We start from the raw sequence: 144,179 nt of genomic DNA on the forward strand, positions 1-144,179 counted from the left end.
TGGTGACCCGGGGAGGTCACCACCTTTTCCTAGGACCTGTGCTGGGTGCACATACCAGGTCTCTTCCCTTCCTTTCTGCCACGTTATTTTTTCCTGTCTGACGGATGCCTGCAGTAATCAGCTTACTTGCGCATCGGAACTGACTGGCACATACCAAGGCCAATGAAGGAGCAAGCCTTTACCAGCACGTTCACCCACTTCCCCAATTCTCTCTGATGCCCACCCTCCCTGGAGCCTTCCCAGGGAAAGAATCCCATAGACATAATTTCCATCAAAGCAAGAAGAAGAGGAGGATGTCATCTTTTCACACAAAGGCCCAACATGGGGCAAATGAAAGCACCAGGAAAAAGAGAGTTGAGTTCCAGGCTTATACTGTGCAATTTATAGCCAGGAATGAATTGTCCGAGTTGGTCAAGATGATATGGACAACTGGGATTCACAGACACTAAAATGACCAAATCTCACTTTAGCAAATAGATTTAACTAAAGATGTAAAAGCTGATCATATTCTTCACAAAGTTAAACACTGAATATCCATACGACCCGGCAATTCCACTCCTAGGTGTATGCCCAACAGCACCGAAAGCATGTACTCAAATACTTGCACTCTTGTTCATAGCAGCACTATTCCAATACCCAAAAAGTGAGAATGATCCAAATGTCCCTCAATGGATGAATGGATAAATGAAATGTGGTCTAACCATACGATGGAATATTATTTAGCCATCAAAAGGAATGAAGCGCTGATGCATGCTGCCACGTGGAAGGACCCTGAAAACCTGCTAAGTAAAGAAGTCAGATACGAAAAACCACATATTCTGGATTCCATTCATGTGAATCATCTAGAATAGGCAAATTCCATAGAGACAGAAAGGAGATTAGAGGCTGCCAAGGAATTGGGGAGGGAGGAAAAGGGCGTGATGACTTAATAGGTCCAAAGTTTCTTTTACGGTGATGAAAATGTTTGGGAACTAGTTAGAGGTGGTGATTACACCGGACTGTGAATGTACTAAACGCCACTGAATCGTTCACATTAAAATGGTTAATTTTATGTTATATGAATTTTAACTCAATTTTTTAAATGAAAAAAAAAAAGGAAAAGAAAAGAAAAGTGAGTCATAGTCCTGTTTCCTCACAACCCAGGGTCTGGTTATGAGGAAATGGGAGGCGAGTCAGGGTGGAGTGAGCTTTGGGGTTCTTAACTCTTTTTGTGCCAGGGCGATCTGAGGAAGCCTCTAGACCCTTTCTCAGAATTACATAAATGCAGAAAATAAAAAACCTGGGATCACGAATGAAAGCAATTCTATTTCCATACAGTTACCAAAAGAGTTGTAAACATTGTGATGCAGTAATATACATGCTTCCTTATGCATTAAATAGCGCAGTCTGCGAGGAGGTCTCATGCCCAGCATAAACTCAAAATAGTGATGAGTGTGCAGTGCACAACATGAACAGATATGAAAATATCTGTGATTTCTGTTGTTGATGCAGTCACAGGAACTGCTAATAACAGAGGTTCCTTGCTGTTACGGACTGAGCGTTTGTCTGAATGAAGGCGGGTGTCTACAAGCCAGGAAGTGGGCCCTCACCAGACACTGAATCTGCCAGCACCTTGGTCTTGGACTCCCCAGCTTCCAAAACTGTGAGAAATAAATGTCTGCTGTTGAAGCCACCCGATCTATGGTGCTTTGTTACAGCAGCCCGTGCTGACTAAGAGATGTGCCTACGTGCATACGTGAAGGAAGCGCTTACACTCAGGTAGAGGTTAATGAAAATAAAGATGTCATTTTTGTCTAAGTACATGGATTCTCTCCAAAGACCACTTGAATGACTGTGGACCCCAGTCTATCTCAAAGAGAGGTCTCTTGAACTACAGGAAGTCACCAACAGGGTTTCTGAGAGAGAATGGAAGAGATGGTATGGCTGCCAATAAACCACTGAAGAACTCTGCTTTGGAAATTTAATTGACTATTTCCTCCTGCCCACTCTCTGCTTGGCCTAAATTCCACAGTCGAGAGCAGCAGGTTACCTAAAAAGGTTTAGGCACCAGCTCAGGGGAACCAGCAAATTGGACAACAGTTGGGAAAAAAATTAATTTAAATTAAAAAGACCAGCTTACAGCTTACAGGTGTCACCTTACATTCCGGGCTTCAGTAATTCTTCTGTAATACATCTCACATGTATCTGGTGTTTCTCAACTTTATCAAGGCATTTTCTCATTTTGGTTGTCATTTTACCCTTCAAGCATCCTTATGCAGATAAAGGGGCTAGGTGCTGGTATCAGTCTTTCGCAGAGGATGAAACTCAGCACAGAGAGGTTTAGTGACCTGCCCAAGGGTATTCAGCTGGTCAGCAGAGCCAAGACCACCAACCCAAACTCCTTACTTGCAACTGTGGGCCCCTAGTCCTTTAGGCATGATTTTAGGTGCTAGAGCTCAGATAACGCATACTTCAGGAGAAAGATTCTAGATCTAGGATTAGAAGGAGGCAAATTCAGTCACGTATGAAACTCAGTCATCTAAGGGCAGTATTTTAACTAACTGTAGGATGACTGATTGGTAATGGAATTGTTCCCAACGCTAAGCAAACGAAAGCACACTGGCTTTTGTTGCGGTGGTGTGTTTTGTTTGTTCGTTTTTGTCCTCCAAGAATTATTTCTCAGATTTGAACCTCCATGTGCGTGCTTGGCTTCCAAAGACCTAAAATGCCTCATTCATTAAAATGGCTTGCCCGACATATTTACACACACGCTCTCCCCCACTTATTTTTACTACTTATGGTCCTTGGCACAAAGAGTAAGCATACATTTGGACTTCAGTCTATTTTTCTATCTACATCCAGACAGGGACATAATTTTAGTTTGGGCCAGGAGGAGGTATTTTAACATCTGAATTTTCTATTTTGTACTCTACGGCTATGTTTCCAGAAATGCCTTACTTTTTTAGCTAAAATACTTAATCTGGTTTTGCATAAGAAAGAATGCACTGGCCTTGGTCCCCCGTTCCTGGGAGGGAGCCTCTAAACTTTTGGAATTTCCCAAGTGTTTGGAGTGTCTTTGTTATTCCTGATGGGCCCCTTGGACCACACCTGATTGTTTATGATAACAAGGTGACTTACAGAAAAGCTGCAAAAACACAATGAAGATTCATCAATTGGTAATATTTTGCCACATTTGCTTTATCATTCTCTGACTCTCGCACTCTTTATCTATCATCTATCTTCTAAACGCTTTGCAAATCTGACTTTTACCTCCAAATAGTTGGTGCACATTTACTAAGAGCAAGAACCTTTTCCAGCACAGCCACTGCACAGTTATCCGTGCCAAGAAATTTCACATTGCTCCAACACTGCTATCTTAGCTACGGACCTAATTCACATTTTGCCTATTAGCCTGATAATATCCCTATAACAATTTTTCTTTTTCTGATTCAGGTTTCAGTCCAGGAGCATGTATCACATGGAGTTGTCATGTCCCATTAGCGTCTTTTCATTTAGAATTTCCTCAGCCTCTCTCGGTGTTCAATGACACGAATATTTTTGAAGACGACAAGCCAGTTGTTTTGTGGAATTTCCCTTGAATTAGGTTTGCCTGATGTTTCCTTGTGATTAGACTGGGGCTTTGCCTTTTTGGCAGGAATACTACACAAGGGATGCTGTGACCTTCTCGGTGTCTCGCATCAGGAGGCACGTGGTCTTGGTTTGTTCCATTGTTGGGGATGTTAACTTTGATCATTTGACTAAGGTGTTCTCTGGCAGGTTCCTCCACAGTGAAGCCATTATGCTTTGAGATGTGCTTTTGATTGTATCTCTGTTCCTTACATGGTGTGGCTCTTTCAGCGGTCTTTGAAAAGAACTCTTAGCTCAGTAATACCACAAAGTGGGTGGCTTACAAACAACAGATATTCCTTACAGTTCTGCAGGCTGGATGTTGAGATCAGAGTGCCAGCATGGTCGGGTGAAGGCCCTCTTCAGGGCCACAGACTTCTCATTGTATCCTCACATGGCAGAAGGGCTAGGGAGCTCTGTGGGGTCTCTTTTATAAGGGCACTAATCCCATTTGTGAAGGCCCCACCTCCTGATACCATCACATTCAGGGGTAGGATTTCAACACATGAATTTTGGAGAGAACACAAACATTCAGACCATAGCAGTCACTCACGGTGGGATGAATTGTAACCTCAAAGCAGGTGAATTACTCTCCCCACTGTGCACAAACCCAGATGAGATTCTGTACAGCACTGAAGGACATGGAGAAACCATGTCAGCGCCATCCCCGCTTACAAGTAACTTAGCTGTCACTTGAGCAATACCATAGTATTCAGAGTGTACCCCGTTTCCCAAGGAGAAAAGTTAAAAAGATAAAACATGGCAAATATATTTTCACGAAGTAGATCCATGAGGGTCTTTCCTTATTAGACGCTAGGGAATGGGGTAATGGAGGCTGCTCACTCAACCTGCTTGCTGAACCTCTCAGGATATAATTGTCTCAAAGGGCAGACCAGAAAGTTGGAGGATTCCCTTCCACCAGTGCCCTACGCAGTGTTTAGAGTCTCAGAGGGTCTTCAAGTAGCCTGGCATCTTAGGTGTTTGTGAATCATCTATTAGTTGAGGGGAATTTACTCTCCACCTGTCCTGCTGGGGGACGTGGGCTGAGCCACTGGAGGGATTCGTGGCTGACAGTAACAATAACGAGGCTCATCCGTGGAGGGCTTGCCAGAGCCAGACGCTTCTGCATTCCACTAACGACCTGGTTGGGTAGGTAGAGTGAACATCTGTTTTACAGAGGAAGAAACCAAGGCTCAGAGATGTAACACGCCCAAGGTTGCTCAGCGAGGGAGACCAACCATTTAATGTGACAGTTTAAGTTTTCTTTTTCAGCATTTGATTTGCATTTTCCACCCTCAAGCAGGGGTGGTGAGTAAGGAGAAGGTGAGATTTCAGATACCGCAAAAATTGTTAATTGGCCTTTGACTAGGTCAGTCGAAATCGGTTTTTTATTTTGGGGGGTGTTTTTTATTGTTTTTTTGCTTTGATGGGAAACACACTAACATCTGTAGCACTACATACTCTGTATTGCTCTGTTGGATCCTCTCAATAACCCCATGAACTTGGTCTAAGGATGGATGCTCATTTTACAGATGTAAAAACCGAGGCTGTAGTGTTTGGCAAGTGGCTCGTCTGGTTCCAGAGTCTGCTCTCTAAGGCCCTCTCACTGAGCCAAAACTGATGTAGGGAGAGATTCCCCCCCACCACAGGAGGCTTTCAGATGCGAATCGAACAAGGAACCCTAGTCTGTCCCTTTCAGACTGACAATCTGAGAAGGTTGGATGATGCCTCAGGTTGGTCAGAATGCAGGGGAAGGAGAGCGAAAGCAGCTCTCACAGGCCCTGGTGGGAAGTATAAATCCAACTTTTCAGGGGTACCAGTGGCTCTCCAAGCATTTCCAGCGTGATCCAGCGATTCCACTGTTAGAATTGTTTTCAACCGCCGTATTTGGACACAAAGATATCTACGTCTGCATCCACATACATACATATATATATATATAATACATACCTAAGTATGTATTAATTAGATCAGTTAAATGTAGGATAGAATACCCAAACAATGGAAAATGATGCAGCCATTAGAAAAAGATTGGGGCAGGTTTATTCACGATGCCATGGAAGGATGTCCAAACTATACTCTTAAGCAGAAAAAAGAGAACCTTAGAAAGAGTGTATGGTCTCCTCTGTGCAATAAAAAAGTCAGGGGTATTGAGACAATTTCCAGAAGGGAGTTTTAAGAACTATGAATAGAGGTTACCTCTGGGGAAGGGAAATGGACAATCCTCTATTATTTACGTTTTTCCCAGAAGCATGTACTACTTTTATATTTTAAAATATTTTAAATATCATTTTATGTTTTACTTTCATCTTTTATATATTTAAAAAAACATTACTTATGTTGATGGTGGGGAAGGCTATGTACGTGGGGGGCAGGGGGCATATGGGGAACCTCCATACCTTTCACCCAGTTATGCTGTGAACCTAAAACTGCTCTCAAAAGTAAAGTCTACTAAAAAATATAAAATAAAAAACTATATATTATTTTATCCTTTCCTGCCAAAAAACTTCATAAAACCAACACAAAGGGAGTTGAGTATGCATTTGAAAGAAATCGAATGTGACCTTGGACTTGGGGTTTCTTCAGTAAGAAAACACCTTTGAAAGGAAGTGAAACAGGCAGTCAGGACTGAGTAGGGGCACTTCCTGCTTATGTGCACTTGAAGGAACTTGTGTTTTTTTTTTTTTTGCGGTACGCGGGCCTCTCACTGTTGTGGCCTCTCCCGTTGTGGAGCACAGGCTCCGGACGCGCAGGCTCAGCGGCCATGGCTCACGGGCCCAGCCGCTCTGCGGCATGTGGGATCTTCCCGGACTGGGGCACGAACCCGTGTCCCCTGCGTCGGCAGGCGGACTCTCGACCACTGCGCCACCAGGGAAGCCCGGAACTTGTGTTCTTAAAGGGGCAGGAGGACAGTTATTGTCAAGACTATGGCTCTTATAATCCGAAATCAAATTGGCTGTAGACAGGTCTCCAGCAGACCTCCGTTCTAGAAGGCAACTCAAGTACAGTTTAGTCAGCCAGCCCACCGCAGGCCCAGTTCAGAGCCATCCTTCATGAGAGCAGCTGTGCCTTGGAGGCTTTCCCATAAAATGTGAGCAAAACATTGCATTTTGGTGAACTGAACTATATATTAAGTGAGGTTGGGAAGCTGCTCCTGGAATCATATAATGATGTATGTGTGTGTCTGAATATCTACGGATTGGATATTCATTTTTAGATGTTGCCGTTATTTTGCATCTGCTAGCTCATTCTTGCCTCCTGACAGCCCAGTGAGGGTGTCATAAGGAAGCTGGCATCCCATTTAGAAGGGAAGAAATGGGACACGTGGTAAGTGACATGCCCAAGGTCTCTGGGTGTGTAGCAAGGCCAGAAGCGGGTCCCAAGCCTAGAAGGTTGGCTTCTGGTCTGGCGCCCCTGCAGGGGAGGAGCCGTGGTTTCCTGATCCATCTGTCCGGTTATGTGCAAGTAACTTTCCACTGACTTCTCCTGTGCCTACCTCGAGGGTTAAGTGCCCATGGAGCACTGCGGTGGGAGTTCTGACCAGGGAGGCATCCACATGAGTAGTGGATGGGGGAAGCCTGGAAAAACAGGTGAGGCTGGCAGGGATGGGAGTGGCATCTTGCCACCTCTCTCCGCCTTGAATCCATGCCCCGAATCCATGCCCGTAATCCCCAGTGACTCCCACTTGGCTACATTGTGGGCTTCAGATCCTGGGAGACAAAAAAGAGTGGCACAGAGGAGGTGGGGCGTGGGAGATGGAATGGAGCATCTTCACAGCCCCTGTTCCTTCTCACGTCTGCCAACTGCCGCTTTCCCCTGCGAATTATAGGACAATCGCCTCCCAGGAAGCTGAGCAGAGAGGCTGCACACACCCGCCCTGCAATCGCCATCATTACTGACATTATTGACATGATTCTGGTGCCCTGGTGAAGACTGTGTAGCTGGGCCGTGCTCGTTTCCCGGAGAGTTCCTTGTGCAGGCTTAAAGGAAGGCTGTCTTCTCCCTCTTCCCACCGTTTCCCATCACACCCCAGCAGAGATGCTAGGTTTAGCTGGTAGAAAAGCAGAATGTCGCAAGATTGGAATTTCAGATAAATAACAAATAGCTTTTGAGTATAAGTTATCCCATGCAATAGCTGAGACATTTATATTTAAAAACGATTAGTTATTTATCTGAAAGTCCAGTTTAACTGGGCATCCTAGAGTTGATCTGGCAATCGTACCTTGAGGGGGGAAACTTAGACCCATTCACAGGTTGATCCCTACTTCAGTTGTCTGTCCATCCAGATGCACCCAAACACAGACAGACAGACAGACAGAGAGACACACACACACACACACACACACACACACACACACACACAGAGAGAGAACAGAACTTAGTAAGTTTCAGGCCTCAGTTCTCCCTCTAGGGCCTCCTGCCAGCCCTGCCCCCCTGGGTCCTCTGAACGAGGAGAGAGGGGGAGGGGAAGGAAGAGAAGGGCGGGGGAGGGAAGAGGAGGGGTAGCTGAGAGCTCAGACAGCCGAGCAGATGGGAGCCGCCCGCAGGATAAACAGGCCTGCGAGGCTTGGAGCCGATCCACCAATCACGCCCGTGTTCAGACCCAGAGAGCCTGTGTGTCAAGACAAACGAGCCAAAAGACTTCCCCACGCTCCCTGAGGCCTGGATAGGCCTGGCTGGATCTGTGCAGTTAGCCAAGGCTCCTCCCCCGCAGAGGCTGGCTTCTGCCCGGGCTTCTGGTGGCCACACAAAGGCGGGATTCAGAACCAGCAGGCGGGGAGACGCGGCTCCTGGGCACACAGAAAGTTTCAGTACTCTCGCCCCTCTGTGCCTTCCTGGTCTCACTGGGCAGAGAATGACTGGGAGTCCACCAAGGGCCAGGCAATGTGCTAATGGGACAAGAGGACGCCTGCCCTTGCATTCTCTCTTTCTAATCGACTCGATCGATGTTTAATTTACATCAAATGAAATGCACTCATGTTAAGTTACCGTCCATGAATGTGGACGACCATGTATGCCAGAGTCACCATCATCTTGGTCGAGATACAAAATATTTCCATCACCCTAGACAGTTCCTTGTCTCTCAGCCATTTTAGAGACTTGGCCTTAAATGGTGCCCTACTGGGGGAAGCTCTGACTTCCTGAAGCAGGATACAGTCCTCACACCCCCTGCCCCGGAAAGTCTTCTGTTGTGACAGTTGTTCCCCTCGCTGCCATTTGTTTGTTCCCTGTCAGGCTGGGTCTCCTCGGTGGGCCTAGGTTTCATTTCTCTTTGTATCTCCAGCGCACAGACACGTCAGCCCTGAAGGAATAATGCTTGCTGAATGCTTCCTGGGGCAGAGAAGTCCAGCCCTGCAAGCGGGGAGTTATTGTCATTAACGCGGAGAGCTCGAGAAACAAAGCAAGTTGCAGCCACATTAAGCCCTCAGCCACTGCAGCCGCCCTGACTGTGCACCCTGAGGGGATTCAGGATGGAGAAAAGCAGGACATTGGCCCTCGATAGCTAAGGTATATATCAAAGGAATGATCTCAATGAGCCCAGATTCTTGCATCTTCCCATATAAAGAAAACTGCTAAATTCGTTAACCTGAGACGTCCGGTTTTCTTTAACAGTGATCTTTTAATGTTCTGACTACCTGGTATTTTTGCAAAAACTCCTATATATCCTGGCTCCCCCTCCTACCTCTTTGGAGCCGTCCCTCAGAGCTTTCTGAGAGGTTGTCTCCTGGGTTCAAGTCCGCAGTTTGTGTGCCGAATAAAACATAATTCTTAACTTTTAGGTTGTGCTTTTTCTTTCTTTTTTTCAGTCGACAAGGCTATGTTGGAGGACCAGCCCACAAGTCCTTCTCTCCAGGCCTCCAAGGCAGGCGGAAGGCTTAACCCAACCTCATGACCATAGTGTCAGCTGATGGTCCCTTCATTCCCACTGGCGACAGAGAAGTAATAATAAAGATAATATGATAACTTATATAGATGCTTCTGATCTTCTAGGTCATTCAGGATCATCATAGAAAATCTGGAGACTATGATGATAACTGACATTTATGGCCTGCTCACCAGGCATGCCAGGGACCCATCTAAGCACTGCTCATTTAATCTTCAGAACAAGGTGATATGGTAGGAATGAGGTAAGAACTAGTATTGTTATCCCCCTTTACAGAGGGAACCAGCTTACCTAACTTGTCCAAAGTCCCATCGCTAGTAAGTGGGAGTTGGGATTTGAACCCAGGCAGTCGGGCTTGAGGTGGGTCGCTCCTCGGGCCCCTACCCAGTGTAAAAGAAGAATCTGGGAGAGAGTTGGAAGAGGATTTCTTTTTTTCTTTTTCTGGTTTTCTTTTATTCTAATTGCATAGTTTCCTCTGAAATTTACAATTACGGTTATATAATTATACGCAAGGAACACAATCAAAGAACTGATAATGCCTCTGAAAACTGGACTGGAATATTTGGGGGAAAATCCAAACTGAGAAATGACTGAATGTATGGCCAGTGACAGCTGGTCTTTTTAGGAAGTGAAATCAATTTTTGTCTTCTCAAAAATTTCTTCTTCCTGAAGAAATGTATCCTGTTTGCTACATGCTCAAAAGCAACGTTGGTGTAGGTGACGACACCCACCCCAAGACACCCCAGAAAGGCCAGGTCATCGGGCATCAGAAGCTTTTCCTTTTCCCCCCATATCCAGATTGTAACCCAAACTCGTCATTTTGACTTACCTCAAAATTGTCCATTTCTCCCCATTTCCCTGCCTCTGCTCCAGGAGCCCCTCATCATTGTGCCCCTGGAGTGTCATCAGAACAGCCTCTTCTAGGGTGTGCTCTTGCCCCGGCCTTCCCTGCTCCACACTGCCCCCTAGGGTTAGTTCCCTGACCTGTGTCCACATCACCTCCTGCTTCTAAGCCTTCCAGCACTTCCTATCACCAGCAGGCTAGAGGGCAAGGGCCTCTCTGGCTGGCCTGCAGAGCATCACGTTTGGAACGTGTACTATCTACCAGCACGCTTCTGCTTCCTCCAAGTCACCAAAGCTGTAGCCACAAGGGTTTATCATCCCTTATGTGTATTCCTCTCCATGCCTCTACTTCCAGACCACTGTGCATACTGTTCCTGCTGCTAAGAATGCATGAGTCTCACTTCCAACCTCACGACAACCCGAGGAGACAGCCATTGTAGCACAGATGTTAAGAGAGAAGGCTCTGGAGTCAGACTGCCCAGGGTCACATAGGAGCCTGGCGCTTAGAAGGGCCCTGTGCTTGGTCTAACGTTCTGCTGCCACCATCTTGAAATTCTTAGCCACTTTGAAGAAAGGCACTGGGCTCACAGATTATGTAATGGTCCTGACTCTGACACTGACAAGCTGTGTAACTATAAAATAAAGATAACAGTAAAGGGCTTAGAACAGGGTGCATGACACTGGGAGTGATCAATAAATAAGACACATCGTTATCCCCCTCACACACGAGGAAACAGGCTCAGTGAGTTCATCAGCACCGCAAGGCTGTCACGTGATAGAAAGTGACATAATTCACTTTCACTTCTCTGTGACTGTGAACTTTCCTATGTAGCCCTGGCTCTTCTCAGCACGTGATCACATCTGCTCTCAGTGTATTAACTATGTGACAGTAGTCAAGGCCCGTCCATACCTCTTCTACTCCTTTTTCTAAAGCCTTGAAAGTTAGCTGAGCACAGAACTCGTAGTTCTCACATTTGATAAATGAGGACAGAGTAAATAAGTGACTGGCCTAAAAGCTCAAATCCAATTACCAGCTTTGCTGAAATAAAGATGGTGGCATCAGAGTCTGGGGCTCCTGGCACCCACTCATCAGGCTGTCTTGAGCCAGAACCCTGTTCCCTCTGCAAAGAGGCTAACAAACACCCGATGGCCTGGGGGGAAAGGCTAATTACGGGGCCAATGGGAAGACATGTAGCCTTGATCTTTCCTGCAGCTCCCAGACTGCACTGCAGGAAGTGGGGTAGGTAGCTCCAGATGCTACCAAGAGATGCTTTTAATTGTCCTGTAGCTGTGACAGCTCAGCACCATGATTTCTGGTGATGCTGAGGTGCAGTACTATTGCTAATGTCAGCATTCATTCACACATTCATACGTTCTGAATCTAGTTATTATGTTCTGGTCTCGGGGAAGGTACCACGCTGGCAGAAAGTGACACAAAAGTGAGGAGAAAACTATCTTGCCTTTAGGGATTAGAGAAAAGGCTGACAGGGATGCCAAGAATTACAACCATATGGTAAACACTAAAAGCCAGGTATTATGGGAACTCAGGGGTGAAAGCAAAGGCCTACAAAGGGCAAGGGAAAAAAGACTCCCTCAGGAGGTGGAATGTGAGCTGTGACTTGAGGGGTGACGAGGCCTAATTGCCAGTCCACTGTATTCCTTTCCTATGGCTGCTGTAACAAATGACCACAAACTTAGCAGCTTAAACAACACAAATGTATCGTCTTACAGCTCTGGAGATCAGAAGTCCCTCACAGGCCTCACGGGGCCAAAATCAAGGTGCTGGAGGGCTGTGTCCCGTTCTGGAGGCTCTAGGGAAGAAGCTGCTTTCTCGCCTTTTGCAGCTTCTAGAAGCCGTCCACATTCCTTGGCTTGTGGCCCCTTCCTCCATCTTCAAAAACAGCAACATTGCATCTCTTTGACTCTTCCCCTGTAGCTACATTTCCTCTGGTTCTGCCTCCCTCTTCCCCTTGTGAGGACCCTTGGGATTACATGGGCCCCCCACCTGGATAATTCAGGACCCTCTCCCTGTTTTCAGGTCAGCTGACTAGCAACCTTCGTTCCAGCTGCAACTAAATTCCCTTCTGCCATGTGACCTTCATATTCATAGGTCCCAGACAGTAGGATGCAAACATCTTTGGGGGCCATGATTCTGCTTACTGCCCCCATTTTATAGATTACTTACTGTGTGGCCTTGAGCAGTTTGTTCTAGACTCTCTGAGCCTGAGGCTTCTCATCTGTAAAACGTAGAAATAACACCCGCCCTGCCCATCTCACAATGTTGCCCTGAGAATTTAATGAGATAGTGTATGTGAAAGAGCTTTAAAAAGAGTAAAGCCCTATGTTGGCATATATATTCCTACGGGGGCATGGGATGACAAGGATGTAACCTCTTGTGAGCATATGCTACATTCTAGGCAGGTTCTACAAGATGGTTTATCCAAGATGGTCCACATCTCTTCCCAGTTCCACATTCAGTGACGTCACACTGGTATCTTGAAATCAGCCACGGTGGGAGCATTGACACTACGGAAATTGGCAAACACTACAAATCGGGGGGCTTCCCATGCCCCGAACCAGTTGTTAAACTTTCCCAGCACATAACAGCTTTATCCCATTTATTTAAGACAAACCATCCGACATGGTTATGATTGCCTTAGAGTACAGATGAGCAAGGTGAAGCCCGAAGCCAGTGATAAACCTGCGTAAGGTCACGCTCATGGCGAGAGGCGGGTGAGGCCAGCTTGTCACGTGCTCCAAGGCTCCGGTCCCTCCACCACACCCCACGACCATGCTACACCCCACCCCCCCACCAACTCTGCCTGCCCTTGAGAGGTCAGTTAGTCTAACTGTCCAAGAGAATCATGGGACTTAACAGCATGTTTAAAAATATAACCATCGGGCTTCCCTGGTGGTGCAGTGGTTAAGAATCCACCTGCCAATGCAGGGGACACGGGTCTGAGCCCTGGTCCGGGAAGATTCCACATGCCCCGGAGCAACTAGGCCCGTGCGCCACAACGACTGAGCCTGTGCTCTAGAGAGCCCGTGAGCCACAACTACTGAAGTCCACGTGCCACAACTACTGAAGCCCGTGCGCCTAGAGCCCATGCTCCGCAACAAGAGAAGCCACCGCAGTGAGAAGCCCGCGCACCGCAACGAACAGCAGCCCCCGCTCGCCACTAGAGAAAGCCCGCGCGCGGCAACGAAGACCCAACGCAGCCAAAAATGAATAAGTTTATTTTTAAAAAATGTAACCATTGGGCTTCCCTGGTGGCGCAGTGGTTGAGAGTCCGCCTGCCGATGCAGGGGACACGGGTTCGTGCCCCGGTCCGGGAGGATCCCACATGCCGCGGAGGCTGTGCCCGTGAGCCATGGCCGCTGAGCCTGCGCGTCCGGAGCCTGTGCTCCGCAACGGGAGAGGCCACAGCAGTGAGAGGCCCGCGTAACGCAAAAAAAAAAAAAAAAAAAAAAAAAAAAAGTAACCATCAATCTAAGGTGGTAGGCTTCACCGTCCAATGCGAAGGTTCAAAGGGACGTGATGCAAAAAAACTGCCAGATCACTCAAAAGCCGAAGTGCAGCATGGCTTCCTCTTAGGCAACGTGGAAGTATGTGAAGGTCAGCAAATACAACCCCTTCATTCACAGATGGATAAAGTAAATAACAGGCTGGTATTCTTTGGGAGCAGTGAATGGAGGCGATTTGAGAGAGAAAAAAACTGACTTTGCTTTATGCTCCATTTAAATCAGGTTCCCATTTCTCTGACCCTGTGCTAACTGTTCCTTCCTAAGGTTGGGGTTTTATTTGAAACTTGCTTAAGGCAGGAGGAATCTAGCTCGTGGGCGTGGGGATTTACTTAACACAGGAGCAAAGGCTCCCATCTAACAATGGTTCCCAGTCTTGGTTGAGCACTAGAATCACCCGGGGATCTTTGAAAACTCCAACTACCCAGGTTGCATTCAGACCAGTTAATCAGAAGCTCTGGGGTGGGAAACTCCCAGCTGATCCCCACGTGCAGCCCAGGAGAGACCCACTGCAGCCGTTTATTTTCCTCACTCCCACTTTACATTTCTGTTTCTGGGGTTTCCTGCTGTTTATAAAGTGTCTGTTTGAGAAAAGCTTAGCATCCAGTTACAGTTGGAGGCCCTGGCTGGGCAGGAGGTGAAAGGCCTCAGAACATTTTCTAGAACATGTTTCAGGGAATAAAGAAGCCCCACACTCAGAAAACCAGTTCTCCCAGCCTCGTGTAACTTCACCAGGAGCCAATAAAAAACTGGCACTTGAGTTTACCGGTTCCCGTCTAGATTGATTAAACCTAGAAATTGCTGGACAAACCATGTACGGTTTTATGAGAGAGAGCCCATTCTCTGATGTGCACTGATCCAGACTTTTATCAGCTCTCTTAGTCTCAACACATTTGCTCTGAGGCTGTGGTAGTACTGGTTGGAGGAGGATTTGAGTCCTCAGGCAGGTGAGAAGCTAGATCTCAGAGTAAACAATAAGGGTTTCCACACCCTGAGAGCCTTGTGAAGCGAAAACCAAAGCTTTAGGCAGACCGCGGCTGCCACCTGTCGGCGGCGATGGGTGTTGACTGCTGTGGCAGAGTGAGTCGCACGCCCCCAGGTGGAGGTCAGTCCCAGCTGGACCCCGCTCACGCTGTCGCTCCACATTCACCAGCAATGCTGCAGGCAGAAAGGACTCTTCCTTAAACGTATCAGACGGGGTAATGCGAATAGGGAGACACACGCATCTAGTAGTTTACATTATCTTTGGACCACGTTCACTTGCCACTTAAATGAGCCTTCCTTTTGTAATGTTTCATGTTCTGTGATCAGAAAATCGTGATCATGTGTCCAGATTAGGGCCTAACTTGAAACTTCTGGCCACTGGAGGCTGGGAAGGTATGCAAAGCCATCCTGATGAGTTGAAGGGGCAGGGAGACCAGAAAAAGCCAACCTGTCACAGTAGCTGTTTGCTCAAACTATATCCCTTCAACATTGTTCAAAGGGATGTCATTAGAAATGCATTCGTTTGGTTTTAAGATACTGCCCTCCGTTAACAAACCATGGAAATCTCTGGAAAGGTTAACGTGTGCATCATTTATATAACAAACATATTCATCGGATTACTTTCCAGAATTTCACTCCGCATGTTTTAAACAACCGCTCTAAGGCCTTCTCACTATTTATAGAATTGTCAGCATTTCTGGGTTTACCGTATGTGGAACTATGGAGGGCTCCACTGCTTCAGTGAAAATGGCAGCCACTGAGGCAGGGCTGGAAGAGAAGTAATGGAATATCAAGAAGTATCGAGAAGGCTGAGTCGCACATAAAGTGAATGTGTCACTTTCTCCACCAAACTAGCCACTTTTAGGCCATGTGCATCATTTATACAATAAACATATTTATCAGTTCACTTTCCAGAATTTTATTCCACATTTATTAAACAAATGCCCTAAACTGTGCTTGGCACTTGGGAGGATACAGGTGTGAGCACATTGTGGTATAAATGTGGAATAAACTCTCTCCTGTTTTTTCCAAGTTTAATGACAAAAGTGGGCAACTTTTTATAATCCGTAGCCAATGGATAGAGACTTGGACTCTAAGAATTTAGTAAGTTTTCTTCTTGATACGTGTAGCATATAAACTGTGGGAGGGGGCGCTACTGGCATGTAGAGGGTAGAGGCCAGGGATGCTGCTAAACATCCTACAGTGTACAGGACACCCCTCCCCCAACAAAGAATAATCTAGTCCAAAATGCCAGCAGTGCCAAGGCTGAGAAGCCCTGCCCTAAAGGCTCCCACCATCACCCAAAGTCAACAAGTCAAAACTGAAAACCAGTTCTCCCCAAAGTGGCCTGATTTTACAACTGATTCCTCATTCTCCTCCCAAATCTGTCAGCCTAAACCCTGGAAACCTTCCTGGGCTTCACTCCATAAATCCATTTAGTCTCCAAGGTGTGCGGATTTTTGCCTTAGAACCTGTTTCTGACTCATGTCTTCCCATTCTCCTGAATCTAGTCAAGTATCACTCTGCAGTATCATTTGTCCAGGATCATCTCTACTGGATTTGTACTCCTGGAGTTCAGGAATCCTGTACTTGCATCTTTCAGACCTCTGTGTCCAGTACCCTGCCCAGTGGGTGGAACATTTAGGGAGAAATATATAGAAATATATAAGGAGAAAGATTTCTGGATCAATAAAAACAAATTTCTAACAATTAAAGAAAAATGTATACATAAAAGTTAAATGCTTTTTTTTTTTTTTTTTTTTTTGCGGTACGCGCGGGCCTCTTACTGTTGTGGCCTCTCCCGTTGCGGAGCACAGGCTCCGGACGCGCAGGCTCAGCGGCCATGGCTCACGGGCCCAGGTGCTCCACGGCATTTGGGATCCTCCCGGACCGGGGCACGAACCCGCGTCCCCTGCATCGGCAGGCGGACTCTCAACCACTGTGCCACCAGGGAAGCCCCAGACATAAATTTTAAACTTTCTTTGGGAAGCTCCACTCAATCATCGTTGTTACGTGCTCCTTATCTCTTAATTTGCTTATTATATACATGTCAAACAATAAGTTCTAGAGATCATAGGTAATATGTGGGTTATTACAGCCTGTGAAGCAGTTTATTTTCTGCTCCTTCCCTCAAATGCCTCTGAACTGTGGCTTTTCCCACTCACCCCATCCTTCCTGTTCTTTCTCTTTCCCCCCCCACCACTGAACACAGCTAATACCTGTTCACCTTTAGCTACCTTTTAGCCTATGTGCTGAACCAGGAGAAGGAATTCCCTCTAAGGAAATCTTCAGGATTTTGTCTTTTTTGTGTTTTTTTCATGAGGTGACGCCTTTCAGTGGCCCTGCCATTATAAAATGGAGAGTAGGAAAAAACATGTAAACAGAAACAGAGAAATTGCTGTGTCATGCTCTCATTTTCCTCACAATTTCCTTGTTTTAAATTTTATTAACTAAATTTCTTAATATCTACTAAGCAGTCAATGATGACCATCTTTATGTATAGATACTTCTCCACATATACTATATGTATACATTTTACATACGTGTACACATTTCATATTGGTTTCCAATGTAAGCAATATTGCTAGAGTGTCCAACCTTGGTTAGATCTGGTTGGCTGATTCAAAGGTGGAAATTCTTCCAAGATTAGAGACTAACTGCTTTAGTCATTCCCACTGGATCTGACATCTTTGAAAGCACAATATTCCTTAATAAGTCCCTAGAGAGCTCGTTAAGCCGCAGCAAAGTTTAGCCCAATCAATGGAAGTATCATGTCTGTTTTCAGTTCATGTCAAGTACTAAAATTATCCTTTGCATGGCCAATGATGCTTTAGAAATGAATATTAACCGCTTTATCCTATACCAAAGAAGATTCTATCATTTTTACAGTTTCATTATTTATTACTTCTGAATTATAATCTGCTTTGTTGTCACTTCTCTCTTTAGAAGCCATAATGTCCCCTCTGGAGACCCGGTAGGGCCAGTTCAAGGAGGCAATCAGCTGGATATAAAGGCTTCAAGGCACGTGGCCTAGACTATTATTTTGGGGGCTTTTAGAACAGAACAATCCATGGCAGAATAGCGACTGTCGCCGTGTACCCGGGAACATTTCCAGGGGCTCACTATGTTGGATGACTCTCTAGCAGGCCTTCAAATCCCTCTTGGAGATGGAAATGCCTGTTAGGAATACTCTGATAGCCAAGCCGTTCCCAAAGCTATTTGACCTCAGGAGAATTTCTGGTGGAGAACACACTCACTGTTATTATGTATCTGTTTGTGGATCATCACATGATCTCTATACTGTTGCACTCAACTGACTTCTTCGTCTATGCTGCACTTGCTCTGAATCACAGCCCAACAGTCAGAGAAGAATGCAAATGATTCTTGCCTGGGCGCAGAACCTCATGGACTCGGCATCACGGCATCCAAGATGGTTGGCGCTATATAGGACCCAACTGACAACCAGCATGCTTGCTACTGGGAGTGGGAAAGGGGGAAATGGAGGGTTAAGAAGCTCCCCACCACCACAGGCACTGCAGTGTGATATATGACAGTGTGACCTTCTGCTTATACCACATCTGTCCTGGCATGCAGCTGGAGAAGTCTATCTGAACCTTCATTCATGCATTCATTCATTCACTTGAAAAGTATTTACTGAGAAGTTTATTGTGTATCAAGCATGGTAATGAACACTGGGGACAGAACGATGGATCAAAAGACACCTTCCCTCGTCCCTGGAAGCCACAGTCTAATGGAAGACCCATGTGTTAATAGCACTCTATCCATTTCTCTATCATCTACACAATAAAACTAGTGATCAATGCTAAGATGATAGTATAAGGGAGATTTAGAGGTTAGGGAATAGCCTCTGTAAGTGATATCTAACCTCTCCCTGTAGGATGAAGAGGAATTAGGTAAGTGAAGCCTGGAGGAAGAGGTGCCTCAGGGCAATAGCATGAGTGGAGGCCCTGACGCAAGGGGGTTTGGTGCGTTCTCAGCGTGAACCAAGGCCTGTGATGGGGACGCTTAGAGAGGAGGCTGGTGGGGCAGGAGAATGGGAGGTTATGGAGAGCGTTGTGTGCCTTGTTTAGGAATTAAGATTTTAAAGTTAATTCAGTACTCACACCTTTTACACGAATCACTGGCTACTACTGAATTGCAGGGACCAGAGTGGATACCAGGAAGCCAATGAGAGATGCTCGTAGCTTGGATAAGGCATGTTGATGATGGAGATGAAGACGGAGGACAGATGGGAGACAAATTTAAGAGGTGAAGTCAAGACTGCTAGATGAATGGTTGGGTGTGGGGGTGAGATGCAGGAGTCGACAGTGAGCCTCGGGTTTCTGGCTTGGGCACCTGCATGTGAGCTTTTCCTGCAAATCCAGACATCGCTCTTGGTCATCTCTGAGCTTCTGGTGTCATCATTACTGAGATAACTAGAGACTTATCCCTAAAATAGTCCAGGTAGAATGTCAAAGGAGAGGAAGACTGGGAAGGTAAGACAGAGGGGTCTTTTTTCTCTACTAGAAGTGCGTTTCTCACTAGAAATTAAAAGGCTCAAAAAATAAACAGCTTCCTAATGGCAATATTCTACTATCATAAGTGGGGTTTTTGTTTTTCTGTTGGAACCTCTAGTCTCTTCCCTTTGCACACTGAAGGGACATTTATAAAGACCATTTTCCATTTTGAGTCTTTGGCAGAGGAAGTCCTGAGATGCCTCCTGCAGGTTCAAAACACAGTTATCCCTTCCCTTGTTCCCCTAAGACTACAGTGTGATTGCTGAGTAAGACATGGGGCTTTACCAATTTCCCCATTCCCTGAAAGCACTCAAGGGCAGAAAGGAAGAGAACACAATTGTGCAAACTTCTTCTGTACTCACGGGAAATAATGGATACTATTATGGTTTTAAGTTCAAGGATAATGACGGTGGAAACCTGGCCATATCAGTATAATAGCTCTATTAATAGCTGAGAGGGAAATTGCCTTTATTCTTCCAATATTCATAAATGACTTTCCCTTTCACAAGGGCATTTTCAACTTTTGTGGAGTTCTGAGTGATTTCTAAAGAAGAAAAGCCATGGTTGTTGTTATGAGTTGAACTGTGTCCCCCCACCCCCAATTTTATGTTGAAGTCCTTCCAAACTCCCAGTACCTCGGAATGTGACCTCGTGGGGCTTCCCTGGTGCCGCAGTGGTTGAGAATCCGCCTGCCAATGCAGGGCACACGGGTTCGAGCCCTGGTCCGGGAAGATCCCACATGCCGCGGAGCCACTAAGCCCGTGCGCCACAACTACTGAGTCTGCGCTCTAGAGCCTGCGTGCCACAACGACTGAGCCCACGTGCTGCAACTACCAAAGCCCGTGTGCCTAGAGCCCGTGCTCTGCAACAAGAGAAACCACCGCAGGCTTCCCTGGTGGCACAGTGGTTAAGAATCCGCCTGCCAATGCAAGGGACACGGGTTTGAGTCCTGGTCCGGGAAGATCCCACATGCCGCGGAGCAACTAAGTCCATGCGCCACAACTACTGAGCCTGCGCTCTAGAGCCTGCAAGCTACAACTACTGAAGCCCGCGCGCCTAGAACCCGTGCTCCGCAATAAGAGAAGCGACTGCGATGAGAAGCCCGTGCACTGCAGTGAAGAGTAGCTCCCGCTCGCCGCAACTAGAGAAAGCCCGCGCGCAGCAACGAAGACCCAACGCAGCCAAAAATAAATAAATTTAAAAAAAAGAATGAGACCTCGTTTGGCAATAGGGCTGTTGCAGATCACATTAGTTAAAATGAAGCCATGCTGGAGTAGGCGTGGACCCTTAATCCAACATGACTGGCGTCCTTATAAGAAGAGAAGTGACACATAGAGGGAAGGCAGCCATGTAACAATGGAGGCAGAGATTGAAGTGATGCGTCTACAGCCAAGAAACGCCAAGGACTGCCAGCAAATACCAGGAGCTAGAAGAGGCAAGGAAGGATCCTCCCCTACACATTTCAGAGGGATCACTGCCCGGTAGACACCTTGATTTCAGACTTCTAGCCTCTGGAACTGTGAGACAATAAACTTGTTTTTAAGCCACCCAGTTTGTGGTACTTTGTGATGGTGACCCTAGGAAACTAATACAGTTGTAATGTTAGAAAATAACGTAGAGATCATGTAGTCCATTCTGCAAATGAGGAATCATGCTCAAAAGGTGGAGTGATTTGCTATGACCAGACCCGGGCATTTTACAGAGGCCAACAGAGATCAGTGCCAAAGAGGGATTTGGCAAATCTTAACCAGCTCCAAGAAAAAAGCAGAGGACCAAAGTGAGCTGATAGAGAGGACTTCAAGAGTGAAGAGTAGAAATGCCAGGAGCTTCAGACATGGTGGGGCGATGCTAGAAAAGCCACCCAAAAAAGGGCAAAGAAGAGAAATAAGGCTGTCAGTAGATCCACAGAGTTGTACAACCATCACTATAATGACTTTTAGAACATTTGCCTCGCTCCAACAAGAAATCCTGTTACCATTTGCAGTCACTTCCCATCTTTTTACAATGCCCCAGCCCCCAGGGAACCACTTATTGCTGTCTCTATGGACTTGCCTATTCTAGACATTTCCTATAAATGGTATCATACAGTATGTGGTCTCTTGTGACAGGCTTCTTTCACTGAGCATCAGGTTTCCAAGGCACATCCATGTTGTAGTGTGTGTCAGTACTTCCTTCCTTTCTAAGGCTGAATAATATTCCGTTGTATGGCTATATCCCATTTTATTTATCCATTGGTTAGCTGATAGATTTTGGCCATTTTGGAACCAACACGTATAAGTTGTTCAAAAAGCATTTGTCCATCAAGTAGAAATTGTGAATTGAAGAAGATAGATGCGATAAAAGGTGAGATATCCCAGGCCCGATACTTTTGTATTCTCACCACCAAAAATGATAATGGGGAGGATGGAGCCTTGAAAAAGATAGAAGAGGTTTGGAATGTGTGAGGCCTATTCTATCTCAATAGAAGGGGTCTGCGGACCTAATTATAGCTAAAGTGTTAATGCTCTAACTCTTGGCTCCTTTAGGATGTAGCAATGAGCATTGTGTGGAGGGTTTCCAGTACTGTGGTAGGACCAGCTGGAGCATGGAGGCCTGGCAGACCTCCCAGAGAGTCCTTCACACACACAGATGTTGACTGCTGGAACACAGCTGCTCCTTCCCACAGCCCTCTCTTCCTTCCCCTCTTTCACCCCGAGGAAACATGCTCACCTGAAGCCCGGACTTGGAGAGGGGAGAGCAGGCCAGTCACCATTGGTCCAATGACTCCGCACAAGTGTGCTCTGACACAGTGACATCTGGTGCACACAGGAGGTGCTCCCTCAATTTTTGTTGCATGAACAGTGTAAAATATTTGAGTAGGAACCAGCTGCATCAAAAGAATGGAGACTGCCCTCTGAGACGGAGTCTCCACGTGGCAGGAAACGGTACTGAGAGTGCAGAGAATGCACCCCAGGGTGCGACTCAGCATCAGTCTGCAGACCACTTTATCACTGCACTAAACTTAGTCTATAAAGATAGGTATACGTGAACACGAAGATATAAGTATTTTAGAATTATTTGTAATACCAAAAGATTGGAAGCAATCTAAACGTTCAGCAATAAAGGATGGGGAAAATACCTTCTGATACACTCGTATAAGTCAGTACCATGCAGCCGTTAGAAAGAAAAATATACACTGAGAAATTTTAAGTGAAAAGAGCAAAATGTAGAAGAGTAGTATAGAGTCTGCTCCTTTATAGTAAAAGAGCAATTAAAGGCTTAGATATGCAAACTGAAAGCTTCTAGAAGTTGTGGCAGAGACTGCTAGCTATCTCCCAAATCCCTTCTCTTGCTTCCACAGTTATATTTGAAATATATATATTTCCCAGCATACCTTGCAGTTATGTGGCGTCAAATAGGTCCTCACTAATGGAAGGGGAGCAGATGTTTGCCGCTGTTGAGTCTAGGCCTTAAGACACTGGTCTGAGTATTCTTTGTTATTTTTCCCCCTGCCTACAGTGGGAACCCACCCTCACTGGTGACCCTGCCTGGACGATGGAGGTGATGCCAATTCCCTGGGGGACAGCAGAGCAACAAGAGAAAGGAGCATGGGATCTTGAATGGCCATGTAGAGCAGAGCTGCCCTGCCAACCCAAACTCTTCTCATTGGAACTGTTATGGGTGTCTCAGTCCGTCCAGGGTGCTATCACAAAATACCAGAGATCGGGTGGCTTATAAACAACAAACATTTATTTCTCAAAATTCTGGAGGCTGGGAAGTCCAAGATCATGGCACTGGCAGATTCAGTGTCTGGTGAGAGCACGCTTCCTAGGTAGCTATCTTTTTGCTGTACCGTCACATGGTGGAAGGGGCAAGGGAGGGTTCTTGGACCACTTTTATAAGGGCACTAATCACATTCATGACGGATCTGCTCTCATGACCTAATCGCCTCCCAAAGGTCCAACCTCCTAACACCATCACCTTGGGGGTTAGGTTTCAACATGTGAATTTTGGGAGGACACAAACATTCAGGCCATAGCGTATGGGATAAAGAAATAAACTTCAGTATTGTTGGATCTCTTGGTTACAGCAACTGAGCCTTTACACTTATAATACAAAAGGATACATAAGAACTATTTTTTTTTTTTTTCGCGGTACGCGGGCCTCTCACTGTGTGCCCTCTCCCGTTGCGGAGCACAGGCTCCGGACGCGCAGGCTCAGCGGCCATGGCTCTTGGGCTCAGCCGCTCTGCGGCATGTGGGATCTTCCCGGACCGGGGCACGAACCCGTGTCCCCTGCATCGGCAGGCGGACTCTCAATCACTGTGCCACCAGGGAAGCCCTACATAAGAACTTTTAACAGTGATTGGCTCTAGGAAGCGAAGTTGTGTTGGGAGGGAGACTGAAATTTAATCATACATCCCTTTGTAAAATTTGAATTTTTAAAAGCTTGTATATGGGTATTATCATATATTCATTTAAAAATAACAGAAAACAAAACAATGCTTTCTCTTTAACAAATTAGAGGTCTGGGAGACACCGCTTCGGCAAAGATCCCCGGTGCTCTCCTTACTTGCTGCAAGTAATAACCCTTCCTTCTCCCGCGAAACATAACAAAACCAACCAACCAACCAACAAAATTACAGTTCTGATTTTTCCATAATGGTATCTTAAATGAGGAATGAATGAGTTTCAAGAACAAATGTTTTTATTAACCATTGATTTCACTACCTTCACTTTATGAAGATGTTTGCTAAGGAAAAGGTAAAATTGTTTGTGACTTTCATTAACTTGTCATTCTGTCAACAGGACACTGCCAAAGTATGTGAGCTTAACATAGACCTGTAATCACTACCACTGAAAACATGTACATTTTTATTTTACCAAAACAATCAGAGAACACAGGAATGAGCTTCTACCAGACAACAAGTTAATGTGGCATCCACAGGAACGAGCTGTAACTGCACCCCACCATGAATGGTCCTGCTTTTAGATATTTGTCTTCATGCCTCAACAAATGCAAGCATAAATACCTTTCTATTAACATCATGGGCACAGAACAGGGTTCAACGTGACAAAGCTAAAATCGTCCTTGACTGATTTCCACTTTGTCCATGTTACACTAAGACACATCATTTCGTTCAGTTCCTTAGAAACTCATATTTAAAGGTAACTCATGCTGCAAGATTAATTAAGAGACTGTACTTAAGGTAGTAAGGTGCACTGGAGATTTTTCTTCTTTTCATTCTAAAGGGACTTTACTTTCTTACGCTCGAATAATTTCCAGTTATTTTCAGTTCAAGTTCATAAGGTACCTCTTCAAGATTCATACTACACTGGATAGAAGATGCTATGGACAGATGCAGAGGAACCAAGGGGTAGCAGAGGTGGTAGGGAATGCCAACATTGTTACATGTGGCAGAACTGCATAAAGGGTACCGACAGGTAGGCATTCTGACATTACGTCTTCTGAGTAGGAACTAAAGATAGAATTTCTCTGTTAATAATTATCTTAATGTACAAACTTTATGAAAACTGTTCTCCCTTTGATTTCTACCAAAGCTTTTTCTTCCTAAGTATTCTCCAAAAACCCAGTGTTGATGGTATTTTATTTTATTCTTTAATCCCCCGGGCTTTTATTTCTTTTTTAAATTGTAGTTGATTTGCAATGTTGTGTTAATTTCTGCTGTACAGCAAAGTGACAGTTATATATACATTCTTTTTCATATTCTTTTCCATTATGGTTTATCCCAGGACACTGAATATAGTTCTCTGTGCTGTACAGTAGGACCTTGTTGTCCATCTATTCTATATGGAATAGTTTGCATCTACTAACCCCAAACTCCCAGTCCCTCCCCTTCCCCCTTGGCAACCAAGTCTGTTCTCTGTCCATGAGTCTGTTTCTGCTTCGTAGATAGGTTCCTTTGTGTCATATTTTAGATTCCACATATAAGTGATACCATATGGTATTTATCTTTCTCTTTCTGACTTACTTCACGTAGTATGATAATCTCCAGGTGCGTCCATGTTGCTGCAAATGGTGTTATTTCGTTCTTTTTTTTATGGCTGAGTAGTATTCCACTGTATATATGTACTACATCTTCTTTATCCATTCATCTGTCAATGGACATTTAGGTAACTTATTTTATATTATAGATGTGTTTCCCTACTGTGTATTTATTATATGCTCATGATGTGAAATGAAGCACTTTAATCATTAATATCATGATTTACAGCAACAGCAATTGACAGATACTCCAAATGCTTCTAATTTAGCTACACACTTTTATAAAATGGTTAAGAAGTAAAAAAAAAACAAAAGCAAAACACTTTAAATACCATCCATCTTAGCCTTTAAATGGCATCTAAACCTTAGAAGTGAAATATTATAGCCAGTATTTATAAAAGTAATTGTAAAAGAAGGACTAATGCAAACACAGCGTAATATAACCACATGGCCATGGATATATGATAAATCTAAATAGCAACTTAACATCGGAAGTATCATAGTTGCAGAAGTTCTGAGATATTGAAATGAAGGTATAGTAGGCCAACTGCTAAGATGGCCGCAATGGTCCCCTCTCCTGGCATTCACCATTTATGACCAAGATGGCAGGCTGAGCAAGGCTATCACAACCGCCCACCTCGGTCATGGACCACTTTTCCAGGACTGAGGTGATCACTCCCATGGAGCTGGCAGGGCCGGTGATTTAACTCTAACAAGCAGACTATGGCCAAGGTGATGGGTTATCATTTCCCTGATTAGACTACAAAGATGGCGACTTCCACGGTGTCAGCAATCTCTCTCTCTTGTTGGCTTTGATGAAGCAAGCTGCCACAGCAAGGAGTCCACATGGCCGGGAACTGAGGGCAGCCTTGGGCCAACAGCCCAGGAAGAACTCAACCCTGAAAACCACCACATGAGTGTGAGCTCAGAAGTGGACGCTAACCCTAGCAGATGCCTGTGGCCCTGGCTGACACGGCGATTACAGCCTTTGAGAGGCCCTGAGCAGAGGACCCAGCGATAAGCCACGCCTGGACTCCTGATCCAGAGACTATGATATAACAAATTGTATCATTTTAAGCCATTAAGTTTGGGGGTAATTTGTTACACACCAAGTGATAGCTAAGACAGAAGGGTCACTGCTGTGCATTCTTAGTATGTTGGTGAACCCAGACTTAACATCAGTTAGTACTGCTTAATGGAATCGACATACAAATTGTTATACCGTGAATCATTTGCAGTTAAGACGACATTTTTCAGACTCTGCCAAAACAAGCCTTCCGCCTTGGGGTTGTCGGGCCACTGGAGGATGGAGCTCTTGCAGATCCTCTGCCGCAGCCTCAAATACTGCGAATGCTGCAACACTGGCTCCAGCAGAATAAAGACAATCACATCCATATTCTCATCGATTAGCCTCTGCAAGGCCAAGTAGAAAGCTGTTTTAAAGTTCCAGTTTTTGGCATACTTTTTGGTTAGAACAAATATTGTTTTCCTGCTTTGGTTGATGCTCTGCATGAGGTTGTCGATGATGGCGAGTCCCGGGTCCCAATCCCTTTCCTCTAAACAGAGGAGCACATTTTTGTCCTCACTCTCTTCCAGGTGGAAGCGCAGCTCATTGATCACCCAGTCCGTGACAGAGGCATCTTTGGTGTCATAAGAAACGTAAGCATCGTAGAAAGTCTGGGATGTGGAAAGAGACCTGTAGCCTTTTACCTTAGCTAAGCACACATGATAGAGAAACCAAGCATCCCAGTAAAACCAATGATGAGCCAGGGCAGCCAGCATAACTGAGATGGTGACAAAAAAGGTGAAGAAACAGAATATTGCCGCAATGGTATCTGAAACACAAGTTGTGAGCTCTAGACTCACAATACTCTTGCCTTGTTGATCCCCAGGACTGGCGCAAATGACATCTGTCAATCTGGGAATTGTGACGTTCAGATTCCCATCCATCCATTCTCGAAAATCTCCGATGTCACAGGTACAGTCAAAAGGGTTTCTACCTAGTTCCAAAATGGCTAACTTGGTGGCGGTCTTAGTTTCAAACGTGGATTTGTTGATCATCTTGAGCTGGTTGGCACTTAAATCGAGGTGTGTCAGACTGCTGGCTTCGGAAAGAAAGCCGGACGGCAGGTGGGAAATCCTGTTTTGACCCAGGAGCAGTGTCTCAAGAGAAGATGTGAATTTCGATAGGCTGTCAGTTACAAAGAACAGCTCGTTCCCACTTAAGTCAAGCAAGCAGAGATGAGGAAACTGCTGTAGTAATGACCAGTTAAAGAAATTTAACCTATTATCATTTATATATAGTTCGGTGAGACTCCGGGGCAAGTTAAGGAAGGCTTCATCGGGGATACGCTGAAGGTTATTAGAGGCTAAACGAAGCCGTGTCAGATTGCTGAGATATTTAAAAATTTGCCAGTACCTGACATCTTGAGCATTCCACAAAAGGTCAAGGCGGTTTCCACTGAAAACTAATTCTTCCAGGGACATGCTTTTCAGGTATGGTTCTGTTAAAGTAAAAATACTATTGTAGCTCAAGTTTAAAACTTTCAGCTGAGTTAAATTTTGAATAAATCCTAGACGGTGTGTTACCCCTGCTATTCGGAAGTAGTGCGCATTGTAGCTCAGATCTAGAACTTCTAACAATGGCAATTCGCTGAAAGCAGCGTCATCGTCAAAGTCTAGTCTGTTGTTTGTCAAGTCCAAATACTTGATACCACGCAAAAGTGAAAACTCAGTTCCATTTAACGCTTGACCGTTGCCATTTGAAGACAGATTTAAACAGGAAATGTTCCTAAAACCTTCAAATTGCTTTATCCCAATAAAGAAAATACTGTTCAAGCTTAAATCTAAGGCTTTGCCGTAATTGGAACATTGTGGCTTTATCAAAGGATTGGTGTTATGATAAAAATTCGAATGTGGGTCAAACTCAGTAACTGCTGACCGTGGCTTAAGGATATGCCTTTGGAAAGAGGAGCCATTTGCATTTTGTTGCTTGGTATCACTGACCAAGGGTGATATTCTGTTTTCGGACAAGTAAATGATTTTCAGGTTGGAGAACGACTGGAAAACGGTAAAATCAATTTGCTTAATAAAATTAACGCCCAAGTTGATAGCCATTAAATTTGAGAGGTTCCTCAGGGGCTGGAAATCTTCGTTTCTAAGTTCCTGGAACACATAACCTCTTAAATGCAATATCTGGAGAGATGTAAGCTTTGAAAATTTTTGAGAAATATTAATGTACTGTGGATATTTTTTCAGCTCGTAGTTGTAAGATAAGTCAAGTATTTCTAAGGAGGGCAGTTTTGCCAAAAATTCCCCAGAGGCTATTTCGTCCATTAAATAGTTGAATTCGAGATGCAGCACCTTTAGATGATGCATGTTGTCAAACCAGGTCGCAGGAACCTTCCGGAGCGAAGTGCTAGAGAGGTTTAGGTAGCGAAGTTGGGTCAGGGTTTGAAAAGCAAGAGGATGTATCTGAATTGAAGCACCTCCTTTGCAAGGTATGCAGGGAAATGGCGCGTTAAAACATCTCGGGCAGTTCCCACTTAAATCTAGTACTTTTAAATTTCTCAGTCCCTTGAAGTCTTCTTGACTGATGTTTTTGATCTTGGTGTTGCTAAGATAGAGCTCTGTTAGGGAGCTTGGCAGTTTGGGTGGCACGTGGAAAAGGGGATTAAAAGATAATGACAGCACCTTCAACTTGGTAAGGTTTTCAAAGGTTCCATCTTCTACGGCAAAGGTTTCATTACAAGCAAAGTAACAGTTCCAGCCCAAATAGAGACTTTCCAGATTCCTAAGTCCAGAAGTGTTCTTTTTCGTTAACACAGTTATTCTATTTTGAATTAGACTAAGTTCTTTCAAAGATTTTGGCAAACCAGCCGGTACTTCTTGTAACTGGTTGTCTTCAAGCAGTAACTCCCTTAGGTTTTTTAGGTTGAGAAATGCCCCGTCTGTAATAGTCATACCGTTCTTTACAGCAGGATTTTCATTCTGGGGCCACAGCTTGACGTTATGGTTTAGATCGATCTTAGTCAGATTTTGCAGCCCTTGAAATGATTCATTTGTTATGCGTCTGATGAAATTACCAGATAGGTCTAGTTCTGTCACACTTTTGTCCACTGTTTGGGGTACCTCGTGTAATCGACGATTGTTACATTCTGCAATAACGGAGCCATTTCGTTTTGTCTCATCGCAAGGATAGCTTCTGGAATAATTTGCTTCAGCGAAGAACTCACAGGAATCAGAGATTAGCAGGAAAAGGCAGGTCAGAAGCAAAAAGTGAAGAGTCATGTTTTCCTAAAGAAAATCAAAGTGGAGTCACAATATGAGAGGGGCAATATTTGCCGGGCATTTCATGATGAAATTCACAGTGCTTCAACCATACTTGGCCTGAGTTTTGAAGTGGGAGTTCTCTTAACTGTTAAATACACTGCATTAAATTAGGTTCCAAACGATTTTAGTTTTTGACCGTGTTCAGCTTCATGGTGCTCAAAGAAGTGAAAGATGAAGCTATCTGAGATGTGATGACAAGAAAACCTGAAAAGCTTTTGCAGAAGCACTCATCAAGATGCCTCACCACCATAACGGGCCTGATGCTGGACCCTGGCTATGGTTCACGCCAGATCTATAGCACAGCAAGCTATACATCTGTCGCTTCGACCTATTAGCATAACTCGATGAAACTTTGGCCAGTCCCAAGGAGAGTCCAGATCCGGAGATGACCTTTTACCTACACAGCATATATTTTATTGGTACTTCCCACAATTTTTCTATACCTCTATGATGGTATGTATCAAATTCTCTTATGTCCTAGCATGAAAGTGGACATTTTCTGTCGATAATAATAGCAAACAAAGTGTCACGTTTTACGCCAAACGTAAACATTTTCTCACCCATGTTTATGTTCCCAGTAACAAACGGGACAGGTTCTATTACTATCCACATTTTGTAAGTGAAGAAACAAACTCAGAGACTTAACTAACTTTCAGAAGGATAACACACTGTAGAGGGGAGACGAGTCCATCTGATTCCAACATGGCATTTTTAATCACTAACCATCGTGCTATACAATCTCATTTTGAAATCTTTATGCCAGAACAGTTCCTCAAATGTAGACAGCACTCAAAAAATGTTTTCTAAGGAGGCTACTATTTATATGTCCCTTATCATACAAACATTGGCATGAATAGCTGTTCTTCTGCTTTTGTAAACTTCTGTGGGGAAGACATGACGCTTTCTATTTTTATGCATCCTTTGTAACATTTAGTAGAGTGCCTCACTTTCTGCGACTCTTTCAGGGGCTGAATATATTATTTTGGTAATTATACGAAGCAATGAACAGATTAATGTGATTGGTATGATCAAGGGTTATAGTCAAAAAAACTCTCAAAATCTTATTTCGCCGGGTGTGGAGACCAATCTTTACTAAACTATTTTTCACTAAAGCCCAACTCACGTCCTTATTGTGAGTTAAACCAAGTACGTGCTTTCTTTTTAAATTCTCCTGGAATTCAGGGTTAGTGAACTAACAGTCACTGCCATACCCTTCCTATATTAGAAAAGATTTTTACATGGATGTTGAGTATTCTGAGGATCAATAATTACTGCCATTTGTAACAGCTAAGGAAAAGCCAGCTCCTTATGAGATGAAAACTAAAGTGGAACAGAACTTCCAGACATTTTCAGTCTCTCGTAGTTATCTCCAACTACAGCACCATCAAGGTGCCGCTGCTTAATGTTTAACTTTTACTAAAAGAAAGCCCTGCTTTACCTGGTGTGATAGGCAGAATTTTAAGATGATTCCTATGACTTGTGCCCCTTGGTATTACTCCTGTAATTATGTTACATTATGCGACAAAAAGGAGATTATCTAGATGGCCCTAATCTAATCATATATGCCTTTAAAAGCAGAGAGTTTTTTCTGGTTAGTAGCAGAAGAAGAGTCAGAGAGATGGGAAGCAGGAGAAGAATTGGACACATAACTGCAGACTTAAAGATGGAGGGGGTGGGCCCCTGACAAGGAATGCAGGCAGCGTGTAGAAGCTGACAGTGGCTCCCTGTTGACAGTTAGTAAGGAAATGGGGGCCCTGATCTTACAACCACAAAGAACTAAAGCTGACTGACAGCCCAAATGAATTTGGAAATGGATCCTCAGCCAGAGCCTTGAGATAAGAGTCCAGCTGGCCAACACCTTGATTTTAGCCTTATGAGACCTAAAGCAGAGATCCCAGGCAAGCCTAACCCACAGAAATTTAAGCTAATAAATGTGTATTGTTTGAAGTGTTTCAGTTTGGGGTTATTTGTTACACAGCAATAGAAGACTAATACATCTAGGTGGGCTTCCCTGGTGGTGCAGTGGTTAAGAATCCGCCTGCCGATGCAGGGGACATGGCTTCAATCCCTGGTCCGGGAAGATCCCACATGCCGCGGAGCAACTGAGCCTGTGAGCCGCAACTACTGAGCCTGTGCTCTAGAGCACCAGAGCACCCGTGCTCTGCAACAAGAGAAGCCACCGCAATGAGAAGTCCGCGCACCACAACAAAAAGTAGCCCCCGCTCACTGCAACTAGAGAAAGCCTGCGCGCAGCAACGAAGGCCCAACACAGCCAAAAATAAATTAATTAATTAAAAAAAAACACTTAAAAAAAAAAAGAGAACTAATACATCTAGAAAATGTGTGTTAAAAGATGATTCACAGCTTGAAAATATGCAGCTTTTGCAGATGCCACTCCAGGTCTCAAAGTTCTACATCTCCACTGGGAGACACAGGTGTGCCAAGGAGGTAACGAAGCTCGGGGATGCGAGGAACTTTGGCAAGTAACCCAGGCAATATTATGTTTGCTCAGCACCTAAGCAGATCTAAGACTACGTGACTTCCAAGTGTGAACATTTTGGAAGTTACTTCCTGACTCTTCCTTGTCCTCTCCTAGCTAGTGGGTGGCCTTGGGGGGGTCTATTTGATGACACGCACAGCTTATTAGTTAGCTCTACAGTCTAGTGGGTTAAACAGACGTGAGTGAAACACAACATTACGAGATTTCAATGGTGACACAAAGAAGTAAGTGACACTAGAAGAGCCTAAAAAGAGGAGGATTTGACCTCTTCACGGAGGCTGGGAAAGGTTTCCCTGAGGAAGTGGAACTTGAACTGTGATTTTAAGGTTGATTTGGCATGTATAAAACAGAAAGAGGTCAAAAGAATGTCCCAGCGTATGCAAAGGCCCTGCGTGTATTCCTTTGATTTTCCCGTGCTGTGCCTTCAGAGGAGCCCTGGACAGGAATCAAGAGGGGCATGGTGTGGGCCTGAGACAAAGCACACCAGGTTTCAAGTCCTCAAAGTCGACTGAAACCTGCAGAGAACTGCTTGCAACAGTAGGACTCAGAATAAGAAGCGGGGCTAAGAGGATTGGAATGGCACGGGAGAGATGACAAACAGAGATGTTGCAGAGGTCCTCAGCATCTCCATGTCACTACAGTCAATGGACATTTTTCAGTCCTCGTCTGAACGAGCACGTGAATGTAAGGGACTGAAAGAAAGTCAGGGATGTTAAGAAAAGATGAGAGTGGATTTTGATCTTGATCTGAGGAGCAATGCAAGCCTTTGAAGGTGGTACCATGCTCATTATTCTACAGTCATCACTGGCAAGAGGGCACAGACCTTCAGGAGCAAGGTGATGGTAGCGTGAACCAAGTTGGTGGCAATGGAGATAAAGAGAAATGGATTCAAGAGATACTTAGGAAGTAACACTGAGAAACATGGCAATAGATTATAATGGGGAGGTTGGATTATGAGGGAGAGGGAAGAATTCACGGTGACTTCCAGGTTTCTGGTCTGTGCAACTAGATGAATGAGAGAGAGGGTGCCATTCACTGAGGGAAAAGATCATTTGGAGCTGGGGAAGCGGGGAGTGAATAGTATTAATTAAATTTGACATGCTGAACTTGAGCTGAGTTTGTGATCTTCCAGTGGAGACATCCAGTAGGCAGTTACATATGTGCATCTCCGACTCAGAGGAGAGTTCTGGTACAGGGATGAATTTGGGAGTCATGACAAGTACAGCCATGAGTGTGAATGAGATCATCCAGGGCAGTGTAAGCCATAAAGGATCTTCCACATTTCAGTTCTACAACAACAATTTTAGCACCTGTTTTTCTAGTACTTTTATGATTTCATTTTCTTCTATTGAAATATCTTATCCCACTGAAATTGTTTTGGCATAAAATGTGAGGTGGGGACCCACATTATTTTTTTCTAAATGTAGACCTGGTTGCCCCACCATCATTTATTGAATAATCTTTTGCTCACCAATCTGATTGCTCCCTTTATCATATGCTAACTTTCCTATGTATTTCGATCTATTTCTAGACTCTTACTCAATTTCGCCAATCTCTTCATCATTCACATGCTGGTACCACATGTCTTAATAATTACAGTTTTTAGGTATGCTGGCATCTGATAGGGCAAGTCCTGTTCATCATTCTTCTTTTGTGAATGGATCACTCCTATCTTACCTTCTAACAGGTTCTCACGGGTGTACACTAAAACTGTAGATTTCTATATATTAATTTTATACCAAATCGCTATACTAAATTCTCTGATTATTTGGAATAGTTGCCTCTCCATGTGATTTTCTTGGCTAAGCAATTAAACCGTCTACAAATAATGATGATCTTATCACCCTTTATGCAATCTAATTTATTTTTATTGTCTAATTGCATTGCCTAGTTACTCCAGAATCATGAAAAAATAATAGAGCAGAGGTCAAAAAAAAAAAAAAAGCAAAGACTGACCAGTTAAACCACACACAGATGTAAATTCTGCCTCACAAAAAGCACAGTAAGCAATGCCAAAAGTGAAATAAAGTAGGAGAAAGTATTTGCAGTTCATATCACAGATAAGGGGGTGATATGTTTGATATGTAAAGACTTTTTAAGCATAACTGAAAAGACAAATTATTCAATAAAAAATGAACAAAAACATATTAACAGACAGTTCACAGAAAGGAAACACAAATGGCTCTTAAAGGAAAATATACTCAACTTCACTCAAAAAATTACAGAGATACCATTTTTCACTGATTCTACTGCGTAGGTGAGGCCACCTCTAAGATGGAGAGAAATCTGTAATATCTATCAAAATTGGAGAGATATACTTAGATTCAGCAATTTTAATTCTAGAAGCAGATTGTAAGAGAGACCCTCACATGTACAAATGCCTATATACAAGGATGTTCCATGCAGGGCTGTTAGCAATAGCAAAAGACTGGAAATAATCTAAATGCCTATGAGTAGTGGTCTTGTTAAATAAACCAGGATGTTATAGTCATACAATGGAATACTATGCAGCAATTAAAAAGGAAAAGGTAGCTCTATATTCACTTATTCATTCATTCAAAAATATTTATTAAGCATGTACTTTATTTTGGGGACTGTTTTTTTTGTTTTTGTTTTTGTTTTTTTACGGTACGCGGGCCTCTCACTGTTGTGGCCTCTCCCGTTGCGGAGCACAGGCTCCGGACGCGCAGGCTCAGCAGCCATGGCTCACGGGCCCAGCCGCTCCATGGCATGTGGGATCTTCCCGGACCGGGGCACGAACCCGCGTACCCTGCATCGGCAGGCGGACTCTCAACCGCTGTGCCACCAGGGAAGCCCCTTGGGGACTGTTTTCAAGCTGGGAATATAGCAATGAACAAAACAGATGAAATTACCTGCCCCTTCGGAGGTTACATTACAAGATGTTAGATGGTGGAAAGTACTAGGGAGCAAAATAAGGATGGGAATGGGGATGGTCACGTAGACTGCCCCTCAGTTGGGATATGTCTGACATCTTTGTCGTGATTAGACTGGGGTAATGGGTTTGGGGGAGGACAACCTGAGAGGTCAAGTGCCACTTGAGTCACAGCTCACCTAGGGCACATACACAACTTTCACTGTTGGTGTGGACCCTGATCACCTGGCTGAGGCAGTGCTTGTCAGCTTCCTATTATACTTTTTAATTATAGCTTAATAAAAAAATTTTAAAATTCATTTTTAAAAAGTCCCCTGGGGAACAGATGGCCAGGTGGTTGCAGACTCTTCTCCTAGAGTGGTAAACAGAGTGCTGTTGGTAGGCAAGACACTTTTATGTGGTTACCTGGGGGGGTCCAGAGGACAGGGCGGTGCTGTGCAGCCTTCCTAGCCTCAAGTTAAGGCCTCAACATCTAATTCCAAACGTGACTGTCACACAACACTGAGCAATTGAGGAGAAAAGCCTCTAGGAGGCGCCGGAGACCAGAAGAAGAGCCTTTAGACACTTCAGGATGAAAACGGCCTCCCAGAGAATCTGAGGCAACTTAAAACAAAGCTTGGAACATGGAAATGAGCAGAACATTGCAGGAAGGATTTCTGAGTGAAGAGCTTGACGTTCCTAACTCCACCCTCCCGAAAATGTGTCCTGAGGTAAGAACAGGAGTTGACAAGTTCCAAATAACTTCAGTTTGAAGAGAAGTACATGGACAGGAAGAGTGGGAGGCGGGGAGCAGGCAGTTAGCAAAGATGTTGAAGAGAAAACCCTGATTGTTCAGGCTTCCCCATCCACCTCAGGGCCTCACAGATGCAAAACGGACTGCAAGGGCTCATAAACATTCAAGGGCTCTGAGGTGAGACAGCAGAGCCCAAAGCCCTGGGCAGCAAGAGTCACACCTTTCCAGCCAAGTTCCTCCTCCTGGCCACATCCATGCCTCTGGCTTCCAGAAGTCTTGGCTCCAAAGGACATCAAAGGGAACCAGGTCCCAGAGAACTAAGAAGGATACTGGAGAGAATTTATCCCCATTAAGGTGTAACCAATGAATAAAAAACATCCAGCCTGGCAGAAGAAAAATGGCAACTCAGCAAATAGAGAAATGGCAACTACGCGGGAGACGCGGAAGAAAAAGAAGAGAAATGGCAACTCTGTAAATAGAGGGAAAAGGGGCAATTATGCAAATAAGGTAGAAAGTAAAACTATGCAAATAAAACAGAGAGAGACAGAGAGAGAAGGAAAGAGAGAGAGGAAGAGAGAGAGGAAGGAAGAAAGAAAGAAAAGAGATTTCTGTTGTTTGAGGCTGACAGCTGAAGGAGCCCATTAAAGTGAGAGCAAAGGGCTAGAAGCCTACAAGGTGAGAAAGGGCATGAGAGGAGACCACAGCAGACAAGGAATGTGTATGAAGTTGAGGAAGATGGAAAGCGGGTGGATGAGTGGTAAGTGGCACAGCAGAGCAGAGAAGGCTAAAGCCAACCAGAGCGAGGTCAATTCACAGCATACAAGCCCGGAAAGGCTCCGGGGCCGGCGGGCAAGAGTCAGGGCGGCGGTATGCCTGGCAGGGCTGCACAGGGGACGGGTTGAAAGTCTGCATGAGAAGTTAGACCCCTCCTGATTCACTCCCTGAGACTTACTACCTCGAAAGGTTGAATCCAGAGCCTTCGGTTCAGGAATTCAGGCACAAGTGAAGGCAGGGGCAAACTGTCAAAAAGCAAACAGGAGGGTTAAAGCACAGTGTGCATCTGGAGCGCAGAATCCCATCCTCTTCCCTCCTCTGGCTCTGGGGCCTCTGACATCCACCTGGTTTATAAATGCCCCACTCCAGCACCCCAGGCAGGAGATTGGAGCATCTCATTGGGAAGATGGACAGGCACAGCAGCAGGGCCATGAGTGTAAAATTTAAGGGGACCCCCAAAAATGTAGTCATCAAGATGAATATAGTTTTAAAAAAGTAAAGTCCCTGATGGACTATATATCAGCATTAAATAACGACAGAATCGGACCCTGCACTTGCAAAGCAGTGTTTCACCTGCCTCACCCCATCCCGGCTCTGGTTCCAAGAAAACTTGATTTACCGAAATAGGCAACCAGCCTGAGGACCAGAGTTTGCCTATTTGATTTTTAAAATACAGCACTAAGATATTATGTATGTTGATTGCTGAGCTTTTGGGGACCCTATCTCCCTGAAATTCTCCACCAAACCAAGTGCTTCACTCTCCTCACCCTAGCCCTTGCCCTGCACCACAACAAAAATCCCCAATCACACTGGCACACCCTAACCAGAAGCTGGCTCCCATCCTACGCTGGGACCTATCGTTGGGAAGGCCAGTCCTTGCAGCTGAAGCTTCTCATTAGCTGTTTGGTGTCCCACTCCTGAGTATGAAATAACCGTCAGCGCCAGTCACCTGGAATTCACCCAGCATCAAAGAAAGATGGACACAAGCAAAAAGAAAAGACAAATCACAGACACAGCAATTGATAGAATCAGGTCTTCTGGCACCCAGGACAGTGGTTGATGCTTCATTTTCTTAATGCACATCCTGTCTTGTACAGATGCTCAATCCTCCCTCTGCAATTCTGAAATCCTTAAAAATCTGAGCACCAGAAGATTTTCGGGCTTTATCGTAACTTATTTGGCAGCAAAACCTGATCCAAACTGACCTAAGGCTAGTATGATCTTTATTTATCCACTTAGCAGGAGCCCTCTGGTTTCATGGCAGAAATCGCCATTGTGCGTAATCATCAGGGCTGCCGTCGGCGCATCGGAAGTATTCTCTAATAAATCCTGTATATACCATCTTCTCTTGCTCAAATACAAATTCTGAGCTTTGACACAATTCTGGCCTACAGGTTTCAGGTAAGGGACTGTGAGTTGATATTTAAACCTCCTTCACTGGAAACACATTAGCGATTCCTGAATTGTCCTTGGCATATATTAAATCAGAAAAGAGAACGTGGTTGTCAATGGGACCAAGTTATGACTTTCATGGGCCTGAGATACTTTGGCCCTCATGTGCCCCTTCCTCCATAAAGAAAAAAAATAGTAAAAATTATATTTTATGACCACGTTGGTATAAAGACAAATATAATCCAGGTTGGAATATATTCATTCTTTTGCTGATTTTTAAAAGAAATTAAAATCTTTGCTTGAAGCATCATGGGCCCGAGGTCCTGTGTCTTCTGTGCCCAAAGTGAGACTGGCCCTGGTTGTCAATGATGGCATCTTGGGGCTCAGATCAGGTCCCCAGAAACTCGACAAGATAAGTAGGAGACACTTACTGAAAAGCAAGGTAAATATTACATTGGGAGAGGCTGAAGGGAAGGCCGAGGGTTGAGTGTAAGTGGCAGGAAAGAGGACCAGAAAAGGAGAGTATTGCAGGTTGAATTATGTCCCCCCAAAATGACATGTTGACGTTTTAGCCTCTACACGTGAACGTGATCTTATTTGGAAATAGGATGTTTGCAGATGGAATCAAGTTAAGATGAGGTCATACCAGACTAGGATGGGCCCTAATTCAATGACTGATGTCCTTATAAGAAGAGGGAAGTGTGGACACAGACACACTCCGGAAAGAAGACCATGGGAAGATAGAGCAGAGATTGGAAGGATGCAGTTACAGGCCAAGTAACGTCAAGGCCTGCCGGCCACCCCCAGAAGCTGGGAGAAAGGCATGGCCCAGATTTTCCCTCTCAGCCTCCAAGAAGGAACCCACCTTGTTGACAACACCTGGATTTCAGACTTCCGGCCTCCAGAATTGGGAGAGGATAAATTTCTGTTGTTTTGAATCACCAGATTGGTGGTACTCTGCAACAGCAGCCCCAGGGAACAGATGGGAAAAGCAGAGAGCAGGGGAGTAAGTGCTGACCGGTGGAACCCACTGCTGAGACAAGTTCAAGCTGCCAGAAAAAGCCCTTTGGTCAGGCCAGTGAGCTCAGTGCATAGCACACCCTGCTAAGGATGACTGGGTCTACACGGTCTCAGTCTTTCGCTGGGTGCTGCCTTGGAACACACAGAAAAAAAAAATCAAGACCCATTTCTTTAAAGAAAGCATATGAGGCTGCCCTGGTGGCGCAGTGGTTGAGAATCTGCCCACTAATGCAGGGGACACGGGTTCGAGCCCTGGTCTGGGAAGATCCCACATGCCGCGGAGCAACTAGGCCCGTGAGCCACAACTACTCAGCCTGCGCGTCTGGAGCCTGTGCTCTACAACAAGAGAGGCCGCGACAGTGAGAGGCCCGCGCACCACAATGAAGAGTGGGCCCCCGCTCGCCGCAACTAGAGAAAGCCCTTGCACAGAAACGAAGACCCAACACAGCCAAAAATTAATTAATTAATTAAAGTACCCTTAATTTAAAAAAAAAAAAAGCATATGAATCACACGCAAAAATGAAATTTGTGGGCTTCCCTGGTGGCACAGTGGTTGAGAGTCCACCTGCCGATGCAGGGGACACAGGTTCGTGCACTGGTCTGGGAAGATCCCACATGCCGTGGAGCGGCTGGGCCTGTGAGCCATGGCCGCTGAGCCTGCGCGTCCGGAGCCTGTGCTCCGCAACGGGAGAGGCCACAACAGTGAGAGGCCCGCATACCGCAAAAAAAAAAAAAAAAAAAAAGAAATTTGCTTCACTTCCTGCACCCTGCCGAATATAGCATTGCATGCTACTGAGGAAGTAATTTCACAACCGTTTTTCTGGTTTCCACGGCAAATCAGATCTTTGGTTGGGTCCATGGTATACAATAAGCCCATCCTCTCCTTTGGGCTCTGAGGGAACCAAACGGCACAACGAAAACAACCTATCTCAGTCCCCACCTACATCTTCCTTTTCACCTTGGGCCCCAGTGGACACCAAAAACATAACTGTGAAAGGCCAGTGCAGTTTCAGGAACAGCTCAATAAAGCCTGCCTTAGCTGAGTGCACCCTGGGAGTCAGAGTGAGCCCAGGAGCCACGCTCAGAGCCCAGCCCATGGGGCGAGAGCTGTAGGCAGGGCAGAGACCACAAGTGCGGGGTGCAAAGGCAGCAAACCCCACCATGCGAGGCTAAAATAAACCCTGCAGGTTTTACCATAACACAATCTAGGGTGAAGGTGGTCTGTGAGGCATCTACAGCTGCCTTCCTGGAACAGACAGCTTTTTATCTTTTCACACCCCTTTCCTAGCCTGCAAGCAGCGATGTTGCAAAGCTGCCCCCTCCCTCCTCCCTCCTCGAAAGCTTCCTTTGCTAAGAGGTGATTTGCCTCAGACCATCTCCCCAGTTGCACCCCTTCCTCAGAATAGAGCCTGCTGATGCCCCCCTGACATGAAAGGATCAAGGGCACCTACTGATTATAAAATGTGATGAATCCGCCCAACTGAATGACTTAGCTGTTTGAGCATGACGCAGGACTCCACCAGAACTAAATGTTTGCCAAACTGGAAATATTTCTAATTTTTCATGGGTTCTGATGTGTTTGCAGTTGATATACTGATATTATGTATATTGATATATTGATATTATTGATATTGATATATTGATATTATGAAAGTAAATTAATAAAGAAATGGCTGGGCACACAGAATTTGTCACCTTACATGAAATTTACAGTTAATAATAGATACTTGACTTGATCCATTCCACGTTTGATGGATTCACTAACAGCTTTGGAAGACAAAAGAAACCACTACCACATTAAATGCACGTATCGATTTCATACACATAAAAATATGAAAAATTATGCTGTTTGAATTCCAGGAAATACGGTAGCGTGTGTTCGTTGAGTGCTTTATCATGAAGCAAACACTGGGAGCACAAGTCATGCATTTTCTTGTCTGAGCTTCATAAAAATCAGTGAGGTGGGTGCTATCATAAGCCCCCATTTTACAGACATGGAACCTGAGGCTCAGAGGCTCATCTACCCAAGGTCACTTAGATGGTAGGTGGCAGACCGGAAAATTCAGCCTAGAGGTACCCACGTAGTTAACAAATTGGTACCAAGTGGCTGGTTGGCAGTGATCTGGTTTCAATTTTTGGCAGAAACACCAAAGCCATACCTGGAACCTTCTGGAATTAAATGCTGGGGGTATTACCCACCTTGCCTTTCCACTGATCAGTCTAACAGAGAGCACTTCCAGGTGCTCTGTAATTCCACAGAACAACTGGAAATCCACTGATTCTAGACATATTCACCAGCTAGTGGCTCTTCGTAACCACTTGAAGAGTCAACACAGCCTGTATTGTTAATGCCGATCCAGAACCATGGGTTATGCGTTTAAATGTACTGTGTCTGCATAGCCCTGAATAGTTCTAAATTGGGGATAATACTTTAAAAAATAACAAATCCCTCAACTCCATTTAGTAACTCAGTTGAACTCAAATGGTACTTCACTGGAATGACATCCCCCTCAGTAGACCCCAGAGGTGATGCTGAGACACACAAATAATATCCAACTGAGTTTCCAAGCCTGACCCTGGGTCATGACGTCCTCCCCTGCGAGACATACCCTGATACTGTCAGTCTGGGTTTCCATGGGACTGCCTTCTCTCTCATCAACCCCCGTGCAGTTTGCAGGACTATTACATGAAAGAATGAGAAGCAGAATGAAGAATGGACTTGATCAAGTGCCCTCGCCCTGATCCACTGCCTCGGCTTTTCAGATAAGGCATACAAGGAACTTTGATTTTGCTTTCTGGAATCAAGCTAAGGGGCTAATGAATAAGCTTTGGGTCTTCCTGGAGGCCTTGTCAGCCCCTAAAAAAGTCTGTGCTCCTTAAGGAAAGGACCAAAAGAGCTGTTCAGATGCTGCCCGAAGACAGTGGCCCTCAACTTCAGCTGCCCATTGAGATACCTGGAAAGTTGAAAAGCTACGAATGCCCCAGCCCACTCCAGAGATGCTGATTCCATTAGTCTGTGGTTCAGCCTGGACAGCGGGATTTTTTAAAGCTCACTCTATGATTCTAGTATACAGTCAAGGCTAAGAACCTCTCCCCGAGGCCAGGAGTCGGCTAGGTCCTTGCCTTCCACCCTCCACCAATGACGGGGGTGGGGGGGCATTTTCCCAGTTTAGTTTTATTTTATCTTATTTCCACTTTCTTATAATACAATTATATTGGCTATCACAGCAGTTTACAAATATCAAGTCAAAATTGGATACGTTCAAATGCAATTCCATCTATGTCATTGGCCCTGCTGGCCTAATTCCTTATGAGCCCTTGCAGTCATTTTCTAAGCATCAATTTCAGGGTAGACTTAATTTACTTTCAAGGTCTATAATGTGCATCACTGGATACAAAAAATGAACTTCAAGAGCTTATATATACATTAAATACTGGTAAAAAAAAAATAACTCCAAGAACTTCAATAAGCACTAAATGAGCGTGGAAAAAAAGATACTAAGGTAAATGTGGGATGGGAGTCTCTTGAAATCAGTCTTTGCAATGGCTCTTAAATCTCATTCAATTTTCTAGAAAACATACCATTTTTAAAAAATTGTAAAGGTTTTCAATCTGACAGTTCCTGACGGTAACAAATGCTGACCACCTGCTATGTCTAAACACTATAGAATATGATTACGGAAATAGTAACATCTTTACTTAAAAACTTTGAACAAGAAAAGTAGCAATTATGAATACACATTAAGCTCCTGGTAGATGAAGTCTGGGCTTTGCCCAGGCACTAGCAAGCGGCCCGGAGTGAGCCAAGAGAGGCTGTCCTTTTCTGTGCAAAGAGCAAAGGACAAACACCTCCCCACCTGCTTTACCCCCAGCCCTTTCACTCTAGATGAGAATACCATTTCTGGCAGGACCAGAAAGTCATACCCCAGTTCAATTCCTAACTTGGAATTTGCTTCTTTTCCTCTTGAAAATGATAAGACCACTGCAGCATCTGATTTTTGAAATTTCCTGCACACTGGACCACTCTGTCTACATTTAGAGTTGCCCCAAGACTTCGCCTTTTTATATTGATTTGCCCATCCATCACTTTCTTTGGTCACACCATTTGCCACCAAACCCTATTTCGGGGTCAGAAATCCTCTATTTTCTTGGAAAGCTTTGTTAAAAGAATAGAAGGAGCTTACCACTCTTCTGGGGTCGTCCTTCCTAATAGCTCATTCTAGAACCTGCAGTGCTGCGGAGTGGTACCCGCTGTGCTACGGGCGCACATGGACAGAAACTAACCAACTTCCTAAAACTGGCCGCTTTACCATCAGCAGAACCTCGCCTGTGGTTTGCAAAAGCTTATGTGGGAAGAAGGGAACTTGTGATTTCGTAACTGTTGCCAAATCATTTATTGACTATGCTGTAAAATTTCAAAACTGAAATGGGGGCGTGTAGGAAAAAGTCATTTATAAAATGATTTAAATATAACCCGAGCCAGATCGATCCGGTGCATTTTTGTTAGTTTGGGTTTATCTGTGTGTACGTGAGGGCGGGTGAGGGGTGGCTAAAAGGATCCTCAGCAAAATGTTAAGAGCAGTGAGCTCTGGGAAGCAGGACTGGGGGGAAATGAGGGAGAAATGGGGAAATTTTTCCTTTTCCTTAAAAAATTTTAGTGTCTTTTCTTCAACTTTGCCACAAATGTGTACTTGATTTAGGATTGCACAAACTCATTTTTTCTCATAGAATTCATGGATGTAGTTAAATAACATCTGCACCGCTTCGTCTTTGTTCCACACATTTCCAGGACAGCACATGGTGAGGTGGGCATGGGTCCCTCACCAGGCAGTGGCCACAGAGTGCGCATCTCCCTCCTGGGTGTCCCTGCACCTCAGCCAGTACCCGGCACGTATTATAAGCTCAATAAATGTCCACTGAATGAGTGAGTGAATGGATGAGCAGAAGCATGAGGCAGGAAAATTTAATTTCCTGATTTGCTCTGATAAGTGAATTGGATTTTAAGCTCTCACAGAGAAGGCCCTGGAAGGTTTAGCCACAAGCAGGAGTCAGCAAACTCCAGCGTGTGGGCCAAATCTGCCCAGGGAGCAGAGAATGATTTTCACAGATGAACATTTGCCATCGATCTGATGAGACAGAACACTAACTGTAAACTCCAATGAGGCAAAAAGTTAGCATCCCCCCACCAAAGAATCCCATTCTTCTCATTATTAGACCTATATTACAAAAAAACTGCATTTGATGATTATATTTTAAATGTTATCAATGAAATAATTGTGTAATGTGCTTTTCTCTTATTCTATAAGTACCTACATAATGCCCTCAATTGGCCTCTTGGCCTGCAAAGCCTAAAATGTTTACTTTACAGAAAATATTTGCTGACCCCTGGCCAAAAGAATAGTCTAGAATGGGATATAATGTGCTTCATATTGCTTTCCTCTCCTTGAACCGGAGGAAACCACATTGGGGACAGGGTGGTAGGGACTGACATTTCTCTCTCTCTCTCTCTCTCTCTCTCTCTCTCTCTCTCTCTCTCACACACACACACACACACACACACACACACACACACACACACATATCATTTTTCCCTCAGGCCCTTGGTCTGCCTCTCTTGCATAACCTCTGTAAGACAATGTACGGGCTTTGGAAACCCTCTAACCACTGGTCCCTCAGGTGATTCAAGGCGTGACACATGGTGTGGGAAGGGATTCCTATGATGTCAGAGAACACGGCCCGTGGCTTCGTGGGCTCACCAAAAACCTGGGTAATAGTCACCTCAAAGACCTCATCTGGCCGCCACGCAGCCTCTTGCTTTCTCTTGAAACATTTGCTTGGAAATAAAGTTTAAGAAAGTAAGTCAAAATGACCACCAATATTGGAGTAGTGGAAAGCGATCAGCGTTTCTAGAAAAGCCAGACACACAGGGCCTGGCCTTCAGGCCACAGAATGTCGGCCAATCGTAGACCAGGCAGCTGGGATCACATAAAGCATGGCGCACACTTGGGTTATACTTGCCAAGAGTCCAGTGCCCATGCCAGGCAAACAAGAAAAACGAGCTACTTAATTAAAATCAAATGAGCCATCACAGGTTTTTCCACAAAGCCAGTAACCATAAAAGATGAAAATGAAAATGGAATTGACACAAGGTCAGGACAGTCACAGCAAACCAGAAGTTTAGCCCACGTGGAAAGCAGTCCGAGGATCCGGCCCTCTGCCCAAGCCCAGAAACTGGCTATCAGGGGCCCAGTCTGCTCTCCCGGCCCTGCCCTGTGAGGGCACAGGGCTCCGGGCAGCTCTTCCCTGGTTCTTCCCTTTGCCATCCACGCTGACTCAAATCTTTATTTCGAAATGGAGATGATCGGTCATCAAGTGCTTCCACCTAGCAAGCCTACCAGACAGCACGCACTTCCCGGATGCACAAACCACCCTCTGGGGTGCTTGAGCCTCTCTGAGCCTCAGTTTTCTCAGCTCTCAAATGGGGAGAAGAATAACAGTATCTTTCTCTTACGGTGGCTTTAAGGATTAAATCATGCTTGCGGAACCCTTAGAACGTCCCTAACAGAGTGAACACTCAACTAGCAGAGCTAGGATTAATGTTACTACTCTCATTGTCATGGACTTCACTCACCTCTAGGCTGTTTCCCGCAGTAGGCCGGGAGGGCCACTCAAGGCGCTGGCTGTGACCCTTTCCTCTGGCGTCAATGAGCACCAGTGTACTCGTAGGGCCGCAGATGGCTTCAACCCATCAAGGCTGCAGTGAAATCCCGCGTGTGGACATACCGTGAAACCCTGGACATGGCTCAAGACCTAGGACAACATCAGGTGTTGGGAATCAGTTGTTTGTCCAAAATAATCAACATGAAATACAAAAAAGGCTAAAGCGGAAGGGGTGTTGTAAAAGAAACATTTCTCAAGCAAAGGATTTGGATGAAGAAATACACAAAAGGATTCCTCTACACAAGGCCAGATCTGATATGAGCCTGTTCTGGTTTTAAACTGAGGTGTAGAGCTCCTGAGGGGACAGCAAGCTGCCTTTTCCGATCAGTGCAGACACAGGTGACATGGGCCGCAGGAAGCAGGTATCGTCGGTCTCCTGGTTCTCCTGCTCTGGTTCGCTAAATCCTGAGCCCCGTAACCCACTTGCCCTGACTTACTCCTACCCCACTGCGTGCATCCCCACTGCAGAAGTTCTTGTCCATCTGTACTATCATTTCTCGTTTCAAACAAAAGCTTAAAGTGCTAGTCTATAGAATGCCTCAGTACCCATTAGAAAATGGCAGCCTTCTGCACGCAAAAGTTTGCTGAAAGCACTCTTCCTGTGGGCTGATGCATCCTCAAATCAGGGCACAGAGCTACATAAGAGGAGGTAGGGCTGGATTCCAGGCTCACTTGGTCATATGGCCAACTACCCTTGAGCAGTGGACAACCTGTGCAACTGTACATGGTGGCCCAGCTAAACCAAACTGAAACTCATTTCATCATGATGAATGGGACCATATCCTTTCAATAGCATCCCTGACTACCCAGAAACAGGGACAAGGCAAGGTCCCTGCAGTCCTCTGCAAATTCCCTTCTTGAGTCACTCACAGGTTGCAGACCAGTTATCTGAAAACCTCGGTCTTTCCATCAGTTGAAACATCTTCCTGTGTTTCCTGACATCAGTGTCCCCCAGATGATGGGCCAAGACATCAAAAAAACCCAGAGCACTCTACAGGTGGAAGGGCCCCTTATTTCATGGATGAGGGAACCAAAGCCAAAGGTCAGGAGTGCAATGGTGCTGGAGAGGACTCTTGGAATTCTCACTGCTCCATTTCTGCTTTTGTGTTCTTTCTCCCTTCGTGAACGCCCTAAGTGAAGAGTCCAGCAGTATCAAGTACTCCATCAATATTTTGAGAAGAGGATGAGGGTGGGTTTTCTGGTCACATCAACCTTTTGTTCTTACTCCCCACCTCTTTTATTAAAATCTCATCATTATCATCAAGTTTCTCTTTCCAGTGACAGATTGTGTATACACCAATATTAATTCTTGCTGCTCCAGGTCTGCCAAAGCACATTTAGGTCTTGACAGATGTCCCTAGATCAAAAGGGATGAGTGAAGCAGAAAAGCCCCCACTCGAGACACAAACATCCTCCTCCCTAATGAAAACTGAATAAAGTATGGTGTTTAATTGATAATAATGTATCAATATTGGTCTGTTAATTGTGACAAATGTACCATAATCATATAAGATGCTAATGATAGGAGAAACTAGGCGTGGGGTACACAGAAACTCTGCGTACTGTCTTTGCAACTTTTCTGTAAATGTAAAACTATCCTAAAATTTAAAAGTTTATTTAAATATTAAAAATAAGTGACTATGTAAACTGAGTAAGGTTAAGATTCTCTCCATATGTGTCTATATATACAAATATATGTAAAATAAAATGTGAACTTTCTTGCTCAAAACAAGAAGAGGAAAGACAAAGCTGTTTTCAGAGGATCAAAAGCAGAAGGTGTGGACACTCATGATGTGTCCAGAAAGCAATGAACACAACGAAGTGGGCCATCGTGGTCCTTATCTCAGTCCTGGTTACTTGCACAGGGCCTGGCATACAGTAGGGACTCAATAAAAATTCCTTGTTGAGTGAAGGTGATGGAAGTAGAGCTATCAAAGAAGCCAGATAAAGAGCAGTCCAAGGAGAGGCAAACCTGGACCAAACAGTACTGGGAAAAACAGAGAGAAGAGGATGGTTCTTCTAGAATGCAGCTTTTAACACCTCAGCCACTGCCCTCCACCCTACCTGCTTACAAAAGCTCTCCAGAGGATTTCCCATTGCCTTCAATATAAGGTCTAACTTGCTTAGGATCACCAACGGGACCCTTTCTGATGAGCTCTGTCTCCCTTCCCAGCTCTTCAAGAGCCAAGCCCCCCTCTGATCCAGCACTCGTCTTTCAGACACGCTTGCATTTCCCCTTCCAGGTCCTGCTCATGCACCCCTCTGGGCGCACGCTCACACTGCCCCATCTCACCAACTCTGAGACGCGTGTCTGAATCAGTCCCACTCACGGCTGGGGTGGACCTCCTGCTCTGTGCTCCCAAAGGGCCAAGCCATCCTCTGCTTCCCTCTTTCAAGGCTCTTATCATTTATTAATTGACTAGCCCGTGCCCCACTCTGGATGGGGGCTCCCTAAGGACAGGCATTTTATCATTTTATCCTTGAGCACCCACCTCAGTGGCTGGGGGATAGTAGAAGCTAAGCTCAGTGTTTTGGGAATAAAGGGAGGGAGGGATGAAGAGACAACGGAGGGTGGGAGGGGAAGAAAGGATGTGTTTCGTAGCCATGGCTGACCCTTAAGCAGAGCTTACTATGTGCCAGAGATTTTTCCTTGATTAATTTCTTTACCTCTCCCAGGAACCCTGTGATGGAGGGACTATTATTCCCAATTTATTCCCAATTTTCATACGAAGAAACTGAAGCACAAAGAGGTTAAAAAAGTCATGTTCCTGGAGGAATCAGGCTCCCTGACTTCAGACTATACTACAAAGCTACAGTAATCAAGACAGTATGGTACTGGCACAAAAACAGAAGGAGAGATCAATGGAACAGGATAGAAAGCCCAGAGATAAACCCACACACATATGGTCACCTTATCTTTGAAAAAGGAGGCAGGAATGTACAGTGGAGAAAGAACAGCCTCTTCAATAAGTGGTGCTGGGAAAACTGGACAGCTACATGTAAAAGTATGAGATTAGATCACTCCCTAACACCATATACAAAAATAACTCAAAATGGATTAAAGACCTAAATGTAAGGCCAGAAACTATCAAACTCTTAGAGGAAAACATAGGCAGAACACTCTATGACATAAATCACAGCAAGATCCTTTTTGACCCACCTCCTAGAGAAATGGAAATAAAAACAAAAATAAACAAATGGGACCTAATGAAACTTCAAAGCTTTGGCACAGCAAAGGAAACCATAAACAAGACCAAAAGACAACCCTCAGAATGGGAGAAAATATTTGCAAATGAAGCAACTGACAAAGGATTAATTTCCAAAATTTACAAGCAGCTCATGCAGCTCAATAACAAAAAAACAAACAACCCAATCCAAAAATGGGCAGAAGACCTAAATAGACATTTCTGCAAAGAAGATATACAGACTGCCAACAAACACATGAAAGAATGCTCAACATCATTAATCATTAGAGAAATGCAAATCAAAACTACAATGAGATATCATCTCACACCAGTCAGAATGGCCATCATCAAAAAATCTAGAAACAATAAATGCTGGAGAGGGTGTGGAGAAAAGGGAACACTCCTGCACTGCCGGTGGGAATGTGAATTGGTACAGCCACTATGGAGAACAGTATGGAGGTTCCTTAAAAAACTACAAATAGAACTACCATATGACCCAGCAATCCCACTATTGGGCATATACCCTGAGAAAACCATAATTCAAAAAGAGTCATGTACCAAAATGTTCATTGCAGCTCTATTTACGATAGCCCGGAGATGGAGACAACCTAAGTGCCCATCATCGGATGAATGGATAAAGAAGATGTGGCACATATACACAATGGAATATTACTCAGCCATAAAAAGAAACGAAATTGAGCTATTTGTAATGAGGTGGATAGACCTAGAGTCTGTCATACAGAGTGAAGTAAGTCAGAAAGAGAGAGACAAATACCGTATGCTAACACATATATATGGAATTTAAGAAAAAAAAATGTCATGAAGAACCTAGAGGTAAGACAGGAATAAAGACACAGACCTACTGGAGAACGGACTTGAGGATATGGGGAGGGGGAAGGGTGAGCTGTGACAAAGCGAGAGAGAGGCATGGACATATATACACTACCAAACGTAAGGTGGATAGCTAGTGGGAAGCAGCCGCATAGCACAGGGAGATCAGCTCGGTGCTTTGTGACCGCCTGGAGGGGTGGGATAGGGAGGGTGGGAGGGAGGGAGACGCAAGAGGGAAGAGATATGGGAACATATGTATATGTATGACTGATTCACTTTGTTATAAAGCAGAAACTAACACACCATTGTAAAGCAATTATACCCCAATAAAGATGTTAAAAAAGAAAAAAGTCACGTTCCTCTGGCTCCAGAACTGTGCTCTTAACCACTATCCAATATTCTAACTATGCACAGGATCGCAGAGACTTATAAAAAGTCACCTAATCTGGCAAAGAGAAGATTATTGGTGACACTCAAGAAAGTAGTTTTGAGTGTGGTAGAATCAAAAGCTGGGTTCTAAGGGGCTGAACAGTAGCGGAGGATGAGACCAAACATGATCACCTCCCAGCACCAACCCCAGCACACCAGATGAACTTTCCAGAAGGACTGCACTGATGACCATTATCTCGGCTCCAACTCCATCGTAAGCATGGACCCATGAGCCAGGAAGCAGGTTTCTCTGCAGTCTTAATCCAATCTTTCCCAATGGTCCCTCTCAATAGCTGTGGACCTCAGTCCTGCTCTTCAGTTGACGTGACCGCCCTTCACTCCTTGAGAAGGGCCTATGCCTTTCCCAACTCTGCAGCCTCTTGCTGCGCCTGTAGAGGTCTGTCTTTGCCCCACCTCACCCCAGCGCTGTGAATCACAGGCGCTTGCATTCTGTGATGGGTGGGTGCCTCTCGGCCGTAAGCATTTGGGACACAGCTGTCAGTGTCCTGCCCATCTCAACTGGCACCCACGTGGCCAGGCCCACCCAGCAGATGTGCGCTCTCCGTATTCAGTCCCCAGGCCCCTCCCTGCCTCGTGGCATTTCGTCTCCTCTGTGCCAGGCACCCACCTAAGGCACTACCCATGTACATTTCCCATTGTGTTTTGGTGGTTATTAAAATCTCCACTTTTAGAGAAGGAAGCATGCTTGCAAAGGTTCAGTAATTCGCCCAAATGAACCGAAAGCTCTGTAGAACTTGTCACATTCTGCCCTGGATTATATTTTGGTAGGTCCATCTTACATTCTCTATCAGACCGTAAACCTTTTGAACCCAAGTGCTCTTTTTTTTCGGCCACGCCGCAAGGCTTGTGGGATCTTAGTTCCCCAACCAGGGATTGAACCCGTGCCCTTGGCAGTGAAAGCACAGAGTCCAAACCACTGGACTGCCACAGAATTCCCCCAGGGGCTGTTTTATTTGTCCAGCTTGGCCCTGTATACTTATCGGTTGACAAATGTTGGTGAAAATGAATGGGGAGCACAGAGGATTATATTAGTAGAATTAAGGGACGTTTATTATATGTAAATCTTTTCTGATTATAATATTATCAACATTACATAGTTCTAAACATTCAAATTCAGGAATGTACAACATAGATGAAAGCCCTCCAAATTCCACTCCTCAAAGATAATGACTATTAACAGTTTGGTCTGTGTTCTTCAAGATTTTTCCTACGTATGTACTGACATATCATCACAAACAATTCTTTTACAAAAATGGGATCATATGATATACACTGCTCTTTACCACTTTTTTTCACCTAGCACTATTTTAGATACATAGATCTGTCTTATTATTTTTGTTTTGTTTTGTACCTAATAGTTATGTTATATACATTGTATGGACATAACATTTTATTTAATGACTCTCCTACTGACTGACACTTGGGTGTCCTAAATTTTTTTTATTGAAGTATAGTTGACTTACAATATTGTGTTAGTTTCAGGTGATTTACTTATAATAGCCAAGACATGAAAGCAATCCAAGTGCCCATCAACAGATGACTGGCTTAAGAAGATGTGGTATAGGGACTTCCCTGGCGGTCCAGCGGTTAAGACTCCGCGCTTCCACTGTAGGGGGCATGGATTCGATCTCTGGTCAGGGAACTAAGATCCCGCGCATGGTGTGGCAAAAAGAAAAAGATGTGGTGTGTGTATACATATACATACACATACACACACACACACACACACACACACACACACACGCTGGAATATTACTTAGCCATAAAAAAGAAAGAAATATTGTCTCCTGAATGTCACAACAAACATCTTTGGAGGGAAAATAATTTTAGAAGAAACACGTTCTGGTGAGGAGAAGCACCAGCAGGATGGAAGAGAGTGATTATGCCACAGATGGAGCACATCTGATGAAGCAAGTAGGCAAAAGGGCGTGAACCAGGAGCGGGGGTGGGTGGACTTGTAACTTAGGAAGGGGAAGAGGAAGGGACACCTAAGGGAGGGCCACCGCTCCTTGCAAACAGGATAGGCTGTTTGGGGAAAGAATCTTGGTTTTGTGAGCTGGTGCGGAGGACAGTTACATACAACATATTTTGATGTTGAGGGGAGGGGATTTGAAGAAGTGCACGTCAATGGGTCTCCAGTTTCTTTGTCATTGATATAGGAGGTGAGGTTGGGTACTGGGGGGGAGCGCGGCTGGTAGGGGGGGCGGGTATCAATACTAGAGGTGAGAACATGCGAAAAGATTTGGGGGACAGCCACTTAATTCACATAGATGAGGGCACTCTGAAAGCACGAGAACATTCTCTTAGGTTTGAGGCCCCGGGCTGGGTATGGAGAGGAAGACTCCAGAAGGTCTTAAATGGATTCCTCACAATCCCCAGGACCCCTTCTTCCCTCTCCGCACACCAACTTGTCTTTCTTTCCTCTTTCCTTCAAATCCTCTTTTCCCAATCTTCATCTCTCTCAACGTGGGGCTTTTAGAGTTGGAGGAAACCATTTCTGTTTCTCCCTTTCTGGATCTGCCACCTCCAAGGGACTTCAGAACCGCCTTCAGGGTCAGAAATTACTTCTGGAAGACCCAGCCCATGGCAAAGGAGTTAATAACCATCCTGCCACCAGGTGGCGCACCCTACCCAGTATTTCCCTTCCTGAACAGGCAGAGGAGTACTTTTTGTGTGATATACATGGGATAAATTGAGTATAAAATTTTACACTGCTGCAAAGGTTAATAAACTACACATGTATAGGGGCTTCCCTGGTGACGCAGTGGTTGGGAGTCCGCCTGCCAATGCTCGGGAGGATCCCACATGCCGCAGAGCGGCTGGGCCCGTGAGCCATGGCCGCTGAGCCTGCGCATCCGGAGCCTGTGCTCCGCAACGGGAGAGGCCACAACAGTGAGAGGCCCGCGTAACGCAAAAAAAAAAAAAAAAAAAAAAAAAAAAAAAAAAAAAAAATTTACACATGTATAAAGGTCTTATTCTTCGTTTGGGGGCCGTTTCAGGTTAGGGCAATCCAAGCTTCCAAATAAAAACAAATTTTATTCACAATTTGCCCTATGGGTCTCAAAGGTTTAAGATGCAAGAAAAGCAAAACCATGAAGCTTTTGCTCCCCCATTTGGGAATAGATAGAAAATTTTAACTAAGTAATGAGCTAGAGAAGTGTCAATTTCATAAGTTATGAAAGATGTGAAATAAAGCTCAGACTTCCCTGTATCTATTCTAAATCCACTTACTGAGTTAGATTTTGAGAAAACAAAACAAAACCAGATTACAAAAGAAATATTGCCAGGTGGAAAATGTTCCAAGAGTAGAACAGGTATCCGGTGTGAATCTCAGTCTACCAAATGCGAGGTACACAAAGACAGCTTCATTTTCTGTGATTCGAGTTCGTTTCTGTCCCTGAGTTTTCATCCTACCTGACTCTTCCGAAGGTTAACTCAGACCCTTGCCTCCCAGGAATTGTACAGTTTCCGGCTCTCCTGTAGTGACACACGGGGGTGTGTCTTCATCTTCCACATGAAGTTGGCAGGTCCCCTCTTTTCTCTGAATCAACAGGCCTCCCCAGCCCTCCCATTCCCTTCCCTCTTGGCTTCTCTCTCCAAAAAAAGGTGGAGAAGCAACCTCGCCTTTTGCCATTCCTGGAGACCCAGATGTCCCTGAGTAGCTTTACCTCCACAAACCCCTCATGATCCCCTAAGACTATTAGGCTTTTAGAAGACAAAACCCCAAGAACTCACTTACCCCGCACATGTCCCCCGAGGCAATGGGCACAGAGCTTAAGGTCAGCGTGAACGGGAATGAAGGAAAAGGAAGGAAAACAGACGACAATCTCAAAGATGACTGAACCTCCCAGTGCGATCTTACCCCCTAGGGCACGGTTTTGCATCTAGATCACGTGCATTGGGATCATCTAGCTCTTATTTAAAATGCAAATGTCAGGACTCAAGAAACTCAGGAGCTCGAGCGCAGAGCCAATGAAGTTTGAGGACCACTCAGTAGCATCAGCAGCCCCCGGGCCCAGCTTGTTAGAGATGCAAATTCTCAGGCTCCAACTTCAGACCTACCGAATCAGAAACTGATGTGAGACCCAGCAATCAGAGGTTTAACAAGCCCCTCAGGTGACTCTGATGCACGCTCAACTCTGAGAACCGGTTGCCTGCATATTGGAATCACCTGCAAGATTTCAAATCCAAACGCCCAGGCTCTCCCCCAGACCAGTTAAATCAGAAGCTTTATCGGTGGGGCCCAGGCATGGGGATTTTTGAAGAACCTCAGGTAATTTCAACGACAGCCAAGGTTAAGAACCACCGTAGCAAGTGGGGAAACAGATCTGAATCACCAGGACTGTCTCACAATAAATATCTCCTCCCTTCTGGGATAGCATGGTATTGTCCCCAGCCTGAGACTCTCTGCAGTTGTAGCCCTTGTTATTGATGGGACAGGGTCGTCTTACACCTGTGTGTTTGCATGGATTAAACCCTTAAATATAGGACTTAAACCCGTAAAACTCCTTGAGGAAAACATAGCAAAAAACCTCCTTGACACTGGTCAGTGTTTTTTTGGATATGACACCAGAAGCACAAGCAACAAAAGCAAAGATCAGCAAGTGGGACTACATCAAACTAAAGAGTTTCCGCACAGCAAAGAAAAACGTCGGCAAAATGAAAAGGCAATCTATGAAACAGGAGAAAATACTCGCAAACCATCCATCTGATTAGGGGTTAATATCCAAAATACATAAGGAACTCATACAACTCGATAGCAAAAAGCAAACAGTCAACTTAAAAATGGACAGAGGATCTGAATAGACGTTTTTCCAAAGAAGACATACAAATCGCCAATAGGTACATGAAAGGGTGCTGGGCATCAGTAGTCATCAGGGAAACACAAATCAAAACCACAATGAGATAACCCCTCACACCAGCTAGAATGGCCGTTATCAAAAAAACAAGAAATAGCAAGTGTTGGCGAGGATGTAGACAAAAAGGAACCCTTGTGCACTGTTGGTGAGAATGTACGTTGGTGCAGCCACTATGGAAAACAGTACGGAGGTTCCTCAAAAAATTAAAAATACAGTTACCATATGATCCAGTAATTCCAGTTTTGGGTATTTATCCGAAGAAAACGAAAACACTAATTTGAAAAGATATCTGCACCCCCGTGTTCACTGAAGCATTGTTCACTCTAGTCAAGATATGGAAAAAACCTAAGTGTTCACTGATGGATGAATGGATAAAGAAAATGTGATATATATATATATATATATATATATATAAAATTCAGCCATAAAAATGAAGCAAATTCTACCATTTGGAACAACATGGATGAACGTGTAGGGCGTTATGCTAAGTGAAATAAGTCGGACAGAGAAAGACAAATACTGTACGGTGTCTTTATAGGTGGAATCTAAAATAGTCAGACTCAGAATCAGGGAGTAGAATGGGGTGAGGGTGGCACTAAGGCAAACGGGAAGATGTCAGTCAAAGGGTACAAACTGTCAGTTATAAGATGAGTAAGCGCTGAGGATCAAATACACAGCATGATGATTACAGTTAATAAAACTGTATTTCACACTTGAAATTTGCTGAGTAGATGTTAAGTGTTCTCACCACACACTGCCAAAACTGGTAACTATTTCAGGTGATGGATGTGTGGTAATCATTTCACAATATATACATATATCAAACCATCACATTGTACACCTTCAATATATACAATTTTTATTTGCCAATTATGTCTCAATAAAATTGGGGAAAAAAGAAAAAGAAAACCGCCCGTCTAGAGTAATACACGTCAAGAGCACGTCCACTGATAGAAACACAATTAGTAAAAATATTAAGATTCTGTTTACACCAAACTATACTAAATAGTCTTCTCTTATGAAAGCCAATTAGTTGCAAACACATGTTCATTTGTTCATGGGCACTAACCACCTGCATGAAAGTATAAAGTAACGGCTGTACTTGAGACTTTAATAAAATGAAATTCTGAAGCCATCAAGTACCTTGAAAACAGGAGTGCAACCAGAGTTCTGCTTTATGAGTTTGGAAATTGCACTTTCCTGTTTAAATATGTGACATGTTCAACCATATGTGGTTCCTTTAAATCTATTTCTAGACACTAAGTATATTTAAGGCAGTCACATGTAGCAAACCGGTTGTAGATACAATTGCACAGCATCTTGTTTCCTCTCCTTCACTACTAAACTAGCTTAAAGACTTACCTAAGTCTCTGTTAGCAGACTTTAATGTGTGTGTAGGAATCGCCTGGGGACCTGGGGCTCTTGTTCAAACGTACGTAGATTCTGATTCATGAGGTTTCGGGTGGGACCTGAGACTCTGTATTTCTAACAAGCTTCCCGAGGGTCACTTCCATTTCTCTCAATTAAATGGGCACTTTGCAGTCCTCATCTTCATCTCCGTGGCATGTGACACCATCCTCATCATCCTTGCTTCCTTGATTTCTTAGACACTGCTCTCCTCGTTTTTCTTCTATCTCTGTCTCCTCCTTTTCATTGTCCTTTTCAGGCTCATCTTCTGCCAGCTGCGAACAATTAGAATTCTTCAAAGCTCAATCCCCCTCATCTTTCCATTCACTCCATACCTTGCCCTTAGCTCAGTGGTTCTCAACTGAGGGGAGGTGTATCTTGTCCCCCAAGGGACGTCTGGCAGAGTATTTGTAGTTTTCACAACTCCAGGGGAGGGGAGGGAAGGGGCGATGCTCGTGGCGCCTAGTGGGTAGAGGCTGGGGATGCTAAATACCCTACAATGCACAGGACAGCTCTCCCCTCAAAAGCTCCCCCCCCCCACACACAGACACCTCATCCCAATAAAGAATGCTTTGTCAGTAGCGCTGAGGTTAATAAGGGCAGTGCTTCTTAAACTGTAAAATGCCTGGCAAACACCTGGGTCTGTTGCTGAAATTCAGATTCTGATTTATCAGGTACAAAGTGGGGCTTTTCTAAGGAACTCCCAGGAGGCGCTGACGATGTTGGTCCAGGGACCACTGTTTGAATAGCAAGTCCCTAGACTACATCATTTCTGCACAAGGTGTCCGTCACTGTCATTGCTGCAGGAGACTTGAACTACGCATCTCTAGCTCAGCTCTCTTTCTTAGCTCCATAGACTGTGGCCAACTACTGACTCAGCATCTCCAGTTTGGGTATTGGAAAGCTCCCCAAATCAATATTACTAAGCCACACTTGTGATGTCCTACCTCCAAATACGGTCCTCTTCCAATGCTGTCTTGTCCAGTTAACTCATTTTTTACATCTCAGCTCGGTGGCTTTCCTTAGACAGCCTGCCCCTTCTGTTCCCCAACCGGACTCAGTTCTCTGATGTGTAACATGAGAATTACATAATCTTCTAGAACATTCCTCCTTTCCTTCAAAGCACTTGAATCCCCCTCAACACGACTATCTGATTGATGAGTTTCTGAATAAGCTCTGGGGAAACAGGGAATATTTCTATTTTTGCTCACCAGGGTCTCCTCAGCCCCTAGCACCATGCCTGGTCCATGGTGTGCACACAATAGTATTTATTGACTGCCTGAATAAAATGAATGAATGAATGAGTGAATGAATGAATGAGTACAACTGACAGCTTCTAAATACTACATCAATATAATGCAGAATACAAATTCTAAATAACTACATCCTACACTATCTCATAAATGCTGAAATTATGGAACCCAATCAATAATATAGAGTCTTAGAAATGATACCTCTAGCGCCCCTGAAGGTAAGGACTCTCTACCTCCTGTAAGGATGAGAAACCTGTAAGTTTTGGTCTTAGGCTTTTAAAAGAAGAGTCTTCTTCATTTCATGAATCCAAGCATGGCCTGACGTTTTACAGACTAATTTATTAGTATAGTTCATTTAATTGAGATTTTACTCATTTATCATTGATTCAGAATGGCACTTTGGAAGGAGTTTTCTCTTCTCTTTACATTGTGACATCAACTCCTGAAATGGGGAAGGATGGTGACTAGAACTTCTTTCCTTTTACCCCTTCCTACGCTTCTCACGGGAGACAGAACGACGTGTCGGATTGGCGACAGTGGGGAAATGGTCACTGCGCCTGTTTGTTCCAGTCTCCTCCTGGCTCTTGTTCTCTAGGGGCAGCCCGAGCAGAGCAGAGCACACCCCCTCCTTGTTTCTACCGCCCTGAGGCAGGGCGCCCTCGCTCTGGGTTGAAAGCTTGTATTCCTTCTTCTTTTCCATCTGTAGCTGGGCGGAGCAACTCAATGGAGCCAGAGGGGTTGGAGAGTTATAAGACGACAAACGCAAGCTATTGGCATCAAATTTAGCAAATGCTGGGTCTTAACCCCCACCTGACGTCGGTGTGTATTGCTCAGCTGGAGAGAGGTATAAGTAACCAGGCTTCCCGCAGACCCCAACAACTCTGAAAAGTTCCCTTTCTAAATGGAATCCTAAATTTCCAAGTGAACTTCACCGAGGCTGGACTTGGTGCAACTTTGGTGTCCAGCGCCGCTTAGGGAGAGATCAACCCTGCCCATCACATTCTCGGAAGAAAGCACTTTATTCTTTTGTATATAAACCTCGGTATGGTCTCTCTCAACAGAGCTTTCTAAAAGAAGTTTTATGAAAACAGGCTATATCAGGAAAAATGTAAACTCACGTGTGACAATGGAGAAAACCAATTATACCTAGAGTCAGTGGGAATATCAGGAGAAGGTGGGGAGGGGTAAGAACGAGAAGAACTCAATTCTGATTCTTGGAGGTAAAGAAGCGTCACAGGGTCCTATGCAAATGAACATGGCACTCCTTCGTACTTCTGGCTTTTCTTCTTCTTCTTGCAGGATCATAGGAAAAAGCAGAACTAGGGAAATATGGGAACTTGGATCAAGAAAAAGGGACTTTCCTCCGATAAGTTTTAAGCAGGAAGTGGTCAGCGTTCTCATGGTAGAAAGATTATGGAAAATGAAAAAATTATATTTAATAAAAAGCCTACAGAAATGAACTCTGGGTATCTGAGACATTTCTGGAAAGTCTGATGGACTTAAATTCAAAGAAAATGAGAGGAGACCAAATAGTGATTGAGAATACGTAATGCATGGAAGAGCTAACGAACGAAGTATCACCCTTTAAATTAAAAAAATTTTAATATACGATTATAATACATGAAATGTTGAGCATAAACTTTATACACAGCAGAAATGGCTAGTAGAAGAAAATTCCCAGATACTGTATGCTAAAAGAAAAAGATTAGAAATATTCACTGTATGAGGAATGTTCTATATATGTATAATAGCAAGTGAGCATTCCATCATCTGTGACTTGCTTAATGTTGCCCGTGGGAAGCGGGCATGAAGCCCCCAAGCATCATGTCCACCCAGAGACAGTTTTCATGAACTCACAGTTCAGTAGGATGAAAAAGACGGCGAATCCTCAAACTATTAAACTACAGCAGGCTTTAAAGATGCCATTTATGGGCTGGGGTGGGGATGAGGGGGTGGTGGAGGAGAACAGTTAGTAGTTAGATTATTCAGAAATAGACAGGGAGAGAGTGCTCAGTGAGTGAGACTGGAATCGAGAGAGTGACAGAGGGCACTAGAGAGATGCTAAGAGGGTGTCACTGCTACAAAAACCACGGTTTAACATGGGGGTCATGCTGTATGAAAAGAGGAAATGTGTCATACGGAAAAGAAGGCCGCTCACCCGGTTAACGCAGGTTTTTCATCTATGCCTGCACGTGCAAAGGGCAATGCACGGCCAGCCCCATCTTGAGACACCAAATCAAAGCAGTGGAAATAAGTGGTCAAAACAAAGATTTGATAGTCTGTGGTCTCCAATATTTTTGACATTGCCGTCTCATCAATAAACAACATTGAACACACAGCCCTCCCTATTTCTGTATCAATACACTGGGTATATGATAAAATAGCCACAGACACACTTTCTAAAAGATGATTATATCTATTCTTATATTTTCTTCCCACACCCCACTTTGGAGACCTAGCCAAGGGTCTCAGTAGCAGACCGGCAACACCCATGAGGTTCCATTAGGTGGCACTCTGCACCGTATAGGTAGAACCACAGTCAGTGTCCAATTCAGTCAGATACTAGGAAAATTACAGTCAAGACATCCTTTAAATCATGAACACAAGCAGCAGCTCTACTGGTCAGGACTTACGGGACTGCGCATCAGTTGTCCACCTGCCTCTGTCTCTACCCAAATCTGCTCAGTGTGCTTGCCCAAACTGTCTTCACATTTCAGCCCTGGACAGAACTGCCAATCCTGTACGGTTCGATTATATCCCTCCTGAAAACAAGTGCCTAATGGGAAGCAATTTGAGCTGAAGTGCAGCTCCATTTCCAAGCAGTGGGTTAAGAGTGCTGAGGGTTATACACAGAAGGAGAAAGAGAAATTGAGCATACCTGGGGGTTCGGGCTTTCTTTGCTGAAGTGATCCCTGAGTTAACAGTCCCTGGTATCCCAAAGGAAGATGTGGCCCTTCCCAAACGGGGCTCTGCAGAGCAGCTGCTTCAGAAGCACTTGGGCTAGTTTCAGAAATGCAGAGTCCTGGATCCCAGAGATCAGGACCTCTGGTGTGGAGGCCTGCAACCACATGGTTTCCAAGCTCCTTCGGTGATTCTGATTCCCTGTAAAATTGGAGAAACAGCTGACCTGGCTGGACAGAGCTGGGTCAGTTCGGGGCAGGGCCATCTACTGCCCCTGTGACCTTGGCAGTTGACTTAACATGTCTGACCCCACCTTCATCTCTGAGTTAACCCATCCTCTTTGACACGGGGCTCTTAATACCAGCCTCATAGAGCTGAGGTGAAGATTTAACAGAATAAATGAAGCCTTGAACTTGGCTTTGCTGCTATTTTAATAAATATGATTCCTTCCCTCCTCTTCCTCCTGCAGCCCCCACTCGATAACACTGTCCCGGTACCAGTGACTTCACCCTCCGCCCTTCATCCTAAGATCCTCCTTGCTCTCTCCTCACCCTGTCATCCCCTTGGGGGCCCTGTCCTCAAGAGTAGGAGCCAAATTGGTGATTATTTTAAAACTCATTCTTCTAATTCAGCTTCCTTCGAAAGGCAACTAAATGGTGGGAAATGAGGACCTAGGGCAGTGAGATGGGCACTGTAAACCATTTTATTTAATGCATATCACCTGCTTACAAGGTCCTGCTTGGCGGGCCTCCTCTTGGACCTGGCGCAGGAGTGTTACCCACTGTTCCAGGGTGACTGCAGGACAACAGGCTAGTTCTAACTGCCCAAACAGCCCCCCGACCCCTGCTCTTCTTAGCAGCTTGGTCCCCCTGGACACTGGGCCTCAGATATGGGTTCATGGAGATGTTCCTACAAACTTCTATGGCTCAAGACGTAAGCTCAGGAAATTCACTATTCTGAAAGCCTCTGGAATCTCTGACCCGCTACATCTCCTTGGCCAGTGAGAAGTGAAGTAGTCATGTGTATCATACAAGACAAAGATGGTGCCCTAGTTGGCTGTCTCTGTCTGGCCTTTGCTTCAGGGGTGTCACCAGCCAGAAGGACACTGAGAACCATTTTCTGTGTGTGGAAGCATCTGCCCACCTCACCCTGACCACTGGCGGGCTCTAGGGATGTGTGAAAACTGCCACGAGGCCACGGGGGCTTCCTGTTGTCCTCCAGAACCTAACAGACTCTCTCTGGAGGGTGCTTGTTGTGAGACACTGGGACTCAAACCTCCTCAGTCAGTTTGTCTGGGCTCTTCCAAAACAATTAATATAAATGACGAAGAGGGAGAAGGGATATATACATGAAGAAATACAATCATTGAAATGTCATGGCAAACACGTTAGAAATTAATTACAACCCAGCAGTAGGGTCATCTTGAGGCAGAGCACCAGATCTTACTCAGTTTCTTAACCCACATGCTTGAAAGTTGGGATAAGCTGAAAGAATATGAGTTTGAATGTGACAGAGAGTCCGGCCAGTGTCACCCAGGGAAGGTTTCACCATGCCAATTACAGAAGCTCGTGCTCACTGAAGCAGGTGGGGATTTACTCTGTATGTGTGGGAAAGAGACCAGTTTTAAACCAAAAGTACACACCAAACCACCGCTTCCGAACAGAAGAATCCACCTGCAACAACAGCTCTTTCTGTTCATTCTTGTGTAGGACACGAGGCTTGCCGTGGGTGCCTAAAGCCGAAAAGGAAACTGAGAGGGAGGGGAAGGCAAAAGAAGAGAGATGGAAAAACATATAAAACCCCAAACAGTGTGACACTGCCCTGTTGTCATCTCAGTGTCACCAGCATGGATGGCCCGTGTCACCAGGCCTTCTTCCACACAATCTCATCACAAGTTTGGGACTTTCTCCTCTCTTTGTAACCCTTCCCCTTCACTAGGTTGGTTGGTTGGTTGGTTGGTTGGTTGGTTGGTGCCTCTCGTGTTCTCCTTCATTACATTAACTCAATGACAGGGATTCACTTTCAGTCCTCGTGTTCTCCAGAGAACATCTTTTGAGTCGCCCTCAATCACGTTCTTTGGTCATTTCCCTCCCACACTGATATTTGTACTTCAGAAGATACAAAGAATTCCCAGTGCTTCTTAGGCTCAAGGGCTCGAGCTTCCAGCAGAGGTGACTGGTGGCATGTCCCACTACTAACTGCTCCTGAGGCCTGGTATCCCAAGGCTCTAAGGAGGGATGAGCTTCCACACCAGGCCAGTAAATCTGTCCCATAACCAGTGTTCTCTGCCCACTTGAGGGCGTGCAGGAGAGGTACAGGACAAATCAAACCTTATCCCCACCCCCGTTTTAAAACTGGGGCATAAATACCTCACAGGAGATGCAACCTGGTTCTCTCTGGTTAGGATGAGAAGGAGGAAGTAAATAAAAAGCATGTCTTATGGGGGTGGAGGGGGACAGGCTCCTGAAAAAGAAGAGTGTGCATCCTTGCTGTCCCCATTACAGTTTCCTTGGAGACTGGGGAACAAGACGCCCAGGTTGTTAAGTCACCACTGCCCCCCTCATATACTCTGTATTCCCTGACTACATTTAAGAGACCAGCTGGACCTAAGACCATTCAGACAGATAGAGCTGGAAGTAGTTGTGAGGATGGGGCCAAGAGACCCTGAGTCAGCAGCGGGGCTATGGTTAGACTCATCTTCTCTCCGTTCTATGGGCTGCAAACACTTGCTTTGCCTTATTCTCAGCCTTAACACTTACCTGCCTAACGCTTCCCTTGGCTTGGATCCTAACAGATGCCCAAGTCTTGCTGAGGTACAGCCTCTATCCGAGGAGGAAGGACACACCCTGGCCAGGTTCAGGGTTGAAAGAGGTTGGGAACCCCTTGATGGTAGAGTGGGATTTATGGAGAATCAGGAGTCCCTTCTAGAGCAGCGCCAACCAGAAGCAGGTCAGCTGAGAGCAGGACACTCAGAGCTTGGCAGGAGAACTAGCCATCATGCGCTCCTGGTGGCCTGAGTTGGTGGCTTTTGATCTGTGCCATCTATGAATGGCTCCAATAGAACAAGACTCCACAGAAGACTGTCAGGAGGTTCAAAGAGTGACTTGTCGAGATTACAAAGGAATTAAAATGAAAACCATCTGTTGAAGTGCTTTTGGTCATTTCTTACAACAAACCACTGTACACAATCTCATGTTGAAATACGTTGTGGTTTCTGAGTTGCATTGTTCTCAGTTTCCCTTCCTCTTGATCCATTTCAGATATTTAAGTTGTCTTCAAGTGCTTCATGAATCACCAAAATAGCTTAAACCTTATGTGTGTGTGTGTGCTTTTTGGCTGCACCTCGTGGCATGCGGGATCTTAGTTCCCCGACCAGGGATCGAACCCGTGCCCCCTGCAGTGGAAGCACAGAGTCTTAACCACTGGATCGCCAGGGAGGTCCCTGTATTTATGTGTTTTAATAGAAGAAAGTTTATCATGCCAAAGCCAGTTTTTATGATGCTATCTTTGTTTTCACCGAAGAAGGCATCTATGAAGTACAATCAAGTTTATAGAGGTTGTCAGATCATTGGCTCTATTCAATCCAGAGATTAATTTGGGAATTTGTGACTCTTATTAATTGATTATGTGTCCTTTGGAAATAATTTATATACTGTGTATGGATAGCCATCCTTAAAGTAAAACCTGTGGCTTTTCCACATACGAGGAAAATACAGTATCTCCCAGCTCATACTCTCAGATGTGAACCCTTACACACTATCTTCCAAAGGGCACAGACACCTCTGTAGATAACTTCTTTCACGAAATAAAAGCAAATTGGTCACGTTTCAAACTTTGAACTCATGCAGATTTATACCCACTTGGAAGGTGTGTCTTCAGAACATCTTGGTCCTTTCTGTTCTTTTTCTGAGTAGTGAAGCCGAAGCTCAAGACTGAGGCTTTCTCAGTGTTAAGGTCGAAAAACCTCTGTTCCTCCCCCGACCCCCAAATTTAAAGGAATCCATGCAGTTGTCATCCCTGCCTGATAATTCTAAATAAATACACGCTCTTGGGGTCCTTCTTCAGAGTTTACCACCAAAATCGTCTAATGTTGATGGATCAAGGTTTCAGATGATTATAAATATACAGTATTAGTTAACAAAGCAGTTTGAAAGATCATTGGATGAGGCAATTTTTCTTTGGATACAGTACTTTTCAATGCAGATGAAAATATTTGTCTTAGCTTGGTTGCTATAACAAAACATCACAAACTGGGTGGCTTAAAGAACAAACATTTATTTCTCACAGGTCTGAAGGACGGAAGTCTGAGATCAGAGTGCCAACACGATCTGGTTCTGGTGAGAGTCCTCTTGTGGCTTGCAGACTGCCCACTTCTCTTTGTATCCTCAGTCCTCTGGCTGCTTCTTCTAAGGCAGTAATCCCATCATGAGGGCTCCACTCTCGTGATCTAATCACCTCTCAAAAACCCCGCCTCCTAATACCATCATATTGGGGGTTAGGATTTCAACATATGAATTTGGGGGTGGGCACAAACATTTAGTCCACAGCAATATTTAAGCAGGTAAATTATCATCAAAGGTGAAGAGCATCATTTTGCATAAAGGCAGAGCACTTTATTTTTCTCCCATTTGTAAGGAGACTATGTCCATCAATGGCAAAGATGTTTCTATTTCCCCACAGAACCCAATAACAGGCCCAGGGGAAACGAGCGAGGAGCACTTGAGCAGCAACCACCTGTTGGGTGCCAACACTCAGTCTGCACAGAAGGGGGTGCTAGATTACACTCAAGCAATTGGTTGAGGAGTTAACTGTTTTTGTTTTTGGTTTATTCCCACTAATTAACTCTGGTGCATTTTAATGTCATATAGGTAGACCCTGAGCATTTTTTTTTTACCCTATTTCCACACATACCAGTACTTCTTAAGGGTAGAAATGCAGTTCTTTTCAATTTAGTGACTGTGTGTTTACGTAATAATCACAATTCCAGGAGAATCAAAGTGCCATGTCCTCTACTTGCCACCCTTCTCCCAACAGTATTTTATACAGGAGCAGAAGGCAGAGACTCAACTGCAAATGGAGACAGAGAGAGCTAAGAAAGATGACTTGACGCTTATATAAATCCCAATTTTCCAGTTCCTCTGTCATCTATCGGTGACTCCTCTCCAATATGGGCAATCTCAGGGCTTGGAAAAGTTTAAAACACTCTTTTGGTGGGACACGGATGAGCCAATCTAGGCAGCCGAGCCTCTCCTTGGTAAGTTAGGCAGTCACATTTTGCAAAGAAGGGCTAGGCTGTCTCTTTGAACACCTGACTGTAGGTCACGTGATTGTCTGTGGCCAGGGCGTTTTTCAGACACTGCCAGAAGTACGGATGAGCCTGTGGGTTTGTTGGCCACTCAAGGACAGAACTCCCACAGAGCCTCTTCCGGAGCTGCAGAAACTTGGACTTCTGAAGGGGCTTCTCAAGGAATATCAAGATAATTACGTCCACTTTTTCATCCATGAGCCTCTGATGGGACAAGTAAAATGCTATCTTAAAATTCTCAGTCTTTGCATACTTGTCTGTCATGACAAACACTGTCTTTTTGCTAAGCTGTATGCTCTGGGAAAGATTTTCCAGAACAGGCTGCCCTGGTAACCAGTCCCTTTCCTCGAGACATAAATTAAAACATTTCTCTCTTGGGTCTTCCAATTTGGCCACCAGCTCATCCAAAACCCACTCTGTCACTGCTGGGTCTTTAGTGTCATACACAATAAAAGCATCGTAGCAAGAATTTGGTGATATCAGACGTCGATAGCCCTTTATTTTGGCCTTACAGAAATGGTAACTATACCACACATCCCAGAAATAGAGATGGTTTGCTGTTGTGATCATCATCAGAAAGAGAGCTGCCGATATGGAAAGTGAGAACAGGACGAAGTTAGTCAGATCTAACTCACAGGTATATAGATCCAGAGACACTACACTCTGGCCCTTGTGTGCTCCTGGTCCCATACAAGTCACATCTGTGGCCAAGTAAGGAATCGTCACCTCTGTATGGTTAACCCACCAGACAAACCACACAGCATCACAGTTGCACAGAAACCGATTGTGATGCAAAAACAGAATGTTCAGGTTGTTGAGGACGTTTTCTGGAAAACTAGTCTTTTGGATAACCTGGATTTTATTCGAGCTCAGGTCCAGATGCCGTAACTGGAAAGCATCTTGTAGAAAATACTTTGTCAGGTGCCTGATTTGATTGTTCTTAAGTATGAGTTTCTTGAGGCTGTGGGAACAGTTGGATAATCTCTCAGGGACAGTCTTCAGTTGGTTGTAGCTGAGGTCCAACGTTTCTAGATTGCTCAGGTACTGGAGTCTTCCCCAGTTGAAAGACGTGAGCCCATTTTTGGCCAAGGAGAGAGTCTTCAGATTTGGAGGCATACCATCAAAAACTCCACTAGGTAAGAAACGCAGGGAATTTTCAGAGATGTCTAATTCCTCTAAGCTCAGCAGATTCTTAAAGAGTTTTAAGTATCTATTATCACCATCTCTCCATAAAATATCCAAATGATTGCCTCTGAATTCCAGAATTTTAAGAGATTCGCTCTCCATGGTCCTGCTGGTGGAGGTAGCGATGTCATTGTTGTTCATCATCAGTTTCTTCAGAACCTTTAGGTTCTTGGTGAAGTTTAGCATGTGAGTTATTCCTTCTGATTGAAAATAATGGCTGTTACTACTTATATCTAGGACTTCCAGGTTGCGTAGCTCCTCAAATGCCGTTGAGTAGAGTAAATCAAGCCGATTGTTAGAGAAGTCCAAATATTTCAACTCCACTAAAGGCTGAAATTCACTACCATTAAGCGTCTGGCTAATGCTATTTCCCGATAAGTTTAGGCATTTGAGGAAAGAAAGATGCTGAAACTCAGAAGACTTGATAAAAAATATATTATTTCCACTTAGGTCCAAGGTCGGCCCATACTTGTAACAATCTTCATTAAGAGACAAGAGAGAAGGAGGCTCTTTGCTTTTGGACCTGCAACTCCTTGCAAATTCATCATACTTGAAATAATGTAATGCTTCAAGGACGTGGGGCCCATGACTTTCTACAGAAGTTCTCATGTTAGAGCAGAAGCCATCTTCACTTGAATCTCCTGAAGGTGATATTTTATTCACTGAGAGATCTATGAATTTCAATGTTTTAAATTGGTTAAATATGCTGAGGTCAGCGATTTTTATAAAGTTAGTGCCAAGATCAAGAACTTCAAGATTGGAAAGATTATGTAATGGGGAGAGGTATGAACTTCTCAGCTCTTTAAAGACATAGCCTTTGATCCGCAAAACTTTCAAGTTTTTCAGTGAAGAAAATGCATCTGACAGATTCATAAATGCACGATAGACCTGAAGTTCATAATTGAAAGACAGATCCAATTGGACAAGGTTGTGGAGAAGATGCAAAAATTTGGCATCCCCAATTTCTTTGGCCAAGAAGTTTTGGGAAAGATCTAGTTCTTTAAGTTTGTTAACGTTTTTAAACCATCTTTGGGGCACATGCTGAAGAGAGTTACTGTGTAGACGTAAAATTTGTAATTCTGTCAATGCATCAAAAGCATTTAGGTCGATATGTAGGGGAGAATTATTTTCACAGGGTGTACAAGGAAACGGAGCATTATAACAACGAGGGCAATTTCCACTTAGGTCAAGAACTTGCAGTCGATTGAGGTTATTAAAATCATCTTCTTGGATCTTTGCAATGATGTTGTTATAAAGATAGAGTTCAGTTAAAGTAGGTGGCAAAATAGTGGGGACAGCTGAGATATTGTTATCTTTTAGGGAGAGCAATTTTAAATTTGTCATATTTAGAAAAGCATCTTTTTCAATGGAAAACGAAACATTACAAGGATTGCGATAGTAACAGTTTTGGCCCAGGTAGAGTATTTCGAGGTTGGCCAGTTCTGTTAGGTTCTCTTTCATGATCGAAAAGATGTTGTTGGCCTCAAGGCTCAGCAGCTGTAAGCTGGGAGGAAGATCCTGAGGTATTTCTAGAAGCTGGTTTCCATCCAGGTAAAGAGATTTTAAATAAGTGAGTTTACTAAAGCTGCTGGGTTCAATCTGCAGCCTTCTGGTGCACACATTGTCTTTTGGCCCCGGTCGAACAGGTACACAGTTGCATCTGAAATCGATCTCTACCAGGTGGTCCAGCCGGTAGAAGGACGCTGGAGAGATACCCGCTATATGGTTAATGGTGAGGGTGAGGTTGGTGGCATTGGTGGGAATGTCTCCAGGAATTTCTGTCAAATGCTTGTCTGTGCAGTCCACGATCACATGGGCGTTTGGAGCATCCAGAGTGACATCACAGGGCAGAGTTTTAGGAAACCATCTAGCCCCAAGGAGTTCGGAAATTAGGATCATGTTAAAAAGGATGAGAAATTGTCTCTTCGAGGTCCACATTAGAAACACCTGAAAGTATAAGAAAGAACAAATGGCCCTTCTAAAATACACCAAGAATCAGAATTTAAAATTCCCGTTTGCTGCCTCTCTTTTGCTACATTTGAAACTAAATAGTCCGGGTTGATGGTTCTCACCGGTCTAAACAGCACCCCGACCTCCACCCCATGACTGTAGTTGTCAATTACTGAGGTTCATAAAAAACTTAGTTACATATTTAGCTTTTAGCATCTTAGCTTTTCAGTATTATAGCTTTTAAGTTGGGAGAAGCAGCGTTTTCCTATTCACTGTTATTTAGAATGCTGCAATGGAAGAGCCATCAGTTAGCTGCCGAAGGCTGAAATTTGAGAGGGGTGTGCGGGGGTGAAGGAATGTTAAAATGCAGCTACATCTGGAAAGAAAAACTTTAGTGCAGTTAATGTTTGTTTGTTAAGCCTGCTCTGGCACACATTAGAAGAGTCCTTCACAATACTCGAGCCTCTTAATATTCTAAGGAGGGAAACAAAGGTGATCCATTACCCCCATTTTACAGATTAAGACACAGCTCAGCGATATTAACTGATTTGTCCAAGGTCGCACAACTCCCGCCATTTTGGCACTACTATCTATAAGCCGGGCTTTCCTCTTGGGCTGTTTTTGGAAATCATCTCCGAGATGATTTGGGGATGAACGTTTTCCCTACACATTGGGTTTATATTACACAAATTTGGAAAGGGGAGGGTAGAGAGTCAGGGCACTGCCTGGGTGACCCCCAATGGATCAAACAGGATACTCATGGGAAGGAAAAGGGAGGGGCTGTTAATAATTTATGCCAAGACTACAGGCATAAACTAAGACTCCCTCAGGCCAACTGAGACATGTGGGAACCTACTCTTAATGGCGATTCTTGGGCATCCAGGTTTAGCATGAGAGACACTTGCACCCTGGGAAGAAAGACCTTAAAAGGGAACGTGGGACACACTTGAAGAGCTTTACTAACCATCATATTAACTCGAGCTTGCCCTGCGTAGGGTGGTTTAACCACAGGCTTGCTCTCCAGTTTCAGGACTTGTAGCAGTATTTTCCTCCAGAACACTGGTTTTCATTTAACCGGTGTTTATCCATGGAATGATCCAGCCTGTGTCTCTACAGCAGACTTCCAGCTCCATTAATGCTTCTGTCCTCCCAAGTGACTGAATCAACCAGTCATACTGATATCTAATAAACCAAGTGTCTACTTCCCTTAATTCCTCCAATGGAGGGTAAATAAGCAAAATTGCCCCTCAGTTTTCTTTTTTTTTTCCGGTACACGGGCCTCTCACTGTTGTGGCCTCTCCCGTTGTGGAGCACAGGCTCGGGACGCGCAGGCTCAGCGGCCATGGCTCACGGGCCCAGCCGCTCCGCGGCATGTGGGATCCTCCCGGACCGGGGCACGAACCCGTGTCCCCTGCATCGGCAGGCGGACTCTCAACCACTGCGCCACCAGGGAAGCCCGAGCCCTAACTTTTGATCACGGTGTGCAAAGCCTTCCATAATTTGGCTCCATCTCCTTGTCTAGGTTGACCTCATACAACTCCCCTACCAGCTTCTCTAATCACTGAGCCCAAGACCAGCTTGCAGTTCCCTGACCTGCAAGCCCCTCCACCTGGAGTCCTCTTCCCTACCATTGCCACCCACCAGAATTCTGGTTATCTTTTAAGGCTGTACTTCTCAATCTGGAGCAGTCAGATCCCTGGGAAGATGTGGCAAAGGCCGGGAGTATGGGAAGCCCTTAGCTAAATAGTGTATCTTCCTTGGGCATCAATCTTACTCAAAGATTCAGGAAAAGCATCCACCACTCAGGGAAGAGGGATTAAGTCAAGATGCGGGGGAAGGGCTTTAGAAGAGGGAAAGGGGATAAGTACAGTGAGCTATTTGTATGGTCCCTGATAACAGGATCCCAGACCCTGAACCCATCCTCAGCTATGCTTCTGTCGGAAGACATGATGGGTTCATGAATCCCACTATCAAAAGGCAATAAGTAATGCTGCTAAGAGTGATATTAAGGACCAGGGAGGTCCAGGCAGGGACCAAATGGATAAATGACAAAGACAAATCATGAACCAGGTGTCCTCTTCCGATCCCATTCCCAGGAGCTGGGTCCAGCAAACCACTGACCTTAACACACTGGAGACCATGACTGTGACATTCGCAGCCTCTATACATGGACATATTATAAATTACAATGAATGCAAAATTAATCAGAAAGTCTTTTTCTCCCTTATTTCTGAACTTTTTCTCGCACCTGTCCACTTTCCTCCTTGTCTGCTACCCCAACCCTACTCCACTTTGCCATGAGGTCTCACCCTGTACTACGCACTGGCCTCCGACCTGCTCTCCCTTGCCCCCTTCCTCCTCCACAATTCATCCATCAAGAGCATCAGAGCAGTCTTTATAAACACGAATCAGATCAACTACAACGATTTCTTATTACATTTTGAATGAAGTCCAAAGTCTTCACCATTGTTTATATCGTGCATGTTCTGACTCCAGCCTATCACTCTGACCTTGAACCACCTTTCCCCTTGTTGGACCACACACCAGACATCCGGCCTGTTTTCTGTTCTGCACTTGAGCCAGTCTTGGCACTTGCTGTTCCGTCTTCCCGAAGTTATCTTTCTCCTCCTCTTCCCACAGCCAGGTCATTCTCATCCCTTGGCTGTCTGCTTAAATGACACATCCTCAGAGAGGCCGTCTCTAGGCAACTTTTCTAAATACCCTCCCATGTAAGAATAGTGATAAAGGCAGGAACAGTAGGTAACTTAGGTAGCATTTACCATATGCTGGGCAACGGTTTCAGTGCTTTACATATATGAACTCATTTAATCCTCATAATAACTGCATGAGGTCTTCGACCCCTTATCCACAGCCTTTGGACCTAGATGTGTTTTGGAACTCAGAATTTTTCGGATCGTAGAAGGTAATATGGTGCATGTACCTCGTATTATGTAATACTCCAACTGGAGTCTGGGGCAGCATCTCATAATCAAACACACAAAAATTTGTGCAGTGAAGCACAGGACTGTCCACTCTAAGTGGGATTTTAAAAAAGGAAGAACAACAACTACTACTACTACTACATAATTCGGTTCAGGTCAAGATGCACTCCCAAATGAGTTCAGATCAAGTCGTGTTTGCCATCAACTGAATTAGGACAAAGCTTTCAGTTAGGGGATTTTGGAATTGTAGACCTCTATTATCATTTCCATTTTACAGATGAGTCAACTGAGGCACAGAGAGGTATATGTACTCTGCACTAGACTACTCTGCTTTATTTCTTTCATAGCCTTAAGCACCATCAGAAATTATCTTGTTGATCGTTTATGTGCTTCTGGTTTACGTGCTTACTTGTTTTACATCTATTCTGCATGAAAACGTAAGCTTCAAGGGAGCAGGGTCTTGTGTGTCTTCATAAAAGACAATGTCTGGCACTTAATGCTGCATTATGTTTGCTAAATACATGAATGAAAGAATGAATGCATACATGAATGAATAGTGAAACAGCAAAATAGTTAAAAGAAATTTCTCCTTGGAGTAGGTTCCTTCAGACTACACCCCCAGCCTCCTCAGGGGTCACATTCTCCCTCTTCTATTTGCCCTGGGGTTCCTTGGGGGGAAAGGTTTAGGAAGCTCTGCTTTTATAATGCCCAGTGCAAACCTATCTTCTTCAAGAAGCTTTCTGGGATCAACCCAGACAGAAGCAGTTGCCTTCTCCTCTCATCTCCTACTTCACTGATTACATGTTGAGCTTGTGAAAAGAACTCCAGATGGAGGTTAGACGAACTGGGTCCTGCCCTGCCTTCATAGTTCATTCTCTGTGTACCCTTCAGAGGTGGGCACTGTGCTCAGGAGGAGATCCCCTACAAGAGGATGATGGACACAGAAATAACAATATGGGATACCGAGGACCCAGACAACCTTCCTAGATCAAGACAATGGGCTTGGACTAGGAAATCCCCCAACAGTTCTTTACCTTGAAACTGTACCAAGTATCTGGTGAGAAAGAATTTATTTAAAAAAAATCAGAATTCTACTGACTCATTCATTCTTTCATTTGACGAATATTGATTGGATACCTACTAGGAGCAGCAGATATAGAATCTCTGTCCTTAAAGAGCTCAAAGCCTAGTGGAGGAGGGAAAAAATATACAGATTTAAAATAGAATGTGGGGGACTTCCCTGGTGGCACAGTGGTTAAGAATCCACCTGCCAGTGCAGGGGACACGGGTTCAAGCCCTGGTCCGGGAAGCTCCCACATGCCACGGAGCAACTAAGCCAGACACCACAGCTACTGAGCCTGCGCTCTAGAGCCCACAAGCCACAACTACGGAGCCCACTTGCCTAGAGCCCGTGCTCCGCAACAAGAGAAGCCACCGCGATGAGAAGCCCGTGCACCACAATGAAGAGTAGCCCCTGCTCACTACAACTAGAGAAAGCTCACACGGAGCAACAAAGACCCAATGCAGCCAAAAATTAAAAAATAAATGAAAAATAAAATAAAATAGAATGTGGAACACCATTAGTTCTTTCCAGATGAGATGCTGCCACTTGCATATGTGTAGATTAACTGTATGTTGTTCTTATTCGAGGAGTATTTCCTGATACTCCCAATTCCTTTTATTATTCTCAGAGGCTCCAGAGATTGTTCTATATCTATATATTTTTCCCCTTTCTTTCATCTCATAGTGATAGAATCTCCATTTAGAGTTGGGCATATGCCACTCTGAAAAAAGATTATATTTCTCAGACTCCCTTGCAGCTATGACCATATGACTATGTTAAAGCCAATGTGATGGGAGAGGAAGTGAGATGTGTAATTTCTGGGACATGTCCTTAAACAGTGAGACTCTTCCCCTTCCTCCTGTCTACTTCCATCCGGCTTCTTGTAATATGGATATTGTAGCCACCATCTTGGAATGATGCAAATGAGGAAAATGTGCTAGGGTTGGTGAAGCAACAAGGTAGATGATCCAGAGTATGTAGATCCTTGCATGACCTCATAGAGCAGAGTGGAAACAAAAGCTCTGAACTGCTGACTTCTAGGAGTTTATGAGAAATCACAAGATTGTTATGCTCAGCCAGTGTTAATTGGAATTTCTATTGCATGACTGCAAACCTAATTTTAGTGGCGTAGAATTTAGAATGACACAAATGTACATATCTATGAAACAGAAACAGATACAGAGAACAGACTTGTGGTTGGCAAGGGGGGTAGGGGAGAGATGGACTGGGAGTTTGGGATTAGCAGATGCAGACTAATATATATAGGATGGATAAACAACAAGGTCCTACTGTTGAACATGGGGAACTGTATTCAGTATCCTGTAATACACCATAATGGAAAAGAATATGATAAAGAACATACACATTAATGTATAACTGAGTCACTGTGCTGTACAGCGGAAATTAAGACAACATTGTAAATCAACTATACTTCAATAAAATTAATTTAAAAAGAAAGAAAGAAAGACTCAGGTATTGGAAACTAAAAAACTAGTGACCCATGTTACGCTGTCACAAAAACACTTGATACTACTGTCACCTATGCTACCTTGGAAGGCAGAATACCTGCCAACTGTGACTTTTGTTTTCCCGGTCTTATTGAAATATAATTGACATATAGCATTGTATTAGTTTTAGGTGTACAACATAATGATTTAATACATGTATATATCGTGAAATGATCACCACAGTTAGTTACCATGCATCACTGCACATAGTTACAATTTTTTTCTTGTGATGAGAACTCTTAAGATCTACTGTCTTAGCAACTTTTAAATATGCAGTATAATATTATTAACTATAGTCACCATGCTGTACATGACATGCCCAGAATGCCAACTGCAACTTTACTCTTAGGGGAAATGATTTGACAATATTCATAATGATGGCATGTGTTGATGACTTCTTCTTGTTCTAGGCAATCTTATGAGAGAAATGACCTATAGGGCTGAAGTTAGCCTAGCAGGAATGGGAGGCTAACTTTAGCTCCAGTTCTGCAAGCAGGGATAGAAGGAAATATAGCTTTGCTAAGTGAGGTTTTCTCTGCCTGCAGCCTAAACTCTAAAGATGATTAAGACTTCCTTAATTTGGGGCCTTGTGGGGTTGAAAAAGCCAACTGCCTTACCCCAAACAACAGCAGATGTCACAGATACAGCTTGAAGAGGAAGTAAGTGTATGCTCTCATGCATTTTTCGAGCACTTTCCATTAAGCATTTTCTAGCAGACAGTGAACGCCAGTCCAGGGCCCAAAAAATCTGATTAAGAGTGTTGCCTTCCTCTTGACTCAGACAGCCTCTGGGAAGTTGATTAAATTCAGAGAGAAGAACGCTGAGAGAATACAGAATCCTTAGACTTAAATGGTCTAAAGCTGCTCTGGCCAATGTGATAGCCACCAGTCACATGCGGTTGTTTACATTTAAATGAATTAAAATTAAGTGCAATTTTGAAATTCAGTTCCTCAGTCACACTAACCATATTTCAAGGGCTCAAAGTCACATCAGGCTCATGGCTACCGTACTTGAGCATGCAGATACGGGAACATTTTCCATCATTGTAGAAAGTTCTATTAGACAGTGCTGGTCAGGGCCAGGGCTTGGCAAACTTCTTCTGTAAAGGGCCAGACAGCCAATATTGTAGACCAAATTGAGGCTGTTATGTGGCTACTTAAATAACTATTTAGAACATAACGAATTAAGGTGGTCAGAACCATTCTTACCTCACAAAATCAGGTGGTGGGACAGATTTGGTTCAGAGCTCATAGTTTTCAGGCCCCTGGGCTAGACAAAACCTTCCACTTGCACATGGAATTAGCTCTAAGATCCAGGCGACTCAGATACAGAGCTGGCCCTCAGCCATCCTGCTAGCTTACCTTTCCAGGGGTCTTGGTATCAACTCACCCATCGCCCCCTCTAGGTGCTAAACACTCTGAGGTTCACGGACTTGTCTTTACTTGTGATGATGATGCCTGCCACCTCCTGAGCACAAGATAAGTATCTGCTGAGTAAATCAAGGCTTTGAACATTCTTCAAATCCCATGGAAGGCTCAATGATCATAAATAGCAAAGTCTTTCCAAAGATCAGGTTTTTGACAAGGGGACGAGGAGAGACCAGGAGGGTTGGGGGCCTCTAAAAGAAGGGCTGAAATGGGAAAAGAGCCACAGAGGACAAAGGGGATGCAGTCAGAGGGAGGCTGTGGGAAGCAGACCCACAGAAGAGCTCTAGGCAATCTGCTGTCTCAGAAGTTCTGGCCCCTTGAGCCCGAAACCCTAGTGAGAGCACAGAGCTCATTTGTCTCTCCTGGGAACAGGCACAGCCAGGATGGGACTGTCCCTGTCTTATACTCAGTCGTTGAGTCCCAGCCCAAATGGCCCTTGGAACGCTGTATGCAAGGCAAGCCTTCTCTCGGCTCTCTGCGCAGGCTGCCTGGAACTCACAGATGGACCCTGATCAAGCAGGTGAGGAAGAAACCTGAGTCAATGAACAAAGCCTTTCTAAATTTGTTATTTACAGAGAAATAATACCTTTGAGGCTTAAGAACGAAAAGATATTCTTGAGAAGATGATTTTAAAATGTGAAATATTCCTTTATTCCCATGGAAATTTCTCCTTTCAAACCATGGGCAACTACCTGCTTCAGACTGAAGCTAGGACCTTCGCTTCAACTAATGCTATTTTCAAATGTAAGCGTTCGTTCAGCATAACGCCAGGCTTCTTTTTTTTCATTTCATACAAATAATCCACGTTATTTTGTTTTTTTCTGCTTTTTTGGCAGTGATTGCCCCAAACATAAGTCTTTCAGGAATTTGATTTGTAAAATAGCATAATACACCATAATAGGCCCGGCTTTAGTCATGAATCATAGCTAATTACACATGCAAATACACTGGGTAAATTTGGATGCTCAATTTGTGAGCTAATTGTGGTAAAAATGGGAATGTTTGATTCTGTATGCACAGGTGTTCTGTTCTCTCAATAATCTCCTCCATGCAAGGCACTACGTGAGATGCAGGAGGGGAATGATGATGAGTTAGACACCATTCCTGCCCAATTAGGAACCAAATTCCTCCACCGCTGCGTCTCAGAAGCCGTGTATATTCCCAAGCAGAGAACTCTCTGCTTTCAGGGAAATCCACGGCAGGGGAGAAAGAAGAGTTTGTGGGATGGGGTCTAGTCAGGCCTAAAGGTAAGGCTGCCTGCCCACCCTTCAAACAGAAGCTTGAATACACAACCCTCTGAAGAGGCGACACGTGTCCCATTAGATGCCTCATTTTTGTGGCAGGACTGTATTCAGAAGTGTATTCTCCTGATGTGAGATCCATTTTAGATTCCTGCTAGAATGCCTACGGTTGTAGAGCTATGACTCCTAATAGGAAAACACATGGACTTAGATGAGTCTAACTTTGTGCTTTGCTGACTGTTTTTAGCTTCAAGACTTTGCAAGCTCCTGACATGGATGCAATCTGAGGACATAGAAGGACAGATGGCAGGAGGGAGGAAATGAGTTTCAGTGGTTTGAGTTTTGCAACAAGTTAGAGGAAGACCAGGATTAGTCTGACTTCTCATGTTTATGTATTCTGGGGCTTAGCTCCTGTGAACTCAAAGTCAGATCAGGAGTCAGCCTAGAGATTATCATACTAAGTGAAGTAAGACAAATATCATATGATATATGTAGAATCTAAAAAAATTATACAAATGAACTTATTTACAAAATAGAAAGAGACTCACAGACATAGGAAACGAACTTATGGTTTGTTTGGGAAAGGGGGGAGGGATAAATTGGGAGCAGCGGATTAACAGATGCACACTACTATATATAAAATAGATAAACAACAAGGACCTACCGCAGAGCACAGGGAACTCTACTCAATATTCTGTGATAACCTACAATGGAATAGAATGAAAAAAGAATATAGATACACACACACATATGTATGTATGTATAACCGAATCACTTTACTGTACACCTGCAACTAACACAATATTGTAAATCAACTATACTTCAATAAAAAATAAATAAAAATTAAACTTAAAGAAAGTCAACTGCTCTGATGAACATCTACTGACTGAATTCTCCTAAACCTTGATTTTCTCATCTACACACTATGGGGACTGAGCTAACTGACCTCAGTGCTCCTTCCTAGACCCCCAGAACCTCAGGCTGCTGTTCTTTCACAACGGTCTAAGCAGGGCTTCACTGGTGGCACAGTGGTTAAGAATCCACCTGCCTATTGGAAAAAGTGCTGCAATGAACACTGTGGTGCTTGTCTCTTTCTGAATTATGGTTTTCTCAGGGTATATGCCCAGTAGTGGGGTTGCTGGGTCATATGGTAGTTCTATTTTTAGTTTTTTAAGGAACCTCCATACTGTTCTCCATAGTGGCTGTATCAATTTACATTCCCACCAACAGTGCAAGAGGGTTCCCTTTTTTCCACACCGTCTCCAGCATTTATTGTTTCTAGATTTTTTGATGATGGCCTTTCTGACCGGTGTCAGGTGATAGCTCACTGTAGTTTCGATGTGTATTTCCCTAATAATTAGTGATGTTGAGCATCTTTTCATGAGTTTGTTGGCCATCTGTATATCTTCATATATACACTACCAAATGTAAAATAGATAGCTAGTGGAAAACAGCTGCATAGCACAGGGAGATCAGCCCGATGCTTTGTGACCACCTAGAGGGGTGGGATAGGGAGGGTGGGAGGGTGACGCAAGAGGGAGGGGATATGGGGATATACGTATGCATATAGCTGATTCACTTTGTTATACAGCAGAAACTAACAGAACATTGTAAAGCAATCATACTCCAATAAAGATGTTTAAAAAAAAAAAGGCAAAAAAAGAATCCGCCTGTCAACACAGGGGACACGGGTTCGAGCCCTGGGCCGGGGAGATCCTTCATGCCGTGGAGCAACTAAGCCCGTGCGCCACAACTACTGAGCCTGCGCTCTAGAGCCCGCGAGGCACAACTACTGAGCCCAGGTGCCACAACTACTGAAGCCCGCGCGCCTAGAGCCCGTGCTCCGCAACAAGAGAAGCCACCGCAATGAGAAGCCCGTGCACAGCAACAAAGAGTAGCCCCTGCTCGTCGCAACTAGAGAAAGCCCGTGCGCAGCAACGAAGACCCAACGCAGCCAAAAATAAATAAAATAAATCAATTTAAAAAACAAAGAGGGAGGGGCCCCAGGCCCATGCTGAGGATGCCTACAGGGCCTAGTCGGCCATCCCAACAAGGAGCGGCAGGCCGATCCATGGCAAGGTTTTCAGCCGAAGAGTGCTACGGTCTGACTTCATGTTAGAAGGATCATGCTGGTTGCTGTGTTGAAAGAGACAACGAGGGGAAGGGTGGAAGCGTGGAGACCAGGCAAGAGGCTATTACGGTAATTCAAGCAAAAGCCCCAGCTGGCAGGGGTGGAGGTGGTGAGAACTTGCCAGATACTGGATAGATTCTGAAGGTGAAGCCAAAGCAAATATGACTTCCAAGTTCTTGGAAGCATGTGAGGGGAGGAGCTGCCGGCAGCAAACATTTCTGGGAACAAAGATACCGGTGGTAGTTCCCGGGGCCAAGAGGGTCAAGAGGATATATCTGAGGATGGCAAGCATAACAGCATGTTGTAATGCTGGTGAGAGTGCGGAAAAAACTTCCCCAAACCCCCATCGTAAATAATAATGCCGAAGAAGATGCAGGAGAGACAGGGGAGGAAAGCAGGGAGGTGACCCAGCGCACTAGCGGGGAGACTGGCTTTGGCAGGGATTATAAAAATTCCATCCTTAGTTTAAGAGTCTGCAAATTGGTTCACCTATCTCCCATCCTCCTCTGAACCTGGGCAGGCTTTTTTCCGTATCTGGAGGAGAGCAGCCGAAGAAGCGATGTTGCAGGACTTGCCAGGCTGGGACAGAAAAGGTGGGAGTGTTTTCACCTCACCAAGCACTCCTTCTCTCGTGATCTCTTTGTCTCTCTCTCCACTTGAACTGGAGCTCTGAGCCACCAGCCTTGGAAGAAGCCCAGAGACAGCACAGCTTCCATATTGGAGAGACCACGTGGAGCCAGTGGCAGCCCGCAGCTGTGGAGTCTCCCCATCCAGGCACCAGAACTGTGCGGGGGTGAGTCCAGCCCCAGACACCGACTGCAAGTGGCGGACACACCCAGCGCCACAGACGCCTCAGTGAACCCAGTCAACCCGTGGGCCCGCCACATATAACACTCCAGGACAGTGGTGGTATCAAGCCAGTGGGTTTTGGGGGGATCTGCTACACGATGCTGGGTAACTGGACAGGAGGTCAGGCAGGATGGGTGGGTGCAGAAGCTCTAGGCGGGCACACAAGCAGAGGGGAGCCAGTGGGCCATCTCTCCCAATTGCTCTTCCAATTCTCTGATGCAGTCGGGGAAGCAGGAAGCTGGGTTATCAGCTAAGAGTGAGCAGCCGGCACGAGGGGCTGGGGGTAGGAGAGGGGAAGGTGGAGAGAGTCCTCCAGGAAGACGAAGTTGGGTGTGATTACCTGGTGGCAGGTAGAACCTCTCACCTTTCTGTATTGCATCGGTATTCCCCTTCTGGTCTTTATTATATAATTTTGCATGGCTATGATCTGGTTAGATTTAATGACTTGCAGCAAAATTCTTCTCCATCCTCCGCTCATCTACCCAGTAGCCAGTCTGAAGGCCAACATACCTGCGGGCTACTATGAGCCAGACTTCAGGGGACAACAGCTAGGTGCCCTCAGCTACCCCTCCCATTTATTTTTAAGATCACAGAGCAGAAAAAAAGCCACGTTGCCTGAGTTGAAAAGGAAGTGCTGGAATATGCATTTCTGGTGGAGGGAGTCACTGAAACCAAGCTATGGAAGCAAAGGATGTCATGGCGCGGGGGCGGGGGGGGGGGATCCCGTAAATGGATGGGCTGCGTTGAACCAGAGGTGATGGCCAACTGGAGAATCAGGAGAAAGAAACCTGGAAGAGGCAAGGAGTGGGGAGCAATTGTGGGAAACCCCTGAATTTGAATTCACTAACCTTTTGTCACGTTGCCATGACACTGAATTGTTTGAAAACCAGATGTGCACTGTATGTATCACCCTAGGGGCTAAGGGAGGGGCAGAGAATAAGGGAAGTTATGTGCTATTGTTTTATAGGCCAGCCTCCACTGGGAATTTCCCTAAAAGACTTAGGACCAAATATCCCCTTTTTGCAAATTCTGAAATATTCCTAATTATAGGCTAACCTCTGTAAAATGTAATTACCATGGACATCAAAGTTTCATTATATAACAACCAAAAAATTAAGTACAAGGATATAACCCACTTACTTAAATAAAGAGACTTTGTATCATTTCCCTTCTACCATTTTAGCCCAACAGACCTAGCTTTCAAAATAAAAGAGTAAAATGATATAAAGTTGTCTTACATAAATTAGGAACTCAACAGCTACTACGCATCACAACAGGCACCCAAGACCGTAAGATATTAAATCTTACTTGACATTATACCCTATCCCCCTTTTCACATAAAGCACAACTGGCACATTTTTTTGTAATGGGCCAGTCACAACTACTCAGATTTGTCCCTGCAGCGCAAAAGCAGTTATAGACAATATGTAAACAAATACACTAACAATAAAGCTATTGTGGGCACGAAAAATTGACTTTAATATAACTTTTATGGGCCACAAAACAGTATCTTCCTTCGACTTTTTCAATCATTTAAAGAGATTAAAAAAAATTCTTAGTTTGTGGGCTATACAAAAACAGGTGGCAGGCTGGATATGACCCACGGCCATCATTTGCTATCCCAGGCCTAAACTTTGGTGGGCTTCAGAGATATCAATGATCTATTCGTGGGGTGCAAAGACACTGGTTGGTTCATCTGTAATGACTGTTTTTAATTTCAACACCATCTTCCCGACTTTTAAACCATCAATTTTGAATAATTTAGTAAACGAATTCCTTATTATCTCTCTGGCGATGAAGAAATTTGCTACAGTTAACTACTGTTACTTTGGCATGTTCCCTCTAACACTCATCTCCCTATTCCTGCATCTATTTCACACAGTGAGAAGCAGTTCAGTACTAGCAGGGGCTTCGTCAGTGGAAAGGTTTGATTGTAAATCCTTATTCTGCCACCTAAGCGCTCTCTGACTTTGGTGAATCACTTTCCCTCCTGAGCCTCTGATTTCTCAACTGTCAAATGGTTAGAACGCAGGGCTCTCTTGCGAAACTATTAAGAAAAATAGGTAACCCATTTACTCAGGCAAACCGTCATCACAGATTAACCAACGTTTAGTAAGTGTCTAGTACGTGCATTAAAAACATCAGGAATATACGATACTTAATTTCTAGCTTGCTTTTTCCATTTACCATTATATCATGAGTATTTTCTTATGTCATTCACTATTCTTTTAAGAAATATGATTTGATGGTTACATAACATTCCACTTAATGGGTGGACCACAATTAATTAACCCCTTCCCAACACTGGACGTGAGATATTCCCTTTGCCATGCTGCATAGACTATCTTTGTAAATTGTTTGTGACATCCCTGATTGTTTCTTTAAGAGTTTCTAGAAGTGGAGTTTCCATATCAAAGGGTCTGACCTATAAGTATTCATAAGATTGAATAATTTTCCTATGCTTTTTGGTCTTTTCTATTTCTTCTTTTAAAAGTTGTTTTCATCTTTCCTTATAAAAGATATCCCAATTCTTTTTCAGGAGTAAATTATCATAATTGAAGCCCACGGTGACTGACTGTGTCCCGGGTGGAAGTGTGTGCCGGGCCAGCTTGGTCGAGGTAGAGCAGAGGGGTCTCGCTGCCAGAGTCGAGCTGCCCAGCCAAGATCACAAGCTCTTAACCCTCTTGAAGCCCCAGCTCCCTCATCTGTGCCTCACAAGGCTGCTTGGAGGGTGAAATCGACACAGAGACATCCAGCCCTTAGCATGATGCTCAGTTTGTAGTAAGTGGTCAATAAATGTGAGCTCTGTTTATTACGATCAACCCTACCATGCCATCCCTCAAGGGGCAAAGGCAGATGCGGGCATGGGTTGGCCTAAAAATAGACATCTGCGTTTCTAGGAAATGAAACTTTAAGCGGTTGCTTCTTTTGTAACATAGTGCCCTGTGGTTAACTCTTCATTAGACCTTAGACACGAAATGAGCCCAGGCGCCAGCATTCAGATCTAGAAGTCAGAGTGGGTTCCTGGTGCAGGCACTCCATTGTGTCTAATTGGGGTGACAAAATAATTTCAAGAAAAGGTCACTGATGTCTTTTTGTGAAGAACTTTAGGCATACCTAATACCGCACAGCACTTGCAAAGGATCTGAACATATGTTTTGTTATCTGAGCCCCTACAACGGCCCTGCAAGGCAACTGGAGAGGTACAGCAATGCTCATTTGATAGCCAAAAAACGTTGAGCTTCAGAGGGCTGAGGTGATACGCCCAAGGTCCCCCAGCTAGTGACTGGGAGAGCCAGCACTGACAGACTCCCTCCTCGACTAAACTTTAGTCAGCCTTCTCTAAGTCACTAGGCCTTGATTTGGGGGCTTTTGTGTCCATGTGGCCAGTTTTAGCAAGAATCCTGTTAGGTCAGTTTAGCCAGAATCCCTGACCACGCTATCTGATCATCCCTGCTATCTGATCAAGTCTCTCATCCCTACCATCCCCCAGGTGATGATATCCCATCTCCCTGGCCTGCTTTCAGCAAGAACCCCGTCAGGTCGGTCCAGCCAGAACACCCCCTAACCCTGATGTTTCCTCTTAGTAATTTTCCAACCACTGACCCTCACTCTGTTCCTGGCCTATAAATCCCCACGTGTCTCTGCTGTATGTGGAACTGAGCCCAATCCTGTACTAAGGTCCCATTTCCCCGACTGCTTTACATCCGGTCCGCTTCTGCTTTTCTGTGACCGTACGCGAGCCCAGGCTCCTGTATTCCTACTCCTGCCCGTCTGCCCCTGCTGCCACACACATACTCGTTCAGACGCCACCAAACGCTAGAAAAAGCAGAAAGGAACTTCAGTGATTTCTACAGTTTTAAAGCTGAAAAGGTGAGGTGAAAAAAGTTAGACCCATAGAAGCTATTTCCCCAATTCAAACATCCACTCTTCCTCAGGGTGGGATGCAGTAACTCCTGTCGGAAGTTGCACAGAGCAAGTATTGATTAATCTGAAATTACAAAATACCCCCATGATTAATCTTGATTGTGAGAGATCATGGAAGAGGTTTTCCTCAGCAAATAACCGAAGTACAGATACTTAAACATCTCTCTTGCCGGCCGGTTTCAGTTCTTCCCACAAAAAAATGACAGATAACACTTTTTAGGGATCTCTTAGCTGTCCTTACCATTTCTAGTCTTCTTCCAAAATGAAACAGAGAGGTCGGGTTGAAGAGAGCAGAGCATGAGAGGTGTCAAGATCAGCCTGAGATGGACCCAATAGCATCAACTAAGGTAAAGAGAAAACACCAAACTTTACATTTCAGAGACAGCAAAGTACTGAAGCTTCAAAGCGTGCTGAGAACATGGCTCTAAGACATGCTGCTGAAAACACCTATTAATAGCATTTACTTCCTGAAAGTTATCTAGACTAGGGACGCACTCCAGAAAACCATTTCTAACATTATTAAAAAAATCTACTTTATCTTCGAAGATATGACATTTGAGACTACAAAAACTCATTAGATTCTAAAAGAAATTTTTCTTTTGCATGTGATTTGGGTTCCCTCTCCTCCCCTCCCCTCTCTCTGAGAATGGCTCATAGGTCTAGTTATTTAAATGATCTGAGTTTGTCCCAGTGCTGAAAATACCTTTCTCGGCTGCATGGAGTGATTCGAGGTCTGGAGTCTTCTGAAGTGAAGAGATAGGCTGCAGGAAACCTAGAGTCACAGAGACTCCAGGCTGCCAGCCGTGGAGCTTCCAAGTGCAAAGACAAGGTTAGGGGTTGGGGGGAGGAGCGTGAGTATTTAAGCTATCTCAGACATGAGGTCCGCAGAAGCAGCAGCTTCCTCTTATTTCTACCACCACAATCGGGGCAATGTCATGTCTACATCCAAGCAACCTGGTTGACCGATCTCCTTTTTTCTAGGAGTTTCTCCATCTCAGCACTACTGCCATTTTTGGTGAGATAATTCTTTGTGGCATTGTAAGATGTTTAGCAGCATCCCTGACTTGAACCCGCTAGATGCCAGTAGCACTGCCCCTTGACAATCACAGACATTGCAAAATATCCCCCGGGGCGCAAAAGTGCCCCAGATTGAGGACCACTGTTCTACAAGTATCTTAGAGACACGCCTAAATTTCCCTCATTCTGTCTTAGGCCCAGCTGAAAGGGACTCTGGTTTCTAAGCAGTGGCAGAGCTTCCAGTTGTTTCCCTCACTTCAATGAAACGAGGGCAGCTGCACTTGCAGTCCAGGGTCATGTAAAACCTGCTTCTCAAAGTGGGGTTCCCAGGAGAATCGCTCCCTTTTGAACTGATTATTGGTGCCTTTTGGAGGTAGAGTCAAAATATCAGTAGTTATGTTTAAAGGTCTTTAGTCCGCCCAGTTGCCCTGGAGAGAATTTGAAAACTGCCAAGTATGTCACAAGAAAAACAGCTGACAGCCATCAGGGTTAATCTACTGAATTGAAAAGTCAATAGTGCCCCAGATCAGCTGAAAAACTATTAGATACAATAATAAGTCATCTTTATTGAGAGTTTATTATGAACCAGACACTTTTAACTGCCTAATATGTACGATCGCATTAAATACTAAAAAAATGAAGTAAATATCTTATTATCCTTCTTTTGTTTAAACAAATAATAGAATTAATGCAGAAAAGATACTGGACTTTCCCCAGGTCACATACCATGTAAGTGATAGTCACACAAGCAAAAATCAAATGCCCTCTTAGCAAACCACTTTGCCACACAATCAACATGTAAAAATCAATAGCTTTCTCACGTATAAACAATAACTAATCCAGATGGATAATAGGAGAGATTCCACGCAAAACAGCAACAAAAATATGAAATACTTGGGAAGAAAACTGACATGAAACACTTGCGAACAAAGCAGGTGATAGACGGGCAGGGGACAACGATGCCTTACCTAGCAGGCTGCTTGCTATGCATTTGCCCCTCAAATCCACGCTCCATGCCTTCCCACCCGGCTCTGTGTCCCGAGAGGCTGAGCTGTACACAAATTTCATCACTAGCTGGCAGATTTCCGCATGGGTTTGCCCAATGGGGAAAAGGTCCGAGTATTTACCCCTGGGCTCCCTCCCTCTCCAATGCTGTGGGATGGCTGCCACCCTGCAATGATGCTCTGGTCAGGTGATGCTCCCCCCTCATGGCCACTCTTCCTGAATTCCACTAATTGTTCCTTCGCCTTGCCACTTGAAGCCTGTGACTGTGAAGACTCAACCCGTGAAACGCCACACCATTGTTGGGGATTTCCCTAAATCCTGTCCACACTGTTATGAATAGTCACTTTGCTAAACTCATCAATTTCTGACTCAGAGTGTGCCACTTGTTTTCTCTCAGGACCCTTGAAGATGCAAAGAAGATGTAAACAGATGAAGAGAAATAGATGGTTATTAGGGCTAGAGGTCACAGCTGGGCATTTTTCATTTATAACAAAGATTACGGTTATGTTATCCATAAATGTCATCTCCTCTGGATAGTAAAGGGTACATGACCAGATATCTCTCATAAAAATGAGGTATTGGATCTGACTGGGTTAAGACCCCTGGTAAGAATAGTCAGGTAACTTCTGAATGAAAAAGTAACAAAGGGAGGATTCCTCTTCTCGATCTATAAACGCATCATAAATGCTGCATTGCCTACAATGGCATAGTGCCAGTACATCAGTGAAAAGGAGGAGATAGCAAAGTTAAGTAAAAGCACACATGGGAGGGACTTCCCTGGTGGTGCAGTGGTTAAGAATCTGCCTGCCAATGCAGGGGACATGGGTTCGAGCCCCGGTCCGAGAAGATCCCACATGCCGCGGATCAACTAAGCCCATGCGCCGCAACTACTGAGCCTGCGCTCTAGAGCTTGGGAGCCACAACTACTGAAGCCCGAGCACCTAGAGCCCATGCGCCACAACTACTGAGCCCACGTGCCACAACTACTGAAGCCCACATGCCTAGAGCCCGTGCTCCACAACAAGAGAAGTCACTGCAATGAGAAGCCCACACCCCGCAACCAAGAGTAGCCCCTGCTCGCCGCAACTAGAGAGACAGCCTGCGCGCAGCAACAAAGACCCAACACATCCAAAAATAAAAATAAATTAATTTTTAAAAAAAGCACATATGGGACATTAAATTCACATCAATGGCAAAAGGAATTATTAAGATAAAGTTGGGCAACTGGCTTAAAGCTTAGAAAAAAATTAAGCTGTAGTCTTACCTTGTTTCTTACATCAAAATTAATTTCATATGGCTCAAAAATTTAAATGTAAGACATTGAACATTAAAAGTGCTGGAAGAAACCCAGATAAATATTTTTATAATCTTGAAGTGGGAAAGTCATTCTAAGTATGACAACAACAACAAACGAAGACCAACAGCAACGACCCCAGAGTCTGAAAGAAAACATCAAAAAATTTGACTACATAAAAATAAATCTGCTTACTCATCTATAAAGTGAGGGATGAGGGTGTGTGACCAGTAAAGGCACATCCAGGTTTTATATGGTAAGATCCCGAGGGAATATACTATTATGCTTTCTTGTATTGTTATTTATCTTTGATTCTATCTGCTAGGTCCCTAATGATATTGCAGACCCCTTGAGTTAAGGATGCATTGTCCCCAGCATCTCGTTCAGAGTTGGTATTTAAAAATCATTCTTCATGATGATAAAAATGAAAGTGATTATGAAAATAAGAATAATTTGATCACTTAGGTCAGTTTTGAGAAGAAGAGCTAGTCGTGGCCTCTGTGAGCTACCCGCATCTGGGTGACGTCGTGGGCCCAGGCCCCCCCGGGTTAGTTAGCTCAAGAGAAATGACTGGATGAAGAGGATAGAGTGCTTCTATTCATCTTGTGAGGACAGGCCTCTCATTGGCTGGGTTACCTCATACTACGTTTTCTAAGTCTCACCGCATTTCTTTTTTCCTTTTAGATGGAAATAAAGAAGATTGAAAGGGCCCTTGGTGGAATTAAACGTTGAAGGACTCCTAAGATTAAGTTTCTGAAATTAAAAGGAAGTCCAGGCTTAAGTGGCATCCAGAGTGGTGGGTGAACAAGTATACAGCTGGGTACAGAAACCCCAGGTGTGAGCCCCACTGCTGCCATCTGACTCTGACATAGACATCAAAGGGGTTGAATGGAAACTTAGCATCATACATACTCTCCTAAAGCTGTTGGGAACCTCAATAAAGCCCTTAAATAAATTGCTCTAGTCCAGTTAATGCTGTGTTCCCAGCATGGGGAAGTATAACATCTTAATGTTTCTCTATTTGGGCGAGCATGCGAATGCAAACAGGACCCCAGTGCTTCCCCAATTTCTGTTGGCTGTTCCCACTCCTGCATGCTGAAAGTCAGGGTTGGCTTGAGGAAAAGGAGAGAGAACTTTAATGACAAGCATCATTAACTATTTTTATAACAAGGTTAAAATGTTAACCCTTTCAGTTAGATACAACCATGAACGCTTTTCAAATAAAAATCTTTACTAGAAATTTTCAAACTAACACAACATTGTAAAGCAACGATAAAACTAATAAAGCTCCAATAAAAACTAATAATAAAAAAAGAAATTTGCAGATACCATGAGCCTGCTCTTTGTAAGGGACACGTAGAAATAGAACACAGCTTCCATAGCTCCTTCGTATATAGTGTATTTTTAGCATTGTAAAGCCCCAGTGTCATAATTAACCTTGTCTTTTGCTTCATTCCCCCCTCCTTTTAAAAAAATTTTTATTTTATTTTTTTAACATCTTTATTACCCCCCTCCTTTAAACTGAAATGTGAAGCATTTCTCTGCTTAGTCCTGTAAGTTTCATTTTACCTTGAAATGAAAGTGTTCTGAAAAAGTCCTTGACAGGATATGCAAATTCATATTAAAAAAACCCTTCTTTCGTGTTGAGGGCTGGTCCCACATAAATATTAGAGTGTACCAGATGAGTCCAAAGGATCAAATGCTTTGAAAAAAGGCCCTGATGCAAATAATGGAGTGGATGACTTAGTTAAAAAGAGAAAAGGTTATTTATGGAGGTAATGGTCGCTAAGCAGCTCTGCCTCTTGCCTTGGAAAATCAGAAGCAGTTTTGCCAGGTGGGCATTACAGATAATCCCTCTTGCCATTTGGTTTTCGTAGACTCATAAGTGGATTCATTAGTACTGAGGTATAGTGGCAAGAACACTTGCTTGGGATATGAGAGACATGGCTTTGTAATAAAAATGTGACCTCACACCAGTACATTCCTTCATGTTTATCACGCCATTGAGTTAGAAGCACCATCACTCTCAGAGCCTAAGAATAAAACACCTGTGAGGTGTCTATTGTTTTTATTTATTTATTTATCTACCTATTTATTTATTTATTTCTGCATTGGGTCTTCACTGCTGCACGTGGGCTTTCTCCAGTTGTGGCGAGCAGGGGCCACTCTTCACTGGTGCGCGAGCTTCTCATTGTGGTGGCTTCTCTTGTTGCGGAGCACGGGCTCTTGGCGCGCGGGCTTCAGTAGTTGTGGCACGTGGGCTCAGTAGCTGTGGCTCGCAGGCTCTAGAGCGCAGGCTCAGTAGTTGTGGTGCACAGGCTTAGTTACTCCGTGGCATGTGGGATCTTCCTGGACCAGGGATCGAACCTGCGTCCCCTGCAATGGCAGGCGGATTATTAACCACCGCGCCACCAGGGAAGTCCCGAGGTAGCTATTGTTAAAACCTGGTTTGCCCCCGAGGAAGCTGATACTTCAAGAAGTCATATATCTAATATGCAAAACCGGGTTGCAATTCATGCTTTTTTTGACTCCACTGCCCATGTTCTTTCTGAAAGTCATCTAATCAGCCAGGACCTCAGCAATTCAACCAGATAATAACAAAAAGTCCTTTTTGAACTTATATTTGACGTAACCGTTCATATTAAAAGCTATCATGTTTCAATGATTTATTGCTGTGTAACAAAGCACTCCAAAATGCATCGGCTTAAAACAGCAACCGTTATATTTGTTCACCGTTCTGTCATTTGGCCGGGGCTCTGCTGGGCTGTTCTGTTTGTCGCGTTTGGGGTTTTCCACGAGACTGCAGTCAGATGGCTTTGTTCGCCTGTCTGGTGCCGCAGTGGGTATGGTGGGGAGGCTGTGACTTCTTGCTCTCTTTCTTTCCATGTGGCTAGAGCGGGCTTCTTTTCAAGGTGATTAGATCCTAAGAGTGAGCATTTCAATATAGATAAGCCCCAGTGTGCAAGCACTACTAAGCCTCGTTTGCATCATCCTTGCTAATGTCCTACTTATTGGCCAAGCCCAGAGTCAATAAGGAAAGGCACTCCAGAAGAACATGAATATTGGGAAGCACGGTTCATTCAGAACCACCAAAGTGATAGTCTACCACTTGTGATATATACAAGAGAAAGGTAAAGGGATATGTATTTAAGGCAAAAACTGCTGTTTCAGATTCTTTGAAGGATACTGGATTCAAAACATTTTACTTTAGAATACTATGCAGCCTCTAAAAGTCATGTATTACAATACTGAATGAGAGAGGGCAGACAGCAGAAGAAGAACTACAATCCTGCAGCCTGTGGAACAAAAAACACATTCACAGAAAGACAGACAAGATGAAAAGGCAGAGGGCTATGTACCAGATGAAGGAACAAGATAAAACCCCAGAAAAACAACTAAATGAAATGGAGATAAGCAACCTTCCAGAAAAAGAATTTAGAATAATGATAGTGAAGATGATCCAGGACCTCGGAAAAAGAATGGAGGCAAAGATCGGGAAGATGCCAGAACTGTTTCAAAAAGACCTAGAAGAATTAAACAACAATCAAACAGAGATGAACAATACAATAACTGAAATGAAAACTACACTAGAAGGAATCAATAGCAGAATAACTGAGGTCGAAGAACGGATAAGTGACCTGGAAGACAGAACGGTGGAATTCACTGCTGCGGAACAGAATAAACAAAAAAGAATGAAAAGAAATGAAGACAGCCTAAGAGACCTTTGGGACAACATTAAACACAACAACATTTTCATTATAGGGGTCCCAGAAGGAGAAGAGAGAGAGAAAGGACCTGAGAAAATATTTGAAGAGACCACAGTCGAAAACTTCCCTAACATGGGAAAGGAAATAGCCACTCAAGTCCAGGAAGTGCAGAGAGTCCCAGACAGGATAAACCCAAGGAGAAACACGCCAAGACACATAGTAATCAAATTGGCAAAAATTAAAGACAAAGAAAAATTATTGAAAGCAGCAAGGGAAAAACGACAAATAACATACAAGGGAACTCCCATAAGGTTAACAGCTGGTTTCTCAGCAGAAACTCTGCAAGCCAGAAGGGAGTGGCATGATATACTTAAAGTGATGAAAGGGAAGAACCTACAACCAAGATTACTCTACCCGGCAAGGATCTCATTCAGATTCGACGGAGAAATCAAAAGCTTTACAGACAAGCGAAAGGTAAGAGAATTCAGCACCACCAAACCAGCTCTACAACAAATGCTAAAGGAACTTCTCTAAGTGGGAAACACAAGAGAAGAAAAGAACCTACAAAAACAAACCCAAAACAATTAAGAAAATGGTAACAGGAACATACATATCGATAATTACTTCAAACGTGAATGGATTAAAGGCTCCAACCAAAAGACATAACCTCGCTGAATGGATACAAAAACAAGACCCAACAGAGCCAAAAATAAATAAATAAATAAAAATAAGCTATCAAGTTAGATGTGAGATAAATAAAAAGGGGAAAATATCTGCAGAGTCTGTACTCAGATTGCTGTGCATATGTTTTTAAGTTCTCACTCCAATTAAAATTTTAAAAAATGTCTATTTAGGTCTTCTGCCCATTTTTGGATTGGGTTGTTTTTTTGTTATTGAGCTGCATGTAAATTTTGGAAATTAATCCTTTGTCATTTGCTTCATTTGCAAATATTTTCTCCCATTCTGAGGGTTGTCTTTTGGTCTTGTTTATGGTTTCCTTTGCTGTGCAAAAGCTTTGAAGTTTCATTAGGTCCCATTTGTTTATTTTTGTTTTTATTTCCATTTCTCGAGGAGGTGGGTCAAAAAGGATCTTGCTGTGATTTATGTCATAGAGTGTCCTGCCTATGTTTTCCTCTAAGAGTTTGATAGTTTCTGGCCTTACATTTAGGTCTTTAATCCATTTTGAGCTTATTTTTGTGTATGGTGTTGATTTACTTTGTTATAAGGCAGAAACTAACACACCATTGTAAAGCAATTATACCCCAATAAAGATGTTAAAAAAAAAGATAGATTCCTTACAAGCAAATTAAAAAAATTTTTTAAAAAAAGATAAATAATTGCTAATGCAATGGGTTTAAAAAAAGATAAATAATTGCTAATGCTCCTGGGTCGGGGACAAAGGACTTTAGCACTCGTGGCACAGCAGGTACCTGTTCCCTTTGTCCCCCCAATGCCATGGAGTGGCTCTGGGTGGTTGCTATGCACGAAGTGGGTTTGCATCACAGCTGAGGAACCCCGAGTTTAGAGAACCCAAACATTTGTAATGGGTTGCAAGCAAAGCTCACTGAATTTTGCCCAGAGGGAGGCACTGTTATTATTAGACCAGACAGCAATCAAACCTGCCACCTGCCCCAGAAAGGGACGCTATCTCTGTCTTACAAAACTATCTACTATCTTCTGCTTGCTATATAAACATCCTTGAAAAGATTATCCAGAACCAAGGCTCTCAATGTCTCTGCTCATGAGATGTACAGAACTGCAAGAGACCCGTGGAGAACTGTCTCCCCAAATAAGTCCATTTATATAATTCAAGTTAAAATACAATATTTAAGTCACATACAGATCCTTTTTTAATAAGAGTCCCTGGGTGTGGAGAGAAGGGAACCCTCCTACACTGTTGGTGGGAATGTAAATTGGTGCAGCCACTATGCAAAACAGCATGGAGGTTCCTTAGAAAACTAACAATAGAACTACCATATGATCCAGCAATCCCACTCCTGGGCATGTATCTGAAGAAAACCATACTTTGAAAAGATACATGCACCCCAATGCTCATAGCATCACTGCTCACAATAGCCAAGACATGGAAGCAGCCTAAATGCCATCAACAGATGAATGGATAAGGAAGATGTGGTACATAGATACAGTGGAATACTACCCAGCCGTAAATAAAAGAATGAAATAATGTCATTTGCAGCAACAAGGATGGATCTAGAGATTATCATACTAAGCGAAGTAAGTCAAAGACAAATATCATATGACATCAACTATATGTGGAATCTAAAAAAATGATACAAATGAACTTACAAAACAGAAACGGGGGGGCTTCCCTGGTGGCGCAGTGGTTCAGAGTCCACCTGCCGATGCGGGGGACACGGGTTCGTGCCCCGGTCCGGGAAGATCCCACATGCCGCACAGCGGCTGGGCTCGTGAGCCATGGCTGCTGAGCCTGTGTGTCCAGAGCCTGTGCTCCGCAACGGTAGAGGCCGCAGCGGTGAGAGGCCCACGTACCGCAAAACAAAAACAAAAACAAAAACAAAACAAAACAAGAAACAGCAATGGAGTCACAGACACAGAAAACAAACTTATAGGTACCAAAGGGGAAGTGGGGGGAGGGATAAATTAGGAGTTTGGGTTTAACAGATACACACTACTATATATAAAATAGATAACCAAGGTCCTACTGTATAGCAGAGGGAACTGTAATAAATATCTTGTAATAAACTATAATAGAAAAGAATCTGAAAAAGAACATATATATATACACACACATCTATAAAACTGAACCATTTTGCTGTACACCAGAAACTAACACAACATTGTAAATCAACTACACTTCAATAAAAAAAAATAGACTCCTTGATTTAACTGCTTTTTGTTGCTGTTGTTTAACTGACCAATGGTGCTGAAAAATACGGTGTTAAATAAAACTGCTTCTATTACTTTTCTCTTGGTTCAAGCTTCCCTCCTAAAAACACTTTTTTAAAGGAGATTCCCATATTAATAAAATCATTGGAAATTCCTTAGATATTAAGGAGTGTGTGCTGAACCCATTATTACAAATGATTAAGTACTGTTAATTTTAACATTTTTTTGGTAATAACTCTATTTTCACCAATGGAATCTTATACTTTGTGTTTCTAGAAAATAAACATTGTCTTTTTCTGTCCATAAAACCAAAGCATTAGAAACAACTCAAATATTCCAAGCTACTAAGTGCCTGGCAATCACAGTTTTGGGGTAAGTGAAAACAAATATCAGAAATTTCTAATCTAGGTACATTTGAATCTTCAGATAAACTGAAAGCTGCTATTCTCTCCAAATGTCTGCAGAGTAGGCATAAGTTTTCAGCTGAGTACAAGAATTACAATTAAGTGTAATTAAATTGATTGTAACTTACTGGAGTCAGAACCATCTTCCTGAAGAAGGAAAGGATCGTCCCCTATGGGATGGTTCAAGCTTAGCTGCACAGTAGTATCAAGTCATCGAGGGTCTTTAATAATCCTGATACTTGGATGCTCCGCAGGCCAATTAAGTCAGAATCTCTGGGGGCAAGGCCCAGGCATCAATTTCATTTTCTTTAACTGAGGTGTAATTGACATATAGAATTATTAGTTTCAGGTGTACAACATAATGATTCAATACTTGTATATATTGCCAAATGATCACCACTATAAGTCTAGTTAACATCCATCACCACACAGTTATACATTTTTTTAAATTAATTTCATTTTCAGCAATATTTTAAAAAGCTCCTTAGGTGGCCCCATATGCAACCAAGTTTACCAACTACTAAACTAGAGGACTTAGCCTTACAGTGTAGTTCTCAAACTTCAGTGTATCAAACCCCGTGCCTGCCACACCCCCACACCCAGAGTTTCTGATTCAATAGGTCTGGGGTGGGGCCCGAGAATTCGCATTTCTCCTAAGTTCCCTGGCAATGCCACTAGTCCAGGACCACACTTTGAGAACCACTGCCCTACAAAATTACCGTCACCTTAAAAACACCCATGACTCAGGGTTGTTATTTTAAATCTCCCCACGTTAGCATGACTATGAAAAAGGACCAGGCAAATGCCGTGAGTGCAACGAAAGACCTTTTTTTGGAAGAAGGAAAGCGAACAACCAAATCTGCAGAAGCAAGCATTCCAGGTTGATGGAAGTTACCGCACCATATTTTATGCTTCTCTCACTGCCCTGAGGCTTAATGATAAACTCCTTCACCCTCGTGAGATACTGATCAGAATGTTGGAGGAAACACCTGGGCTACAGGAAACACCTCCAGCAGCAGAAACAAGAGGCCCGTTTACCAGCCACAGCGTTTCTTCTAAGGAACAGTGTGACCTTAACTGAGCCGGTCACTTCGTCTCTTTGGGCCTTAGTTTCCTCATCTGTAAAATGAGTCTCAAATGTTCCATCTAACTCCGAAATCTTATCAATTCCACGACATTTGACAAGAGAGGTGAGTTGCTCTACGGTTTGACCACGTTAGACTCTGGCCATCTTATGAGAGTTCAATCACGGAAGGGCCAGGATACCCACCACCTGCAAGGCGCACGGGAATCTCTGCTCTCTGGATGTCACCGTTGAAGTCAGACTAAAATTCAGTCACCTCTTTAAAGATTACCTTAATCAGTTTCTTGGTTCAAACAAAAACGTGTCAGGCATATGGATGGATCATAAAATAAGTGGCTTTCGTGTCAGGCATATTTCTTTTTTTGACCAGAACAACTCAGTTTGATAGCTAACAAGCCAAAAGAATAATAGATTCCACAAACTTGTGTGGCCTTGTCTTTTCCCATCCCAACCCTATTTTTTATATATAGGGTGATGTCTCCCATTTCCTTCTTGAGGGGCCTCTATTCTTCCCAAAGTCAGAATTATGCTTTTCAAACATATATCCCCCTTTTTATTTCACACAGATGATAATATGCTGCACATACTTCTTTGCTGTGTTTTTTAAAAAGCGTGTTCCGCCTTAGCAACGGTTCCCCAGCTGTGCAGTAGGGATCTCACCCCAATTCATGGCAGACGTAGGGATCGGTGTTTGAAGCCCTGCATCAAAAGGATAATGCAATTATTTTGGTGTAAAATTTCATGTCGTAGCAAACACTGGTGTTTACGTTTTTAAAGTGACTTATTGCCATTGTCTTATCCACTTCGTTCTAAAATGCTTTTCTGCTTGAGAGTGGACCAGGGGCCAGGGGCCAGGATGGATCTCCTCTGGAATTCTGACCTGAACGTCAGGAAGAGGATTAAGGAAGAAGATCCTGGTTAAAATAAATCAGTGGTTCTCAACCGGGGGCGATTTTTGCCCCCAGGGAATATTTGGCAGTATCTGGAGACATTTTTTGGGTTGTCACAAATGTGTGTGTCTTGGCCCCATGACAAAGAATTATCTAGTGCAAAATGCCAATAGTGCTGAGCTTGAGAAACCCTGAAATAAATTATCCTGATATACACACTATTACATATAAAATAATAAGGACCTAATGTATAGCACAGGGAACTCTTCTCAGTACTCTGTAATGGCCTATATGAGAAAAGAATCAAAAAGAGTGGATCTATGTATTTGTATAACTGAGTCACTTTGCTGTACACCTGAAACTAACACAACATTGTAAATCAACTATAATCCAATAAAAATTTTTAATAAATAATAAATAAATATGTGCAATTCCCCTCCCTGAGGGGAGGTGTCTGACCCCAGGGGAAAGCTGCCGCCCCTTCCTTCATCCAGCTTCCCTCCCCCAAGCCCATTCTGAACTGCTTCCGTCAGGGACTTTGAAACGTTTACTGAAGATAAAATTGGCTCTGAGGAAAATATGTAATAAACTTAAGAAGCTAATAATCATAGGAAAAAAATGATTAACAGCAGAAGCACACCAGAAATGGCTATGAAATCAATAGAGTATCTTAAACAGGCTTTTAAGCTGGAATAGATGTAGTCATGCACCTTTTAAACAAGCGCTCCTTTGTTCTATTTACATTTTAATGCTGAGTGTGACTGTCTTGGTAGACTTGACATCAATGATGCTGACTGTAGGTTTTTTTTTTTTGCAATACCGAAAGAGAAATACACCAACAAAAATACTTTAAAAACCCCCAAGGGCTTCCCTGGTGGCGCAGTGGTTGGGAGTCCGCCTGCCGATGCAGGGGACACGGGTTCGTGCCCCGGGCCGGGAAGATCCCGCATGCCGCGGAGCGGCTGGGCCCGTGAGCCATGGCCGCTGGGCCTGTGTGTCCGGAGCCTGTGCTCCGCAACGGGAGAGGCCGCGGCAGTGAGAGGCACACGTACCACAAAAAAAAAAAAAAAAAAAAAAAAAAAAAACCCCCAAAAAACAAAACAACAAAAACCCCGCACTGTTGCCCTTGCTCCGAATGAATGATCATGTCTGCAAGGGCAGGGCGATCATCCTCCCATGTTGCCTACATCACATGCTTGTGTATAAAACAGTCCGTGTAAACTCTAGTGGCTTAATACATGTAAGCCTTGGTCACGTATTTATCTGGTATTTACCTCAGAGCCCCATCCTAACACAACGGTCTGCTAGTAACTGCTCCATCAGGAACGAATGGGTGAGTGAGTGTGAGACCCCCTCCTTCACTTTGCCTGTGGAAGAAATCATCAAGGCAGCCCAGAAGACTACAGATACAAATCTTCCATTTGACATCTGTCTGAACCAAAATGTTCATAAGAGTCAAAAGGCAGAGGAGCAAGAGGTATTTCTCAGATGAATTATAGTTCCTATAACTTGCACACATAAAACAAAACACCTCCAAATGACAAGGCTCAAGACTGCATTTACGGTTGCACCAGTGCAAGTCAGTAAGAAATTACTGACTCATCAAAAACCAGCCTTCTTCTGCCAGCTGGGGTTCCTCCATGTGCTCTTTTATTTTTTTAATCTTTTAAAAATTTATTTATTTATTTTTGGCTGCGTTGGGTCTTCGTTGCTGCATGTAGGCTTTCTTTAGTTGCGTCGAGCGTAGGCCACTCCGCCACGGTACGTGGGCTTCTCATTGTGGTGACTTCTCTTGTTGCGGAGCACGGGCTCTAGGCACGTGGGCTTCAGTAGTTGTGGCACATGGGCTCAGTAGCTGTGGCTCGCAGGATCTAGAGCGCAGGCTCAGTAGATGTGGCACACGGGCTTAGCTGCTCCACGGCATGTGGGACCTTCCCGGACCAGGGCTCGAACTTGTGTCCCCTGCATTGGCAGGCGGATTCTTAACCACTGCGGCACCAGGGGAGCCCTTTTATTCATAGGACACTGTTCATGAATTGTGTCTTCATTGAAGTGTTGCTCTTTGAAGGCTATGAAAGCCGTCAGTGGGGAAATGAACGCACAGTTACTGCCGAGAGGGGTCTGTCCCTTTCAATACTCTAGGAGGCTGCTCTGCAGCCCTGGTCCTAAAAACAGGATATTGAGGCTTGAGGAAATTTTGGGTCCTTCCTTGGTTCCTTAGACGAGAATACTGTCAGTGGCACTTCCTGAGTTCATTCTATAGCAAACGCACTAAAATGTGCCTCCAAGCAGTCCCTCTGAGGATTTGACAGTGACCCAAGTTCGCTCTAGGTCCTCACAATTTTTCTGTAACTCATGTTCAGTCTTAGCTTCGAGGCAAGAAGACAGTAGACTTAACACTCTCTGCATAGGGAAAATCAGAGAATCATGCATCCTCAGACACAGAAGGTCAAGTACTCACAGACGTAAGAGTCCCTCAAAGCACAGAAGGGTGACGTCCATCAGCAAATATTTAGGGCACTCTGCCTTCTGCCTGGACTGTTCCCCGGGGTCTCTAAAGTCCACTTATGGCTTTAAAGGCAGCTCTGCTCAAGGACTGGCAGTCAAGCCAGGTCTTGAATGCGTTTCCTAAAGGTGTCCCCCCATTTTCCTCTTTTATCTGTGACTACGGCCTTCAGCTTCTACAGTTAATTGACGATGGATTTTTTTACAACTGTGACGCCACAGCTCGTTGGCACATTGTTGGGCTTGTCATATAGCTTCCTTTGTGTTGCAACTGGCACAAGATCAGAGCCACGCTTGTGAGATTCCTTAGCCAAGGTGGCGCTGGGGATCCAGAACTATCCACATTAGAAGAAAGAGAATTAGAGTGACCGAGCACCCTGGCGTGCCCAGGACTGCAGGCTTTCCTGGGATGCAAGACTTCCAGAGGTAGCACTGAGAAAGTCCCCTGCAAGCCCAAACAAGTTGTTCACCCGATGGAGAAGGAACCATCTTTGCCACATTAGGACCACAGCCTTCAGTTAGTAGTAGTCCAACTATATCTAGCATAGAGGTCATGGCCTGTTAAAACTGCTGGGGACTTTAGCAATCATCTACCCCCTCTTTTTCACAAAGATGCTCAGACTCAGAGTGGTATAGACATTTCCCCCAGGTCACACAGCTTGCTGGTAGCATATCAGGAACCAGACCCTAGATCGCCACAGTCCCAATTTCGGGCACTTTCCACACTGCATTACATTTTTTGCTTTGCCAGTCTCTTTCTATTGCTCTTGCAGAATGAGTTCAGCTGGGTTTTCTTCTGACCACAGGACTTAGCCGTTAGAACAGTGAAAACTGCTGTTTATATTGGGCACTGCTTTTTTTTTAATGTTGGGATAGTGAATGGAATCAGGTTGCTGTAAACAGCCTCAATTGGTCACCATCTCCATTACCACACGTCATCCATTCCTGTCATTTCTACAGCCCAGCAAAGTGTCTTCAACATGCAACCACTTGTCATCACCAAATGCTACCCTTGGTGGAGACGGTCACGTGCCAGGACAATGTACCCCTGCGTGGGTGGATCGTGTTTGTGACTAGCTCAGAGGCACGTGGATTAGCATCTAAAAGTGCACGAAAATCTTGCTTCTTCATACTTAGATTCTTTCAAAGGGAAGAAATAAGATGCCTGTTCTAAAAACTGAGGTTAATGTACACAACAATCGGTTCTAAGCTCTTTACAGATATCATCTCATTTACTCATCACATCCTCTGAGAGAGGTACTATCACCCCATTTCACATACAAGGAAACTGAGGCACAGAGGGGGTAAGCAACTAGCCCAAAGAGGTTTTGTTGTTGTCGTTGTCTTAACTCTAGTAAGTGGTGGAGTCTGTTTCTGAGCATCACGCTCTTTCAGGAGAGAAAACAAGAGCTCAGAGGTGACAGTAGATCAAACCAATCCAGAATGTGGACTTGGAAAGCAAGGGAAAAGGTGGAGGGCTGTGTTCCCGGGGTGCAGGAGATACACCAATTAGGTGAAGATCTGCAGTGAAAAGGAGCGACTCTGTCAACTTCTGCATGCAATGTACACAAAGGATAAGGCAGTACGTTTCAGCCCGAGTTCCATCTTCATTGGCTATCCTCACTCTAACATAGTAAGTACCAGACACCCTGTGCTGTCCTGCTTCAGTCCATGCTGGAGTACAGCCAGTGGTTCTGGAAAATTCTGCCGTGAAGTACCATCGGTAACAGCAGTCCCTTCACAAAGCCCTTTCTCACCTCCCCAGCCTCATTCGACCCTCTGAACCTCTTAGTGTTGCATCTTCCCCTTGGACGCTTAGCCTGTCCAGCCACTAGGTCAGCTGGTGGGTTGGATAGGACCTGCCATATGAAATCAAACACTTCCGAGGAGGTGTGTGTGACAGGATTAATGAGGTGAAACTGTAACGCTGGTGACGTGATTTTGGTGTTTCCATCTCTCCATTTTCTTCCTCCCTTCTATTACATTTTATCCTGTTTTGTCTTAAAACTGTGATCTTCTCCAGTGGACTTGGTTTTAGTTCTTTATATTTCACTGGGACTTTTTAAGACAAACTGTTGTCACTCTCAGCATTACCCACACTTTAAAGCTGAGCTTTCCTGGGAGAACCATAATTAGAAGTTTACTTTGTCCAGGACCTCCCTGGCGGTCCAGTGGTTAAGACCCTGCACTTCCACTGCAGGGGGCGCGGGTGTGATCCCTGGTCGGGGAACTAAGATCCCACATGCTACACGCAGGGTGTGGCCAAAAAGAATTTTTTTTACTTCGTCTCCACGAGAGTAACTTAAAGCATCACAGAATAGGTGACAGTTCCTGGTGCTTCTGAAATCAAAGCATGTGAAAAACTTCTATGGGGCCTACATTTAAGTTTGGTCCATTCTAACCTATGGGTATTGAACACGACTACTCTGATGTATAAACACACAGTGCAATCTTCAATTTTATAGGAAACATCTAGCATTCTTACGTGGCCCAGATATTATGCTGTGGGGCAAGGAGAATGCTCATCAGTTCTTCGGAAACACCTTCAAAACGGAGAAGAGCTGACTTCAGTGAACTTCTGGCTTTTCTGTAACTTTATATGCTGGGCTACAGCCATGATGCGGCAAACACTTCAAGGTACCCATCAGAACACATCACTCCATCAAAACATATTACTCCACAATGATGATACAAAGTATGAAAGAAAGAAGGAGCATGATTTTATTGAAATGTTTTTAGTACAGTGTTGGAAGATCTTCGAATCCTATATTCTAAACCAATACAAGCACTGCAAATGACGTAGTTCCTCAATCTATTTGACATCATATCTACCAAAGGAAAGTTATACTACGAACCTCTTTAAGTTGGTTAATGTAACTTAAGTTGGAAACTGAGCAACTTTGGTATATTCATATTTCTCTGGCTCCCCTTTTTGGTTAGATGTACGCCAAGTCAACTGCCATGCAGCAGAGTCAGACAGGAGCAATATATTTGGTGGTTTCACTGAAATGTTTCCGCATAAGCAGCAAGGGACGCACAAGTTCTGGGATTACGCTGCTCTCAAGGCTGTCTTCATCATCTTTTTTGAACTGGACCATCAAATAGTTAAGGGCTACACTGCCGCCGTGCAGGGCTACCTCTAGTCTATTTAGCTGACAGATGTACCCGAAGTACTTTAAAATATAAAAGTGGAGATAAATAACCATAGAAACAATCAGTTCTTAATTCAGAGAATGACAATACCGATTTTTATCTCTTTATCTGAAGATCATTATTTTAAAACTAGCTCTATGTGTTAGACTCTTAAATCTTAGATGAAATGATTACCTTTAAATCAACTGGTTTTAGTCACTGTCATCATGTCCACACTGGGATGCGAAGCTGTCTACCTGCGTGCGTTCATAACTACATTTTCATTTCTCTATGCATAGAAATTTCAAGAAATACAGATATCACTCATTTGTCCAAAATAAAAATTACATACATCTAAATAGGCTCTTCACATATCTCAAATCAACTCTTGTCTAGATAACGTCCATCGTATTGAATAGCTGACCTTAACCAGGCTACACTAGGATTTTTTCTCAAAAGCCCTCTTAAGGTACAGCAAAATGCTAGTCTCTGCGATGACTAAGATGATACTTTTAAACTTTGATTCACCCTCTGCTGTACTGAAGTCTGAAACCTTAAAGACTGTTATTCAGGTTTGTTAACAACTTAAACAGATTTCATTTTTCCACCCACAGAATTTAGATCAGAGACTTTCTTCTCTCCAAGTTTTGAGATTCAGCAGAAGGAGACTGTTATTTATTATTCCTGGGCTTTGTCTGTGCAGGCACATTTTCTTCTTTGGGGGCGGAAGCGCTCAGTTGGTTGTCCACCAACGCGCACTTAGGAAAATTCAGAGTTGATGCTTGCCGCCTGCCACCGGAGATGGGCGCGCCTCACTCAGCAGCCGTCAAAAGCCACCTGTGGATAAAGCTATCTCCCCTCCACCATCACTCCTGGGCCACCATTTGAACATTAACTTCATGGAGCAACTAATGTTTCCTTATTTGTCCTTTTTTTCCTAGGCCTTTCTCACCCACACTTTTCAGGTAACTGCTTTAGTTACAATAATCTGTTGCCTAGAAGGCTTGATACTTGTGAGTACAAAAGGCAAAAGACCATGAGATCAACACTAAGGAAATAATATTTAAATATGTATTTGGAGGCACCCACAAACAATTCATCTTTTTCTCATGTTAAAAGCAAAACAGAGATCAGACTAGTAAATGTGAGGGGACTTAGCGAAGAAGTCTTTGTTGTGACGGAAATCCACAACATGAAACTCTTGGAAAAAAGGCAAAGTAAAAGCTAGAGCTAAAAACAGGACATTAAAAAAAACAAGATGGCAGGACATGAGGTGCATCTGGGATGGACACAGCATGAATGTGACAGTGTACTTGCAGACTACCTCAAAACAGTTTCTCTGTCAGCTCTATTGCTGAACATAATTTTGGAATTTTAGAACAAGGTATTTCAGATAAGTGACAGTTACGATTTTTAGAAGTGGCAATAAAAAAATACTGAACTACATTGCCTCTGATATGTCTAATGTTTACCAGAATTAAACGTGTCAGTGGCCATCTTCAGCTACATAAAATTTGGTCCAAATTAAGCATAATAACCAAAATGGTTTCTTGGAAACCTGATCACTAAAACAAATACTCAAAATTCAGGGTATTAAAAATTCTCTAAGGTTGACTTAGAAGCAAAAGGCTAATTCTCTACAGGGTTTCACCCAAATGTCCACAGGCATTATCATTTTATATTTACACAGAGGCTTTAATCTGAGCTGACCTTTGGTAACCCTGAAATACATAAACTGTGAACTTCCACAATGGAATTATAAACTTGAAAGTTGTGGCCTCAAAGCACTGACAGAACAAAGGAAAAAAAGGTCACCTATCAGAACAAATCACGATAACAGAAACATTTCTCATTTAAGACTGTTCACTTAAAGATCAAATAACCACTGCCCTCCCCACCAAACTGAAAATAAATGGTCGGGAGCTTTAAGAGGGGGAAAACCAGTGGCCCTCGGAGTATACAAAGATCTGATGCTTTTGCATTAATATAACTACTTAGTCCTAAAGCTAATAATCAGACAAATGCACGCAAGTCAGAAGCCAGAGCAGGCTTGCTTCCACACCTCACATCCTGGATTTACAGTGGGACGTGGCTGAACAGGTAAGACACAGATTCACCGTTGTGGGTCCTTCGAATCGCCTCGGCCAGGATCATCGAAATGTCAATAACCTAAACACCAATGAAAAGACAGAAAAGAGGAGAAGAAAGTGGGACATCTCAGTGATGTTTAATTGGAAACTTAGAAGCCAGAAAGCCTAGAAACGCTTTCTCCAGCACATAAGATGTGCTACTATCGAACCTCCCCACAGCCATTTCTTCTGAGAGGACTGACAGTTTTGGGTCTGTCTTCAAATTACAATCCTGTACGGGATCCTGGAAGTGAGATTTTTCAGTGCAGATACTTCAAAGGCTTTTCAGGGCCACTGTTAACCAGAGACATCCTTTACTTTCAGTGTTTGTTGTTTTAAAATTAATTTTACTCAATCATCATGTGGAAGGTTTTTCTCTCTCTTGGTTTCTGAAAACACAGAAACTGTAATGTCTGACAGCACAGCTGTAATCATCTAACTCCGGGGTCAGCATGAGAACAGCCATAGACAATACATAAATGAATGGGCATGGCTGTGTTTCAGTAAAACTTTATTTACAAAAAGAGATGGTGGGCTGGATTGGGCCCGGGGGCCTTAATTTGCTGACTCTCAACTACTGAGAATCAGACATGAAAATCTAAGGCATAGCTATTCTGACCATTTTCTAATGAATCTCCTGGTGCCGAATGAACTGTGTTGCTCTCCGATGGATGAGAAATCACGAAGCAGATCACTGATCCACCTTCATGTTCTAATGATGGGCATGTAGGCTTCCAGCAATGAAACGACTTGCCAAGGTTCACCAAGACACAGAGGCAAAACGAGGACTCAAACCCCTTCAACTTATTTCAGGCCAGCTGGTGTAAAGTGATCACTGCCAACTCTCTGGGGGCCTCCCAAGGCAGGAGGGATAGAAGGAGTAAAGCTAAGAGACCCCTGGCACAGCCAAGCTGCTTGTTTTCCTCCCCATTTAAAAACCTGTGGCAAAATACATGTACCACAAAAGATGCCATTTTAACCATTTTTAAGTATAGAACTTACTGGCATTAACTACATTCCCAGTGGTGTGTAACCATTTCCCAAACTTTTTCATCGTCCCAAACGGAAACCCTGCACCATTAAACACCCCGCTCCTGGTAACCACCACTCTACTTCCCCTTTCTATGAATCTGACTACTCTAGAGCCCTCAGCTAAGTGGAATCTAGTTTACGTATCACACAATATTTGTCCTTTTGTGACTGGTTTCTTTCACTTAGCATACCGCTTTCAAGGTTCATCCATGTTGTTGCAAGTATCAAAATCTCCTTCCTTTTTAAGGCTGAGGAATATTTCATCGTATGAAGAGGCCACACTTGGGTTAACCATTCAACTGTCGGTGGACATTTGGTCATTTCCACCTTTTGGCTACCGTGAATAAGGCCTGCTGTGAATGTTCGTGCATAAGGTTTCGTTTGAACAGCCATTTTCAGATTTGGAGGAATAATCCTAGAGGTGGACCAGGGGGGTCATGTGGTAACTCTGTTTAGCTTTACCACAGCCTGTTTCTTAATGTTCTTTACTTTGGCTTTATTCACTTACTATTTATAACTTTGACCTCTGCTGGCCCCAGCCTTTCCCAGACATCTAACATGTATCATACCTTCCCATTACGGGAAGCTACAACCTCTACTGACATCTGCTTAGCAAGTGGTCACACACACAAGATGCGAGTTGCCTCCCTGCTTGGCTCTGCCTGCAGTGTAGCCAGTACCTGAATCTTGGAGCAGTGTTTCATTTTGTCCTCTTGGGGTATAGTGTTTGTCACAACAACAGCCTCAAAGGCGGCATTATTTATTCTGGAAATAGCTGGCCCAGAGAAGATCCCATGGGTAAGGATAGCATAAACTTTGGTGGCTCCGGCCGAGAGTAGCCTATAAAATAAAAGAGAAAAAAACTAAGTGCACACAAATATTCTTGAAGCATTCTCCCCTCAGTGTGAATTTAAAAGCAATAGTGTGTTCCATAAAGGAAAACAGGGAACCAATTTCACTCACATTTATCAGTCTAAAACAGGATCTTTTAAGGTATGTGCTGGCCAAACACTTTACATTCCCTTAAATCAGGGATTATCAGCCTTGACGTTGGGCCCGGATAATTCTTTGCTGTGCAGCACATCCCTGGCCTCTACCCAACAGCAACACCCGTCCCCTCAGTTGTCACAACCAAAAATGTCTCCAGATATTGTCAAATGTCTCCCAGGGAACAAAACTGCCCAGGTTTAAAAGAGTAAAGCCAAAATGTCACCATGTTGCCATACAATCAATACACAAAACTGAGGTATTATACACTCTTTGTTTCGTTCTGTCTCTGAAACCGGCTGTGCATTCTACCCTCCCAGCACATCTCACGTCAGACGGGCCACAGTCCACGCGTTCTGCAGCCGTGCATGGCTGGGTGGTGGCTCCCACGCGGAACAGCCCAGCTCTAAGTCCCTGGAAGCCAACGCTGAGAAGGCTGGAGTGAAGGCAAGCCAAGGAAGCGAGGGCCTGAAGAGGCCGAAAGACTGTCTTTTTCCGCCTGTGCTCAGTTTCAGGAGAAGCACCTTCCCTGAACTTCTTTAAAAATACACTGAAAGTTCAACCTTGAAAATGAAAACCAGGCCATAAAGGACCACAGTTTTTTCCCTACCGAGAAAAAAAAATAGGCCTAGAATTGACTTTGGTCTGAAAAACTACTACTAAGCTATCAGTAATAATTAGGAAAAGTGAGCCGAGTTTTTTAACAGCTGACATTCTTCCTTTCTTAATGAGACGCCCTGACACTCTCCTCAGGGGTCCCAAACCACACGCATACTTGTCCGCAGCATGGCAGATGGTGCCACATGTGTCGGCCATGTCATCCACAAGGATGGCCACGCGGTCCTTCACATCGCCCACCAGCACCATCCGGTCCACTTCATTTGCCTTCTTCCTCTCCTTGTGAATCAAGGCAAATTCCACATTCAACCTGTCTGCGATTGACGTGACCCTGCTCAAAGACACAGACAGACACGAACTTAGAGAACAAGCTTATGGTTAGCAGGGGGAAGGTGGCAGGGAGGATAGATTGGGAGTTTGGGAGTGACATGTACACACCGCTATATTTAAAACAGATAACCAACAAGGACCTACTGTATAGCACAGGGAACTCTGTTCAATATTCTGTAACAACCTAGATGGGAGAAGAATTTGAAAAAAGAATAGATACATGTATATGTATAACTGAATCACTTCGCTGTATACCTGAAACTAACACAACACTGTTAACCAACTATACTCCAATATAAAATTAAAAGTTAAAAAATATAGATAGGGAAAAAAATTAGACTAATTCTGAAAACGTATTCCCAAAATTACATTAAAAAACTCTAGATTCATTACAAAAAAAAAAAGACACAGACAGATACATCAAACACTGTCAATACAAAAAAACTTGTGTTCTTCACAGCTGTATTTTAGGACTGTCGTGACCAGCCATACTCAAGATAATGCAAGAATCAGGCCTCCCTTGCAAAGCCAGGCCTGGTCTGGGATATGTATTAAGCGACGCAAGGGGAGAAACATGCTAGGATGTGGCCTTGCATTTGTGGCAGCTGGGGAAGAAAGCCAGGGCGCCTTGACCATGGGCTAAAACTCCTGGCTAAGCAGCTGACACTCAACAGGTTAGTGTTCATGGGTACCTTTATTTATTTATTTATTTTTTTGCGGTACGTGGCCTCTCACTGCTGTGGCCTCTCCCGTTGCGGAGCACAGGCTCCGGACGCGCAGGCCCATCGGCCATGGCTCACGGGCCCAGCTGCTCCGCGGCATGTGGGATCTTCCCGGACCGGGGCACGAACCCGTGTCCCCTGTATCGGCAGGCGGACTCTCAACCACTGTGCCACCAGGGAAGCCCTTGTGGGTACCTTTTAAAGTGAGGGGCACAACTAAAAGCAAGTTATTTAGAAAATACTAACTGCTCAGTGTAGGGAGCAGCCAGTGGGGACAAAGTCCGGGTGAGCGCAGCCATGTAATCTGTACGCTTAGGACAACGGGCTTCACGGGACACGAGGCCTCCGGACACGGTAATCACAGTCCAGGCCTCTGCACAACTAGGGCAAATGCTCAAAAGTCGTCAGCTCTGAAAGGCCTGAACTGGCAAAAGGAGGAGAAGGTGGCAGGCCAGGCTTGCTAGTGAGCCTGGAACATTCCAGATTTTTCCTGTGAAGAATAGACTTCAATGATGAAACAGTGCAAAATAACACCATAGACATAAGGTGACATGAAGATTTTCCCGTTTCACTTTTTGAAATGAGGGTCACTCCTGATGCAATTCAGCTGAAAAACTTTTTATCGAGGGACCAAAACATACACACTCACACACCCTAATTTAGTATGCAGCGACTGGAGGATGCAACCTCTGGACGCTTTTTAAGTCGTGGTCCCATTCACTGCGTCCTCCTCAGCTGGTAACCACGAGTGGCGCCCCATGCGTGCTCTGATCAAGCCGAGTGTGGCCAAGGCGCTGAGAGGAACCCACTCTCTGGGGCCAAGAGCGCAGCATGAAGGGGACTGTGTACCACAGGTTACACCTGCTTGTTTCTGAGAACATTCAACAAGTATTTTTTTAAATTGTGGCATATATATAACTAAATAGAATTTGAATGCTGACCAAGATTTTGCCCCATAATCGCCCTAAAACATATACTACTATCTATATGCCAATTTCATAAAAGATAAGCCATTTAAACTCCCATTAAGGAAAGCTAGTTTCTCAGAACGCAAGACAGGTTTTCCCAAGAAAGACTCTTGAACACCTTATGTACGTGCGTATACATTAAAATTCTGTTTATTTGTAAGGACCAGGAAGATCTCACTGCGGTGGGGAAGCGCCACCACTGGGGCTGAAGTTTGAAGCAACTCAAGTCCAAGCATAACCTGCGTTCTGCCATGTGATCCTCTCTCCTAAGCCTGTGCACAAACACACCAGCAGGGGCGCGGAGGCCTGCGTGGGAAAGAAGCTCAGGTTTTGGGGGGTTGGGGACAGGCGTGGAACATGAGTGGGGGAGCTCCAGCCACTGCAGGTACCCAATGGTAACATCAGAAGCAGAGAATAAAGGAAAATATCCCTGCAAAAAGCCCCCTGGGTTGCGAGAACATTCCTATTTCTCCGCAGGTTCCAACTCTTCTTTTCCTGGTGTATAACTGAGACTTAATACCTATTCCTAACATACGATGCTGAGACAGTGTATCATATAGAAATCTTGGGTGGAAAAAGCTAGGACAAAAATAATACATAGTTTGATTTCCATTTCTTCTGGATACACTATTACATTCTCTTTAAAAGAAAAGAGAAAAAAGTCAAATCTGAATTATTTAGTTTCACCAACTTCCCAGACCAGTTTTACGTTAATACTGACTATCTCAACAGTGGTGTGTTTCCTAAGGTTTATTTTTTTCTACCCACAAGTGACCTCTTGTGGCGAGATTAAGTTTTGTGGGGATACTAACTTGTACCTGGAACAAATCAAGCCTCAAAGTTTTTTCTATGACAACAAGTTCCAATTTGTCAGATAGATATCTATTTTTCTTGGTGAAATACGACTTCTTGCATCAAACAAAGAAGCCACAGATAATGTCAACTGTACGTATCATGCGTTACCTGCGAGGCTATTTTGTCGGTTGGGGAACAGCTTACTCCAGGATATGAGGATGACAAGAATGTGTAGCAAAAACTGGTGAGGAATGGAGGTGACAAAAAACCGGAAATGCATGCCCCTAAAAAGCCTGCCTCTCCCGGCAGAGGGGGAGCAGGGGTGATCGGAGCGGAACTACTCTGAAGGGGATCTGAACAAAAACAGCATCTTGCTACTGGCCATTTCCTCTGGCTAGCTGACTCTGCATTTTTTGAGCAGGAGTTGGCAAGTAGATGGGGGAGCCTGGTATATAATAAAAGATGGTATTTCAAATCAATGTGAGAAAAATTGATTACTGAATAGTTCTGGGGACAATTCAGATAGCTGGGGACAGGGGGAGTTGGATTCTTAATTCACTCTTTATTCCAAAACAAATTTCAGATGGAAGAAAAATCAAAACATTAAAAAGGAAAAAAGCAACCCTTAAAACATATGAAATCATGGGAGAAGAAAAATGTTAAGGGTGATCCTTCATAAACCCAGAAGCCATAATGTGAAACAGAGATAAATGTGAGTACATAAGCATGTTTTAAAAGTCTTGCAGAGAAGAAAAATACAAAAAGGGAAGAAGTGAAAAACTTGGGAACTTACTTGCTACACACGAGAAGAAAACATGTCATTTCCTGCCTGCACAGAACTCCTAACAAGCCAGAGGAAGAGGCCTCCAGCTGACAGAACATGCAAAAGGTATGAACAAAATATGAACGTGCTAGAAGGAGCACTCAACCTTATGCACGCAACTGCAATTTACAGGAGGAGATGCCATGTATCACTCAGCCGATCTGTAAAGTAAAAGAAGTCCGATCATCTGCTGTGTAAGCAAGCCTGTGTACAAAGTCACTGGCATCCATACTTGGGAATGTCAACTGGTCTATCTTCTTTTTTTTTTTTTTTTTCGGTACACGGGCCTCTCACTGTTGTGGCGTCTCCCATTGCGGAGCACAGGCTCCGGATGCGCAGGCTCAGCGGCCACGGCTCACAGGCCTAGTGGCTCCGCGACATGTGAGATCTTCCCGGACCGGGGCGCGAACCCATGTCCTCTGCATCGGCAGGTGGACTCTCAACCACTGCGCCACCAGGGAAGCCCTATCTTCTTTTTTTTAAATTGAAGTATACTTGATTTACAATGTTGTGTTAGCTTCTGGTGCACAGCAAAGTGATTCAGTTATACATATATATATATTTATATACTCTTTTTCAGACTTTTTTCCATTATGGTTTATTACAAGACACTGAATATAGTTTCCTCTGCTATACAGCAGATCCTTGTTGTTTATCTATTTTATATATAGTAGTTTTATCTGCTAATCCCAATGGTCTTCTTTCTTTTTTTTTATATGTGAATTTTGAGTTAATATATTTTTTAAATTAATTAATTTATTCATTTATTTAATTTTTGGCTGCACTGGGTCTTCACTGCTGCACGTGGGCCTTCTCTAGCTGCAGCAAGTGGGGGCCACTCCCCGCCGCGGTGCGCAGGCTTCTCATTGCAGTGGCCTCTCCTACTGCAGAGCACAGGCTCTAGGTGCACGGGCTTCAGCAGTTGTGGTGCACGGGCCCAGTTGCTCCACAGCATGTGGGATCCTCCCGGACCAGGGCTCGAACCCGTGTCCCCTGCATTGGCAGGCGGACTCCCAACCACTGCGCCACCAGCGAAGCCTATCTTCTTTCAAAGACCAAATTTTGACCCTGTCCATCAAAACCTAAATAGCTCATGCCCCTGGACTTGGCAACAGCAGTTCTAGGAACGCATCCTACTTGTACAAGTATATGAAATGTGAAAGTGAGTGTCGTGCTGCAGGAATGTGCCTAAGAACATAAACAACAGCACCTACTAAAGAGGAACGTGAGACTGGTTAAAGGAATCACTACATCCGCACCCAAGGGCCTATCACCCAGCTGCGAAAACCAAGAAAGCAGACCTACTGCACAGCTGGGGAACTGTTGCTAAGGCGGAACACGCTTTGGAAAAAAAAAAACAGCAAAGAAGTATGTGCAGCATAACATCATCTGTGTGAAATAAAAAGGGGGGGTATATGTTTGAAAAGCATAATTCTGACTTTGGGAAGAATAGAGGTCCCTCAAGAAGGAAATGGGAGACATCACCCTATACATAAAAAATAGGGTTGGGGGCTTCCCTGGTGGTGCAGTGGTTGAGAGTCCGCCTGCCGATGCAGGGGACACGGGTTCGTGCCCCGGTCTGGGAGGATCCCACATGCCACAGAGCCTGTGCTCCACAACGGGAGAGGCCACAACAGTGAGAGGCCTGCGTACCACCAAAAAAAAAAAAAAAAAAAAAAAAAATAGGGTTGGGATGGAAAAACACAAGGCCACAGAAGTTTGTGGAATCTATTATTCTTTTGGCCTGTTAGCTATCAAACTAAGTTGTTCTGGTCAAAAAAAGAAATATGCCTGACATGAAAGCCACTTATTTTATGATCCATCCATATGAACCGCCCAGGGAGACAATTCCCTAGACACAATGGAGATTAGTGGTGGCCACAGGCTGGAGGGAGAGGGAGTGGGGAGTGACTGCAAATGTTCTGGAATTAGACAGTGGTGACAGATGCCTAACTCTGAATACACAAAACCCACTGACCTGCGCACTTTGAATGGGTGAATTGGAGGTATGTGAATTACATCTCAATAAAGCTGTTACTAAAAACAAGTTACGCCTTATGCTCCCTCTCAACCCACTTGCTCACCTCTAACCTTCGAGCAGGCCAGTGCATTCGCCTGCAGATGCCACTGTGTGACTTCAGTAAGTTTCTAAGTAACTGCAAGCATCTCCAAGAGAAATTACTCCAAAACGTTGCTCTCATTCCCCTGTTGCCTTAAGCAGACAACACTCTGGGTTGCTTGCACCCGAAGGGGAGCTTTTAAGTTCGATTCTAGGTCCTTAGCTTGGCCGTGGAAGGGATGAGGGATGGGCATTTGCATTTTAAAGTTGTCCCCAAGCTTGATGGTCACCACTCTCTCGTGGCAGGTTTACTAGCGTGCACAGAGTTACGAGCTTCCTTGCTTTCTCACAGGACTGGTGGACGGAGCTCTCTTTCACCTCTCCCTCCCTGACGGAGGCCCCTGCCCGGGCATTAAAACTTCATTCCGCTCTTCTCCCCGCCAGAGAGCAGCTGCACAGTTCTACAAGGTGACTCTGACTCACTGAGTCTCGGAGCACAGTAAAGCACTCTGCATCAGCGTTCCCTCATCTTCACCCCGATCCTCAACTGTCTGTACTGATTGCTCTTTAATTCCTTGAGTCTCTGTAAAGCCCTCTGGATTTGCTTCTCAGTACGATTATTTACGCCATTCAGTGCACCTGCGCTCTGATGCTTTTAGTGCCATGTCAATTTCCGTCCAGCATCCTCCTTTTACAGCCCAGTAACTGTCCTGTTGAGCCCACGGGGCTGGCTGCCCGCCGCCCTGTTATCTGCAGGCGCTGGCTCTCGGTGGGCTGCACCCCCTCGGCTTCCTAACTGGGATAGTCAGGCACAATGAGGTGGTCTTCAGCGGGGAGTGCTTACTGAACAGCTGGGCTTGTGGAATTCTCCCTCGGCCGTGGCTCTGTGGCCTGGGGTCAATTTTCCCAGCATCGGGAAAGACTGGCTTTCCTCCCCAGGCTGCAGGGAGGGGTCTCCCTGCCATCTCCCTTCTGTCTGGAGGCCCCCATGAGGGCCTTATAGCCTCTCCCAAGCCACCCGCCTCTTCCTGGATCTGACACCCATACCCCAGGCCACCCCGAGCACGGCTGTCAGCCTTCTTTATTTCTGGGCCACAGACATCTCCCTTTCTTTCCGGCTGCTCTGCGGACACGCATTTTAAAATTGTTCTATCTTGGCTTCCATTTCTAAATGTTTGTAGTAAGAAGAACTAGCTTGGTCAATCGTGTTGTTAAGTAAAAGCCTTATTTTCCAATTAGGCTCATTGCTTTTATAATCAGAAATGAAAACTTAAAAAACTCAAAACAGGGCTTCCCTGGTGGCGCTGTGGTTGAGAGTCCGCCTGCTGATGCAGGGGACACGGGTTCGTGCCCCGGTCCGGGAAGAGCCCACATGCCGCGGAGCGGCTGGGCCCGTGAGCCATGGCCGCTGAGCCTGCGCGTCCGGAGCCTGTGCTCCGCAACGGGAGAGGCCACAGCAGTGAGAGGCCCGCGTACTGCCAAAAAAAAAAACCCAAAAAAAACCTCAAAACATTCTTTGCTGAAACCAAACGTCTGTATTTTTTTTTTCTTTCATGAATGATGAAATGTTAAAGATGACAGCTCTCTGCTCTGGAGGTGAAGCCTGTTGGCTACTTACTTGCTTATTTGCAAAATAAACTGTTCAGTAATTGAAGACATGCTTCCTTATCTAACACATACGGAAAGGAAAAAGCAGTCGGCAAACACACAAATTTAAATCTGCCTCATGCCGCCTGGGCCTGTGCAGTACCTTTTGGCGCCCCCGGCGTCAGGTGAAACAATGATGCAGTTTCTCCACTCGGTGATGTTCTCCCGAATCCACTGCAGGACCGCGGGCTCCGCGTACAAGTTATCCACGGGGATATCAAAGAACCCCTAAGGGGAGAAGCGGGTGTCACGTTATTGCAGGGTTTTTAAAAAGATCTCTTTCATGAGATAAAACTTGAATTTTTTATTCAAAAGAAGCCTTTTCAACTGACTCCCCTTTTTTTCTTTAAAATTGAAGTATAGTTGACTGACAAGGTTGTGTTACTTTCAGGTGTCCAGCAAAGTGATTCAGCTATTTTTATATATATATATATACATATATATATATGCATGTATTCTTTTTCAGATCCTTTTCCATTATACAATATACTGAATATAGTTCCCTGTGCTATATAGTAGGACCTTGTTGTTTACCTAATTTATATATAGTAGTGTGTATCTGTTCATCCCAAGCTCCTAATTTATCTCCCCCCCACCTTTACCCTTTGGTAACCGTTTTTCTATGTCTGTGCAGACGCCCTTTTCTTAATTCAAACAGAATTAAATCAAAAGACAGATATGTTCCAGAAGCAGATTTCAGTTCAATACGGGGACATGGTCTGTTATTTTACGATCAGCTCTATCCTAAGGAATAGGAGAATGGTTTCGTAGATCAATGGGTGAGAGATTTGCTGTTTCTTAAACACCTTATTATAAGCCAAATAAGTCAACATTCACTATATCACAGAGTATGCATAGTGTAATTTGGCCTGTTTACCAGATTACGGAACTAAGTTATGAAGAGTTTTAAAAAACCTACATTACGACTCTCCCATTCTAATTATTTTCCAGAAGTGGAGATGGAATTATAGAGTTTACTACCAAGAAGCCATTCCTGCTCCTCCAAAAGTGAGTAGAGGGAAGGTGGTGCTGGATACAGGCGATATCAACATTAAATATATTTCTAAGTTCAGTAAAAAAGATGAAAATCCAAGAGTTGCCATATACAAACTTAAAAACACATGTAGTGTTACCTCCTTCAAAAATTATTTAACTTAACAGGGCGTTAGGATTTAACCACTTGCACTAAGGCCCCACCATAACCAAGGACAACAAAGAGAATTCTGGAACCTGGATCTGAGAGGCATGCAGGTCCATGGTGATGATGTGATCCGCCCCAGCGACCGAGAGCATATTGGCCACGAGTTTCGCCGAAATCGGAGCACGACTCTAAAATATAAAGGCACGGATTTTATAACAGGGGAGAGATGGAGACCTCCAGGTTTCTCCCACTAAGATTTATAGAAGAAAGAGGAATCACAGATGCTTTATTACACTTGAAGAAAATTAACATTAATAATTCAAAATTAATACTTCAATAATTTAAACTTAGTAATTTAAATGATTTCATTATTAATAAAGAAATTTATAGCTTATAATAGCAAAAGATACTCATCCCGTTTTATTCACCAAATATTAATTATTTACATCTACTACTGTGAGACAGTGTGCCTGACACTGGGTATAGAAAACAAATATCAAAGAAGCAAATAATTAAACATAAATACATGTAACATCACAATTTATATAATTCCAATTGTGACAACTGTGCAGAATAATAGGTCCCGGGAGAGAGACAGACAGACAGACAAGAGCATGAAGGACATCAAGTTAAAAGACACTGGTTGTCAGAGGCCCCTCTGAGGAAAGTGCTTTTTAAGGCGAGGCCAGCAGAAGCGGGAGACCAGTGTGGCAGCAAGAGCAGCCCATGTGACGTTATGGAGGCTGAGATCATATCCAGGGACGGAACGAATCCTAGCGTGGCTACAGGCAGTGGTCCAGGACAGAATGTGAGGGCATGCCGGGAGAGAGGCAGGGGCGCATCCTGCAGAGCCCTGAAGGCCAAGGCCAGCCCTAAAGACAAGTTTCTGCACTACAGCTGGGAGCGAAGGCTGTTACAAATTCGACAAAAACCATATCCAAGAACGAACACCTTAAGGTGATGGATAATTTGATATTCAGAGAAACACACGCAGCGTGACACCGTATCCTCTCTGAAGGTACCCAACTTCTCCATAGCTTTAGGTTCCACACCATAAATGACGGACAGTAACTCTGTCCACGTCAAAACAATCCAAGGGATTATAGAGGCATGATTAGACCTAGGGAAAGAGTTCAGCATTTTGCTGTAAACAGTGTTATTTCTATACACCACAAAAAAGGAAATGTAAGCTTAATAGAAGATTTCATTCAAACTTACAATGTCACATGTCAATTATATCTCAAAGCTGAAAACAAAAAAGATTTCATTCAAAATAGTAACAAATGATCTCTGTTAAATACACACACACACACACACACACATACACAGTATATTCATGTAAAAACACACAGGAATTATATCACAATGTGAACAGATTATTTTTATTTTCTCTAATAACACCATTCTTTTATAAAAAAGAAACCTATTACTTGATGATAATACACACACACACACACACACACACACACTTTTTTCACACACAAAGAATGAGAGGTAACAGCCCAAATGTTACCAGTAGATGTTTCTAGAAAGTGAGATTATGGGGAAACAGTTTTCTAATTTTTAAAAAATTGTTCAACCTGCTCAACTAAGTCACGTTTTCATTGTGTTAGCTCCCCTGCTCTGGTCCACGTTGCCTTTGGGATAAAAAGCCCTCCCGCCAGCGCGGCTCTAGCTACTAAGACCTGGTCTGCCCCACCGCCATCCCTGCGCCTCCAGGAGGGGTCCTCCCTGCAGTGGGGACTGGGCCCGCTCTCTCCCTCTTCCGGAGAACACTCTAAGCCTTGCCATCTACACCTGCACACCCACCTTACCCTTATTCCACCCCCATCTCTGCAGACCCAATGTGTTTGATCCTCCAGATCTGGTTCCAATCTCCAAACTTTAAGGTACTCCGAGAAATCTAGAGAGAAATGATCTGTCCCTTCTAAAGGGACACAGCATTTGGTCCCCACCATATGGGACCACCTTATGCCGCCTGCTTAAAGATTGACATCAGAAGATATTTTACGTAGGATGCATAATTCACAACTAGACTATGCGTCCCTCAAGGGCAAAGAATTGGTTTTGGAGATTTCCACATCACCTGCAGTCCCGGCTCTGTATCTTGCACATGACAGTTCTTCGATAAATATTTAATAACAGGATCTCTGTAACAACAAGTTTCCGAGGCTTAGTCATTCACCTCACTAACTATGAGAATTATTGAGTCTAACAAAATTCCAAGATAATTAAAAAGAACAAATCGATAGCTGGGAATCTGACTCACAATGCTCATCAATTTGGGGCTCTTTCTCTAAGCTGATAACCTACGAGAAGAGTCCTCTGCTCTCCATAGCGTTCTCTCCATGGCGTTGAGCATTTCTTACTTCTGAGAGCCAAAGCACAGGGGTAATTTTTAAATTCATACTTTCTGATCTCCTTCTTCAAACTCTGTTTTCAAATTTGGTTTTTGGACCATCTTTCGCAATTTGCCTCAACCCCCAACTGCATCTTGCAGGAAAAATGATCCACAAGTTTCAACTGACTTTATAGCCAAGACAGAGAAAAATTTGTAAGACATTTCAACAAAGGTAGTCAAGGTACAGCAACCGAAAATAAAACGTTCGACTCCCCTAATGAAAAACGGATAAAGGTCAAATATTTTGTGAGCCAGACCAACCTCGACAAAGACTCTCCAGAGTCCAGATTTTATTTAATGTATCGGCTGCTGCCCCGCTAAAAAGTGTAAACTTCGCAGGCTTTAAAAATTGACGAGATTGTAGAAATTTGTGTCAGCACAACTGTCCTCAATTTTTCCAGTTAAGAAATCAAAAGAAACTATTTGATCATTGAAAATAGAACATAACCTTGAAAATTTGGGGGGGAAAAAAAGCTCCAAGTCTTCTACCCCCTCAAAAGTAATTATTTCCAGCTGTGCCCACATCATACGGTTTTTAGCAGGGAAGGAAACTAGCAATTATTGACCACCCACTATAGCAGAGGTCAGGGGACTGGTGCCCATGGGCCAAGACAGCCCATGCTCTGTTTCTTCACAACCTGTGAGCTAAGAATGGTTTTTAGGTTTTAAAGTGGTTGAAGACCAATCAAAAGCAGTACTTTGTGACATTTGAAAAGTATGTGAAATTCATATTTCAATGTCCATAAATAAAGTTTTATTGGAACACGGCCATACCCCTTCGTTTACATATTAAATATGGCTGTTTTCACACCAAATGGTGAAGTGGAGCGATTTCAACAGAGTCCCAGTGGGACACAAAGCCTCAACAATCTGACACCTAGTTCTTTTGGGAAAGAGTCTGCCCACTTGTGTGCCAAGCACTTTATAAATAGTACCAAATACCATCCTTAACTTCCAGAGGAGGAAACTAAAGACACAACGGAACAAGAGTAAGTAATGGCACTAAAGGTCAAACCCAAGTCCACTTGGCTCCAAAGTCTTACCCCAAAACTCAGACCACTCTGCACCACACTTTTTACAATGAATACTATATTGTCATCTTTTTTCCATGTTAGTATTACATTGTGCTGACGTGTCATCATGAAACCTTTCCTTCACTGTCAGAACTTGTCCCTGGCTTCTTGCACATACAAATAAAAGCAAAAATAAAATTTGACAGATGTGCAGCCTTGCTTAAAAACAAGCAGTGAGGTTAAAAATAATGAAACAAGCTTTAGATCTGGTTAAAAGGCTCTAGCTTTTTCTGCGCTTCTTTGCAGGTAACTCTAAATAGATCGACTGCGCAGAATTCCATTGTGTCTTAGATGCCATAGACAGTACAGTCCTATGGGAAGGAAAGGACAAGTCTGTGGGGCTCCCCAGGGCTCCTCCAGTGGCTGAGGAGGAGAATTTCTTTCTGAGCCCATAGAACAAGTGTGGCCGACGACTTCCCATCACATTCGAACACTACGTGGCCTTTAGCCTACCTAAGTGAAGCCAAAAGCGGGGAGAAGTGTTTTCCCCATCACCCTGGGTTTCCTCATCACTAGCCCTGGCTGATACATGAATTACATATAGGCTCAGGCCATTTCTCTAAGGTGCTTACTAAATCCTTTGTTACCCTCATTTCAAGTTTCCTGATACAAAGCCAGCCCAGTTGGTCTAGGGAAAGAAATGAGTAGTTAGAAAAGTTATTAGCAGCAATTTAAAAAGTCCAAAAGCACACCTCAAATGATAGACAAAATTAAAGATTTCCCTTTCGAGCAGCATGGTGAGAGAAACAGTCTCTCTCCTTACTGCAACACGAGTCAGCTTGACTAGAGATAGGTCAGAAATGATGGTGCCAGAACAATCGACATGTCCTGGCCGCCTCCGAGGTCAGTCCCAAAGAGCCAGGCTCTACAAAGGGTGGTCAAGAGTCAGACTCACCTGGGACAGCTGGGTGAACACTTGTTTCCTGGCATCACTATTCACAGAATCCCCTTTCAAGCCCTCAAGTAGCCTGACTTACATGATAAATGATGTAATAATGACACTATCTCAAAGCTTGAACTGTCCCTAAATACCCACTTATTCACACATCAGTGACCTATCAAGGCCCCCTGGAGTGGGCTGAATGGTGGCCCCAAAGATATCAGGTCCTAACCCCTGGAGCCTGTGTGACTGTTACTTTATTTCGAAAGAGGCCCTTTGCAGATGTGGTTTTACTAAGGATTCTGAGATGGGGAGATTATCCCAGAGGGCCCTGGATGCTACAGTATGTATCCTTAAAGAGGGAGATCCGACAGAGGCAAGAGAAGCCACGTGAAGATGGAAGCGGAGGTCAGAGGGATACGGCCTCAAGCCAGGCAACGTGGCAGCTGCCAGCAGCTGGAAGAGGCCAGGAAGGATCCTTCCCTAGAGCCTCCAGACGGAGCATGGCCCTGCCGCACCTTGATTTTCAACTTCTGGCCTCCACAACTATGAGAGAATCCATTTCTGTTGTTTGAAGCCACCCAGCTTATAGTAATTTACTACAGCAGCAATTGGAAACTAACACAGCCCTCTGTGATTCTTTTTTTGCTATGAGCTTTCTCCAACAATACGGCGCACCATTTCTGAACTCCAGATTCCCTCTGCTGCTACTGGTGCCATCTCTCAACTGCTATCATGGCCTTGCTTCTGTGCTGCTGACGGTGACCACATCTTATCTCTTCCATCAGCGGTTAAGTTCAGAAAGTCGTGGAACTGTCTGATTGGAGTAAAAACGAAAAGCAGCTACCATATTGTTTCTAAGAAACACACTTACAGCAAAGCGACTAAGGAACAGTGAAAGGAAGGAAAGAAACTGGTACTCAAAATGGCCCCCAAAAGAAAACCCATCTTGGGCTTCCCTGGTGGCGCACTGGTTGAGAGTCCGCCTGCCAATGCAGGGGACACGGGTTCGTGCCCCGGTCCGGGAAGATCCCACATGCCGCGGAGCGGCTGGACCCGTGAGCCATGGCCGCTGAGCCTGCGTGTCTGGAGCCTGTGCTCCGCAACGAGAGAGGCCACAACGGTGAGAGGCCCGCGTACCGCAAAAAAAAAAAAAAAAAAAAAGAAAACCCATTTCAATGTCCAACAATAGGAACATGGATCAAGAGACAGTTGAACAACACGGTTCCAGGGAACAGTTAAGCCCACTGGGGCTGCAAGAGCTCTGGAGGGCTCTTCATCAGCGTGGTGACAGAGGGCAATCCTGGCAAGTAGAGGCCAGAGGCCAGGAGTGCCGTCACATCCCCTGTGTGGGGGGCAGGACACCAGCCATGCAGACCATGCTAGTTTCTCTATGTGACAAAGACTTCATTATGATTAAACATAAGAAACAAAGTTTGAAAATACAATATTGGAACAAGAGGTAACTGCCAATCAAATACTTGCAAACAAAAAATGCAGGCGTCTCAATATTTGTATCAGTTAAAAAGAAAGTTAGGGTTTTTTTAAAAAAAAAGAAAAAAACAAAAACCAAACAAAAAAACCCAAAAAACAAGTTAGGGTTCCAAATCGTTACACAGTGGGAAAGGGTCAAGTAATAATAAAAGGAGGAATTTACCAAAGAAGAAGCAATGTATCAAATATCTTCATGCCAAGTGCAAAAGCTACTAGAAAAAAAAGGAAAATCTGATGACAAATGACAGAATACAGAATTTACTAAACCCCCTGTTACATGGAAGAGAAATGGTAGCCGGATATGAGCTTCTCTATGCCACAGACAAGAACCAAGATGCTGAACAAGCCCATAGAAACACCCAGATGGGAGGAAGAGCTACGACAACAGACTACACTGATGCGACAAAAGAAATAAATTGAAACACACATAAAACTTGCAAATCAAGTTTAGAATAAAAGCAGCTCCATAAATGACAAGTGGGACGTCACATGCTTCACAGGAGCAGGTGGGACCTCAGGTCTGGGCTGCTCACAAGCTAAAGGCAAGTCACAAAGTGACAGACACACACACAGCCCCCCCAACACACACCCCAACATTTCACGGCATGTGGCAATTATCTGAAATTCACATTTCAATGTCCATAAATATATGTTTTATGGATTTATGTTATATGGAACTGAAAGGATTCCCGCGGAACCGACCATCTATTCATAAAATACAAGGCGGACAACAGCTGAAGAGTTGCTCCCCATAGAGGCCTGAATGGTATCCCCAAAACTCACGTCAACCCAGAACCTCAGACTGTGACTTCATGTGGAAATCGGGTCTTTGCAGATGTAACTAAGGTGAAGATCCAGATGAGCTCATTCTGGATTAGGGCGGGCCCTAAATCCAGTAACTGTCCTTTTATAAAAGACAAAAGGACACACAGAGACACAGGAAGGCAGCCATGTGAAGACAGGCAGAGATGGACATGATGCTACCAGAAGCCAAGGAATGCCAGGAGCCAGCAGAAACAGGAAGAGGCAAAGAAGGCTCCGCCAGAGTCTTCAGAGGGACTGCAGCCTGCTGGCAGCGTGACCTCTGACATCTGGCCTCCAGGACTGCAAGAGAGTACATTTCTGGCATTCTAAGTAAGCCTCCCAGTTTGTGGTCATTTGTTTTCGCAGGCCCAGCAAAGTAATACATTCCCCTTTCAAGTTCCCCTCCAACTCCAACTTCTCTGATTTTTCTTGAAGGCAGAGGCCGTATCTTCAGTTTTTCTAGAAACTCACAAAGCCTCCTACAGTGCTAGTGTTACAAAAAGAATAATTCAACAATATTAACTTCATTCCTCTTGCAAGGTTAAAAAGAGATAACGGTATAAATTAAACTTGGTATCTTGAGATAACTGTAGACTCATATGCAGCTGTAAGAAACAATGCTGAGATGGTGCAACCTTGCCTCAGGAACTTCCCCCAGTGTTTTATACTCACCAGGGGTGCGTGTGTGTGTGTGTGCGTGTGCGTGTGTGTGTGTGTGTGTGTGTGTTTAGTTCTATTCACCACCACAAAGGTACACAATAATTTCATCCACTTTCATTATATGTAAAGTATAATAATTTTATATTATAGCAATGGTATTTTCATACCTACAAAAATACACTTTCTCTGTTTCTATATGTACAAATATTAACGTGATGGCTGGTCCAAAGACAAACCTTTGGTAGAGCCAACCAGAGAAGGCATATTTACTCCATCCTGACAGGAGAGAGCAGGCATTTCCCAGGGATTCAGAGGTACAAAGTGAGAAAATCAACGTAGCCGTTAAGGCAGAGCAGGTTCCTCCAACAGGAGCCCCGCCCCCATACCTTGTCCTTTTTGTCTTGGCGGGCGTAGGGGAAGCACGGGATCACGGCGGTCACCCTGGAGGATGACGCTATCTTGCAGGCGTTGATCATGATGAGGAGTTCCATCAGGTTGTCGTTGATTTCTCCGCAGCCACTCTGGATGATGTACACATCTTCTCCCCTCACACTTTCGCCAATCTCGACGCTAGGGGAAGGAACATGCCACCCATTAATAGGAAAGCATCCCTGTGACCACCCCCAGGGTTGTGATTCCCTAGGACTTGGCAGGCAGTGGTCCTCGAGGGTATGACTTCTTCCACTGAGAGGAGACAGAACAAAATCAGCAAAGGGAAAAGTCACACGGGCGAGGTCTGGGGAGACCAGGCACAAGCTTCCAAGAGTCCTTACCCTCGTGGAGTCACAGAGGACGTGTGAATTCCCCCGGCAACGAGCTATGACAACACACGTGAAGCACTGTCTCCCGGGGAAGCTCATTAGAGACTCAGTGCCTGGGGTTTTACGGGGGGCCAGGGACTCGGTGTTAACCACGTGGTTTACACCGTTCAGCAGTGAGCTATTCCCACAGGGAATGGCGGGAAACCTCACGAAAGCTAAGCTCCCAGAAGCCAGCCAAGGGCCACCTTGCAAAGGGACCTTTTCCATATATGAGGGGATCCCATATGCTCTTCAGAAATTGTCTCAGGCCTGTTACATTAACTGTATTTTAGTTTTTCACTTTCGTTAACGTTACACATAACACATTGCTTAAAAAACTCCAATCCGTTCTGTAAGGCTTAAAACAAATAAACAGCACAGAGGCAGCCAATTTCAACTCTTGACATGGTCTTTAGATATTTATTTTCAAAGTCCCTCCCTTACGTTTGTATTGCTTCATCTGGATTTTTTTTTTTTTTTGGCGGTACGTGGGCCTCTCACTGTTGTGGCCTCTCCCGTTGCGGAGCACAGGCTCCGGACGCGCAGGCTCAGCGGCCATGGCTCACAGGCCCAGCCGCCCCGCGGCATGTGGGATCTTCCCGGACCGGCGCACAAACGCGTGTCCCCTGCATCGGCAGGAGGACTCGCAACCACTGCGCCACCAGGGAAGCCCGTTCATCTGGATTTTTCATCCTAGGCATCACGTGTTGACCCCTATCTCCTCCCCAACCCGTCGCCCGCACCCGTGTGCAGCCTTCCCATCTCATCTTGCCATCTTCCTCACATCGATCAGCATTTTCCAACTAAATCTGAGAGCTACAATTTTAACTGTGTCAGTGCCATTCAGAGCTGAGTCATTCAGTAAACTGAAAACCAAGTTCGTATTGCCCTTCTATGCACAACTTTTGGGGGTCTGTTTACCCTGGAGGAAATTATCCAACCTCTTCAACTACTAAGTTTTCCGAGTACTGCATACAAATGGCAGCCTCAACACTTGGCTAACAAACTAAATCCCATGATGTCAACGTCAAAGGCCTCGAGCGTGATCTCCATTCCTCGGCCTGCCCGAGTCTCTCCCTGAGCTGCCTTCTCTTTCCAGCTGTGCACAGCTGTCTCCTGGGGATTGCTTCCACCCCTTTCCTGCCCTCGAGTTCCCACTTTCTGTACCCTTTCTTGGTGCACTTCCTTGTTTTACTGATGGGCATCCTCCAGTAGCTTCTTGAGAAAGCAAATAGGAGCTAAAGTCTTTGAAAATTGCCTACCAGGAAGCTTCTGTATTTCAGGTACAGGATTCTGGGGGTTCAACAAGAGAACGAGTCAGCACAACACTGGCATACATACACAGTTACCTGTATCCCGTCTCTTGCAATCAGAAACCCATTATACCCAATGGTATTGTTTTATTAAAAGAGCTAATTATTTCTTAAGAAAATGTAAACACAAATGGCATTTCGAATACCATATAGCAGTCTATCTGAATCAACAGAAGCTTCTACTCAACTTTAAACAGAATAATTAGAAGACAAAAATGCCATTTTTCAAGTTGACAGGATCTGAAAATGAGTTTTGATAACAGTGGGTCTTAACCTCGCACGTGCTCTGCCATGGATGGAAAGAGTACGATGCCAACCTCGGGATGAGCATGTGACAGACCGAATTCTACATACTCCCTCCGATCCGAGTACTAAAGAGCTACGTGTAATTCCTTCGTGAACATCACATCAACTGCGAGGTGAAGTCAATCTGGAAATCACAGTATCATAAAGCTCAGGGGTCAATAATAGCCCGTGAGCTGAGAATGGGGTGGGCAGAATAATGGCCTCCCAAAGACGTCTATGTCCTAATCCCCAGAACCTTTGAATATATATGTTCGTTTATAGGGCAAAGGGGAAGCAAGGTGGCAGATGGAATTAAGGCTACTAGTCAGGTGACCGTAAAACAGGGAGATTACCCTTGATTATTGTAGTTGGCCCAGTGTGATTACAAGGGTCCTTAAAAATGGAAGAGGGAGAGAAAAGAGGTCAGAGAAAGAGATGTGAGGACTGACGTAGGGTCAGAGACGTGCTATGTGGCTGGTCCCGAAGATGGAAGAACGGGCCAAGAGCCAAGCAAAGTAGGCAGCCCCTGAGAGCTGGGAAAGCAGGTAATGGATTCTCCCCTAGAGCCTCCAGAAAGCAACACTGACCCATGATGCACTTCTAACCTACAGAACTGTAAGACCTAACAGCAGCAGAGCCACCATGGGTCCACGAAGGCTAAAATGTTGTCTGCCCCTTACAGAAAAGGTTTGCCAACAACTGCTGGTGTTATGACTGTTTAATCCCCGAATTTCAGCTTCTCTGGCCTAGTTTTTCTAAGGAACCTCAATCCCCATATGACTAGCAGTCCAGGGGAAGACAGAAAATACATACAATCACCATGGCAACTTTTCCCCAAAGCTATTCCTGCTTCTACTCATAAAGATGGTTGCGACTGATCTTTACTCTAGGTCTTTTAAAAACTGTGGCCAGGAGGCAGCGTCCACTGCTCTTTACTGACCCTGAAATAAGAAGGCTGATGAGTTTATCTGAGCCACCAACGAATGGGTGTGGTAATTAAAAGACGGGCCACAGACTAACACTTTTCCCATCAAGAAGTGCAGTCTATGGCCTCTTCCCCGGATCTGGGAGGACTCCGTGCTTGACAACACAGTGCGACAGAAGTGACGATGCACTGACTTTGGGGCCCAGGCCTTAATAGACTGGGAGCTGCCACTTCCTGTGTTTTGGAATCCTTGTGCTTGGACCTCAGTTTCCACGCTCTAATAAGGAAGCTCCAGCAGCCCTGTGGGGAGAGATGCTGAGGTTCCTAACCAAGCTCTCAGGCCAAAGCTAGTGCCAACTTACCAGCCATGTGAGTGAGCCAGCTTAGAAGTGGACCCTCCAGCCCCTCCACCACACAGGATAGAAACAAGCCTTCCTTGCTGAGCCCTGTCCAAACTGCAGGTCTGAGAATCAAATAAACAATTAGTTTCAAGCCGTTGAGCTCTGGGGTGACTTGTTACACAACAGATAACCAGAACTTTGGGTCTCAGGATCCAGCTAGCTGCTCTGGGCATGTTCACTGACCAACATAATGGGTTACAATAGACTTTCAGACACCATCATCAGTGCTGTCCTAGGACATCACTGTGCTCCTTCAGCGGTCAATTGTAAAGCTGGAGCCAATGTCTCCCTGCAGACCTTAAATAATTTAGAGATGAGAAGGTAAAATCATGAGGCTCTGTGTCCAATTAGTGTTTTTAAAATGGGTAATGGGAGGAGTTGAGGACCAGGCGCCACACCAGATTTCTCGTCTTGGTTCAGGGAGAGGTTCAGGAAGGGGCCCCTGGACATGAATTGTATCAATTATCTCTTCCTTTGCCCTTCTGCTTCTCACCTCTAGGACCCCACGGTAAAAACCGGATCACTAGTGCAGTATCTGATACAGTCCTCCTTATAAAAGAATCAACCTCTGGGCCTAGACAGTTCATGGGAAAGAGAAAAGTCAGGAAGTTAACCTTTTATAGTCTAGATATTAAAAACATAAAATGTAACTATATAGCAATTCCCAGACTTCAGGCTGAGTGGTTTCTCACACCTCATGATTTCTAATTATCGAGTGGTAGTTATAAAATACTCAAAACCAAATAAAAATTTTTCCTTGACTTATATGACACTGCCGCCAGGAGACAAACTATCATCCCATTCTTCTGAAAGCTACTGCAACTTAAACAGGACTGCCAGATATTGTGGCATTCAAACATAAATACACTATCCTTCTCCAGAGCCCTGGACTTCCTCTGAGACCTCTGGATAAAACTCTGCCAAGTGGAATTCTTTAGCTGAAGGACTCGTGCAGTAACACCACCTGATACTCATTCACAAATGTTTCTTCACTTATATTATCATCAGGGTTATGCAGTGGTGATTTCCCACCTGGAATAAGGGTTTCCCATATCCTAACAAGCTGAAAACAGCAACCTCCACCTTCTCTCCATGTAATAATAATAACCCCTCGGTATTTAAGCAATCTTTGCCCACCTCAAGGGCATCAAGATTCTCCTCCGATGTTTTCTCCTAGAAATTTCTAGTTCTAGGTTTTACATTTAGGCCTGCGATCCATTTCAAGTTCATTTTTGAAATGGTGGGAAGTATGGATGGACTTTTTTGGGGTTTTTTTGCAGCTGCCAACAATTGTTCCAGCACCGCTTGTTGGAAATGTTGCCTGAACTGAATCTTTGCCAAAGATATCAAAACGATCGGTAACTTAAAAAAAAAAAAGAAGATCAGTAAGTGAGTACAGTGGAAGATATTTAAGTGGCGGGAGAAATGGGACCAACTTGTAATTAGTCAACAGCTGCGTGGACTCAGGAAAGTGGAAAAAAAGGAGCTGCTGGTCCGGCTTCAGAGGGGGCCACCAGCCTGACTTCACTGGACAGAGGCGACCGCTTCCTGTGGACCTGAGACATGGGCAGCAGTTACATTCAAGCCATGGCCTTGCTGCGGGACACAGCAGAGTCGCAGGAAGACGAAGAAGCTGAAAAGAAAAAGTCCATCATCTCTGAAGCAGAAAAGTTAGCACAGGGGATCCCAGCACGTGGGCCCTGGAGTTCTCAGGTTCTTTAAACCCTTTGCAGGACCACAGCCTCTGGAGAACTCAGAAGTCTGCACTCTGGCAGCTCAGGACTGTCACCTGGGAGCTTTTAAAAAGCCGACCCCGCAGCCCTCGGACCGGAATCTCTGGGGCAGGGCGGGTAAGAGGCACTTTCAACGGCCCCAGGCGAATCCAGCGCGCAGCCAGGGCTGGGGACGTGGGCGGGACGTTCCCTCGCGCGCACGGGGTTTGGGATCGGCCAGGCAGGAACGCGCTCGCCCCGGGCCGTCCCTCCCCGCGTGCCCCGCGGTTCCCGCCAGCTGCGCCTACCTCCTCCCGTGCCCTGTGACCGCCCGGAGGTCGCTCTTCCGGGCTGGGGCCGCCCTCTTCGGCTTCTCCCGGACGCCGCGACGGTGGCGCGGAGGCCGCGTAGTGGCCGTCCCGCCCCGGAAGGCGGAGCGGGCAGCCGCGGAGGGGGTCCCAGGTAAGCGCCGGCGCCGGCCCGGAACCGCAGCCGCGCGCCCAGCGCCCTCCCCGGCCCGGCTCCCACCTGGTCTCCTGGTTGCTGAACTTCTTGGTGACCACCTTGCCCAGCTCCAGGCCCAGCCGGTCAGCCACGCGCTGAGACAGGTCCTGGTGTGAGCTGCCGCTGAAGAGCACGATGTTGGGCATGGTCAGGCGCGGGGCTCCAAGCGGCGCGGGGCGGCGGAGGCGGCGGTAACACGGAACCCTGTGGCAAGAGCTGGAAAGCGCGACTGGCAGACACCGGCAGGAGCGGAGCTAAGAGGAGCTGGAGGGGGCGGAGCTGGAGGGGCGGAGCTGGGAGACGGGAGCGGGAGGGACGGGACTGGGGGAGGAGGAGCTGGAGGCGGTGGAGCTGAGGGAGGAGGAGCTGCGGGGTGGGAAGAGTGGGAAAGCGCAGCCGCGGGTCCCGGAGGCGGAGCTGGAGGGGCAGAGCTGAGGGAGGAGGAGCTGCGGGGTGGGAAGAGCAGGAAGACGCAGCCGCGGGCCGGGTAGGAGGAGCTGGAGGAGCTGAGCTGAGGGAGGAGGCGCTGCGGGGTGGGAAGAGCGGGAAGACGCAGCCGCGGGCCGGGTAGGAGGAGCTGGAGGGGCTGAGCTGAGGGAGGAGGCGCTGCGGGGTGGGAAGAGCGGGAAGACGCAGCCGCGGGCCGGGTAGGAGGAGCTGGAGGGGCGGAGCTGAGGGAGGAGGCGCTGCGGGGTGGGAAGAGCGGGAAGACGCAGCCGCGGGCCGGGTAGGAGGAGCTGGAGGGGCGGAGCTGAGGGAGGAGGCGCTGGGGGGTGGGAAGAGCGGGAAGACGCAGCCGCGGGCCGGGTAGGAGGAGCTGGAGGGGCGGAGCTGAGGGAGGAGGCGCTGCGGGGTGGGAAGAGCAGGAAGACGCAGCCGCGGGCCGGGTAGGAGGAGCTGGAGGGGCGGAGCTGAGGGAGGAGGAGCTGGAGGCGGAGGTGGAGTGGGAAAGTGCCGCAACAGGCCCCGGAGGAGGAGCTGCAGGAGGCGGAACTGGGGGAGCGGGGCGGGGGAGGAGGAGCTGGAAGGGAAAGGGAGGAAGGGGGGCGGGAAGGGAATGGGTGTTGGAGAGGATGGGGGCGGGAGGAGTAGCTGGAGGAGCGAGAGAGGGAGGGGGGAGGATTGGAGGAAGAGCCCGAGGGTGCTGCGAGGCGGGTGCTGCGAGGCGTGGGCTGCTACACACCAAGGGCTGCTACACACCGAGGGCTGTAGGATGAGAAACCCTGGAGGGCCTGGCTCCGTGGGAGAGCTCCAGGCCCTAATCCTGACCTTTCTGTCCTGCTTCGCGGGGGAGAGTCAATGAACCAGGTTAACTGGGCACAGAGGGAGGGTGAGGGAGGGGCGATGAAGGTGCCTCGCAACCAGGAGCGACCCCCATCCTGGAATACCCCCAAACCCACTGCAGATCACTGGTGCAGATCACAAGGGTCTGCAAGCTGGCCTGCAGGCCAGATCCACATGCTGCCTGTTTGTACGAGAGAGCTAAGCATTATTTTACACTTGAACATTTGTGTATGTATGTGATAATAGCTACAATACCATTGAACCCCAATTAAGAGACACATTATCCCCTTCAGAAAGGAACTCCTTTCCTCTCATTAGTGGGTGTGTACTGCAAAAAATTGTACTCTATTATTACAGTTTGAATTTCATCAATAAAAACATTGTGAATTTTTTTCTCTCTTGTTATATAAGTACCTACATAATATCCTCTCCATTTTGCCTCTTGGCCCTCACAGCCTAAATTATTTACCATCCAGTCCTTAGTCAAAGAAAAGAACTGTCCAGGGTTCTTGAAAAATTCACAGCGCCAGTGACCATCTGAGCCCTGACCCCAGGTGGAGGGGGCAAGGTTGCTCTCGATGTGATGTGCGATCGAACAAAGGCCCCTCCTGATTCCTCATTTTTAGGTAGATGTGGTGGTCCTCGTGCCAGCTTTCACAACCTCCTGCCTGTCGCTTTCTCAAAGGCCTGACCCCAGGAACGCAGTCCGCCCCGGTGGCCCCCAGCCGAAGCCCTCCACGTCCCTGGAGGCCCCGCCTTCCCTTCCCTCCCTGCAGACAGGAGCAAAAAGCCTTTCTCAAGAAGCAAATACACTCCCAAACCAACCTCTGGGCACAAACCAAATGTTGGGGAAGGGAATGTGTTCCATGGGCTTGGAGGGCTCGCACGTTGATGATGCTGGTCACAGCTTAACGTTCCTCAATGAAAACAGATTAAACAGGTTGGATAAATGGCTGGGTTTTACCTCATGTTGCCAAGAATTGGCTCTCCATCAGCAAGGCCACTCGCAGGTGGGTTGTAGCCTACTCTAATCTGACTTCATATTTTGGGGATTTGGGGGATTGTTGGGATTATTCATATCATTGGAATTTTTCATCTGGGTCCATGTACTTTGCAAATCAGACTGCCTAGCGCATCACGTGTTTCTTTTAAGCTCCTGCATCCGCCTGCTTTACCAGAAAACTGTCCAAAGCGTTAGTTACGGCAGCACCTCTGCCCCCTTTTCATTCCGCCGGGAGATGTATATGTGCTCTATTAATTTGGGGGGGGAACCCCTTCTTGCAGTGCCTTCTTATATGTATTCTATGGATAATTACCATAGCAATGAGATTTATACTCATACTCAAACATGTTTAAAATTTTTATTGAATGAGTCTGCCAATGTAATTATTTTAAATTCTCCTAATAAAATTTACTAGCAACAGTATTACTATAATTTTTATGTCCTTAAAATTTCTCTCATAGACAAAATATATACACATTCTTCTCAGAGGGAAAGTGGCTTCTTGTTGGCATGGTGGGGCTGCAGTTCTTTGATAACAAAACGGATGGACTCTATAAAACAGTAGACGTTAAAGCCCCTGTCCTCCAAGTCTGTTTATGGTCGGGCACTTGGAAGCTATGATTGAATTGTCACAAACCATGACTTCAATACTACCAGGGAGAAGCAATATCTGGGTTGGGGCAACTAATAAAATGGTTGTTGGTACAACACTTTGATGAGTTACTATGCTTAAATGCTGAGGGTAAACAGGGGAAATGTCCCACTGGGATGGATGAGAGTCATCTAAAATCACCATGAGCAGCAGACTGTCCAGAAAGCTGCTCTTTATTTAAGCGTGAACACTTTCTCTCCCAAGCCCCTTTATCCTTGATCCACAGCATCCAGGTTGTGGGGACCTTGGTCTAGAGCGGGCCTCTCAGCCTTGGCACTACTGACATTTGGGCTGGGTAATTCTTTGTTGTGGGCCCTGTCCTGTTCCTTGTAGGATGTTTAGCAGCATTCCTGGCCTCTACCAGTAGCACCTCCCCACCAGTTGTGACAACCAAAAGTGTCTCCAGACATTGCTAAATGTCCCCTAAGGAGTAAAATCACCCCAGGTTAAGAACCACTTGTCTGAACAAACCACTGTCCCTTTCTTCCTCCATATGAGCCTTTCCTTGGAGCTGCTTGGGCTTCCTCACAGCATGGCTGCAGGGTTCCAAGAAAGAGGGTTCTAAGAAGATAAGCCTCAATGAGCAAGAGCTCATCCAGCCTCTGCTTTTATCCTGTTTGCTAATGTCCCATTGGCCAAAGCAAGGCACATGGCCAAGACCAGCGTCAAAGTGGTATGGGACAACATAAGGGCATGAATATTAGGTCCACCAGTCCACCAGCTGTCTACCCCAGTGCACTGACTTCTTGGACAGAACGTGGAGTTGAGGAAGCCCCCAAGAAAATGGAACACACGTTCAAAGACTCAAGACCCAGAGGATGAAAAGAACATCTACTACGTGTACATAAAATCTTAGACCATGAACATATTATAAAATATTCATTACTTTAAGATAAAATGTTAGTGGAGAAAATTAAAATGATAAGATATTTCCATTGTTGACTTCTGTCTTCATTGACTCATGGATAGGGCTGAAATGGGAAAGCACTCATTTGAGTTTGTGAACAGTTTCACATCTTGTATTCCCCGCATCACTTAGCCAGGTTCTTTCTGTATAGTGAGAGCTCTAAATATTTTCTGAATGAATTTATTTTCAACTATCCTAGGGCTGAGAAATGGAAGAAATGGCCCGAAGTCACATGGCTAGTAAAAGGCAATAAGGGGATTAGAATGCAGACCTTCTAGCTCAGCCCTTTGTTCTCTGGAACAGTGCTGTCCAAAAGAAATGTAATACAAGCCATGTATGTAATTTACATGTTTAGTAGCCATATTTAAAAAGAGTAAAAAGAAACCACTGAAGTTATCTTAACAATACACTTTAACCTAATATATCCCCAAACATTATTACTCCTACTTGTAATGAATATTAAAATTATTCATTAGATATTTTCCAGTTTTTTCATACCAAGTGTTTGAAGTATGACGTATACTTTACACCTACAGCGCATCTCAGTTTAGATTTACCATAGTTCAAGTGTTCAACATCCGCATGTGACTGGTAGTTGCCATATTAGAGTGAGAAGCTCTAGAACACTGGTTCCTAAGAGCAATGCCAAGACACCCTGATGCATCCATTCTATCAGGTGTTTTTATTAGGAGTCTGACACTTTACAGCTAATTATAAAATGCTAATGTTTATAAATAATTTAAGTTAAAGTGGATGCAAGTTTATTCTTCAAGTAGTGGCATTTTCACTCATAATCAAGTATTTTTCCGATTTTTATTTCTATATCTTTTACTTTCTATTATTTAAAGAAAAATATTTTTTAAACAGAGAGGAGAGTAAAATGAACACCCATAAACCGATCACCTAGATTCGGCAGCTGTCACAATTTTGCTATATTTGCTTCATCTGTTTTTTTCTGAAGTGTTCTAAATTACAATCATCGTATATTCAACTCAAAATTATTTAGTCTGCTGGGCTTCCCTGGTGGCGCAGTGGTTGAGAGTCCGCCTGCCGATGCAGGGGACACGGGTTCATGCTCCGGTCCGGGAAGGTCCCACATGCCACGGAGTGGCTGGGCCCGTGAGCCATGGCCGCTGAGCCTGCGCGTCCGGGGCCTGTGCTCCGCGACGGGAGAGGCCACAGCAGTGAGAGGCCCGCGTAGCGCAAAAAAAGAAAAAAAAATTAGTCTGCATCTATAAAAAGATATGGATATCACATAATGTATAAAAATTAACTCAAAATGGATCAAAACCCTAAATGTAAAAGCTAAAACTATAAAATTCTCACAAGAAAACATAGGTATAAATCTTCATGGCCTTGGATTAGGCAATGATTTCTTTATTATGACACCAAAAGCACAAGCAACAGCAGCAACAAAAATAGATAAGCTGGACATCAAAATTAAAAACTTTTGTGCTTCGAAGGATACCATCAAGAAAATGAAAAGGCAACCCAAAGCATGGGAGAAAATGTTTGCAATTCATATATCTGATGAAGGACTTGTATCTAGAATGTATAAACGTGCCCACAACTCAATAAAAAGACAAATAATTCAAAAACGGGCAAAGGAACCTGCACATGGACATTTACAGCATCTTTATTCATAGCTGCTAGAACGTGGAAGCAACCAAGATGTCCTTCAGTAGGTGAATGGATACATAAACTGTGCTGCACCCAGACAGTGGAATATTATTCAGTGATACAAAGAAATGAGCTCTCAAGCCATGAAAAGACACAAAGGAACCTCAAATGTGCATTACTAATTAAAAGAGACGGAAAAGGCTACATAGTATATGATTCCAACTGTATGATATTCTGGAAAAGGCAAAACTACGGAGACAGTAAAATGATCAGTGGTTGCCAGGGGTTAGGGGGAGGGAGGGATGAATAGGTAGAGCACAGAGGATTTTTTGGGCAGTGAAACTATTCTGTATGATACTATAATGGTAGATACATGTCTATACGTTTGTCCAAACCCATAGAGTGAACCCTAATGTAAATTATTGACTTAGGTTGATGATGATGCGTCACTGTTGGTTCATCAATTGGAACAAATGTAGTACTCTGGTACAGAATGTTGATAGTTGAAGAGGCTATGCGTATGTGGAGGTATGCAGGAATTCCCTGTACTTGCCACTTGATTTTACTGTGAACCCAAAACCGCTCTAAAAAAGTCAAGTCCATTAAAAGAATGAAAAAAAAAGTAGGCCAAGGATCTGAATACATATTTTTCCAAAGAAAATATACAAATGGCTAATAAATACATGAAAAGATGATCAGCAAATGAAAACCATACTGATTCCACTTCACACCCATTAGGTTGGCTATAGTCAAGAAGACAGATAATGACAAGTGTTGGTGGGAATGTGGAGAAGCTGGAACCCTCGTATACTGCTGGTAGGCATGTAAAATGGTGCAGCTTCTTTGGAAAACAATCTGGCAGTTCGTCAGTTAAACACAGAACTACCACCTGACCCAGCGATTCTACTCCTAAGTATATAGCCAAAAGAATTGAAAACAAGTACTCAGAGACATAGTTTACATGAGTGTTTACAGCAGCACTATTCCCAATAGCCAAAAGATGAAAACAACCCAGAAGTCTATCAACTGAGGAGTGGATAAACAAAACGTGATCGTTCCATACAGTGGGATATTATTCAACCATAAAAAGGAATGAAGTTCTGATACGTGCTGTGACATGGATGAACCTCGAAAACAGTATATGCTAAGTGAAAGAAGCCAAACACAAAGGACCACATATTGCACGATTCCGTGTCCAGAATACGCAAATCCATAGACAAGTAAATTAAGGGTTACCTAGGGCTGGGGGATGGGAGGATGGAGGGTCTAGGGGGTGACGGCTAAGGCGTGTGGGGTTTCTTTGGGGGTAATGAAAATGTTCTAAAATTGACTATGGAGATGGGTGCACAACTCTGTGAATATACTAAAAGCCATGGAATTTTATACTTTACATGAATAAACTGAATAGCATGTGAATTACATCTCAATGAGAGATATTTTAAAAGATAAGGACATTTCTTTATGACTCCAATACCATGATCACATCTAATATATTATGTCAGGTTGTCCTGCTACTAGGGATATTGAGGATACTATTGATTTAAGGTGGTGATGGTCTGATTCCTTCATTGTAAGGCTCTTTTCTACCCTTGCAAATGCTGATTTTCTAATTCTATCATCCTTTCCTGTCTACAAATATTCACTGGAATTCTCCAGTAAAGAAGAGCATCCCTTCATCTCCTACAGCTATACGTGGTTACCCTAAAATATAGTTTGTACTAGAAAATCAAGACAAAAGTTTCGTTTTCTTCCTTTTAATGACCAGTTTTCAGAGTACGGAGTTTGGTATAAATGCTATCTCCCACTGAAAGGAACCAGGGTCCTTGGAGATCTAGCAGGTCCAAGGTCTGGGGCAGGGGATGGACAACATGAGCCAAGACACCCTGCGTCAGCTCGTTCCAAGACAGGGACGAGTGTGTCTACAGGATCAGGGAGCAGGCTTAACGTGGTTACATCTTATCAAAAGTGGGACAGCGTGAACAGCAAAATTCATGGACTGATAATGGCCTGAAATGTACAAAATATCTAAAAAACAACAAGTTCATAACAATAGGCAATAAAATGAAAACCAGAAGTCAACTTCACGTGGACCCAATGAAGATGAATATTAAACTAATTCCTTTCCGTGAAAATTGGTCATTAAAGAGTTCGCTTTCTTGAGAGGCAAGGTGAAGGTGGAATTAGCCGATTTCTCGGGTAATTACATATAATCTGAGGCTGCCCAGGGGAATTTCCTTTTCACGTGGGTTGGATCAGTCACTTGGGTTGGAAATTAGATCAAAGATAAAGACTCTGGTGCCCTCAGTGAATCTAAGAGAGCTGGATACGGCATACATAATTCAAGCAGAAGAGTCCAGCAAGTTAAGCAGCACAGGAATACCCAACCAGGGCAAAGATGGAAACGTGAGGAAGTTAATTGAGCTTCATTTTAGTGTGAGCCAAACAGAGAAGTGAAGGGTCTAAAGTAAGGACCAGAAAAGCAACTTGCTGCAAACCCTTTCTAGAATAAGGTAGCCACTGAGAGAAGGAATAATAACGTCACATGTGCATGTAACACTTGCTACACTGCAGGCCTTCACATCAACCCTGTGAGGTTGGTCTTATGACTCTCATCGCCATTTCACAGGTAAAGAAACTGGGAAACAGAGCAGTTAGGTAACTTGCTCAAAGTCACACATCTATGTAGTGGAGCCAGGCAGCTTTTACTACTGCACCCACTGCCTCTTACATCATTCCACCATGTAAGTGGGAGCAACTGAAGAAGGCTTTCCATTTTAGATCAATGTGATGTATAAAAAGGGTACTTCTTCCTTATGATAATATTTCTCGCTTCTAAAATATCACAGTAACACAATCTTGATAAAGATTATCCCTCCCACCCAACGTTTCTTGGGATGTTGTTGGAATGCCTCGGCCTCTCTTGTCTTCTTTGATCTTTCTACAAGCTCTCTTTGCCAACATCCAGGCCCATGACCTGGTAAATCCTGATGATTTACACGCTCACATCTCCAGCTCAGACCTCTCTCCTGAGGGCTAGGCTTGAACAGCCAACTCTATAATGGGTGGGCAAACCAAGGCCAAATTCTGTTCACAGCCTGTTTCATTAAGAAAGTTTTACACACTCACATACAGATGAAAATTTTCATTGACATGTTGTCTATGGCTGCTGTGCCACAAGGACAGAGTTGAGGAGTTGTGGCAGAGATCATGTGGCTTTAAGGCCTAAATATTTACTATTTGGTCCTTTACAGAAAAAAATGGGCCTCTTCAATGAGAAGCCTTCTTCTCCCCCCACTCCCGCCTGCCCAGCTTTATTGAGGTATAATTGGCATATACCTTGTGTAAGCTTAGAGTGTACGATGTGTTGATTCGATACACTTATATATCACAAAATGATCACCACCATAGTGTCGGCTAACACCTTCAGCACATAATTACGATTTCCTTCTTGTGGTGAGAACAACTAAGATCCACCTTCTTAGCAATTTTCAAAAATATAATACAGTATTATTAGCTATAATCACCATGCTGCACATTAGATGCCCAGAGCTTATTAATCTTACAGCTGAAAGCATGTTCCTGTGGCCAATAGCTTCCCCTTTCCCCCACCCCCCAGCCCTTGATTCTGATCTTCCCATTACTTTTCCTGTGCCGAGGCTGTTAGTTCTGTGTGCAAAGTCTCAACCTCAAGTCCGTTCACTTCTGTCCATCTCCATGGCCACCAGTCAGCCCCGGCCTTGGCCTCCTGCGTGATATTTGGTCCCAAGATCTTTGCCTCTCCAGTTCCTTTCCACGCAACAATCAGAATGATTTTTTTTTAATCAAAGCTAATTATATCACGTCACTCCCCTGCTTACAACCTGTCAATGGCTTCTCATTGTGCTTGGAATTTGGCCCTGCTTAACCCTCGAACTTCATGTGCCCTCACTGAACTTCAGCTTCTCTTGTCTCCTTCCTACAACACAAACAGCCCTCCTGGCCACAGGACCTTTGCATATGTGCCTTCCTCTCTCAGGAAGCTCTTTCCACTGACTCCTCCATCACAAGCTTGGCTCCTTTGATCTCCTGGCCTCAGTTTATAAATGTCACTTCTTTAATCTCCCCACAAACCACAATTCTCTTCCCTCTCCACTTTTTCTTTACCTCCTTGCTCCTTGCGTTGGCTGCCTTCATAGCATTTACCTTAATCTGTAATTATCATCTTGCTGCTTTTAGCTGCATATTACCTATTGACCAGACTGTAAGTAACACAGTCAGGGATTGGGTCAGTCTCGGTCACAGATTTATCTTCAGAGTCTAGCACAGGGGTTGGCCAGATGGTAAATACTCTCAGCTTTATGACCATCGGGTCTCTGTTACAACTACTCAAGTCTGCAGTTGTAGCACAAAAGCAGCCACACATGTAAATAAACGCACGTGGCTGTGTTTCAATAAAACTTCATTTATAGACACTGCAATTTAACTGTGTGTCATGAAATATTATTTTTTCCCCTCCATACTTAAAAATGTAAAAACCATTCTTAGCTCAAAGGCTGTACAGAAACGGGGGCAGGTTAGATCTGGCCCCCAGGCTATAAGGAGTTGGACAATCCTTCATCTAGCACATGGCTTGCCAGAGTCTCATCATTTTTGTTTCTCTTTTTTGGGGGAATAAAGAAGACAGGCAGGGAAGAACTTAAAAATCAGAAATATTCTCCAACCAATACTCCTTAAATTTGTGTGTGGAGAGAGCAAACACATGGTTAAATGAAAATGTGATTATTTTGCAATTGACATGATCAACATAGACAGCAACCAAAAGTCCCTTCATCATCTGGCATCCTCCTAAAGATCCGTTTCTCTTTATGCTGTGCAGACAGAGCCACTCTCATAAACACTGCAGCGATAAAATAGGAATTAGTATCAAGTGCCCCCTAGAAACTTCTTAGAGCCATGAGGAATAACTCAACAAAACATGTTTTTCTGGACACACACACACACACAAACACACCCTTAATCTTTCCAGTTCGATCACTGACTTTTTGTCCCTCTGGATTCTGAATTGCCCCATCCTTTTCTTCTCTTTCCCCAGAATGTTGAGACACTTTTCCTTGGAGGAATTGGTAGTGAAAGCAAAACTAGCACCCAATTTAATGGTGCATCTGCTCTTAGCTGTGGTTGTTTTATTCTTGGCCTCGCTCTGTAGACCACCATCCTCTTTTCCTGCCATCATCCACGCCATTAGGGCTGTGATGTAACGCAATTTCTCTTTATGCTCCCATATTACAGATCTCTTTTTCCTCAGGCTCAGAGGAGTCATTTAAAAATATACAAACTGTTTACGCCACCTAATTAATTTAGCAAAGGTACTGGGGAAATGTTGAAAACAGTGTTTTCTTTGTATTCATTTTAAAAGTGTTTATTTTTTAAAACAGATAAAATGAATACCTTTGGAAATCTTTTTCTCCAAAATAAAATTCTAAAGTATGTCAACGAGTTCAGCATGTACTTTCTGAGGGTTTATCATATATAAGAATGTGATCTACAAGCACAGCTTTTGTAGTGGAATAACTGAGGACATGGAAAGGAGATGTGACCCATAAGCCTCCCCCCCCAGCAAACTGGGGGCTGGCGAATAAGCCAGAACTGCAAACAGTCCTGATTGCTTTGAGCGCCCCCCCCCCACCCCGCCCCAGCAAACCGGGGGCCTGCGAAGAAGAATTGAGTGCTTTGGGCACTGATCCATGAGATGTCCTCAGTATAATCAGAGTGGTGGGAACACAAGGAAATGTCCTTGTGCTACTTCAGTATAATCAGAATAATGGTGGGAACTTTGTGCTGCTTCTGCGCTCAAGGACGAAGCACGGCAGGTTCTCAAGAAAGCCAATTATTGCTTGTATAATTAATAAAAACATAGGTTGCTGCTTTGGCATTTCTGGAATGTTAAGAAAACAAGTCTTAAAGTGTAAACCTAGATAATGCTTTAATAAAAGCTACCACAGCAGGACAGACGGCGCTGTTTTGCCTGAGCGAGCGGCAGCCCTCTACCGCTGTGCTTCCGCACAATTCATCTCGTGTGACGAGCTTACTTTCGGCCCTGTCATAAGATAAACTACAACAGCTTTTTAACAAAAAAAAAAATGTTCATTTCCCTGAATATCAACGTATGATAACTACCTATCTATCAGTTCTCAGAAGCGTGATATGATTTTCCTGATCTTTTAAAAGAGGAATAATGTGACCTTATTCAGGCTTGAGAAAGCTTCAGCTCAAGTGTCTTTGGGGAAAAAGCCACTCTTAGTCAATTATTAAACTCCATTGGCACTCCTTCAAGGTTACACTATCATAGCAAGAGAAAGGCTGCAGCAAGCCACGATCAGGAATTTTAGTTCCAACACACTCCTCTGGAATATTTAGACCCTTAAATTGCAGGTGCTTTAAATTAAGTTAATAAAATACATTTAATAAACACCCATCTTGTGTGAAACACAAAGCATCAAGTATAAATCCTATCAGTTTAATATAGAAAAAGTAAGGCAGCCGAGGTTAGTGGTGGGCAAGGATTTGAACTCCCTGTTTTCTGTGTATAAGTATGATTTTTTTTTTTAAACATTGAAACACAGAAGATAATTGCTCACTCTTCGATATTGGATCGGATGAGATGTCCTCTGGGAACCAGTGGGATGCTAAATATCTGATGACAGGCCACTGGTGAAATGAATGTATTTTATGACTACAATGGGAATAAAATTAATATAAAAATCATACGTAAATAAAATTATAAGTATGTTCCCCTTTAGTCTCTAAATAAACTAAGCTGTATCATCCAAGACTGCTTACCAAGTAATCTAAGGGGTACCACACTGCTCCTTAATTTTCTAATACTTTCCAAATCATTCCTGATTTTTAGAAATTGTCCACATGACCTTTTGTTTGATGCAGCCATGACCAGCTAAACGATGTCCCTGTCTGAGCTGTGATTTGACACAAGGAACCACATCTAATTCATCCAATGATGTCCCCCTTATACAGATGTCACTAGGGCCCCAATGGCAGCTCTTGGATTTGTTGCAGCCTAGGGGCCACCAGGCTAGGTACTCCAGATCTGAGCTGGCTCAGCCTGTGGGTACCAGAGCTTTCTACATGGCGTGGACCACGAGAACTATGGTTCTTCAGACATGGGGCCACCAACGCCCCCTGTTCCAGCCTGCTGGGCACCGTACACTGGCACTGACCCCTCGCCTGCCAGAGAGCCGTACTGTCTGGTGATTTCGTACCTAATCAGCAGAGAATGTATGTTAATAGCAACCATATTATTCTCAGTGCTTAATTCACTTTCAACTTTTGATGAACCAATAGCAAATTAATAAGAACATTTTCCAGCCACTTTTTCTAGCTGGGATAGTAACATATTTAATATCTCTATTAATTTACCAAGTCACGCAGCCTCCCCAGTGATTGGTTGTCATGACATTCAATGACATGGCAAAACCTGGTACTAAGTTTATATTAGAATGCACGTTATTAATTATTCTTACTAGTCATAGCAGCTGCTATCTTGCTGTTTACCAATAAGTAGAGAAATACAACAATTTCAGGTTGAAACATGAAATGACTGATACTGAACCATTTATGACCTACAAGAACAGCTATTTCATGTGATTCCACCTGGGAGTTCTAACAACTTGAAGGCCAGTACTGTAGAATACACTCCCTGATAAATATGCTTTTCTCGTGGCCAGTGGTTCTCAATCAGGGACGCATTTGCCCCCTAGGGAACATGTGACAATGTCTGGAGACATTTCTGTTTGTCTCATCTTGGGAGCTAATGCTAGTGAGCAGAGACCAGGGACTCAGCTAAACATCTTACAATGCACAAGACAGCCCACCACAAAGAAGTATCCAGACCAAAATGCCGAGATCGCTGAGGCTGACAAATCCTGATCCAGGAGGATTTGTAGACTAGATGGCCATGTATGTGTGCGTAGCTGTGTCTTACAGCTATAGCTCTTTCCTCTTCTTCTGGCCCTTTATCTGCGTTTAATCTTTACTAGTACACACCTTCTGTTTGATTAACTTGGTGAAGAAAAATCCATTGAAATTCAGAAGGTAGGAAACTGGTAAACCAGAGATCAATACAGAAGCCTTCCTGTGATGATAAAACAATCTTAGGGCTTCCCTGGTGGCGCAGTGGTTGAGAGTCCGTCTGCGGATGCAGGGGACACGAGTTCGTGCCCCGGTCCGGGAGGATCCCACATGCCGCGGAGCGGCTAGGCCCGTGGGCCATGGCCACTGAGCCTACGCGTCCGGAGCCTGTGCTCCGGCGATGGGAGAGGCCGCAACAGTGAGAGGCCCGTGTACTGCAAAAAAAAAAAAAAAAATCTTAAGAGAAATTAAATGAGTGATGCCACTGTCTGCTGTGCCAACACGGAATTCAGGTCTATACCAGTATGCTCTCATTTTCTTCCAAACTTGTCACCTACAAGATGCCCTAACAGACCCTCTGATCTACCGACATTGGTTTACCTAATTGTCTTAAGATATCATGTTCTTTCTGGAATTTTTGCTTTCATCCTCCCTACACCTGAACTCAGTTGTATATTAGACCTTATTTCTCACTTGTGCCACTTACTACAGTAATGTTCATGGACAACTTGTTCAATGTGCGTTTTATGAAGTGGTTGATTAGACATATTTCACACATGTTCTTTTACATACAGTTGACTCTTCAACCAGTATGGGTTTGAACTGTGCGGGTCCACTTATAAGCAGATTTTTTTCAATAGTAAGTACCAGAGTAAGGGGTTGATTGAATCATGGACAGAAATGAATCTCAGATCTGGAGGTCTAAATGGCCAGCTATAAGTTATACAGATTTACCACTGTGAGAAAGGTCTGGCCACTAACCCCTGTGCGTTGTTCAACGGTCAACTGTAGTTTATTTTTAAATAAACTGTGTTGTGGAATCATTTTAGATATACAGAAAAGTTGATGAGCTAGCATATAGAGTTCCTACAAACCCTTCACTGAGTCTCCGCTCACGTTCAAATCTCACAAACCAGGGGCCGCTTGTTAAAACTAAGAAATTAACAGCGCTTCAATGCTACTAACTAAACCCCATGTCTGATTTGATTTCACTACTTTGCCATTATGTTTTTGGTTATTTTCTTCTGTTCCAGGATCTGATCCAGGACATCACATTGCATTTAGCGTAGTTTTTCTCCTTTTCTTTTCTTTTCAATTGAAGTATAGTTGATTTACAATGTTGTGTTAGTTTCAGGTGTACAGCAAAGTGATTCGGTTATACACACACACACACACACATATATGTTCTTTTTCAGATTCTTTTCCATTATAGGGTATTACAAAATATTGGGTAGAGTTCCCTGTGCTTTACAGCAGGTAGTTTTTTTTCTTTAATATTTCTTATAGAGAAGAGTTTCTGAAAGAATAGCAATTGCCTCAATTTCTCTTTCAAGGCAAAATGCAACCTGGAAGAAAACTTCATGCTCTAGGCCACAGTTAGGAAACCAGTGTCCTGCGGTTCTGTCTTCTTTGGTCATCGTAGCGATGTCTCTGCGTTGTTGCCTTTCACCTGAACAAGTGGCTGACTTTTAAAATAGAGGAGATTTCATCTAAAAGCCAGATCTTTGACTTCACTTGAAAAATCAGAAGATCTGGCAGCAATGGCCCTGCTTTTGTGTTGAGCCACAGTTGTTTGTCCTCAAGGCGAGGCTGTCCCCTTTTGGGGGGCAGCAATCTCCTCTCTGCCACGTCCCAGCAGGCTTTATTTTATCCCCACGAGGCCGAATGTCGGCTGCCACTTTTCGTCTCTTTGTGCCTGTTTGTCATTCTACCCAGCCCCAGTCACACATTTCCTTTGCTGTCTTGGCCCTTGCAGGCGGCTGATTGAGCTTGTCTACCTCTAAGCCTTAGGACCCATGTAAATTAGAGGGCAAATAGCTGCCTGGCTCCAATTATCCTGGGTCTGCAGCTCAGGACGAGCCTGCATTTGGAGAAATTTAATTATCCTCGTAGACAGTGAAAGTGCTTTCACTGTTGAAGAAAAAAAACCCCAAAGAGCATATCGAGTAGGTCTGCATCAATGTTGCCTTAAGATGGAGGCTGTTCTTAAGCAGGGGATTCTGCACCAGCCTCAGCAGAGCCTGGCAGTCAGGCCTGAGATGGGGGAACGGAGACCCAGAC

General features: G+C 44.3%; 3 protein-coding genes and 1 long non-coding RNA gene across 14 annotated transcripts; 1 reads left to right on the forward strand and 3 right to left on the reverse strand.

Moving 5' to 3' along the window:
• Positions 1-8,906: 8,906 nt before the first annotated feature.
• Positions 8,907-17,916, forward strand: LOC141277610 (uncharacterized). Its single transcript, XR_012329246.1, has 3 exons — positions 8,907-9,114; positions 9,598-9,734; positions 17,786-17,916. It is a non-coding gene; the product is annotated as an uncharacterized lncRNA (long non-coding RNA).
• Positions 17,917-23,063: 5,147 nt separating this feature from the next.
• On the reverse strand, positions 23,064-43,286 carry TLR8 (toll like receptor 8). Of its 4 annotated transcripts, none has more exons than XM_019928532.3 (3): positions 43,170-43,286; positions 36,755-36,818; positions 23,064-29,637 (listed from the first exon to the last, which is right to left on the reverse strand). In XM_019928532.3, exon 3 carries the CDS (start codon positions 29,629-29,631, stop codon positions 26,524-26,526), a length of 3,108 nt encoding a protein of 1,035 aa, XP_019784091.2. In that variant the 5' UTR covers positions 29,632-29,637; positions 36,755-36,818; positions 43,170-43,286; the 3' UTR covers positions 23,064-26,523. The 4 variants fall into 4 exon arrangements, with proteins under 4 accessions (XP_019784091.2, XP_033705916.1, XP_073655237.1 ...); XM_033850025.2 differs by having other exon boundaries at positions 36,752-36,818; XM_073799136.1 differs by lacking the exon at positions 43,170-43,286 and adding an exon at positions 38,831-39,673.
• Positions 43,287-64,846: 21,560 nt separating this feature from the next.
• TLR7 (toll like receptor 7) lies at positions 64,847-94,678 on the reverse strand. 2 transcript variants are annotated; one of them, XM_073799135.1, is made up of 3 exons: positions 84,823-84,858; positions 84,361-84,461; positions 64,847-69,028 (listed from the first exon to the last, which is right to left on the reverse strand). In XM_073799135.1, the coding sequence occupies exons 2-3, from the start codon at positions 84,361-84,363 to the stop codon at positions 65,879-65,881; spliced, it is 3,153 nt and encodes a 1,050-aa protein (XP_073655236.1). In that variant the 5' UTR covers positions 84,364-84,461; positions 84,823-84,858; the 3' UTR covers positions 64,847-65,878. The 2 variants fall into 2 exon arrangements, with proteins under 2 accessions (XP_073655236.1, XP_033705914.1); XM_033850023.2 differs by lacking the exons at positions 84,361-84,461; positions 84,823-84,858 and adding an exon at positions 94,543-94,678.
• Positions 94,679-101,591: 6,913 nt separating this feature from the next.
• PRPS2 (phosphoribosyl pyrophosphate synthetase 2) lies at positions 101,592-128,977 on the reverse strand. Of its 7 annotated transcripts, XM_073799138.1 has the most exons (9): positions 127,450-127,722; positions 126,806-126,886; positions 126,274-126,374; positions 122,975-123,158; positions 115,366-115,464; positions 114,239-114,363; positions 106,949-107,122; positions 105,867-106,026; positions 101,592-104,194 (listed from the first exon to the last, which is right to left on the reverse strand). In XM_073799138.1, the coding sequence occupies exons 4-9, from the start codon at positions 123,077-123,079 to the stop codon at positions 104,102-104,104; spliced, it is 756 nt and encodes a 251-aa protein (XP_073655239.1). In that variant the 5' UTR covers positions 123,080-123,158; positions 126,274-126,374; positions 126,806-126,886; positions 127,450-127,722; the 3' UTR covers positions 101,592-104,101. The 7 variants fall into 7 exon arrangements, with proteins under 7 accessions (XP_073655239.1, XP_073655240.1, XP_073655242.1 ...); XM_073799139.1 differs by lacking the exons at positions 126,274-126,374; positions 126,806-126,886; positions 127,450-127,722 and adding exons at positions 127,749-127,945; positions 128,553-128,697; XM_073799141.1 differs by lacking the exons at positions 126,274-126,374; positions 126,806-126,886; positions 127,450-127,722 and adding exons at positions 127,749-127,945; positions 128,333-128,546.
• Between the last annotated feature and the right edge of the window lie 15,202 nt (positions 128,978-144,179).

This window comes from Tursiops truncatus, chromosome X, assembly GCF_011762595.2.
Source record: "Tursiops truncatus isolate mTurTru1 chromosome X, mTurTru1.mat.Y, whole genome shotgun sequence".
In the NCBI taxonomy this organism is placed as follows: Eukaryota; Metazoa; Chordata; class Mammalia; order Artiodactyla; family Delphinidae; genus Tursiops; species Tursiops truncatus.

Bases quoted from the DNA above. Each gene is read 5' to 3' on its own strand.
- TLR8 (XM_019928532.3), bottom strand. From the start codon at position 29,631: ATGACTCTTCACTTTTTGCTTCTGACCTGCCTTTTCCTGCTAATCTCT.
- PRPS2 (XM_019928535.2), bottom strand. From the start codon at position 126,485: ATGCCCAGAGCAGCTAGCTGGATCCTGAGACCCAAAGTTCTGGTTATC. The intron at 123,159-126,273 runs GTAAGTTGGCAC...TCCTTCCCCTAG, and splicing joins CTGGCTCACTCACATGGCTG to CGTCGAGATTGGCGAAAGTG. The intron at 107,123-114,238 runs GTACTGCACAGG...GTCTTTGAGCAG, and splicing joins GACGCCGGGGGCGCCAAAAG to GGTCACGTCAATCGCAGACA.